We start from the raw sequence: 144,179 nt of genomic DNA on the forward strand, positions 1-144,179 counted from the left end.
CAACACCTGTTACATCACTCACATTATCTTATTCTTAAACACTTGTAGAATTGTACTAACAGCCAAGATATAAAAACAATGAAAATCAGTTATTCAAGTGGTGGATAATACCCTTAAATTTGCTGATGAAGGATCCCTTGCTGTGTGTTCAGCCACATGAGGTTAAAAGAGGGTAAAAGTTGGAGCTTTGGACTTCAAATTGGTAATGATCTGCCTTCTTTACACGTATTACTGCTTTCAAGCATACACTTTCAATATGGCACCTGACAGTATTCGCACCACAAGTAGATGTATGTGCTGGGGATACAATTTTGGAGCTCTGAAAGCATATGTGCCCAAAAAGTGAGGTACTAATGATCCAAATTTCTCACCAATTGAATCCATGAATTAGCAATGCCAAGGAAGATCATACACATGTCATAGTTAACATATTCCATGTGCTATTCTCAATATCCTTATAGGTTGCATTTTTAACTCTATTGATTACATACAGAAATATTGAAATTATTACCATTCAGAAGCAATGACAGTAATTGTGAAATACTTCCTGATGGCAATTATTTTTAAAATAGTACTATTACAATTTTATTTCTTAATTTATTTAAAATTGGTAAATTCATGGCAATTCATGTATAACTTCTGGGTATAACTTATGTACCTCATACTTTGATCATGGAAATTAGCCAGACTTTTCATTTACCCCTCATTAAAATGAATATTCCTTTGATGAGCAGTTCTGGTATTCTATTGAGGAATGGCTCTATAATATTTGTATTCTTGATTCGAAGATACGTTACAGTCAGCTTATGAAACAGCAAGAGCAAATGATTCGTGACATGGAGGCTGCTGTTTCACGCAGGGATACAATTTTGACACGTGGGGAAGCACAGGCAAAATTGGACAAGAAGTACGCAACTAGGACTGATTATCGTAACAAGATACAGGACCTATGCAAGAAAATTGCTTATGTGCAAAAGGTAACAGAAACAAGATTGAATACTTCTAAGAACCCATGCAATTAAATAAAAAGTACTATTTATTTTCATCCGGCTCAGCTCAGACTTTTTCATCCATTGTAATCTTGATCAAATGACTTTGCTAGCTCCAGTTCACACACACATTCCTTGCTGATGTACCCGGCAAAGAATTATTTTGGATGCACAGTGATGAACTCTATGTCATTTCTTATCTCCCTTTTAAGATCTGGTCAAAACTAGCAAATTTTCTTTTACAAACTTTTGTGAAAGCTCGAAACACTGCATTCTAAAAACAGGCTTATTAGCAGAAAGATCTAAAAGGTAATAATTAGGGCTGTCAGATATTTATAGGAAAGTGTGCTTGATTTACAAAATTTCAAAATAACATAGTTTTTTGAACAGATCATGCCCCCCACCCCTCCCCCAAGACTCTTGCCAGACCCTCACTGCTGGATTCTCCACTGCCTCTGTTGGGCAAGAGACAGGCAGACAGAAACAATGAAGGGAAAAAGAGTAGGTGTAAGGGGATGTATGCGTCTGTGTGGGGGGGGGGGGGAGGGGGGTCAGAAACAGAGCAGAGGGAGAGAGGGAGGGCACAGAGAAGGGTAGAATGACTTGTGCAGGAGAGGGAGATGTAGCAAAGGGTGAAACTCTCCAAGGCACAGAGACTGAATTCAGCAACTTTGATTGAGAGCCAGAGGCACAGTTCTTTCACTGCCTGCACAACGTTGACTTGAAGTAGTATTACCCACTCTACCTTTCCTGTTCCTCTCTCCTCTACCTTTTTCTTGTTTCCACCCCTCCTCTGACTAATGAAAGTATTTTTTCCAGACTGTTCAAAAGTTTTAATGTTCTTTTGTTAATGTGATTAAAATTGTGATTAAGTTGTGATTTTTTTTATTGCTCAATGCCTGCTACTAATAATTCATTATAATATTATAACTTTGAAAGGATCAAGACAGATCTAAAACATATGCAATTATAAAATCATTTGTAATTATAATATTAGAGGAACTCACTTGGGCTGTTGTTTCTACACTGGTACCTGTTCTTCAAGTGAAACTATCAAATATGGTCCCAGTTCTTTGCCTACATACTTCTGTATTTAACATTTTAAAGTACGTAGTTCCATTTTAAGTTATGTTACAGTATTATCCACAGAAAGTACCTGCAATAAATATTCCTTTGCGAAAAGCAAACATCCTGGGAAATAACATGTCTGGTAGCATGTTTGGGGATTAAGTGTTGACATTTCAGATTGATTACTGAAACTGGAAGGTTTTACAGAACCGAATAATTATTTTTAAAACCCTTACTGGTCTTGTACCACAAGGATCTACCACACCTATAAAGGTACTAGAAACAGGATTTCATTGTATCAATTGAGAGTTGCATATCAATTTGACTGAATCCTTATATCTCATCATACCAGTCCTACAATGTGCACGTTAGTTTCTGAAGAGATGTCATCAGCCAGAGCTGCAGGGAGTATTTCTGATCTTTAACAATTCATTTGTCTCTTCAGTGCAGTTATGGTTGATGGTTGAAATACAAATACATCATGGCAGTTTCCTGCACAACTGTAAAAGTCAAATGCATATGGTTGGCATTGCCTACCAGCTACACATTAATATATCATTTCTCCTTTTGATGAAAAAATTGTAGGTTTGCATATAGAATAAATATAATGTGAGTTATTTTATTGGCACCCTGTAGCAGCTGAGTTGAAGTACACAATGAAAGCTCTTTGCTTATTCCCTTGCTTGAGTCCATAGTCCATAGAGAATATTTAAATTGTGAGGCCCATTTTAATTAATCACTATCCTTCATTCTGTTGTACATTGTGGATAGATTTATGTTACTGAGACTGTCCTTAGACTGTCTATAATGATGAGATGGTTTAAGAATTCAGTGTAGTAAACATTTTAACAGATCCTATTGAGCTGAACTGGCATTCTGTGACAGGCTGGAACTGACAGCCTGCATCTTTAGAGGGGAAAATTCATGGTCTCTGGTTAGAAAGCAAATCACTTTTACTATCTTGATATTTTAAATATATATTAAACAATCAGCCAATAAGTTTCACTTTCCTTAATGTAACAGTTCTGTAGATTATTAATTAATGTTATTGGTGTCATTCTGACCACATTTTTATAGAATATAGAAGAATTTGACAAAACCATTGAAGAGTTGAGGAAATCACAGCAAACTGTGTATGAACAGTTGGGAGAAAAACAGTGTCAGATTCAAGAAGAGAGATCCACAGTAGATCAGCTTGATGCAACCATAGAATCTCTACAGGAAAAGAAAGGAATGGTAAGAATAATTTTTGTAAAACTAAGAGCATATTTGGTTTGAAGAAAATGGGCATGCTGAAATTAAAATAATTAATTTGGAAACTTTTAAGATTTTATGTGATAATTATATGCAATTAGTTAAGCTAATCATACAGCATTAGTTTAATGTTATTTCATGGCAGAGAGTAATTGCTATTCATTTTGAAAATTTAATTGTATTTCTCAAGCCAAGTTCCCTTGAAGTGAGATATCCATTGACTGCAGTAAAATCTCAGTGATCTACATTGAAAACAAACTGGAGCAATGACAGCAAGATTAGAAGTCAGCACCAAATAGGGAACAGAGTAAAGGAATATCCACTTGCAAAATAAAAGAAAGGTTATCAGACAAAATCAATAAAGAAATGGAGATTCTTCTCTATTTTATATTGTCACTATTTGCCCTACAAGGTGTAAAGTTTTTTTTCTTGTGTAACTCATGAACTCATCTTTTAAAAGAAGATGCTCAATTTTTGTGTCCTCCTTACATTTGAAAATCCTGATTTTAATCATCAGGACCTGATGCAGGGTTTTAGCCCAAAATATTAACAATTTCTCCCACAGATGCTGCATGACCCGCCGAATTCCTCCAGCACATTGTTTGTTGCTCCAGATTCCAGCATCTGCAGTCTCTTGTGTCTCCATATCACAGATTATACTGTTGTCCATCTATATATCCATAGCCATCTGGATTGCTAATTAGCAATTGGAGCTAGTATCAGTTTTCTCATCTTGAACCTAGGTTATTGTGACTGTTTTTGGTCCCCAGTCATTGGTCTAGTTTACCGAGAAATTTAAGTGGTTAGTTTTCATTGATCAGTTTTGTACATGTGTTAATGTGTTTGTGTTCACTTCCAATTGAAACCCTGCATCATGTCCTGATGATTAAAATCAGGATTTTCAAATGTAAGGAGGACAGAAAAATTGAGCATCTTCTTTTAAAAGATGAGTTCATGAGTTACATAAGAAAAAAAAACTTCACACCTTGTAGAGCAAATAGTGACAATATAAAATAGAGAAGAATCTCCATTTCTTTATTGAAATTGAACTTGGTACAAACACATTCTTCCAACAAGTAGAAATTTCTTTCTTCCTTTTTCCTTTTGAAATTGGTGACATGCTAGATTATGGTTCCACAAATACCATAAATATTTGATTACTGTGATCATACTTAACAAGCTTCTATTTTGATACATCAAGAGACTGTAATTGTAGATGAGTCTTATCTGGTCCTGGTCATACTTCTACCGCCATGCAGTTCTACATGGATGATTTAAATGATAGCTATTTATCTACCTGGGGTGCTAAGGTCTCTTTTGCATGAGAAAGCTGACTCAGCACAGACGAGAAATAAAACTTAAATCTGCATGGCTCAGTACCACACTATTTAAAGCAATTACACAATGAATTGCAAGGAGCATGCTATATTTTTGGATTTTTTGGAAAAATGAGAAAGGTCTCGACATCATTCTTTGTTTCCTTTTCTTACACTTTGATTGTTTACTTGATGCCGTCAAATGGTACAGTTGAAATAATATGGCATAACTGTGTGCTTTGTAGATAGAGTATGGTACAAAATGTACAATGAGAAGTGGTAGTGAATGGGAGTTAAAACAAGTAACTTCACTGCAAAGGCTTTGTAGAGAATGACCACAGTCTAGATTTCTGCTGTCGCTGGAGACTGAGGGTCGAGGCTCTGTGTAGCAGCCTTTCAAACACTTGCACTGGTTAAGGAGGAAATGTGAATGCAATTGACATCTTGTAAGATCAAATTCAATACATTCTCTTACAATGAATGTAGAAAAGGATGCACCAAATTATACTTATGGTGTATATATTTTGAATAAAGTATATTTTGAAACATATTAAAAAAGAATCAACTCCATTGTACATGAGTGGAAATATTTTAACATTCTTTGATTTTTAAAATTTCTTTTTGTCTTTTCTCCTCTGTGAGAGAAGCAAACCATTTTGTATCTGTTTTACAAAGCCACCTGAAGCTCCATTTGAGATCTGGAACTCACTGTGTAGGGGAGATTCACAAACAAATGGCATTCTGTTACTTTAAGATCCAGTATAATATATCAAGGCAGTACTTTAGCAGGGTGTTGAAAATACATTGATGACTAGAAATAATTAAAAAATAAGTTAAATAAAACCATATACATAAATTCAACATTTTTCTGTCTCTTGTGGTACAGAATCTCAACAAGATAGTGACTTTCCAGACCCGTCTCAAACACCTTCAGGCAGTGAAAGAAGGAAAGTACATAAAACAGTGCAGATCTGAAGAAACACTGAGGAATGAACTACAGAAACAAGAATGTCGAATCCACACAATCAACACCATCATTGACCGTGTTAAGGAGGAATGGCCCCAGTACCAGGGAGTGCTTCGTAAAGTGACTCTTGCACTAGCTGCACGAGGAACAGCACACGAAGGACATTCATAAAAGAGATACTTAGAAATTGAAGCAAACTAGATGGTGGAAAGAACTGATGTTCTAAGGAAACAGAATAAAAAAGGATAGTTGTGAGTGTAACTTTAATTAATTCAGTATAACATTATATGTCATTACTAAGATCAAATAGGGGCTTGTCCACAGATTGTTTCTGAAGAAATATCTTAAATCGTTTTCTTGTGAAAGTATAAGTTTATGCTGATGTGACTTTATATGTTCAAATAAAAAATGTAATTTACTGTTGATTAAATCATTTTACATGATTCATTTTAAATCATTTAATCAGTCAAATTAAAAAGCATCTAACATTTGAGTGCAAAATGTAGTAGAAGTAGAACCACAGGAGGGAATGTAATCTGGGATTTAATCAATTGCCAAGTGTTTATGAGGTGCACACAAACAAAAGGAGGTTGCATGGGGAGATAGCATTACATGTAATTCAATAAATGTCAGAAGGATAATTGGGGGAAATCTATAAATGGTACTGAAATTTAGAGTTGTGAAAGAAATGATAATTGGTTTCTTCAGGGGTTCAAAGAATTGACCATTGATTGATTGTTGTAGTATTAAAAAGATACAAGTTAATGTGCTATATTTAAATTAATAAACTGTGTATCAAAAGTTGTTGATCATTCTGTGTTAAACACTTGGTTCAAAACTGAAACAAAAATGAACTAGATCTGGCCTGTTAAGCAAATATGAATAATGGTTATAGTTGATCAAGGGAAAGCAGCATTTGTTCTAAGGCAAAGTGAAGAAGAAAAGTATAGTAATAGAGCCAAATAAAGTATATTTTTACTTCCTAAATTAAACAAAAAGTGCAAGCTTCAAGTCTTTTATATTAATACAAAAATTTTCATGAAGTTCTCTGGAATTCCAGATAAATACAGTTCAAGTAATTGGCATCATAGTGTGCGCAAGAGATGAAAACAAAGAAAGAATTAAGTTTCATTTCAAATGTCACAATATTAGTTGGAGATAACATTTTGATTTTTAAAAAGTGTGATTATAATTGGCATAAGTGAAGCATTTTGTCCAATTGCACATTACACAAAGGTAGCAGAGGACACCAGAGTTCCCTTGTGTCTCAGACATCAGGCACATTTCTAAATTGTCTGGAAAATATCTGTTTTTCTGTAAGGGATTAGTCAGTGAATTATTTCTTGTTAGGTCCCAGGATGAAGAAGTTATTTACAATGGTATTCACTCCCCAAACAGAAAAGCAATAGAGTTCCTTTGGTCCTCACCTTTCACCCCACCAGCTCCAACATGATCCCACCACCAGATACATCTTCCCCTCTCCCTCCCCCCTTTTCCCAGGGTCCACTTTGTCACCTGCAAATCTTCCAACTTGGTCTTCTGCATTCAATGTGTGGCCTCCTCTACATTGGTGAAACCAAGCATAGACTAGACAACGGTTTCACAGAGCACCTACACTCTGTCCACAACGGCCATCTCAAGCTTCCAGTTGCATGTTGTTTTAACTCTCCTTCCCACTCCCACATTGACCTGTCCATTTCCGGCCTTCTCCATTGCTGTGGAGAGGCCAAACGCAAATTGGAATAACAACATCTCGTATTCTATTTGGGTAGTATACAATCCAATGGTATGAACATTGAATTTATAAATTTCAGATAAGCCACACCTGCCACACACTCCCCTGTCCACCTAATTTCCTTCTCCCTGTGTTCACATCTTCTGTCCCCTTTCCTGCCCACCTGGTTCTATTTGCACATCATCTCCTCCCTATCTGCTTCCACCCCCTGTACTGCTATATACTTGCAACCTTTCCTGTTCCCTCTCAGTCTTGATGCAGGGTATTAACCTGAAATGTTGACTTACAACTTTTGCCTCCACAAATGCTGCTTGGCCCACTGAGTTCTTCCAGTGGTTATTGTTCCAGATTCCAGCATCTGCAGTTTCCTTTTTCTTGTTAATATTGGTTGCTGTTTTCCTGCAAGCTAGAGTACACTACTGAGTTTTTTTTCTCTAGTTTTCATTCACTTACTAAGACAATGGCTTAAGAGATGGGTAAATAGTTCCACTATCTCAGTGGAGAAGCCATGAGTTTATGATCTTTTTATTTATTTTCATCCACTCATATGTATAATTAGTTACTTACAAAAGGCAAAGACTTTGCAAATGGAATTAAATGTTTGCCACCAAGAGAATTCATCTTTAAAATTCTTATCAATAGGTTGTTTTGAACAAAAACAACATTTGCATACAAGCATTACCTAACAACAAATTAGATGCTCTTTACCTCAACCTGATAAGAAATCCTGTGACCAACTAGTCTGCTTTTTTAATGGATATTTCAGAACGAACAACATTCTTTGTGTTAAAGCTTAAGCAAAATAAATATCTCATCTCAGGATTACATAGAAAAATTATATTGGAACCTTTTTTTCTTCTATCTGCAAGAATCAGTGGGATTAATAGGTTTGCTTTCAAAAAGAATGAATTTAACTTGTTAGTTCAAGATAAAATGTTTGGGATCTTTTGTGTTCTGCTGTAGGTCAAGTTATCCACTTAAGTGATTGTTTCAGTGTAATTATTCTTCATGGGTATAGTGAAAAAAATTGGAAGAAATTAATTTATTTATCTACTTAATTCCTTGCAAGTTGTTGTGTATGGCTAGAATGGCAGAATTTGTTTTGACATGACTTCAGTAATGTATTATTTCATGATTTGCAGTTCATGTCTGCAGGGTATAACTGATCTTGTCAGTTTCTCTTTTTCCTGTGAGTTCTGCCTTTTTTTCCACTAAATACTATTCTAATAGATACCATGTGGTTCTGAATCTGAGCTTGAAACTACAGAATGTTCTGAGTTGTTCTGAATAAAATCTTTCAGGCTTCATTAGATTTTGAACTTTTGGGACAAGCAAGAGAATTTTCTGCTTAAAGATGCTTGTGAAGGGGACTGGAATTTTGTTCCATCTGACATTTCAACTCAGTTGTGACAAATTGGATGTTGATATTTTATTTTGCACACTTTTGAAAGAGCAAGAATGGAAGTTATGTAACCCTTTCCACAAAAAGGACGTGGAAGTGAGTTGTCAACATGAAGGTCAGAATGCTGATTCCAGTCCAATGAGATTACCACTGAGCGCAATCCACTCCAGAGATGGTGGCAGGTGGGAAGTTTGACTGAGGCGGTACACCTGTCATACCATAATGCAGGTGTCCTAATTCGAGCTTAGGGAAGACAGAAACTTCCTGTGGAACAGAAGAGCAGAAGCCTGCTTGATCTTGATTTTCAGATCATGGTACAGAATATAGGCAGAAGGTTGGGCAAATACCTCCATCCTTGTGCTGCCTATGTAGCTGTATGCTGTACACTCATTTGTAATCTTCCATCTTTGGCCATCGTTGATCTAAGATTTTAATTCCTACAACATTGCTGGTCATGTCTTAATTTCTGTGTTTCTCATATTCTGGAATTCTTTCCCTAAATCTCAGGTCATTTCTCCTCCATTATGATGCTGCTTAAAGCCTACTGCTTTGTCCAAGCTATTTGTCATTTGTTCTGATAAAATTGTGGCATAGTGATGTTTTTTTCTTTTGGGAAGTGCCATACTATTGGAAAGAGTGCTAGATGCAATAAACGTTACCAGTTTTTAAATGGAAAAGGTAAACAAACTTTGTACATTTGCATTTTCTGCTTTGCAAGTCGTTATGTCTACAATTTTTTTTATAACTAAGAGAACACGAGGATATAAGAAAAAGACAGGAGTAGGCTGTTTGGCTCCTCAGGCCTCCTCCAGAATTTAATGAGATAAAGGCCAACCCTTTACCTGAGCACCAACTTCCTGTACTATTCCCACAGTTCTTGAGTCCATTGATATCTAAAAACCTATCGATCTGCTTCTTCAATATACTCAACAACTGTGGTCGCTTGGGTAGCGGATTTCCACAGATTCACTCTCTGGGTGAAGAAATGTCTTCGCATATTTGGATGGTTTACTGAAAAGCATAGCTGACTGCTTCACCAATGCCTTTCAACTTAAGAGAGGGAAAGTATATTACAAAAAATATTTCTATTGAGCTGATACAAATATTAATGTTTTTAAGCAACAATCTGCGGGAAGAACTCAGTGTGTCAAGAGCAGCATCAGTGGGAGGAAAAGAATTGCTGACAATTTGGGTCGAAACCCTGCATCGGGACTGATGTTTTTGAGTTGTCCCGGTGCAGTATCGAGTGTATGCTAAAACGTCATGGATGCCAACTTTCAAATGAGACGTTAAACTATTCGCTCTGGTTGCACCACACTGTTTCGGACAACAGCAGCTGTGTTATCCATAATACCCTTACCAATATCTACTTGCTCAGTCACAATTACTAGAAGCTGATGTTCTGGCCATAACTGCGCAGCTGTTTGTGGGATGTAGGATATCTTTATTAGTCACATGTACATTGAAACACACAATGAAATGCATCTTTTGCGTGAAGTGTTCTGGGGGCAGCCCGCAAGTGTTGCCACGCTTCCGGCGCCACCGTAGCATATCCACAACTTTCTAACCCTTACGTCTTTGGAATGTGGGAGGAACCCGGAGCATCCGGAGGAAACCCACGCAGACAAGGGGAGAACGTACAAACTCCTTACAGACAGCGGCCGGAATTGAACCCGGGTCGCTGGCGCTGTAATAGCGTCACGCTATAACCGTGACTGCTGTGGACAAATTCACTGCCACATTTTCCACAGTACAACAATTACTGCGCTTCAGAAATTACTTCGTTGTACCTTTGGACGCCCTGATGTCGTCGAAAGGCGCGTACTTATTCTGTCTGATCTGAAACGAGTGCTTCGGGGGCACTGCAGACCAGCCCGACATGTTCCCCGTTGCTAAGAGACGCAGACAACAAGCACAGGCGGCCGGCCCGGTCACGTGGGGTCTGGACCGTGCCACTGTTCGGGTGGCGGGGAGGTGTGACGGGGGTCGCCAGCTGTACAAGGAAGGGGGCAGTGGCTAGACCCCGGGTCGGGGGGTGCTGATGGATGCAGATAGTCTTCGATCAGTAAACCCGGCGGCACCGAGAGGGATGTCGCTCTGTAATCGCAGCAGCGGCGAGGTAAGATCGTTGGGTTCCCCCTGCCGCCGCCGTGCCCGGGCCTGGAGCCGCAGGCTGAAGGCTCTCCCTGGCGCTGGCCCCTCGCCGTGGCCTTGAGCCTCCCTGCAGGGAAGGAGTCCCGCTTCGGGTATGGCTGTACGAAGGCTGTTGTAATGCAGTCAAAGTGTGAGGTGGCGGTCGCTGCGGCTTCCATCTGAGGCAGGGGGGCTGTAGGACCCAGGCCCGGACCTTGAGCAGACGCAGGCCCTAACTCGGGCCTCTTGTTATTCCAGGTCTCGGCGGTCAGTTCAGTTCTCATGGTTTCCGACCAAGCAGCGGCCTCTGGCACACAATGAACCGGAACCTGTTCCTGCTCTGTCACTGTTTCTCCAGGGTTCAACGTGTCCCAGTGTAGCAGGAACAGGTTGGAGAGCAGCAGAGTGTTGAGTACATCTGTCCCCCAGTGTAGCCTGGCAGGGTATGTCGAATCAGAGGGGCAGAGATCTCGCTGGGCTTTATGAGGGTAAGAACTTATATTTCTTGTATTAACTTGCTTATTTCATTTCAGTGATTAGGGTCCTTCCCAGCTGAGTCAACGCTTTACACAGGAAGGTGGACGTTTAGGGCACTGATCACCTCAAACAATGATATTGACCAATAGGTTGGCAGACTGCAAGTCCCCTTTTTTAGGTCAGTGGGGAGAAAAATCTGTGTTTTTGAAATAAAAAGAAGAAATGCTGCTTTTGCAAGTCTGCTGGGTATTCTTATGCTTTCAGTTTCCACCAAAGGGCTATTCTGTTGGTTGATTGTTAATTGTTGGTTCTTAATTGTTGGTTGACCATAGTCTGGAGAAAGGTATCCTTTTCTTATTTGAATTATATACGTTGGGCAAGAGGGGGTCAATGAAGGGTGTATGTGGCAAGTGAATTGGAATTAGTTTGATTCAAGACAGTGATATTTTCCAGGGGTTGTGTGAAACAGAACTTGAGTGAATGGTAACAAGACCATTGCTTGCAGTTTTGGGCTGATGGTGGCCAAGCTAAATGTTTATGATGTTTGGTTGGATTTGGTGTGTGAAGCCAACTCAGGATAAAAATGGATCATTGATGTGTTTGTAGAGTTTTACTTAATAATGAATAAAATTGAGATACTTGACAAGATGAGATCAGAAGTGCAGATAAAACTGGATATTGTCATCATTAAAAAAAATCCCTGTGCAAGGGAGTTGTCCACAAGGAAAGATTAAGTTGAATGGGCCTCCGTTCTCTTGAAAAAGCATCATCGTGAAACATGTAAGATTCTTCAGAATCAGATTTATTATCACTGATGTGAAAGTTGTGGCAGGAGTACAGTGCAGTATAGATTCTTAATGGGCTTCACAGGCTTGTTGCCTTTAATGGGAACCTTAGAACCAAGGGGAAAAGTGTCTGGATTAGAGGTTCCCGATAGAAGAATAAACTGAGAAATTTCTTCTTTGGAGGTTGCAAATTGCTGTTCCAGAGAGATGGGAATGTTTAGTCAGAATCTCAAAATAAGATGCTATTTGGAATGAAATAAGGAGAAATTTATTCACCTAGAAGTTAGTAGATCTTTGGAATTTTCTACTCTGGAGGCTGTGAGGGTTCAATCATTGATTGCATTCAAAACAGAAATGTATAGATTCCTGGGGATTAGAAGAACCTAGGGCAAGGGGGAAATCGGCAGGAGAATGCTGGTGAGGTGCAAAATCTACCGTAACCTTGTTGAACAGCAGAGTGGGCTCGAGGGGGCCAAATGGCTTTATGTTCAATAGGTGTATTTCAATGCAAAAGTAGATTTTTAGGACTATAAGAGGACTTGAGGGTTTTGGGTATCAGACAGGAAAATTGAATTGAGGTCAAAGGTCAGATTAGTCATGATATTATGAAATAGAGTAGGGGACTTACACCAATTCCTTTCTCTTATGTTCTAGCAACAGGTCCGAAGTACAACATGAAAATAAGGTAAAGATGCAAGGTTTGGAATCATGAGATAATCCAGAATTTAATATGGGGTGAAAAGAGATGTCATTGCTAAAACTATGTGGTTTATGCTGGGCATGAAGATGAGGAATCAAAAGTTTGTAGTCTCCACAGGTATACCAGGAAGACATGATAGATGAGAATGGAATAGATATCATGATGAAAGGATGTCATAAGTCTTCTTACAGTTAATGAAGTACTTTTGAAAAGTAGGTCAATTTGCAATGTAGGAAACATAAACAAAGTGCAAGATTCCATAAACAGAATATTATTATAATCAGATCTGCTTTAATTGATTGGCTAAGGGACAAACATTATTCTGGACACTGAACATTACCATTCTTTGAATCATGCCAAGGAATCTTTTAAACCACTGAGACAGGACCGTAGTTGTAACGTACTTAAACAGACAGCTGGAAACACTTAGCAGGTCAGGCAGCATTTGTGGACAGAGAAACAGTTAACATTTCAGGTCCAGGTTCGTTCAGACCCTCCAGCATTTTCTATTTTTATTTCAGATTTCCAGCAACTGTCATTTTACATTCTCAGTTTTAACATGTTATCTGAAAGGCAGACAGATTGCTGAAAGTTGCAAGTCCAAATTATAATTGTCACATGTCACAGGTCTACAAAGACAAGGATTTCAGCTAATCCTTCCAATATTGATGTACTCATCCAGGCAGAAGAACATAAGGTTGTGGATGAGGAGGATCTTTATTCACAAGCTGGTGAATATTTTCAATCAACCTGGAGATTGGGAAGGTTGTGCAATTTTTGCATGAGAATGTATTAGAGAATTCCTGTCAATTAATGAATTCCGTTTTTGGTGGGGAGGAAAGAACTGAGACTGCTATTCTGAAGAAAGGCTGTTCTATGGTGCTAGGCTGGTATAACTGAGGATGTCTAGGGAGGGAAAAGCTGTAGCTGTGTCAGTGAATGATAGGAGAGGAGACTGGATTTTCAGTCAGGATTTCAGTGTTCTACCAAGTGGTGGAATTCACATTTATTTTGTTTGTATTGGGCACTTCAACACAGCTTTTTTACAGTGATTGTACCTTTCTGGCTTTTAAAAAAAATTGTCAATTTTTGTCAAACCGGCTTGTTTTGACTTTTTTCCCCCCAGATATGAGTTTTTTTTTATTCCTGCAACCTTATCATATTGATTTTTTTTGTGTGTGACGTGGTTGGGGAGTGTTTCAGGATGGAAAGAGTTTGCAGAGGACTGAAAGTAAATAAACCGTTTGTGAGATGAGTTTGAAAATGAGGTGTGGTTTCATTGAGCCCTGTAAATTGAGAGCTATGGGCATCCACCTGTTCAAGCTGGCAAGACTGAAATATGGAACCAATGTCTTGGGATAAGAGGTCAACCAGGTAGGATTGACATAAAGAGAAATTCTTTCACTCACATAATTGTGAAATTCTCAAAGAGAGCTGTGAATGCTCATTCATTGACTACCTTCAAGGCTGAGATTAGTAAACTTTTAAACATCAAGGGAATCATGAGTTTTTGGTATTGGGTGGGAAGGTAAGTGGGCATCTGGGATATTGAATGATAAACAAATATAGCATTGTATGGTGATCTTCTCTCTCTTTTATTGGCTTAAGAACACAAATAACTAATTAATTTAATTGCTGGTTTGAAAATACCATTTTGTTTGAAACAAAAATAATTTGGTGCTCTGTTTGGCATTGCCATACATTCTGTTCCTCGTGAGAAGGAAAAACATCTGTGGCATTTCGTACAAATATCTATTAATCATATTGCAAATCCTGTAGGTGAATGGCCTTCTTACATGGTATGTAGAGAACAGTGGCATTTGGCTATCCACAACTGAAGTTCAAAACTGTTCTTTTATTGTTTTGCCTACGAATATATAAACCTCCCTAATAACTTGTGTGGATTTACATATGTTCTATTCTTGCTGTGAATGCATCTGTGCCTTAAGATTTTAATAGTTTCAAAGAATTTACCATTGATTCCCAAGCATTAAACGTGTGTAGTGGACACCTGATGGTAGCTTGAATTACATTTTCGAGATATGAGTGTATGTGAGGATACCTTCAGTTATTTCCAGAAAATGTATATAACCTTCCAGAAACAATGAACTTTGGGAATATTATATGGGTAATACCTTTGGAGTGTTAGTTTGGGATTTGAGAACATGCGATGCACTTTGAAGATTTATACTATTCTAGAGGATCTTTGTTGCACTATTTTTTATGTCAAGTCCTGCAGTTTGAGATGCCACTTTAAACTTCAACAAAATTGAATGCACATCGCAGGCAATAACTACAATTCATATCTCAAATTTTAACACAGTAATTTTTTTTACAATAAATGCTGATTGTGAAATGTATCATGCAGTTTGTAATGCCAGGTGCAGATTCCACTTGCATTGCTGACCTATCATTTTTATCACTGTTGCTATGGCAGCAGCTGTCTGCTTAATCCTTGGAGAGCTGCATTGCTAGTTTTGCAAAATGACAAATAGAGCAAACCTTGAAGTTATTATGTAGGATTTTTGTAATTACTTGATACATGGTAAATTACTAAATAGCTTTGGAGATTCAATTAAATGAAGCCGTATTCTACCTCTTGTGAGCTGACTAAATAGAGGGACCAAGTGAGGGGTATATGACAAAGGAATATGTGAACCTCTACAGAGGGATAAACAAGCAATGATTAAATATAGTTATGACTCAATGCAACATATTTTAAGGGCTGTATTCATGAGGTTTATGAACATTACTTGACAGCAACAGCAGAGAGCACAAATTAATGTGTCCTTTCTGTGTTGTCAGATTTTTCACCCCACTTAACAACCCCCACCCCCATTCAATTTTGAGCCACAAAAATGAAAACTTGTACATTTTGGGATGTGCACAATAATCCAATGTTGATCTGAATACTTGGATAAGAGCTTTTGTTTGCATAAGTCTCAGTCCTAAGGTTCTTGGCAATTGAATTTTCCTCTTGGCAGCATCAAAGTTTTGGTGTCTAAAATCAGCATTATTTCTGCCAATGGCTGCTTTAACGTGAGTTTACATTTACCCTGGGGCCACAAATGCAAGCTGTAAATCCATCTGTAATCCAATCTGTACCTTTTTTAGTTTCTGTTGGGGAGAAAGCAATAATAGCCTTTTTATTAAATTGTGAAATAACCCTATTTCCTCCATAAAATCCATGTACATGCTGAACCATGTACAATATGATTTAGATTGTCAGGAGATAACACCTAGCTATTTGCCATTAATTCCTAGTCATAAGAGTGATCTAGATACAACTATGGTTTGCGCTGTTACTATTGATGCACAATAAAGCTACTGAGACTTGAGTGCAATTAAGTACAACATATTAACACATTTACAAATAACATAGTCTCCTCTTTTAGCCCCCTTTACTATGCTTTTACATGTATATTTTTAAGAAACCTTGTGCTCTAATGGGAAGAGTCGCAGGCATGGCTTTGGTGGAAGTGGCTTGATGGTAGTGCAGTTGCTTGGCACCAATTTTTTATTTACTTTTCAGAATATAGGCTTAACTAGCAAGGCCAGCATTTATTGCCCATCCTTAATTGCCCTTGAGAAAGTGATTGTGAACTGCTTCCGTGAACTGCTGCTGACCTCTGGTGAAGGTGCTTCCACAAGGCTATTGTGTAGAGAATTTTAGGATTTAGATCCAGCAATAAATTTCCAGGTCAGGATGGTGTGCTATTTGGAGAGGAACTTGAAGATGATTGAGTTCTCAAGCGTGGCGATACTTGCGGGCTGCCCCCAGAACACTCCATGCAAAAGATGCATTTCACTGTGTATTTCGACGTACATGTGACTAATAAAGATCTTATGTTACAGTATCTTTGTTCCCCCTTCCCTCCTTAGTCATCATTGGTTTGAGAGGTACTGTCTAATAATTGTGGTGTAATTTGTAGATGGTACACACTGCAACCAAGATATGCTGATATTGGAGGAAATTAATGTTTAGGATGGTGGATCAAGTGGGCTTTTTCGTGGGTGGTGTTGAGCTTCGTGAGTGTTGTTGAAGATGCACTTATCCAGGCTAGTGGAGAGCATTTCATCATGCTTCTGTCCTCTGCCTTGTGGATAGTGAAAAACCTTGGGGTGTATGATGGTGAGTCAATTGCTGCAAGATACCCAGCCTATGACCTACTCTTGAACTCGCAATATTTATGTGGCTCATCTGGGTAATGGTGATGCACAGAATGTTCGTGGGTCAAGAGTTGATGGTAAAATGCCAATGAATATCAAGTATAGGTGGTTAGCCTCTCTCTTGCTAGAAATGGTCACTGTGAGACTCTTCCGTGACACAAATGATATTTGCTTATTTTCCAGGCCTTGTGCACGTAGACATTTTCTGAGGAGTTGTGAATGAATCATTTTGCAGTGATCAGCAAACATTCCCACTTTTGATGAAAGGTCACTGAGATGGGGAATTGGTTCCCTTTCCCTTTCCACAGATGCTGTGTGACTTATCAAATATTTCTAGCATTTTCTGTTTGTTTATCCCCATTTCTGAACTAATGATGGAAGGAAGTTCATTAATTAATGAGCTGAAGATGGTTGAGTGGAGGACACTTGTCTTTTGGAAGAGACATAATGAAATCTTGGAATGATCGACCATCAACAACCACAGTGATTTTTCTTTGCAATATGCCAGTGTTTTTAAATTGCATATTTTCTCTTTGATGCTCATTGATTTCTCTTTTACTAAGGTTCCTTGATAGCACACTGGGTCAAAAACTGCACTGATATCAAGAGCAATCATTTCTCACTTCATTCTAAAATTCACCCTTTTAGTCTCTGTTGTGATGAGGTCTGGAGCCAGGTGGTCCTGGTGAAACCCAAACTGCACAGGGGTGAACGTGTTATTAGCAAATGTGCCACTTGATGATACTATCATCAACACCTTCCATCCGCTTGCTCAGGATTATGATAAACTGATTGTGTGATAATTAGCTGTATTAGATTTTTATGAACAAGATGTACCGTTTTCCACATTGCTGGGTTGATGCCAGTGCTGAAATTGTATTGGAACAGCTTGGTTTGAGGTGTAACTAATTCTGAAGTGGAATTCTTCAGTTCAACTGCCAAGACATTGCCAGGTACCATAGCCTTCTCTGTTCCCAGTACTCTGAGCTGTTTTTTGATATAAATTATAATGAATCAAATTGGCTGACAACTGACTTTTGTGGAGATTGCAGGAAGAACTCACAATGGATCAGCCAGTCATCATTTCCAGCTAAACACATTTGTAAATGCTTCAGTCTTGTCTTTAACATTTCCGGTGTTGGGACCTGCCATTGTTGAGGATGGTCATGTTCCTCTGTTATTTGTGCACTGCCATTTACAACCAGATTTGATAGCTGTGTGGAGTTTTGATCTGATCCATTGGTTGAGAGATCAATTGGGTCAATTTGTTGCATGCTGTTTTTGCTGTTTAGCATACATGCCCTGGTTAGCATCTCACTTTTAGATGTGCTTACTGCTGCTCCCAGCGTACTCTCATGGAAGTAGGGTTAATTTCCTGGCTTGATTGTGCTGAAAGATTAACCCCATGTTCCATGTGTTAAACCACTCTGATGCTTTAGAGTGCCATTGTGATGAACTAACCCTTGATCTTGGAACAAACCTGCTCAAACTTTTTTTTTCTAAAAGTGGTTTACCGCCTTTTCTGTGTCTACATATTAATATTTGCACTCAAGGGGATTCTACTATGGGCAGGGGAGTATAATGTTAAATGAATTCTGCATGAATTATCCCAAGCTGTGATGCAGTAAGAATTTGGACGATGATAGCATTGTGATTAAGTCACTGAATTGTCAACCAGACTTCTAGGTTTGATATTGATCCAGATACATGAGCTCAAATGCCATCTTGGAAACTGGGGGATTTAAATTCAAGTTAGTAAACAAATTTGTTTTATTTAAGAAAAAAGTGTCTAGTTGTAGTAATGTTATGGAACTAACCATGCAACTATCTGATTGTTGTAAAAATGCATCTGATTCACTAATTGCCTTCAGGGAAAGAAGTGTGCCATACTTAAGTGATCTGAAATGTATATGAATATCCACCAGTGTGACTGTGAGCTTACAGCTTCCTCTGTTCAGGCACATTTGAGGATGGGCTATAAATGGCAGCAATGCCAATGACATCTGCATCCCAAAAATAAATAAAAGGAACCTATTGCTGTGAAAAATAAAATTTTTTTAACCCTCTTGGCCCTCTTCTCTCTCCCTTCTCCACACATGTACTGCTTCTCAGTTGTCATCATTAATTAGTCAATTTTCTTCCTGCATCTATTCAAAATTGTTTGGATAGAAGGCATTGTTTTAAACTGCGGTGGACGAATTCAGTTTCTTTTTTATCAAAGATTATTTCGTCAATGTTGGCATAATAATGCTGTGTCCTTCCTCTGTTGCTGGCATGTATTTAAATTTTTTAGATGAGAGGGGTTTCTTCCCTAAACCTGTTATGGAGGTGAAATTCATTTTTAGAGGGAATGGCCATGCTTTGAACAGCTTTAATAAGGCCAACGTTAGGGTTTTGTTTTTTTTTAAACGGACTATCTGTGGTTAATACTTTTATAGCTTGATGTTTGATTTTCAAAAGATTTCTGTGCCACTGAACATTTGGGTAGATATATTTTTCCAAACATATAAATATTGCAGCTGGTTATCAGAAGATTGGTATCGTGCATTTGTTCTTCAATGTTGTATTCTTTATCTACATAATTTAGTTCTTGGGACCTTTACTACCTGGACTGGAACAGATTTGTTTTTTGATCAGCAGAAACAAATTTCATTGGCAGGTCAGCATTAACAGAAGGTATAGTGTGGGTTGTTTTGTATTACTGCGCAGACTATGGAAAGATGGAGACAATTATTCACATAAAATTGATGGAGATACTCAGCAGGTCTGGCAGCATCTCTAGAGAGAGTAATAGTTAATATTTCAGATCAATGACCTTTCATCGAACTTTAATTCTGTTTTTTTTCTTTCCACGGATGCTGCTTGACCTGCTGAATATCCTCAGAACTTTCTCTCTATTTCAGATTTCCAGCACTTGCAGTTCTTTGCTTAACAGTTCTTCATATCTCATCACAGATCCACCAACTAATCTTTTCAGGAAGGAAGGGAGCATTAGAATATTGAGTTGTAGTTGCCCTGTGTCATTCCACAAGTAAAGCAAATCCCTATGTAGCAAGTGGGGCTATGTAAACTGGCCAAAAAAATTTGTCCAGTGAGCAGGTTCCTACTAACTTAAATTTCGCTCTTGCTACCTGTCCAGTATGGACAATGGAGACACAAGAGACTGCAGATACTGTAATCTCGAGCAAAAAACAAACTGCTGGAAGAACTCAGTGGGTCAGGCAGGATCTGTACAGGTAAAGGAAAAGTCAGTGTTTCAGATTGAGACCCTACATCAGGACTGTCCTGATGCAGGGTCTTGACCTGAAATGTTGACAATCCCTTTGCCTCCACAGATCCTGCCTGACCTGCTGAGTTCCTCAAGCAGTTTGGTGTTTGCTCCAGTATGCAAATAGCTGCTCAAGTGCCTCAATGTTTGAGTGCTGAACAATAAAACAGAAGGTTTATCAGTTAGTTAGACACTCTACTTTGTACTTAAGTGGTTCTACTCAAGACATCTGCCAAAAGGTTCTATGTTACCCAAGATCCTGGATCCAATTGATGCCAAGACGTGGAGTAAACTTTGCTTCAACGATCAAGCAGCCCATAAGTGATTGTTAAGGCACACTTTTGAAGAATGTAGAGCTAGGCATGGTACCAGTGAAGTTCTATGAAATTATGCCAGAATTCATCACTTCTCTTAAAAGAGATGAATCTGAGGAAAGGATGGATAGAAAATGAACCAACTATTGGTAAATGGGATAGGCTAATTTTCGATAAGGACCTTCCAGATTGTGTCACATTGAGGTGCATTTGATGGTCTGGAAATTGATCTTAAACTCAATAGGTGGTATGATCCTATTGAAATAATGCGACATGTTGAAGAGAATTCGCATGCTACAGAATTTATTTCTGAAAACGTGCTTTAGTTAAAGTACAATTTGAATTCAATCTTGAAATTATTTCCTTTGTAGTTCTTAACTTGCCTTATTTATGTATGGCTTTGCATTTAAATCAAGCTATTTATTTTTTGATAACCACTTATCTAACATAACATGCACAAGCCACATTGGTCATGCATCTCAAAAACAGTAATGCAGTTTAAAAAAATTCGATATATGTTGAACAAATTATACCTTAAAAGTTTCTCTAGCAATCAGTAGCACCCCATAATAGGATATTGTTTCCAACGAATGAATTGCCTTTCATGCAACAAAGGCTTCTTTCTAATTGATGTAAATTGGTATATCTGGTTACTTTTGATGAGATCCACAGTAAAGCAGCTGAGCTTGTTGTCATAATACATGGGTTAACATCGCTTATAATCGAAGAATAGTTTATCGGCATCATGAAGACATTCTTGATTCTCTTTAGTTAATACAGAATCCAATTCCTTATTCATGAGCTCCTCATCAATAATCAGCCTCATTGATAGAGTGCTTACTCTCCACACAGTCATGACTGTGTAGCTAAGCACTGCTCCAATGCCACACACAAATTTATACAAAAAATGACACCATTGTTGGTGGACGAATCACAGGTGGTGATGAGTCAGTGTACAGGAGTGAGGTAGGACACCTGGTTGAGTGGTGCTGCACCAACAACCTCTTGCTCAACATCAGTAAAACTAAAGAACTGATTGTTGACTTCAGGAAAGGGAAGGAGGGCAAACATGCGTCAGTCTACATTGGGGGATCGGTAGTGGAGAGTCAGCAGCTTTAAATTCCTGGGCACTAACATATCGGATGACCTGTCCTGGGCCCAGCACAAGGAAGGCACGCCAGCATCTTTACTTTCTTAGGTGGTTAAAGAAGTTAAGCGTGTCACCAAACTCTCTGACAAACTTCTACAGATGTACTATTGAAAGTATCCTGATTGGTTGCATCATGGTCAGGTACAGCAATTCAAATGTGCAGGAACATAAAAAGCTGTAGAGTACTGGACTCAGCCCAATACATCATGGGCACATTCCTCCCACCATCAGTTGTATCTATAGGAGGTGCTGCCTCAAGAAGGCAACATCCATCAAAGATCTCCACTATCCGGACCATGCCATCTTCTTGCAGCTACCATCGGGCAGGAGGTACAGAAGCCTGAAGTCCCACACCACCAGGTTCAAGAACAGCTACTTCCCTTCAACCATTCATTGAACCAACCAGCACAACCCTAATCACTACAGTTTAGCAACACTATGACCACTTTGATCACTTTGCACTACAATGGACTTTGTTTTGTTTTGTTCTAATTGTGTCCTTTCTTGTAAAAAATTGTGTATAATTTGTTTAATTTATGTTTTCTTGTGAATGCTGCTTATATGATGCTATGTGCCTGTGATGCTGCTGCACGTAAGTTTTTCATTGCACTTGTGCATATGACAATAAACTCAATTCTGACATTTACTTTGACTTTGAGTTGATTCCAGCATAGATTTAGCAATAACGTAAAATGGACACACAAGAGATTGCAGATGCTGGAATCTGGAGCAGAAAAAAAGACAAACTACTGGAGGAACTAAGTGGGTGGAGTAGCATCGGTTGAGGGAAAAGAATTGTCAATGTTTTGGGTAAATTCTGCAGCAAGTTCTTTATCCAGATAGTGATGAGAATGTAGAAACTGGTTGAAGCAAATCGCATTGCCCATATAAGGGGATAAATAACTGTGAAGCAGAAAGGGGTAGTATGCACATTGAGTTTTTGGTACGTGGGGTAGGCTCATGTACACTATTGACATTAGCAAAGACTATCTAAGGTGAGTAGCTGTACATTATGTAATTTTATAAGGTCAGCTTGTTCTCCAACTAAGTTAGGTGACATGTTTTCTTCAAGGTTTAGTTTCATCTGCATTAATAGTGTCAGAGTAGCTGCTACTAAACAAGATTCTTGAAAAGCAGCAAGCAAGATATTATACAAAATGACTAATTTATTGAATGGAGAACCAATCAGCAATTCTTTCTATATATAAAAAAAAATTTCTGAAAGCCACTTAGGCATTTTTAGTTTGGTAGTTGGTTGTAATTATTGCACACCTTGCTGTTTAGGAATCGGCTCTGGTTTTGAAACTATCTTGTTTGGTAAATTGAATAAGCTTAACCAGCTGTTATTTGTGCATTACTTGAGTCTTAAAACTAATGTAGTTTGAAGTAGAATTTTACACTGTACATGAGAGAGATCTTATGTTTGACCCCTAATGTTTGCCTGTATTAGTTGATCAGAGCTGGGTTGCAGTAAAGGTACTTAAGCTGCCCTTGATGCCCAAGGCCAAGGAAACAGAAAATGTCAGTGCCTACTCCCACTGATTTTGTCTGTGGGAGCAGGCACTATGTACATGAATCCTGGGAAGAATATTCAAAATGTTTGGGCACCAGTGGGCAATTCAGCTGTCTTCAGTTGAATTGCCTACTGGTGCTCAAACCCGAGAAGAGCTAAGTAATTAGGATCCTGGATGTATCTAATGTCCATCTGCAAAGATTGATAAAATAATGGGAGAAATTGCAATACTGGCAAAAAAAATTCATGCTGTTGAGAACCAGGCAGTCTTGATTTCCATAGAATATAAATGAGGTATTTTGTTTAACTGGTTTTTCAAGTTTCCTTAAAACTTACAAACTAGCAAGATAAAGGAACAATTAATGAACTTGGTTTCAGTCTAAAGCACTTCCACAAAATTTCAGTTAAATATTTTCATTTCTCTGATTTTAAAAGTTTGAATCTGTCGTAACCCACTGGAGATCTGTCTGGAGTTCTTGCTGCTTTGTTTCAATTGAAAGGACTCTACTGAGACAAAAATGTCAGATTGACAGTACTACTTCCGACCTGCCTTCACGTTATTTCTTTCCTGTTGGGTTGTTATACAAAGATGGTAAGCTATTTAACCTGTTTATAGGTATCCTAGTCGTGCTGGCTGTACTTGCCACCGAACATATTGCTCCCCTGTTAAAATTCACTTGATTTCTTTATTTTAAGCTGTGATCTCTGGACTTCTGGATTCCTCTGCAGGCTTTTACTTCAGTATTGCCTCCTTTCCTGGCCTAAGCTGTTCCTGCAAATGTTCATACTTTACCTATATAATTTCTAATGCTAGCTTAACCTGTTAGACAATGCTACTGGCCTCAAGCCTCAAGTGAATGTGTTGGGACCTGTATACAGATTTTTTTTTGGCTTGGTTGATGACATCTAAAGAATCTTTCGTTTTGACCGGCATTGGCTCCTTTGTTGTTGAAGCTACGTTCTCAATTCTATATGAACTTGCACTTCCTTCCCAAAGCTTTAGATGCATGGAAAAATACCATTATTTCTATCCTAGCTGAATAGTCTATTTGCTGCAGATTGCCCCTTTGAGAAATCATGATAATTGAGTAGAACTATAGAACACTACAGCAAAAAAAAGGCCATTCGACCCTTCTAGTCTGTGCCGAAACATTATTCCACTAGTCCCACTCACCTGCACCCGGTCCATAACCCTCCAGACCTCTCCCGTCCATGTATCTATCCAATTTATTCTTAAAACTCAAGAGTGAGCCCGCATTTACCACATCAGATGGCAGTCCGTTCCACACCCCCACCACTCTGACTGAAGAAGTTCCCCCTAAACCTTTCCCCTTTCACCCTAAAGCCATGTTCTCTTGTACTTATCTCTTCTAATCTAGGTGGAAAGAGCCTACTCGTGTTAACTCTGTCTATGCCCCTCATAATTTTGTAAACCTCTATCAAATCTCCCCTCATTCTTCTACGCTCCAAGGAATAAAGTCCTAACCTGTTCAATCTTTCCCTGTATCTCAACTCCTGAAGACCCAGCAACATTCTAGTAAATCTCCTCTGCATTCTTTTTTATCCTTCCTATAGTTAGGTGAGCAGAACTGCACACAATACTCCAAATTTGGCCTCACCAATGACTTATACAACCTCACCATAACATCGCAACTCCTATACTCAATACTTTGATTTATGAATGCTAGGATGCCAAAAGCCTTTTTTACAACCCTGTCTGCCTGTGACGCCACTTTCAGGGAATTATGTATCTGAAGTCCCAGATCCCTTTGTTCCTCTGCACTCCTCAGTGCCCTACCATTTACTGTGTATGTCCTACCTTGATTTGTCCTTCCAAAATGTAACACCTCACACTTGTCTGCATTAAATTCCATCTGCCATTTTCTGGCCCATTCTTCCAGTTGGTTCAGATCCCTCTGCAAGCTTTGAAAGCCTTCCTCGCTGTCCACTACACCTTCAATATTAGTGTCATCAGCAAACTTGCTGATCCAATTTACCACATTATCATCTAGATCATTGATATAGACAACAAACAACAATGGCCCTAGCCCAGATCCCTGAGGCACACCACTAGTCACAGGCCTCCAGTCTGAGAAACAATCATCCACTACCACTTTCTGTCTTCTCCCACACAGCCAATTTTGAATCCAGTTTACAAGCTTTCCATGGATACCTAGTGACTGAACCTTCTGAACTAACCTCCCATGTGGGACCTTGTCAAAGGCCTTACTAAAGTCCATGTAGACAACATCCACAGCCTTTCCTTCATCTACTTTCTTGGTAACCTCCTCAAAAAAACTCTACAAGATTCGTTAAACATGATCTACCATGCACAAAGCCATGGTGACTATCCTTAATCAGCCCTTGGCTGTCCAAATACTTTTATATCCGATCTCTCAGAACACCTTCCAATAATTTACCTAGTACTGATGTCAGGCTCACTGGCCTGTAATTACCTGGTTTATTTTTAGAGCCTTTTTTAAACAATGGAACAACATGAGCTACCCTCCAGTCCTCTGGCACCGCACCTGTGGCTAAGGACATTTTAAATATATCTGCCAGGGCCCCTGCAATTTCTACACTAGTCTCTCTCAAGGTCCGAGGAAATATCTTGTCAGGCCCGGGGGATTTATCTACCTTTATTTGCTGTAAAGCAGCAAGCACCTCCTCCTCTTTAATCTCTATATGTTCCATGACCCTACTGCTTGTTTCCCTTCCTTCCATATCCACTATGCCAGTTTCCTGAGTAAATACTGATGCAAAAAAACTGTTTAAGATCTCCCCCATCTCCTGAGGTTCCACAAATAGATGACCACTCTGATCTTCTAGGGGACCAATTTTGTCCCTTACTATCCTTTTACTCTTCATTTTACTTGTAGAAACCCTTCGGGTTTACCTTCACATTATCTGCCAAAGCAGCCTCCTGTCTTTTTGCCTTCCTGATTTCCTTTTTTAGTATTTTCTTACATTTTCTATACTCTTCAAGTAGCTAATTTGTTCCTAGTTGCCTATACCTGCTATACACCTCTCTCTTTTTCTTAACCAGATCATCAATATCCCTTGAAAACCAAGGTTCCCTATGCTTGTTAACTTTGCCTTTTAATCCTGGCAGGAACATGCAAACTCTGCACTCTCAAAATTTCACCTTTGAAGGCCTTCCACTTACTGAACACATCCTTGCCAGAAAACAACTTATCCCAATCCACTCTTCCTAGATCATTTCTCATTTCCATGAAATTGGCCTTTCTCCAATTTAGAACCTCAACTTGAGGACCAGACCTATTCTTATCCATAATTAACTTGAAACTAATGACATTATGATCACTGGACCCAAAATGCTCACCTACGCATACTTCTGTCACCTGACCTGTCTGGTTCCCTAATAGGAGATCAAGTATTGCATTCTCTCTCGTTGGTACCTCTACATATTGATTTAGAAAACTTTCCTGAACACATTTGACAAATTCTAAACCATCCAGCCCTTTCACAGTGTGGGAGTCCCAGTCAATATGTGGGAAGTTAAAATCCCCTACTATGACTACTTTCTGTTTCTTACATCGGTCTGCTATCTCACTACAGATTTGTTCCTCCAATTATCTCTGACTATTGGGCAGAATATAATACAACCCTATTAGTTTGGCTACACCTTTCCTGTTCCTCAGCTCCACCCATATGGCCTCTGTAGACGAGCCCTCTGGGCTGTCCTGTCTCCGCACAGCTGTGATATTTTCCCTGACTAGTAATGACACTCCTCCCCCTTTCATCCCTCCCCCTCTATCATGTCTGAAACAACGGAACCCCGGAACATTAAGCTGCCAGTCCTGCCCCTCCTGCACCAGGTCTCAGTAATAGCAATAATGTCGTAATCCCACGTGCCAATCCACGCCCTAAGCTCATCTGTCTTACCTACAATACTCCTTGCATTGAAATAGATGCACCTGAGAACATTTCTATCACGTAGAAACCTTGGATTTCTGTCTATACCTGCAGTCCTCGCATGACCATTTTCCTCCTCCACCTCACTATCTGCTTTAACACTCAGGTTCCCCTCCCCTTGCAAATCTAGTTTAAACCCCCCAGAGCAGCACTAGCAAACCTACCCGCAAGTATGTTAGTCCCCTCCAGTTCAGGTGCAAATCGTCCCGTCGGAACAGGTCCCACCTTCCCTGGAACAAGGCCCAATTGTCTAGCCCTCCCTCCTGCACCATCTCCTTAGCCACGTATTTAGCTGCATGATCCTCCTATTTCTAGCCTCACTAGCACGTGGCACGGGTAGCAATCCTGAGATTGCAACCTTGGAGGTTCTGTCCTTCAACTTTGCACCTAGTTCTTTAAACTCTCTTTGCAGGACCTCCTCCTCCTTCCTATCCACGTCATTGGTCCCTACATGGACCATGATGTCTCACTGCTCACCCTCCCTCCTAAGAATACCGAGAACTCGATCTGAGATATCGCGGACCCTGGCACTAGGGAGGCAACAGACCATCCGGGATTCTCGATCTCTCCCACAGAACCTCCTATCTGTCCCCCTAACTATCGAATCCCCTATCACTACTGCTTTCCTCTTTTCCCTCCTTCCTTTCTGAGCTGAGGGTACCGCCTCAGTGCCAGAGATGTGACCACTACAACTTGTCCCTGGTAGGTCATCCCCACCAGCAGTATCCAAAACGGTATACTTATTGTTGATGGAAACGGCCACAGGGGTGCTCTGTTCTTTCTGTCTATACCCCTTCCCTTTCCTAACAGTCACCCAGCTACCTGCCTCCTGACCTTTAGGGGTGACTATCTCCCTGAAGCTCCTGTCTATGTCTGCCTCTGCCTCTGCCTCATGAATGATCCGAAGTTCATCCAGCTCCAGTTCCCTAACTCAGTTTGTCAGGAGCTGCAGCTGGACGCACCTTTTACAGGTGTGGTCATCAGGGACAAGTGTGCTGTCCCTGACTTCCCACATACTGCCCTAACTGCTGCCATCACGACCTACTTCTAAGTTATTTAAAATAAAGGAACTTACCTGGCCTTACCTCTCTGGGAGCAAGCTCTTCCTCAGCCTCTGCTCGCTGAAGCCTCTTGAGCCAAAGCCTCAAGCTCCGCTCCTACCTTGAGCCACTGCTCTTCAGTTACCCCTCCTTATATTTGTCCCTGTCGATTATCCCAAGTACTCACTCCCTCTAATTAACCAACCAACACTCTGTTTTAAATAATCAGCCCCTACCTGCTAGAGACACGCTGCTCCAACGGCTCCTGGGCAGATCCTGTAAATTGATTACTGAACATAAGTGAGAGGTAATTAGAACAGGGAACTAGAGCTGCTGGAAATCCAAAGCAAAATGCTCAGCAAGTCAAGCAGCATCAGTGGAGAAAGAGTCAGTCTTCAATGTCAAGGAGTCTTAATCAGAACCAAAAAAGTGAGAATGTACAGGAGGTCTCCAGGTTATGACCAAGGTTCTGTTCCTGAGAGCTGTTCACAATCTGAACTGTTCAGAAGTCGGAAATGAATGGAAACAGCTGTGATGGGAGAGCGAGCAGACACGGGAAGAGTGGCTTTCAGCTGGCCTCATTGACTCAGTTAACGAGCAAATGAGTGAGTCTATTTTGTGTTCCCAACTTTCTTCTCACTCCAGCCCCAGATGGTTATGGCTTGGGTGTGGGTGAGGGCCGGTGTAGGGAGAGAAGGTGTGTGGAAATGTCCCGTTCCCACCCTGTGGAAGATGCCTGTGGCAGCCAGCAAATCCATCCCTATCTATCCTGCTAGTCTCTCAAATGCTCATTTGTACGTACAGGATGTCCATTAGTTGGGCGATCATAACCTGGGGAGGTTTGTAAGTGCTTTAAGTTGCAGAGAGGGACAGGAGTAGAGAGAAAAGAGGTATTGTCTTTGATGGAGTGCAGACTAAAGCTGCCAAGGCAACAATTTCTTACAAAATCTGGCAGTTGGAGACAAAAGTAATGAAACAAAATGAAACAGGTATAACTACATTTTGTGGAGAGAAAAAAAGAGTGGTTCCTGAAATTGTCACATTCAATATTAAGTGCTGAGGACTTCAAAATACCTAGAACAATGATCAGGTGCTGTTCCTCAAACCTTTTGTTAGGCACTATTGGAGCAATGTAGGAGGCTGTAGATCAGAGTTGGTTGGAGATTTAAAATAGCAAGTGACTACAAATAACATCTGTGGCAAGTTTGCCAGACAACATCTTTTGTCAGCAGATTTGATGACTATCAGGATCCATTGGGTCCAGCTTCCAGATGTGGCTGTGACTTCAGAGTTATAGAGAGTCATAACAGTTGTACCGCACAGAAGCAGGCTCTTCAAACCACCATGTCCATGCTGACCTTTTTGCCCATTTACACTAAGCCCATTTGCCCACATTTGGAGCCTGTCTTTCTATGCTTTGCCTTTTAAGTGTCTTTCTAAATGCCTCTTAATCATAGTAATTGTATCTGATTCCAACACCTCTTCTGGCAGTGTGTTCCAGATATCAACCATTCTATGTCAGCAAAAAACACTTACCCCTCCAATTCCCTTAAAAACTCCTTCCTCTTGTCTTAAGCCTATGGTCCTGTTGTTTTGATACTATGGGAAGAAGATTTTGACCATCTACCCTATGTATACCTCGCGTATTCTTTTATATACTTATATTAGATCAACCCTCAACCTCCTTTGTTCCAGAGAAACAAACCTAGCCTATCAAATCTCTCCCCAAAGTCTTCCAGTCCAAGCTGTATCCTGGTGAATCTCCTCTGCACTCTCTCTAGCATAATTGCATCCTTTCTAATAATGTGTCAACCAGAACTGCACACAATATTGCAAGTGTGGCCTAACCAGTATTTTGTAAATTTGCAATGTTATATTCCAACTTTCATATTTCTAAGCCCTGAACTATCCCATGCATGAACAAGCATGCCATATGTCGTCTTCATCACCTATCAACCTGTATTGCCACTTTCACGGAACTATGGACTTTGATCCCAAAGTCTCTCTGATCATCAACATTACTTTAGTACTCTACCATTTATGGTTTCTGACCTACACCTATTTGACTTCCCAGAAGGCATCACCTCATACTTGTCGAGATTAAATTACTTTCCATCTGATCTATGTCCTGCTGTAGCAATATGTGTTTCAGATTCAATTTGCTTCTTTTTTTTACTCTTGTGTTCAGCCAGTTTTTTAAGTAATAGTTACTTCAATAGCTTTGATCTGCACTATATCACTCATGTTCCTTCTGTTCTCTTCACCCCTCCTCTCTGCAATTTAACATGCTTGTTTTTTCACTTTATCAGTTCTATTTGAAGGGTCCTTGACCCAAAACATCAACTGTTTCTCTCCAACTGAGTGCTTCCATCATTTTCTGTGTTTTATTATAAATGAGAGATGTATTTTCTGTGGGAGATGTATCAACAGTGCAAAATGGAAGGACAGGCTAAGTGAGAATGACAAATTGAATGATGCTAAAGTGCAATGGGTTGCTTTTCTTAAATATGGGTTTAAAAACTTGTACCTGTGTTTATTCTGAAGGAATTCCCTGATATTTATACTTTGCAAGGCAGTCATCCTATCGAGAAACTTCCCTTCACTAATGTCCACATCCCCAAACTTTGCATATTCTGTATAGAATATTGAATGGCATATTGCTCATAGCCGTCATTGCAAAAAAATTCCAACTAGTAGTTGCTTAACATCTTAAGTATTTTCTATTTATTCTTGTTTACTTCATACAAGTCTCTTAAACTTTTAACTTTTCTCTGTCAACCAATTGGAAAAATGTATGAACTGATACTTTGTAATGTGTGGGACTTGTATAATTTTGTCTCCTAGTTGTAAGCTTTAATTTTTTTTTCTGGATCTTGTTTGCCTTTCCTGCTGACCATTGTGATATTTTCAGATTGCCTTTCCTGCACTTCAATTTTGTACCTTTTCTTCAGGATCTACTCTTTTCGGTGTGTCCACATATCCATTACAATTTACTGAGTTGTGCTACTCCAGTCTGCTGAATGGTACATCCTAAGACTTGGTTACATGCAATGTACTTGGATGTCATCTCTTAGAATATTCATTCCACTGTCTAAGTCCGTTGATCACTGTGTCTTAATCAGCTGATTTTCGTAGAACCTTTTGAGACTAAGATGAAAGGAACACACACTTGTATGTTAGCTTTCATGATCCCTGACATCCTGAAGTGCTTAATAATCAATTAATTATTTTTGTTAGTGTTATTGCTGTTATACAGGCCAAAGGAATAGCCCAGAATGCAGCAAAATCCTGAAATTTGGTTTGGTGATCATAGCTGATGTGAAAATGTTGTCCAAAACATTAAGAGATGTTTCCTGCACTTTGAGAAGTTTAATGGTATCATTTGAAATTATCTGAAAAAAAAAATCATGGGCTTCTGTGTATCACCTCAGCTGAAAGCACCTTGAAAATGTTAAATTGGACAATATGCTCAAACCTCTCCAATCAATCCCATTGTCATCTGATTTCGATGAGAATGTCACCATTGAGGCAACAATGACCAGCTGCTGGTCCCCTGGTTTGTCAATGTATTTTAAATATTTCAAGTGCTGATAGTTAAAATTGCATCTACTAATATAGCAACTTGAGCATTTACCGTTGTCTTTGTTGCCTTGTCTGTTTAATATGCCATATTATTGAGCATTAGCTAATGTTAGCTAATTGCTGTAACTGTTAGCAAGAAGATTTGGTTCATTTCACTTTAAACATGATGGGAATACAATGCAGTCATCTTAAACTGCAACTTGAAATGGAAAATTTTGATATGTGTTACACTGTTAGACTTTGCCATGTTTTAAGTTGAGGCTCTTAAAACAATATGATCATCCATTTCACAAATTACTGCTTAAATGCCTCACTACTTTCAATTCAAGGTGCTTGATTTGTTCCTCTAAACAAATGGCACCGTTTTATATGTTTTAAGAATTAAGTATTCATAATTGAGTGTAAGCAGTCTAGTCATGTAATCTATATTCTCCTGCCACAGTAGATGATTGTTCCTGTAGGGCTCCAGAAGTTCTGGGCACCTTGGTACTGGTGCAAGCCCAAAGTTTAACATCAACAAATGTGAGGAAATTTTCATTGGTGCACGATATTTTACAGAGGAGTTTTATTCTGTTTTTGGTTTCGAGTTCCAGAAGGACAAATGCAGCATCTTAATGTATATTTTAAAATTTAATCCTTGAAATTTCATTTTTTTTTGTACAAAGTAATTTTTGCTCTCAAAATGGATTCTAATCTGAAGATTAGATTCCCAAGGTCCTCCAACTGGCTATATTTAGTATTTATCTGGTGTCTTTAACCTCTCAACCTTCTCGTCTCTTAGAACAACTCCAGTTTCTCTGTGCTATCCACATAATTAAGATCTCTCATGGAAAAAAAACTGCAGACGCTGGAAATCTCAAACAGAAAAAGAAAGCGGTCAAAGCATTCAGCACATCAAACAGTATTTGTGGATAGAGAAACAGTTAACATTTCAGGTGGAAGACCCTTCATCAGAACTGGGAAAGAGAGAAAACAAGTTTGGTTTTAAATTGCAGAGGGCATGGGGGACAAAGGGAGTATCCTTGTTAGGTTCTAGCCAAAGTTGTCTAGGAGATAAGATGTTGTTGAATTTATCAGCCTGATAAATTCAACAAAGGAGAGAGAGAGGGAGGATGCTGACCTGAAGGAAAGCTAGTGGAGAGAGAAAAACTCAACCACACGATCATACTTCTAAATCTTCCCTGCACTCTCCATGCCTTCATATTCTTTCCAAAATTCGTTGCTGAGAAACATAATCCTGTTACATGCTTATTCCCTGAGCCGTGTGCAAATTGATGTAGAGTAAATAACATGAGTGGATTGAATAGTTGCTCAAAGATTAGTGTGGGAGAAATGAGTTTTAGTTTATGTGGCACTGGCACCAGCACTGGAGAAAGAGGTAACTATTCCACTAAGACAGGCAGATCACACTGGGTCTAGTGTCCCAGCAAATCAGATAACTTTGGCTATAAATAACACTTTCAACAAAGTAGATTTCTAAATTTAGAAAGTTGAAAAGAAGGGACAAAGCAATATTGCAGGTAGTTACCTGGGTCATGATGTCCAGAATCTGTTGGGAAGGAAACAGGACATAGAAATGTAAACCTGGAGTTAGATTCAGGGTAGGGAAAATAATACAAAGGCACAATTTGAAGACTCTTTATGTGAATGCATATGGAATTAGTTAACAAGGTTAGAGAATTAATGGCACATATAAATGGGTATGATCTCGTAGTCATTACAAAGTTATCTTTTGCAAATATTTCAGGATTTTTTTTTAGAAGAGTTAGGCAAAATAGAAGATGGAGTAGCTCTGATTTCAAAAAAAACCGGCAGTAAAGATCTTAGCTCAGAAAATCAAGAAGAAGGATCAATTTGGCTGGTGCTTAGAAACAACAGGGGGCAGAAAATGATGGTGGGGGTTTTAATGGGGTCTTCTCGGTTTAGCAGGCTGTGACTAGTGTGAAGACCTGTGGGGACTGATGATTGGGCCCCAGTTACTTATAATCCAGAGCCACAATTTTGGCCAGGGAACTAAATATATTTCTAAGTTTGTTGATGATATTGAACAGCGAAGAATATGAAGAGACTTTAAGGGGATATGGTCATTCTGGGTGATTGGGGAGAACCTGGCATGTAGAATATAATGTGGATAAATGTGAGGTCGTCCACTTTTGTGCACAAAATAGAAAAGCAGAATGTTCATTAAATGGTGAGAAATTGGGTAGTGCTGGTGGTCATAGGAACCCAGGCATACATGTACGTATGTTGCTGTAAGTCAGCATGCAGGTGTAGAAGGCAAATGACTGGTTAGCCTTTATGAGAGGATTTGTATACAGGTGTAAGGAAGACATTTGCATTTATGTTGGGCCTTGATAAGACCACAGCTGGAGTATTGAATACAGTTTTAGTCTCCATGGCGAAGAAAAGATGTACTTGCCATAGAGGGAGTATAGCAAAGATTCACTGGGCAGGTTCCAGGAGTGATCCATTTGCCCTGTGAAGAGAGATTGAGTAGACTAGGCTGGTGTTCATTTGAGTTCAGAAGAACAAGAGATTTCATTGAAACTTAATTCTTGCGGGGTTTGACAGGTTAGATCCAGGGAGGAGCCTAGAATAGTCCTAGAATAAGGGGTTAGGATATTGAGGACTGAGGTGAGAAATTTCTTCAAGCAGAAGGAGGTGAATCTTGGGAATTCCTCTTCCCAGGTGGATTGTGGAAGCTCAGTCCTTGAGTTCATTCGAAACAACAGAAATTGATAGATTTCTGAACATTAAGGGAATGAAAAGATATAGGCATAGTGCAGAAAAATTGCATTGGTGTAAAAGATCTGAGCAGCTCAAAGGGTTGGATAGCAGATTCCCTTTTTATTATGTTCTTGTACTGGAGGACCACATGTCTAGAGTAAATGAGGAACCCAAAAAAAGATTAAAAGACAACAACAGATTAGAAAGTAGCAAATATAACCCCTGTATTTGAGAAGAGGGAGAAAGAGGAAATGCGGGACAATGGACCAGTAAGCATGTCGTCAGTTTTAGGAAGATGCTGTGGTCTATTATTAAGGAAGTGATAACAGGTCAATTAGAAAGTAATAATAGGATTGGACAGGGTTAATATGAATTTCTAGAAAGGAAATGATGTTTGACAAATACTTTGGAATTTTTTAGATTGTACTTAGCAGAATGGATAAGGGTGAACTGGTTGATGTGATGTATTTGGATTTTCTGAAGGCCTTTGATAAGATGCCACGTGAGATTACTAAACAGAATTAGATCACGTACTATCAGGGGTAAAACAATGGTATCGATTGAAGATTGGTTAACAACCAGCAAACAGTGTAGAAATAATTGATCGTTTTCAGGTTGGAATGTTGTGACCAGCGGTGTGGCGCATGGATCTATGGAGGGGCCAGAGCTGTTTTTGGTGATGGGAGTAACTGCGATATATTTAAGTTCACTGAAGAGAAGTACACCAGGTAGCAGTGTGGGCTGTGAGGACAAGCATTGACGCTTCATTGGGGTATAGACAGACTAGATGAATGGGAAAAGACCTGCTAGATGGAATATCATGTGGAAATATGTTTTTAAGTAAATGTTGACGGACTGAAGAGTGTTGGTGTTCAAAGGGACCTGGATGTCCTGTAGATGCCTCACTGAAAATTAACACACAGTTTCAGCAAGCAGTTAGGAAGGGAAATTGTATGCTTGCCTTGACAGTAAGAGGATTTGAGTCCAAGAGTAGAGATGTCTTGCTCCAATTATATGTGGCACTGGTTAGAACACATCTGGAAGATTGTGTATAGGTCTTATCTCCCTACCAGCAATAGAGGCTGTGTGGTGAAGGTCCACCAGATCGAATCTTGGGATGGCAGGTTAACTGACTCTTAAGATTAGAAGGAGGGGTAATTTCACTAAAATGTACATAATTCTTTAGTGGCTGGACAGGATGGCTGAGGAATTGATGTTGTCCCTGGCTGAAGTGTGTAGAATTAGAGGTCATAGTCTCAAAATAAGGAGCCAGCCCTTCAGGACACAGATGAGTAGAAATTTCTTCTTCCAGGGGTAGAGAATCTCTGGGTGAAATGGGATTAGTGCAAGAAAGTGATGCTGAGGTAAAAGATCAGCCACAATTTTATTAAATTCCAAAGCAAGTATGTGTCCAAATAATGACCACCTGTTGTTTCCAAAGCTCATATGTTCTTAGTCACAGCAGATCCATTGTTCTTAGTGGCTCGATATAACTTCTGTATCCCTTTATAAAACACAGGAGGCTATTTACCTTTTTAACTGCTTTTTCAACCTCTCCTATCACCTTCAAAAGCTCCTTCAGAGAAAGATTCCTATAGTGGCTTTTAAAATTTTGCCCAGCACAACCAAGTCAATATGTATATGAAAGCAGTGGTTCTAGCCCTGGGGAACAGTACTGTATGCCTTCCACCAGCCTGAAAAAACCTTTTTGCATCATTTATGTCTTATGTCTCAAGACGTAATTCCATTTCCATGTTGCTACTGCAATATAGACTTCAGTTTTGCTTATGCCTTTATGTAACATTGTTTCCATAATCAGCCATGTTATCTCATCACAAAAATGACAATTATGTAAGTTAAGCATGATTCACTATTAACAAATCTTTGTTGACTTTCCTTTGCTGTTTCACATTGGTTAAAGAGATATTTAATCTTGCATTCTTTTTAACAGCCTCCTCACTACCGAGGTTAAACTGTGTGGTGGGTTTATCCTTAATAATTTCATTTTGTAAACAAGAACGTAACATTGCAATTCTCTAGGGTTACATCACCAACACCTGTCCCCTAACAAGAAGGTTATGGCCAGTGTCTCTGTTTTTACAGTGGCATGCAAAAGCTTGGGCACCCCTGGTCAAAATTTCTGTTACTGTGAATAGCTAAGCAAGTAAAAGATGACCTGATTTCCAAAAGGCATAAAGTTAAAGATGCACATTTATTCAATATTTTAAGCAAGATTACTTTTTTATTTCCATCTTTTACAGTTTCAAGATAATAAAAAAGGAAAAAGGCCCAAAGCAAAAGTTTGGGCACCCTGCATGGTCAGTACCCTTTGGAAGTATCACAGCTTGTAAACTCTTTCTGCAGCCAGCTAAGAGTCTTTCATTCTTGTTTGGGGATTTTTGCCCATTCTTCCTTGCAAAAGACTTCCTAGTTCTGTGAGATTCTTGTGCCGTCTTGCATGCACTGCTCTTTTGAAGTCTGTCCACAGATTTTTGATGATGTTTAGATCGGGGGACTGTGAGGGCCATGGCAAAACCTTCAGCTTGTGCCTCTTGAGGTAGTCCATTGTGGATTTTGAGGTGTGTTTAGGATCATTATCCTGTTGTAGAAGCCATCCTCTTTTCATCTTCAGCTTTTTTACAGACGGTGTGATGCTTGCTTCCAGAATTTGCTGGTATTTAATTGAATTTATTCTTCCCTCTACCAGTGAAATGTTCCCCACGCCACTGGTTGCAACACAAGCCCAAAGCATGATCGATCCACCCCCGTGCTTAACAGTTGGAGAAGTGTTCTTTTCATGAAATTCTGCACCCATTTTTTCTCCAAAATTTCCTGCATCCTCACCACAAAATTCAGTGTCAGAAGTTTGCAAAGGAACATCTAAACAAGCCTGATGTATTTTGGAAACAAGTCCTGTGGACTGATGAAGTTAAAATAGAACTTTTTGGCCGCAATGAGCAAAGGTATGTTTGGAGAAAAAAGGGTGCAGAATTTCATGAAAAGAACACCTCTCCAACTGTTAAGCACGGGGGTGGATCGATCATGCTTTGGACTTGTGTTGCAGCCAGTGGCGTGGGGAACATTTCACTCGTAGAGGGAAGAATGAATTCAATTAAATACCAGCAAATTCTGGAAGCAAACGTCACACCGTCTGTTTAAAAAAAAAAGCTGAAGATGAAAAGAGGATAGCTTCTACAACAGGATAACGATCCTAAACACACCTCAAAATCCACAATGGACTACCTCAAGAGGCACAAGCTGAAGGTCTTGCCATGGCCCTCACGGTGCCCCAACCTAAGCATCATCGAAAATCTGTGGATAGACCTCAAAAGAGCAGTGCATGCAAGATGGCCCAAGGATCTCACAGAACTAGAAGCCTTTTGCAAGGAAGAATGGGCAAAAAATCCCCCAAACAAGAATTGAAAGACTCTTAGCTGGCTACAGAAGGCGTTTACAAGCTGTGATACTTGCCAAAGATGGTGTTACTAAGTACTGACCATGCAGGGTGCCCAAACTTTTGCTTTGGGCCCTTTTCCTTTTTTTGTTATTTTGAAACTGTAAAAGATGGAAATATTAAAAAAAAAGTAATCTTGCTTAAAATATTAAAGAAATGTGTCATCTTTAACTTTATGCCTTTTGGAAATCAGGTCATCTTTTACTCGCTTAGCTATTCACGGTAACAGAAATTTTGACCAGGAGTGTCCAAACTTTTGCATGCCACTGTATATGGCCTTACCTTAGCAATCCAGCTGGGGTGCATTTCATCTGAACCTGAAGACATACCCACTTGCAATTAGTCTTTCTGGTATTTCCCCTTAATCAAGTTTTAGCCAGTCAAGTATCTCAACTGCTTTCTCTTTTCTCTGACTTTAGTAACATCTTCTTCCTTGGTAAACTGTAGTTCAAAGTATTCATTTGGAATGTCTTGCTCTGAACACACATCTTTTTGGTCACAATCAGGCACTCTCTTAATACCCCATTTGCTTTACATATGCATGTGCAAGTCCTTTGGATTCCTTTAATGTAAGATCTTGTATTCTTTCAGCATATTTCCTTTTTCAATTCTTCTCTGTTCTCTCTGCTCAGCATGATTCTAACTTTATTATCAATCTGACAAAGATATTATTCCTGCTTCTCTTGTTGTTTCTTGTCCAGGGAACTCTGGCTTTGGCTGACCTAACTTTCTCCCTCTTGGGAATGCACTTGTGCTGTACCTGAGCCATTTCCTCTTTCTATCACTTTGATGAGAGGCAAGAGGGAGGAGAAGACACCAGAGAAGTAGAAGGATAAAGTGTGGTTTGATTGCAAGGGCGATGCAGCTACTGCAGCTATTTATACAGTACAAAAGGTGGAAGGATAGACAGTTGAGCATATTCATTAGGTGACTAGTTTGCATCAAGTAGTTTTATTTTAAACGAAATTGGATTTGTTTCATTCTAGAGTGAAGAAATCAGATGATGGAAAGATATTCCTGGAGATGTCTCTGGGTCAGCTCCTGCGACGGGCATCCTCCAAAGCCTCTGATCTCCTGACCTTTAATCAATCAAGTGGATCTTCCAGAATTCTAGATGGCGAAATTATTTACTCCAAGAACAATGTCTGTGTCCATCCTTCAGATGTGCTGCGAGTTCTTGGAGAACATCACCCAGGTATATATAGGCAACTGGACCTTTTGTGCTTCTGTGTCGAGATGTCTTCGCTGCTTCTAACTAGCAATCAAATTGCAACATTAAGTTATGAATGGTAAAATTAGCAATAAATCCAATCTACATTTGAGTTAGATGGTACAGTTTCTTTTTGTTTGGCTTTGGAGCCTAGTTGGCAACCACACCTTCAAAATTTGGATAAACACAGGGGAGATGTAGCAAGATTATATGATTGAGACACAAGAAGTTCTGCAGATGCTGGAATCGGAAGCAATAACACAGAAAGTGCTGGAGGAATTCAGCAGGTCAGGCAGCATCTATGGAGGGAAATAAACAGTTGACGTTTTAGGCCGAGACCCTTCATCAAGGCTGGAAAGGAAGAGGGCAGAAGCCAGAATAAGAAAGTAGGGGGAGGAGTACACGCAGGCAGGGGATAGGCGAGTCCAGGTGAGGGGGTAAGGTAGTAGCTGGGGGAGGGGGAGAAGATGTAATAAGCTGAGAGGTGATAGGTAGAAGAGCCCGAGGGCTGAAGGAAGAGGAATCCGGTAGGAGAGGGCAGTGGACCATGGAATAAGAATGGGGGAGGGGATCTTGTCTCCTCCCCTCCCCCATTCTTACACACTTACTACCTTCCCCCCTCACCTGGACTTGCCTGTCCCCTGCCTGCATGTACTCCTCCCACTCCCCCCACCTTCTTATTCTGGCTTCTGCCCTCTTCCTTTCCAGTCCTGATGAAGGGTCTGGGCCCAACATATTGACTGTTTCTTTCCCTCCATAGATGTTGCCTGACCTGCTGAGTTCCTCCAGCACTTTTTGAAGATTGCATGATTATCCATTTTAAAAACCAGAAGCTATCATTATGCTCCCCTTATGTACCTTTGCAGAAGTCATCTCAAAAACTGCACTGATCGAGCATTCTACTCTTTAATTCTATCTCATAGCCTTGTGGTGGTCCATGATCCTGACCTAGAGGGGGATTCAAAGAAGAACAGATAGTTTTGGATATCTTTTTAAAAGAAAATTGCTTAAATCAAATTTAATTTTAATTTAAAATTTTGTTTAATATTGCTGTTTGAGCAAAACTTTCATGTTAACGTGTGTGCATTTTTGCAAATAACACCATTAATAGCCATTAATCTCACTTCCCAGTCACTGGTTTGCAAAAGGAGTGTAGATTTTTTGTTCTCATCAGCTAAGAGCAAGAAGAATTCCAGTTTAATTCAAGCGTAATAAAATATAGATTTTCTGTTTCCATTATTTTCAACTGAATTATACTTTTAGATTTTTTTGCCAGCTTACCTCGCTAACTTGAACCAATTAAACCAAGTTCAAATGGTGACACGGGACTGTAGATGCTGGAATCTGGAGCAAAAGCAAACTGTTGGAAGAACTTAGTAGGTCAAGCAGCATCTGTGGAGGCAAAGGGATGGTTGACAATTTGTGCCGAGATCCTGCATCAGGACTGAGAGTGTAGCGGGAGGATGAACAGTATATAGAAATGAGAGGGAGGGGCGAGGCAGAGGCTGGATGGTGATAGGTGGAACCAGATGAGGGGGAGATAGATGAGTAGATGGAGCCAAGTGGGGGAGAGGGGAGTGTTGAGACAGGGTGATAGGTGATAGGTGGGACCAGATAAGGGGGGGATGATGGGCAGGTGGGAGAGGGGATAGGAAAGGTTAACCAAGGGAGAAGAAAGAAGAAAACCAGATGGATAGGTATATGGGCAGATGGAACCAGGTGGGGGAGAGTGAAGAATCTTGGTAACAAGGTGGGGGGAGGGGGGGGGATAGAAAAGGTGAACAGTGGGAGAGAGAACCTGGGTGGATAGGTGGGAGTGGGAAAAGAACATGGGGAGGAGGGTATGTGTTACCCAAAATTAGAAAATGTCATACCTTTGGGTTGTAGGCTACCCATGCGGAGTATGAGGTGTTGTTCTAGTTTGCCTTTGGTCTCTCCATGGCAGCTCATCACCTCATATTCCTTGTAGGTAGTCTAACTGCTCTGTCCGCATTGACCAGCTTGAGCTTCTGGTTGCACGTCACTTGAACTCCCATTCCTCTTCCCACAGTGACCTGTCTATCCTTTGCCTTCTCCACTGCCATGGTGGGGCCAAATGCAAACTAGAAAAACAGCACGACATGTTATTTTCCCTGTCTATTTCCATCTATCACCTTAAAGCCTGAACAATCCCTCTCTCCCTCCCGATTCCATCTACCCCTCAGTCCCCCCCACCTCTTCCTTTTTCTGGTTCCACCTATCACCCTCCAGCCTGTGTCTCCTGTCTCCCTCTCACTTCTATATACTGGCTACCTTTCCTTTGCACTCTCAGTCCTGATGCAGGGTCTTGACCCGAAACCTCGACTATCCCTTTGCCTCCACAAGTGCTGAGTTCTCTCAGAATTTTTTTTTGTTTTAAACCACACCAAAAGATTGTCCAATGGAAGATGTTTCTCTTTATACTACAATGAATTTTAGTTGTGTTGCTGAGATCTTATTGCAGGCCTAGTGTATTTACAATCATTCTATGCATTAAATCTTCATTCTTTTTTTAATAATGGATACTTCCAGACCACTTTTAATTTTTACATTCTCTTGCTTCAGCTGTTAAATCTCAGATGAGCTGTTTAATAAAACTGCATGTAATGTAATTTAATATTTTGCATCATTGTGTTGGACTCCTTTAAAACAGCAGGCTTTCTAGGCCAATTCTTTACAAGCAGGCTGTTGCATGGTTATAAGGGAGGTGATTATTAGGGAATAAAACTAATTTCATAATTCCTGAAAATCCTGCAGATGTGTTAATTTAATGGATTTTGAATTAGCTCTATAACAACATCTGTTTAAAATACATCGCTTTCACTCCTTTCTGTTAATTAATGTGCCACTTTTTTCAGAAAACTGCATAATGGCTTATGTGTGTTTGCAGCTTTTTAATTTTGGAAAGAGAAAATTTAAGAAAATCACGGAAGGGTTTGGAGTGACCATTAGAATCTCTTGTATATTTGAGTTACACCAGTAATTCATTGATAGACTTCTATTTAATTTGAGCGTATGTCCTTTAAAGTTTAATTATACTGTTGAAAATGCCATTTGTGTATTGATGACATCCCTTTGCTTCTGAACTTGTACTTAGTTTACTCTTGATTTAATGGAAATTGCAGTGCCCTCTAGTGTTAGAGCCACTGAACGTGGCTTGCCGACATAAGAGGTGAGCAAAGAGAATGAGTTAAAGCCGCAACATCACAAATATCCTTCAACACTAAGAAAATGGACAAATAAGTTGATTGATAACTGGAGTAAAAATATTTTATAAATATCCTTTATTGCTTTTTGCAAATAATTTTGAAGATGATGTTGGAATTGCTTTTGATTCAATTTTTTTTTTGTTTTTTGGTGTCCCCTAACAATTATTTTAGCATCAATCACACTTGTACAGACTTTTGTTGAAATGTTAAGTAACCAACTGCTGCAACTGTGTGTTTTATAAGTTTGCAGATTCCTCAAAGAGATATAAGCAAAGTAAGTTCCACAATGGGCAGCAGTAAATCCCTTTTCTAGTTCTAACGAAGAGTCTTTGACTGAAATGTTAAATCTATCTCTCTTTCCACAGATTCTGGCTGACCTGATGAGTGTTTCCAGCAATTTCTGTTTTTATTTCAGATGTTCAGCATCTGCATTGGGTTGTGCATAGTGAATGGTATAAGGAAGTGATTGGAAATGTACCTGACAGTGATCAGTAGATAGATTGCATGACCTGGAAAAGCTGAAGGGTGACATGAATGTAAATGAGGATTTATATGAATAATTTTATACATAAAGGGTGAATATGCTACAGAATTTAGGATATGTTCTGTGATTTGCGTGTCAAAAGAAGTGTTTCTGATGATGAAGTTTCAATCATTTAAAATTTTGCTTGTGTGTATTATGTGCATCAGTAGTATAAATTCATTAAACTTCTCATCACATTAGGAAGCAAAGATTTTGACTGGACTCCTATTCCATTGGATAAAACCCTGGTTGTCCCTATCAATCAAGGAAATATTATACAGGAGAGCTTTAAGTACTAAGACCATGGACTGAAACAAAGCAGTTTCATAGATGAATTGAAGAATTCCCATTTTGAAGAAGCCTATCTGACAAATAAAGCTAATGACAATTAGTTTGTTTATTATTGAATATAACAGTCTCCCACAGGATCCCCAGAGATGAACTTGGCCTTTGTAACCTCAAGGCTCCCATTGAACTTGGAGCTTTGCTGCCAAGGCCATTTCATGAAGTAGAGCAGTCTGCGAATCATGACTGGGCCTCGGGCAACACAAAGTGAGACCCAGCTGCTCTAGCTGTCACAAAGACATTTAGAAACAGTTGAAATCCCCCCAAAAATATAGTCAATAATACACTGACACAAGAGACTGCAGGTGCTGGAATACGGAGTAACAAACAATCTGCTGGAGGAGCTCAGCAGGTCGAACAGCATCTGGGGTGGGGGGGTGGAGAGTTGGTGCCAATGCCGAGTTTTGACCCAAAACAGCGACAATTCCTTTCCCTTCACAGATGCTGCTTGACCTACTGAGGTCCTCCAGCAGATTGTTTGTGTTCAATAATATGGCTAGTGTAAAGCCAAGGGACCTGATTTTAAGTGTATTTAGGGCCTAAATTCAGTATCTTAAAGAACTCTACTAAGTCAAGACACAGCACAAAACCAGAGATGGAAATAAGAATTGTACTGATCTGTAGCTGAACCTTGAGCTAATCATCAGTGAAATTCATCCCATTTTTATAAACAGACTTTGGCATATTCTCTGAGATCCTGTTATGCATTGGCCTTGAAATTTTGTTTGTTGGTCTTGTATGAAATTCCTTTATTTTTCCAATAGAGCATTCATTTATTTCAACAGTTTGATGCCTTTTTTAAAAAATAGCAGATAAAGTTGAAATGTGAAATATTCAGGTTGTATAATTTTAGGATTTTTTTTGTAACAGCATATTTCTTCTAAATTGCATGGTGAATTATGCAAATTTATTGGAATATCTCCCTTTATAGTGTATATTCAAAATGTTTTAAATTTATTAACTAAAATAGGCTGCATGTGTTGGAAAATTTCTGTGAAATACACACAAATCAATAACCATTGCAGTTGACCAGAGGTGTTTCTGTTGGCTGGTTACAAAGAAAAAAACATTTTTCATATTTCTGTCCCTATTCAAGCAGTCACTTGGGACATAACGACTTTATTTTAGAATGGGTTATATTTATGGGTTATTGGAAATTCAAAGGTAGCTGGCGGGCAAGAACCAACAAACTGAACAGTGGAAATTTGAATATGTCAAACAGTTTAGCATTGAAACAACATTGAACATTTAATGTCTGTGGTTGGAATAGTCACATTGAGGGTGATGCATTTGAATTCACTTCTGTTCCATGATTATCTGGATTTAGCTATTATTTTAAATTTCACAATGTACTTTATTCATTAAAAATAATCAATGCATTAAAAAATTGAAAGCAGTACTTTCATAGGTCATGTTATTCCTTACAGTTGCACATCATCAGTTATCATTTATTGTGAATAGTTCATGCAGTTTTAACACAGATTTCAATTAAATTGTGTACAATAGCAGGCAGGCCCTCAGCTGTGAGTCTTCCCCATAGAGCCCTTACAATATCTCTAGAACATCCCAATAATCTTTGATAGGAGGTGGAGCTAAGGGTGGAATTTCATCTGTCAAAGCTGGGAAGCTTTTTATAAACAGTTTTTAAATATTTCTGATACTTAGAAACATTTTCAAACTATCTTAGTTTTTTGAATACAAATTCTAAAAATAAAACCTAATTAACTTTTCACATCTGACCTTTTGAGGCCAGTAATTCCTGTTCAAAGGAATGGGATTACTGTTTCCATGCCAGGTCTGGTTGGCATGTGATCGGAGAAGCAGATTTCCCAGTATCATGGAGTCCACTAATGGAGCAAAGTGACAAATTATGGAATCACAGATCATTTCATGACACAAAAGGAGGCCATTTACTCTGTTGTGTTGATGCTGATTGAAAAAGAGCCCTCCTGGCTAATCATATCTACAGCAGCAGGATAGTAGCGTAACTGGTTTTGGTTCTTCAAGTACATCCAAGTACTGATTAAATCCGAGGAGGGTTTCTGCCTATGCCACTGTTTCAGGCAATATGTTTCAAACCCCTATCACCCTCTGAGTGAATACAGTTTTCCTCCTCTCCCCTCCAATCCTTCTACCAATGACTTTAAATCTCTGCATCCTGGTTTTGATCCCTCTGCTAAAGGAAATATGTCCTTTTTGTTTTATCGAAACCCCTCCTAATTTTGTATATTTTAGTCTACCCTCAAGCTTTCTGTTCTAAAGAAAACAGCCCTAGCTTTCATATTTTATTTTATATTCAGTCTTGCCTGATTGTGACACTTCTGCTGTCCTAGATTTTGTACATCTCCTGTGCACCCTCTTTAGATCAGTCACATCCATCCTCTGATGTAATGACAGTACTCAAGTTGTGGTCTAACAAGTTTTATATACACTTATAGCATAACCTTTTTTAGCTTCAGTTATTAAAGAAAACACCTGTATACCTTCAACTATCCATCTGACCTACCCTTAAGGATCTGTGCATATACACTCCCAAGCCCCTCTTCCTCCGCATCATACAGCATTCTCCCGTTTGTATATTTGTTTTCCTTTGTCATGTTGCACCTCTAAATGTATTACCTCAGGATTAAATTTCATTAGACGATTTTCTGCCCAATTGATCAGACCATCTATTATCTTCTCACAGTCTAAAGTTTTCCTCCGCAGCTCCTCATATTCCAGCATCTGTCATTATGCACCATGCACATACTAGAAAGATGTGGGATGGTGTTGGTTGGATGCCCATGAGTAATTGGTCACAGCAGAGCCTTTAAGAAGGGGCTGACATTACAAGCAGCTGATTTAGAAAAGGGTTTTGGAGCAACAACATCACATGGGGGTTAGACAATAGCAAATACAGACGCAGCTCTGACAGACACATTATGTACAAATTGAGAAGGAGCTACTTGTGGTGATCTTCTGATAGGAGAAGTTTACTTGTATATATGGGAGAACTATAAGCCATAAGCTCATTCCTGTTAAACCCATCCTCCATAAGACACTAAAGAGATTCCAGAGAATGCTTGTGAAGATGCAGATAGACAACATAAAGCTTCAGTACTGTCCAGGAATTGGAATGCATGTACTTGACACATATAAATAAGCCTATCTCAAGGACACAAGATGCTGAAGATTCTAAGCTAAAGGTGATCAATGCAGTGAGACCTATTCCATTCTCTTAGTTATTGATGCAGGTGAATGATGAGAAGACAACAGTGCAGCAGCTGAAGCAAGTGGTTCAGAAAGGATGGGAAGAGCCACAGTGTGAGACTGAACCTGTTCTCAGATAATATTTCCATGTGAGAGATTGATTATGATTTGATTCTTCCAAAGTTGTGAAGGAATTACATGATAAAACACATTAATTTGTCATGTGTGTGTAAATGGTTACCTCTGCAGAGCAGTGCAAATTATCTATTGGCCAGGAATGAGACAGGCGATAAGGGAACGTGTTCAGATTTTTAGAAAAATATCATCCAAAGGAAATGATTCACTTCATTATCCCAGCAGAACCTGAGCAGGTGTTGGACCATATCTTTTACGCATGGGAAAATGCATTTAATCAAATTCTTGGAGACAGATGTATGAGAGAACACTTGTCTATTGACAATTAGTTGCAAGCCCAAGGGATTGTTTTCCAGATAAGCATCCCTGATGTGCTGATCACAGGTAATGGGCCTCAGTTCAGAACAGACAATGTGGTGAGATTTTCAAAGGACTGGTGATTTGATCACCAGAATGTACTGGTAAAGTATAGAATGCTGTGAAGTTGGTTAAGAAACTACTGAAGGAGGCAAAATCATCACAATCACGGTCTTTCTTGAGCAACATAGCCTTCCTTAACACCCCACAATCAAGGGACGATGAGCAGTCCTATGCTTAGACATATATGAGTAGGTGAACTAGAGTTGTACTCTCAACAACACATGCTATAGGGAGCAAGTCTGACAACACCTCTGTCTCTTAAAAATGTTTAACATTGCAATTTACAAGATGGACATTTAGAATCCCTTCTACAAAAAGGTTTATTAAGGTGTACTATATCTTGTATAAATACTATCATTACTCTTACCATGATTACAAGTTGCTATTCTACTTTCAAATCATTTTAATTATTCTACTTTAGGGTCCCCAACTTAGTTGCCACATTCAGGCATTTCTCAGATAGTCAGTCTGGGCCAAGCCTACTTTCTCAAGTCAACTGTTTAGATTAACGACAACTTCAACTGCAGTGCCAGTGTTTGTGCCTTCTGTTTTTTCACTGCTGCAGACCAGTGGTCAGATGCATGATCAGTTCCTGATTGGCTGTCCAGGCCTTGCTCACTCCCCTTACATATTGATTACTGGATATACTATCTGTACTATGTTTTTCATGTTATCTCGTTATATGGACCAAGGCTGTTAGTTTCTGTGAAAAGTTTTGACTTTGATATATTAGTGGGGCCAGATTTATCAGTATCGCTTTCCTTGTGTAAACTGTCTTTCAAGTGGATCCCACAATGTTAATGAGCTGTGGTTTTTACCTTGATCAGTTTTATTCTTTTTAACCATTTGGAGTATGGAAGGGTAATTCCACAGGTGCTAGCACCAGAAGTGCAAAAGGGTGTAGAAGGACAGTTGCCAAATGGTTAAATGACAATAGGCACACTACTATCACAGATACCAAAGACCTACCACTACTGTGAATTGGAGAAAACAGTGAAGGTGAAGCCAGCACCAACTGTGGTGACTCAGTATGTATCATACCCCAGATCAAAGTCATGATGAAGGAGGGAATCCCATTATCAGAAAACTACCACAGGGGAAACCTACCAAGTGTTTAGTTTGATTGCAATAGACTTGGAGCCGGATGCATCCCAGATTTTGCAAGGTGAGAATGCCATGGTTCAACAGCAAGCACTTGGAGAATTACAATCAGTTAAGACCGATTTGGAAAGGGTATTCTGTCACCCCAAGAATCTTGAGGACCTTGTGCTCAAGCACAGCATGTAGAGACGGTTTTGTTTCATATTTTTCTACCTTTCATTTTTAAAGAAGGGATATAACTTGTGTACATTGGTCTGTAAGCAATGATTATTCCTTTAATGCTGCCATCCCTTAAGAGATTGTTTCAATGAACTAACTGCTGGCTTGTTTTGAAACAAGATTTGGGGTTTGGAAATTTGCAGTACAAGACTGTTTGAAAGAAAGCAACTGTAAGGACTCTGACCTAACCAGCTGTTTCATAAATGAAGAATAATTTAAAATGACAATTACTTCTAATATCACAGGGAATGTATTCGGGAGATACTAAGACTAGTAAGTCTTCCCAATAAACATGATAAGGCAATTGTGGGATAGTTCGCATCTTATCAGTGAGTCCAGGTACCGAGCTGCACTCAGCAAGTTGCAGACTAACAATGCCCTGGGTACTTTTAAAACTTAACATACTTTGTTTTTGAATAACCTACTTGCTAAGCAAACAGAAGTAATGAAAATCCTTTTGACCCTTCACTAAAGAAATAATTCTATGCACTTCTATGGTGAATGCAGACATGTTTAAGAACAATTAAGGAGATAGGAATATCTCAATGCACAGAGGGTTTTAATTTTTCTTCATTGGAAGTGCTTGATAAATTCAAATTCTGGAATAATATGTAAAAGTTTTGACAGATTGAGAAACAGAAACCAGGATGGATTTTAAGAGGATAAGCATCAATTTCAAGTTGGCACTGCCATCTCCTTTGAACAGGCTGAACATAATAGTGAATCATTTTCTACATATTTCATCAGGCTGTTGATGTTCTTAAATAAGATTATCAATATTTCCTTGCTGACAAGTTAGTTATAAAACATAATCAATTTATAAAATACTCTAACATGCCTTTCTTTTAGCCTAAATAGGATTTCATGTAATCTTATAATTAATAAATGTCAGCTACAGATCTTTTCACAGCCATCTCACTTCTGGCTCAAAAGCTGATCTGGAGGTTTATGCACAAAACTCTGGGCTGAAGACTTCTGTGTAATACTGAAGGAGTGTGCATTGACAGAGGTGCAATTTCAAGGATGAGCACCTTTCTACTCTTCGTCAAAAGACGTAATAGAGTATGTGATACTACAGGTCCTCCCCAGTTACAAATGCCCGACTCGTAGGCACCCTGTGAGTGAGGCCATTTGGCGGCTGCTCTTTCCACAGCTGCTTACTCTCCCATCACAGCCATTCCTGTGATTCTCTCCGATGCACTGTTTTTGTTCATTTCTGACTTACGGACAGTTTGGGTCATGAACAGTTCTCAGGAACGGAGCCCTAGTTGTAACCTGGGGCCTGTCTGTACTTTGAATAGCAGTGGAATTATCTCTGGTGTCTTGTCTAATATCTTTCCCTCACTGAACTTAACATAAACTGATTATCAGCACTTTATCATCGGAGGAAGCTTATTTTGTGCTCCTGTATTTCCTATGTTGCAATAGTGACATTTCTTCAAAAGTGTTTTCACTTGCTTAGCTAGTAAAAGTAATAAAAATCCTTTGTAAACATTTCGTCCAAAAATAACTAGTTTTGGATTTAATGTTTTCTGGTCAGTGTGGGCACATTTATGAGCTATTTAAGAGATAAAATTAATGAAAGACAATATACAAAGACACTTCTTTTTCTTATAGTGGAGTTTGGCACAGAAGAATTGGCAAAAGCTCAGTGTTTGCATGGTTCATTAAACAAAATGGAGACATCTTCTCAAATGTCACTGTACACCATTGCATTGTTTGTTGTTTTGAATAACTCCCTTTTTGGATATTATTATCAGCTGAACTCTTTCCTGCACACCCACCCCCCCACCATCCCATTTCCAAAATGGCTCCAGTGGCACAAATTTATTTACATCATGCTTTGAAAAATTGTAGACAATGCTATAGAAGGAATGAACTGTTATTCAGATTTTTAGTTTATGTTCAGTCTGGGATTTTTTTTTCGGTTTTTATTAGTGTTAGGCAAAATTGGTTGACTTGCAATTACATGTCTAGCCTTGTACAGTCTGTAGTTGTACTACATCAATTTAACAACCAAGTCATGCACTGATGTGATATATCCAGCCGTTCATTCTTCCAGCTACACAGTTTTTCTATTATTTGCAATCAACAAATGACTGATTTTAGGGGAATAGTACAGGACTAATGCTACTTGTTAGCCAAGCTGTAAATCTGCAACTTTTAAAGAGGTAGAGGATTTTGTCATTCTTTCTGGAGCTTTATTCAAACATAGACTGGAGTTGTAATGAGCTGTTTTGCAATCTGCCAGAAAACAGGTTTAGCACTGAAAGTGATCCCATCCGTCTCAAGGTTTTGATGGTTTACTTTTGCTAAAGTTGTTAGCTGCTTGGTTAATTTCTAGAGACTCCTCACAAAATTTATGCTGGATGTCACAAACACTGGAGCAAAGCTCTTTAGACTGAGCAGTTGAGGCAAAGTATTGATTTTTCTTTCATATAATCACAGCTCCTCTATTTTTTTTCATGACCATCCTGCTACAAACCAATGCATCAAAGGCAAAAGAGATTGGTCAGTAGTCTGTACTTGCAATTGAATGGAAAATTTAAATTTAAAATGTTCTGTTTTATTTCAGATTTTAAGCATCTGTAGTTTCTCAGTCAGTATGTGCAGTTTGAAAATAACTTTTAAGTATTCTGAAAGCAAAATGTAAAGACTGCATGATTGCCATTTGCTGTCAGCATTGAGCTTTATCAGTGTAATTATAAAAAAATTTTTTTCCAAGTAGGCCTTTTTTTTTATCAGTTAAAACTAAAACAAAATCAAATCTTGATTATAATGCTATTCCATGTTGATATAAATCCATACTATTAGGAAGGATGTGGAGTTGCTGGAGAGGGTAAATCAGGGTTTACGGGGATGATTCCAGGGGTTGGAATGTTATGATCATTAAAATTGTGGGCAATTTAACATGGTAGATATAAAGAAGCTTTTTCCACTTGTGAGAGAGAGCAGAATTAGGGAATATAAATATAAAATGGTCATTAATAAATCCAATTGGGATTTTGGGAATAGCTTTTCTACCCAGAAAATGGTCAGACATATGAGCTTGTTACAAGAAGGAACAGCTGAGTTGAATAACTGAAATACATTTATGGAGAAGCTAATTAAGTATATGACAGAGATAGGAATAGATGATTAGCTGATAAGCGAAGATGAAAATTTGTGGAAAATAACCAATGGTATGGCCCAATCCTGTGTTGCATAATCTGTGTAATTTTTTTGTATCATGGGGGGGGGGGGGGGAGATGTGGGAAGATCATATCTTGTGCAGAACACAGTATTAAATCTTACAAAAACATGCATCTGCTTTTCTTTATTTAACTTCAGATACAGCTATTAATATTAATGATTGTATATGACTTCATCTTCCCTTGTTTGATAAGACAAATGTTGAACTGAATTAGGTTTGTTAGTATATTTGGGAAGGTTTTATTGCAGATCAATAGTTCATGTTTTTGCATTTCATTTAAAGTATTTTCCTTGGTTTTTCTTCCTCCTGTCCCCCACCTTTATATCCAGGATACTTATGCATACATTTGGAAAAAGATGAATTACTGGGAACTACTCTTATTATCACCTGGATCCCAAATACCCGTATCCAACGACAAGATGAAGAGGCTTTAAGGTACATCACCCCTGAAAGTTCTCCAGTACGAAAAATACACCGTAGGAGATGTCGACATGCACGTGCAAGTGTTGTGCACCAACCTCCGAACAATATAGCACAAAAACAAGTTTTGACTTCACCAGAGGATGATGAGTTAATAACCATATCACAGAGCGTGACTAATTCCATGTATGTCGGTTCACCAGAGGCGCAGCAGAATGAATCCCAGCATTCCCTCAGTTTGCATATCACTCATGGAGCATTGCTGAAAGCTCACAATGATTCGGAAAATACTTCAGAAATTGCTTCATCATTAATCTGCTCCAATGACCAAAAAGATCTTGACGTTCCAACAGAGTATCATGATGAGGCTAATAATAAAATGGAACAAGAACAACATGAGGCAACATATGATTTAACTACCGATGATGTCAGCAGAGATAGTATGGTTGGGTCGGATTCTGATTCTTTCTCCTCTCCATTATGTCTCTCTCCAATTGGTGACCCAATGGCAGAAAGTAGCAGATCTGTGTTTCTTGATGCTGAAAGCAGGTACTGTCACCAGGAATATCAGTAATATTATTGTTACAGTGTTAAATATTTTATTCAGCATTTTGTCTCAAGAAATAATATCAAAAACATCATTCTTGTTGCTAAAAAACTAAGCATACTTTTGGTCTATCTGATGGATGGCACGTGGGTGAATTGGGGCACAGCATCATACATAATAAGTAAAAAGGATTATATAAAGTGGCATAACAGTGTTATTTCTGAAAGACATGATCTGATGGTTCAAACATTGCCTTAGCTGAAGATTAAGGAGGAGTAGCAAGCTTGGGAAAAAAACAGGAAATTGTAGGGTTGGGTCATTAGATTGAGGTTTACAAGCAGAAGGAATGTGAAGAAAATGGTTGCTCACATCTGTGCTTTTGACTGAAAACATTTTGCTGGAAACCAGCTATCCTTGGCTGCCTCCCATTTCTTACCTACCTGCTGCCCCTCCATGACAGTTTCAAATTCCACATGTTTGCTGAAACTACTTGGCACTATCTTGACTAAACCTTTTAGTCCCTTTAATGCTACAGTGTTGTGACACTGATTTTCCCATATCCAGTCTTGGAAGAGATATAATTTAAGGGTATCACAGTTGATGGACTGGGAGAATCATAGAACATGGGGATATTATAGGAATGGGAGGAAATGGGAATTAGACAGCAAAGTGGACAAGGCAAAGGATCATCAAAGGATCTTAGCTGAATGCCAAGGAAGGCTTTAGGGGCCATATGGTCAATTATTTTTAGAATATAAGAAATAAAAGCAGGAGTGGGCCTTTCAGCTCCTCAGGCTTACTCCACCATTTAATGAGATCATGACTGATAGTTCACTTCAACACCACCTTCCATCGCTAACCAAAATTCCCTTAATTCCCTTAACATCTAAAATCTATTGATTTTTGTCTTAAGTATACTTGGCAAGTGATCTGTTTCTTATATTCTTAAAATTTCCTTAAGTTAAACATTAGCAGAACTGAGGTCAATATATTTCCAAACCACCACATATTCCATTCCCCAGCCTCTATGTGTGTTGTTGGCTCAAGGTAAACCAGATTATACATAGCTTCAACAATCAACTTGGTCCTGAGCTGAGTTTGGAGTCCCATTTCTATTCTGTTACCAAGTCCATTTATAGGCTCCACTTCATAACCTGTTTCTGCCCTGCTCAATCCTTCTATAGCAGGAACTCTTATCCATTCTTTGTAAATTCCTTTTTGTGTATTCTTGTGCTCCCCTTACCAGTCCACAATATCTCAATCCATATAAACTTGACCCTGTCATAAACTTTGCAGTTAGCATGCTGTTAGTTAGGAAACCATGTATACCCATAGTACCTGTTCTCAGACTTGCTTTGGTTCCCAGATCTCTCCATGGCTTTGCACTGTCCTATTTCAGTAATTCATCCTCCCCTACAGCTTTTTACTAACCCTATGCTCCTGAACTCTGCCATCTCTTACCTTACACACTCTTTTAACTTCACCAAGGACAACAGTGCCTTTAGAGGCCTAAACTTGGGAATTCCTCACATAGGTTGCTCCACTTTTCTCTGTACCTTTTTAAATTGCTCCCCTAAAATTACTTTTTTGACTGAACTTTCAGTTCCAAAGCTGGCATGTTGCCAAATTTTCCTTGGGATAATCCTGCAGCAAACTTTGGGATATTCTGTTATGTGAGGCTATGCGAGTGCCTCTCGTTATTGTTGTTGTTACTGAGTGAAAATGTTACATATGGCTGATGCCATCTTTGGGATGATTTCCTTAAGGCCATGTGTTTTATGAAGTCTGGAACTGACTGCATGTAACAGTTAGCAACAGAGTCGTAGGCTGAATTTTGAAAGTCAAAATCTGTCATTGACGATATTAGTTCCAAATTGTTTGTGACACAAAAGAGCTGTTAAAACATGTGAAAATGGTTGAGAATCCAAAACAAAACTGTAAATAAAACTCTTAAGTATGTGTTTGTTATTGCATTAACAAATGAGGATCATCTTTAATCAACCACAAAATACTGAAATTCTAAATATTGTGTTCAGAATAAGATCCCATATCCTGAACACCCACATCAGAGGAAAGTGTGGTGATCCATTTTCAAATAAGTTCATTTTCTACTAATTAAAGCTTCATCACATTACTGATCCTGAATAACCAAGCTATATCAAATGTTTGAATATCTGACTGGTTTTAATGAGGAATTTGTCTGTCAGGTGGTACGAAAACTATTTCATCACTTCACCCTATGATTGGTTGACATAGAAGATAAACAAAGGTATTTCTTAAGAAATAGGAAGGAAAATATGATTAGAGACATTGTTCATTATGCCGTGAAATTTTGTATGATGCTTCAGAATAATTAACAGAGTAAAAGTATTTTAAAATGTGAGACAGCAAGGAAAATTACTATTATACAAACAGCAACTTGTGTAGCTGCCAGTGAAGAGGTGATTAAATTCTGGGGTTATGAAAGGGCCAGAGCTGGATGATTTTAGACATGAGTGTTATAAGATTGCATGAGTTAACGGAAATTGGTAGATTTGAAAACAATGATGAGAATTTTAAAATCAAGTCTTAATGGAAAGCCATTGCATTTCAGCAAGCTCAGGTTGCTTCACATCAGGAGTTGGCAGCAGGATTTTGGATGTCTTTAAGTTTATGGAGGATAGAAAGACTGTCCAGGAGTGAAGTTGAAAGGTCAAAGAAAGTCAACAGACAAAATGGAGTTTTTTTCATTGGAGCAGGTCAGCTGAGTCAGGAGCAGAGGTGAAGATAGATTGTCTTGGTGTTGGCTTGAATTGGATGTCCAAAGCTCACCTCAATGTCAAGTATGATTCCAAAGTTGCAAATAGTTTGATCCAGTTTTGAACAAATGCCATGCAGAACATTGGAGTTGTTGGCTAGTAGCACATTGGGTGTAGAGATCAAGAGCAATGTCTTTGGTCTTCCCAATATTTGGAGAAAATAGTTGCTTGTTTAGAAAGCTTGTCAGATAAGACAACAAGTTGGAGACAGTATTGACTTAAGGGAGATGGTATCTTATGATGTCATTTGCATCCATCTGAAAACTGGTGCTGTATTTTCAAGTGATGTTACAGAGGGTACCCTGCCTATGAGAAATTGGAGTAGACCGGGGATACCATTGGAAATACTGTAGGATTAGGAAGACAAGTCATTTCAGTCATTGCTAGATTAGAATGGAATCAGCCAGATGTGATTCTAACCAGCTGAATGATGGTGAAGGGGAATTGAAGAAGGTTGGTGTGGCCAACCTTGTCACAGGTTTCAGCCAAGTTGAAAAGGATGAGGAAAAAAAAAGCCTCTCCACAACAGTGGAAATGTGTAATTGCTGAACAAATGTTCCATAATCATCAAAGAAAGCAGTTTGAGGAGAAAGTATTGGCATGATAATGGTACATCAGTTTCATCACAGCTGAGGTGTGAATATTGTTTGTTGGTTTACCAAACTTAGCTTTCGTGGATAGCTGCATGTCACGTTAACACAGAATCACTTCTTTTGTATCTAGGCTCTGTTTTAAGCAGCAGATCTGACGACTCAAAACTGGGCATCCGTGAGATGCTGTGACCCATCAGCAGCAGCAGAAATATATATCACCACAATCTGTAACTTCATGGCCTGACATCATTAACTCTACCATTACCATCAAGCAGGAGTTCAAACGTGTTCAACGTGGAGTGCAGATGGGCATGTCAGGAACAGCATCAGCTTTATTAGTGCCAACCTGGTGAAACTCTAATACAGAATGACTTGTGTGCTAGATAGCAACAGACGAATGAGTGATTTCACAACCCACAGATAAGATCAAAGCTCCACAGTACTGCCACACTTAGATGAATGGTGGTGTATAGTTAAATGGCTAATGGGAAGAGGAGGGTCCAAGAACCTCCCCATCCTCAGTGATGACAGCATGTGAGTGCTAAAAATGAAGTTGAAGCAGTCACAACCATGTTGGGCCAGAAGTGACAAGTGGATGATCCCACTGTTACAGAAGCCAGTTTTTGGCCAGTTTGATCTGTTGCATGTGATATCAAGAAACGACTGAGAGTATTTGAAAATTGCAGAGGGCACAGGACCAGATAGCATCCCAGCTGTAGTACTGAAGACCTGTGTTCCAGAACTAGCTGTGTTTGTAACCAAGCTGTTCCAGTACAGTAACAACATCGGCATTTACCCAACAATGTGAAAAATTGTCCAGGTATGTCTTGTTCACAAAAAGTAGCTAATTTCCTCCCAAGTAATCTTCTCTCAATCATTACCCAAATGATGGATGACCTGCATCTTAATGCCCAGTGTAAGTTTTGCCTGGACCACTTGGCTTCAGAATTCATCACAGCCATGGATAGGGGGGGGGGCGGAGGGGCAACACTTGAATGGGTGAACTGGTGTCACACAAAGGAAGATGGTTTTGGTTACTGTTGGTAATTATCCCAGAATCAGTACATTACTGATGGAATTCTAAAGGGCAATGCCATAGTCCCAACAAGTTTAGCTACTTCATCAATGACCTTCCTCCCTTTACAAGGTCAGAGGTGGGGTTGTTCACTAATCATTGTGCAATGTTCAATTCTATTCGCATCTCTTCAACAAATGAATCAGCCTACCACTGTACACAGCAAGATCCAGAAAGCGTTCAGGCACAGGCTGCCAAATAGCAGGCAACATTCACTCCATAAAGTGTAGTGCCTGGACAACCTCTTTGTCTAATATAGTTCCACAGCTCCAGGGACCCCAGGGTCGATTCTGTGTGAAGTTTGCATATTCTCATGATTTTAGATTTTTTCCTGGTTGCTCTGGTTTTCTCCAATATCTCAAAGATGTGCTGATAGATTAATTGGCAAATGTAAGTTGCCCCTCGGTGCTGTTAATTGACAAAAAAAATCAGAAGGGGAAGTTGGTGAGCATGCAAGGGAGAATAAGTTGCAAAGCTGCAGAGAAACAAAACAAGGGGAACTGGACTGATGGGATTTCTCTGCCTGACCTGACATGGAATCAGTAGGCCAAATGGTCCTGTAATAAGTATGTGATTGCCAACAGATAGTGTTGAATTCCTACCCTTGACATTCAATGGAATCACCATCACCAAGTCATCCACTGTGACAGTCCTGGGTGTCGCTACTTATCAGAAACTCAAATGGACCAGCCACTATTAATAGCTACAAGAGCATATCAGAGGCTGGATACCCTGTGGCAAACAAATTGCCTTCTGATAACGTTGAGTCTTCCCAGCGTCTGCCAGACATAACTCAGGAATGTGAAGGAATATCTACACCTGCCTAGATGAGTGTACCTCCAACAGCACTTAAGAAGCTGACACCAATCAAGACCAAGCAGCCCAATTGATTGGTCTCATCCACTGTAGTGCATATTGATTCTAGGGTGTACTTTCTCAAAATGTTACTCAGCCAGTTACTCATTCAGCACCTAAACCTACAATCTGTACCGCCAAGAAGGGTAAAGGTTTCAGGGGTATGAGAACACTGCCACCTGCATGTTTCCCTTCATGTTTCACGCCATCCTGACTTGGAAGTATACCTCCATTCCTTTATTGTTGCTTGGTCAAACAGGATTGTGAGGGTACCTTTGCCAGAAGGACTGCAGCAGTTCAAGAAGACTGCTTGCTACTGCCACATTGGGCAATTAGGAATGGGCAGTAAATGATAGTAAATGATGGGCAGTAAAATGAATAAATGAAAGATATATTCAAGTTTCTTTTTCCACCAGAAGCTTACAAAGCATATATTTGATTACTTGTCAACAGCATATTTGAAGGTATATTCCCATGGTGTCAAGAGAGATCCACTGAGGAAACTCCTCTGCTGCATGGTTCTACCCCTTCATGAATGAACTATTATGGGTTCTCTCATCACATTTGAAAGAATGATTTGTTAGATGACATGCCTTTGCTATTATTGCATCACCCTAAGGCAGAATGCTAGTGACGAAGTTTTCAGTCTCAAATTGTGACTTTACAATGATAAGCTTGCGTAAAATAGTCTAAGGCACAGTTAAGATCAGTGTACGTCCTTCTGCAAAATTGGTTATATTAATTTAAACAACGAATATGGTTCTGAAAATTGATATAGAGGGAAATACCTTTTTGTCTAGGTGACATAGGCGTTGGTCATATGATTTCCTGATGGTTGACTGTTACTGAACTATAGTTTGAGAATTCTTGTTCTTTCTTTCATCCTTTCCCCCTTTCTCACCTGGACCTAAGTTATCTATTCCAATAAAGACTAGGCACACAGTGTTCCTGAGTGACTGTGCCTTATTCTGTACTTGGCCTGTTAGAGCTCCATGAAAAGAAGCTTTTTGTGTAATGCCCTGTTAATTCCATTCTGTATCTTTCACTCATGACCGGTCAAGATCAGGAACTAGGCATGTGGGATTGTCTATGAGCCAATGTTGCAGTACGATACAGAAAGTCCTGGGTTATGTAAGCTGATTTCTCCGTAAGTCAGAAACATCTGTTTTCTATGGTAACCCATATACTTGCTATGATTCTTTCATTTCACTGAATAATCATCCCTACACTACCCATAATTAAACTAATCGAATATATATGGTATCCAGTCATTAATGAATACCATGAAATATTAAACCACTCATGCTCAATACTGTCATGCATGTTAAGCATTAACTTCTGTGGGTACTCCATTCTCAGTTTACTATTGTACCAGCTTAATGACCACAGTGAGGCCTTGCATGCATAATTGCCAAGTGAGTGGACTAGAACAAGCCCATCCACATCACAGCTGGGGATAAAAAGGTGTTTAAACCGCACCCCAGCTTAACATTTGCTGTAAAACCCTCCCTTGATATTCAGAAATATTAATAAACATTCAAAAACTATTTGTTAAAAAATCAATGAAACAATATTTTGCTTTTTATTTTAATCTACTGCTTATAAACATTTGACTCAACTAACTTTTAAGAAAAAGTATAAATTGCTTAATATTTTTACCTGGTTGGCGGTCATTATCCTCCATTGAAATGAATGGATTCACTGTTCCTGTGTCAGGTCTAGTACTTAGTCCTGGGGAATTGTAACCAGTTTTCAGAAGGTTGCACTTGGGCAACTCTGGTGTTTTTAGATTTGATTTGTGCCAAATGTGATCACTGCACCTTTTCAGATTAGAAATCTAGCTCCCATTAATATAAGGAATTTCATGACAAATCCATGATACTAAAATAGTGGTTTTGAAGACAGTGTAGAAGGTTATGAAAAATTACAGGGGATCTTGATCAGCTAGGTATGTGGGCTGAGGATTGGCAAATGGCTTTCAATCCAGATTAATGTAAGGTATTGCATTTCAGGACATCAAACCAGCGTAGGACTTGTACAGTGAATGGTAGGGCCCTAGGGAGTGTTACAGAACAGAGGGACCTAGGAGTACAAGTGCATAGTTTGCTGAAAGTGCTGTCACAGGTAGATAGGGTGGCGAAGAAGGTGCTGGCCTTGAGTATAGAAGTTCAGAATTATGTTGCAGTTATATAAGGCATTGGTGAGGCCATACTTAGAGTATTGTGTATGGTTTTGGTCACCCATAGAACCATAGAACACTACAGCACAGAAAACAGGCCATTCGGCTTGGCCCTTCTATCTGTGCCGTAACTTTATTCCACTAGTCCTATTGACCTGCACCCAGTCCAGACCTCTCCCATCCATGTATCTATCCAAGTTATTCTTAAAACTTAAGAGTGAGCCTGCATTTACCACGTCAGATGGCAGTTTGTTCCACACTCCCACCACTCTCTGAGTGAAGAAGTTCCCCCTAAACCTTTCCCCTTTCGCCCTAAAGCCATGTCCTCTCATACTTATCTCTCCTAATCTAGGTGGAAAGAGCCTACTCGCATTTACTCTGTCTATACCCCTCATAATTTTGTAAACCTCTATCAAATCTCCCCATTCTTCTACGCTCCAAGGAATAAAGTCCTAACCTGTTCAATCTTTCCCTGTAACTCAACTCCTGAAGACCCAGCAACATTCTAGTGAATCTTCTCTGCACTCTTTCAATCTTACAAATATCCTTCCTATAGTTAGGTGATCAGAACTGCACACAATACTCCAAATTTGGCCTCACCAATGTCTTATACAACCTCGCCATAACATCCCAACTCCTATACTCAATACTTTGATTTATGAATGCCAGGATGCCAAAAGCCGCCTTTACAACCCTGTCTACCTGTGACGCTGTTATAAGAAAGATATTATTAAGCTAGAAAGAGTGCAGAAAAGATTTACAAGGGCTTGTTTGGTCCTGGACTTGTGCCTGGACTTGGGGGCCTGAGTTACAAGGAGAGGTTGCATCGACTAGGACTTTATTCCCTGGAATGTAGGAGATTGAGGGGTGATCTGATAGAGGTATATAAGATCATGAGGGGTATAGACAGGGTGAAAGTACATTTTCCCAGGAAAGGTGTCCTCAAAACAATAGGGCATAAGTTTAAGATCTGAGGTGAGAGATTTAAAAGGGACATCAGGGGCAGTTTCCTCACACAAAGGATGGTGGTATTTGGAATGAGCTGCCAGAAATAGTGGTTGAGGCAGGTACATGAGCAACATTTATAAGCCATCTAGATAAGTACATGGATAGGGGAGATTTAGAGGGCTATGAGCCAAACACGAGCAGATGGGACTAGCTCACTGGGCAGCACAGTTGGCATGGATGAGTTGGGCTGAGGGTCCTGTTTCCATGCTGTATGACTCCAGTGTTAGAACAATCAGGAAATTGCTGATGAAGAACAGACAGTGAGCTCTCAACTGCAGAGTTTGCAAGGGAATTTGCAAGCTCTTTGGCACTTGGGACAGGGAAAAATGCCGCACTGAATTCCCAAAATTTCTCAAAGTTCCAGTCCAATGAGAAAAGCTATGAAGAAGCCCAAATATGTGATTTGCCTCTAGGAATACAACTGCTAGTCTGTACTCTTCATTAATGACTACGTCAAGGTAATGAACTTAACACATGATTTGCACAGTGAGCAATTTCGGCAGTGGTTTTAAAGTGCATTTTCCATTGTCTTTGACTTTTTTTTACTAATTTTTAGGTAACTTTGGAGGTGTTGGGGGGAATGCCCATATTCATTATTCTTCATTTGCTTTGCAGCATCTTTCAATAAACTTGTTAATGATGCAAATTATAGGTTCTTCTACATTGCGAAAATATATTAAGGCCAACTTTTGGTGATGTTCAGACATGAGAGTACTGAAACTTGCTGCATATCTGATTCCCAGCTGGATAACATATTGTGTGAAATGCTTTGGAGTGTGGAGTATGAATTTTGGGTGTAACCTCTAATTCTAAATTCAACATGTAAATTTGGAAGTTTTAATAACAAGAAGCAGTAATTAACATCTCTTCTGGTTGAACATATTTTTTGTTAGAAAAGTTTATTATTGAGTGCTTGTTCCACTGGTTTTTGGAGGTTTTGATCTATTTTAAGCTGCAAACTGTTAATAACTTTGTAAAAGGACTTTCTAAATGAAGCTGCTACACCCATCACTGAAGGAGGTGAACTACTATATTCATCTGAGGAGCAGTGTTAATGGCCTATTAATACTGCACCTATGTATTGTTGAGGTATAATGTCATTCAAGCCAGTTACTCTAATAATCGCGTCTTCTTACTTTCCTAGTTTAGTTTGTTTTTTAATCATGTTTGACCATGATAAGAATAGCTGTTGAAACTATTAATTTTAATTAAAATAGCAGTAAATAGATTACTGATAGCAAATTTAACTATTACTTAAAATCCTTTGCATAAACTAATTTGGTAACATTAATAGTAAATTTACTATCGTTATTTTGCCTGTTTTTGTTTCCCAACTAAACACTCTGCAGTTTTTCTTCAGAAAATATTCTTTAATAATCACTTTCTTTCCCCTTTTTCCTCATTATACAGAGAGATGTGCGAAGAACATATGGCTCATTTGGCGAGCTCCATCTCAGACCACTCCTCTGATGCAGAGTACACTTTGCAGTTTTCTGAGAATTGCACACAACCGCATAGCACAAAATGGGAAGAGCAGCAGAAGGTGTTGGCACTTGAGCAACTCTATGGTGTTTTTAGAGTTGATTTGAGCCAAATGCGATCACTGCGCCTTTTTTTCAGGTTAGAAATCTAGCTCCCATTAATATAAGGAATTTCTCCATTTATTATTTCTTTCTCTCTTTTTCTCCCATATGAATATTTCATCTATAAAGAGAAGCTCAAAACAGTTTAACCAAAAGATGCTCTCTATAATCCTGTTTGGATTGTTACCTGGAATAACTCCAACATGCTCTGTGGGCCTAATTGGCAGTTCTGATAAGGAAGATACTACTGCCTGTGCTGCATGAAGGTGTGGTAAAGCCTGCATTTTGAAACCTATTGTAATGTATGTGTTATCATGTCATTAATATATAGTGCTTGCTTAATCCTTCAGCTGTTGAAGTAGTTGTACTGGGAGAATTTCTATGCTTGTTCCTTCATGTTAAATTGATCCAGAACTCATGCTGGCAGTTGATTCTTAGTTCTACTTTTGGACTGGATTAGCTTTTTTTTGTTCGGGTTTATATTTAGAGATACTTCCTTGAGATTAACAATAATGACTTTGAATTTATTTTATTTCTGTTGGATGGGTGTGCTATATATAATTTGTTTTGTTTTTGAAATGGACAACATCAGGAAAAAGAGTATTGTTTACTGAATACCTGAGTATTATCTTTTTCTTGATGGTTTCTTCTGCAATGATTGAATCCAGATTGAATTTGTTACATATTGAATCCAGTGACAGAGCTCTTCGGTCTTCCTTACGGTTGTGACAGACTTTTACAGGGATAACAATAATATAATAATTTAATTATTGTTTAATTTGGATATGTTAATGCCTTTATTTTCTGGACATTAAAGTGCAACATTTGATACAAATGATTGAAATAATTTATCAAGTTCTAATTCTTTCTGATTCCAGATTCATAAATTTCCTCTTTTTCTATGTTTTCTAGAAAGAAGTGACCTTCAGTGAGCCTTTTTTAGCTAATAACAATAATCAAAAGCAGACAAGGCTATTTTTTAAAAAAAATGCGTAACAGATGAATAGAACCATTGTTAAAGTTGTAAAATGTACATTTCAATTTCTGGTCTCTTTCAAGACCCAAAAGAAATACTGAAGTTCATATAATGATCTTCATTCTGTTTACCTGATAACTTCCAGAAGTTACCTGCCATTGAATGTTAAGTTTTGCAGATGTTACTTAGTAGTTCATTGTTACCACGTTGAAGTATTTTGTTGATGTATAAATTAAATTGGACCATGTCCACGAAGGTTGCTACTTTTGTGCCTAATGTATGAACTAAAAAGCAAATAGTTTCGAGTTTGTGATGTTAGTGGAAATGAGCCAACAGGATGCAGCAACTGTTACTAAGGAGGCAGGATGAAGGGTGTCACCCAAACTTGAGTGAGTCACCAGCAATCTTTAGTAGAAATAGTTAGCTCAGTTGGATACGGGTTATTTTCTGTTTATTTTATCTACAATAACCTATTGAAATACCTTTGGGTTGAAAATAATTAGAGTAATTGAAGTATTAATTCTTGTAATTATTTTGTCATTTTTAGGTGGATTTAAATAAACTATTTAACCAAGAAAATGGAGATTGCAATATTTAAAAGTATATAATAATATTGATGTGAATTTGACAATTGGGTGATTTGGAAAAGGTTACTTTATGCAATTTTGATGTATTAAATGCCAGCCTGAGGAAATGTCAACTCTGGCTTTGAAGGAAAGCATTGATGTTTTTTTTTAAATTGCTTTCTTCCTTTATTCTTGTTTTGCTTACTTTGCATACCCCTTGTGACACTGGAATGCATTAACATCTGATTATAATTGTCTTTCTGCTGATGCATAAGATGATAAGAATATGAAAGTGGCCGCCTGATAACACCACAGTTCTATGGGATTACTGTCATGCTGTTTTATGAATTAATGCCATTCAGCACTGAATGTTCTTTGCAGTTTTAAAAATGTACAAGTTCTGTATTTCCACATCAGTAAATAGTTTATTTTATCTTTTCTGACCATGAGTGCTAAAAATAGTCTTCTATTCCCCAAAGAATTTGCAGGAGTCCCAGTTATCTTGCAGCTTCAGCATTATGTTATTAGATGATGTAGGTTTGCTGCTTCATGTTAAATTCATACTTTTGGTTCGTTGTAATCGCAAGTGGTGCCGCTTTCACACTCTATTTTGGAAAATGGAAAAAGAATGCATTTAAAATACAGCCTTTCTATAGGAGAATTAGAAATCATGGTCAAATGGAAAATGGATAAATGTCAACCAGATACTTAAATCTAAATATAACACATAATTATTCATTTGATATAGTTGCCATTTCAGTCTTATGAGGACTAAAAACTGCAAAGAAAGTAGCTTCCTGAGATTTTTGTCACAACACAATACAAAACTTACATCTATGTATGTTCATGAACCTGAAAGATCATTCTTCATATAAAGAGATGTATTTAACTAAAAAGTATGCAATGCGACATTTCAAATATTTCAAAGTCTCTGCAAGTATCATCAGCACTTTACTTTAAATGTTCAGTAAATTGTAGGAAGATTCATTTAAATGCTTTTCCATTTTAAAATAGAAGTCTGGATTGTAACTGCCTCTGTAATTGCCTCTAGAGTGCAAAATTCATTTCTTCAAGTACATCATTAGTGTACTTGGTTCCATGTGACCATGTTATAAAGAAAGTAAAGATTACATAGCGCACTTCTCAATCAATAAACACTTTCACTGCTCTGTTCACTTAGTAGTTGGTACTTGAGAGTAGTTACCTATCTGAATAGGAGTAATGAAAGGAAAGGTTAGATTTCCTCTCAAGTATAGCAAGTATCTGAATAACGAGACACTTTTAATGGATTGCAAAAACATTTGCCTGTTTAAAAAAAGTGTTTATTGAATAGTTTAGCATTTTACTAGCTACTTATATTCCATTTGACAAAGACTGCATGTCAAACATTCTCCCCCCCCCACTCCCATTCGAGCTTTTTTATATTACGTGTGATTGTTGAAATTATCTGAATTTCTCATGTATGTCATTGTAATGATATTGCCGATTTGATCCATACCTTTCCACATTTAAATTTCTTCTGTTGTTTGTGTGAAGTATAATATTGAATATCATGCACAAATGGTACATTTAAAAGCAGAAATACCTGGAAACATTGGGTCTGTTGGCATCTATAGATAGCACTCCTATGGAGGTTTATAAGCCCAAATGTTCGTGATCTGCTTTCTCCACAAATGTTCATTGTTATGCTGCATGTTTCCAGGTTGTTATATTTTCCTATAATTGCAGAATTTTGCTTTATATCAAATAATGTATTCTGCCAGTAGGACATCAAGTTATCCAGCATAGAATTATACATGAAAAAATTATTTTGATCTTAATGGACCTAAAGGCAATTCACCCCATCAACTTGACTCTAAATTGTGAAGTCTGACTGTTTTTGCCTCCACATCGGATTTTGGCATCTCAGTCCATTCTTATTGAATACAAATTATCACCCCTTAACTTCAGAATAAATGCACACACACATGACTGTAAAAAAAAACACTGAAGGGAAATCTGATAGAGGGAGGTACAGAAACAATGTAATATTATGTATCTCAAATGTATTTTTCCTAGTGATGAAGCATGCACATGTGGACAACTTGTCATAGCGAGCCGGGAAAGTCAGTACAAGATTTTCCACTTCCATCATGGTGGACTTGATAAACTCAGTGAAGTTTTTCAACAGTGGAAATACTGCACTGAGACTCATCAAAAGGACCAGGTTTGTATTAAATACAGCAGGCTGAGCCTAGGACCAGGCAATCTGAGGTACTTCTAATACTTTTTGTCTGATTCACAAAGCTATTTACATATCTCACTGTAATTTAAAAGCCTGGAAACAGATTCTGAATTAATTGTATTGCACATATGGAGATTACCATAATGCTTTCATAGTCAAGGGGATATTTTGCTATGGGAAAAAATGCTTTTGAAGTTGCAAGATAGGTGTTTTTTTTTCTTCTGTCTTAAATGTTCTCTTAATCTTTTAGAAATATTAGGAAGTTGGTTTATTAAGCTGGATTGCAATACATTTTGAGATGCATGAGCATTTGGAAAAATCAATTAGCAGTTTCTTCGCAGCCAGCTTTTACACAAATTGGTAACAGACCATCATCAGTCAGCACATCTCAGGCAGTAACTGTTTTCAGAGCAGTCTGGTCTATGCACAGTGACCCATGTGAATAGATTATGGTTGAAAAGGGTTCTGGCTTGCAAGAACTGTACAGTGGGGATATTGTTGACATTAAGATTCTTCCAAGCTGGAATCCCCAACCCCATCCATTGTCTGTTTTGGAACTGAAATGTGAAGATGTAAATTAAGTGCATTTATATTAGAGATAATTGCTGAAGTCTCCTCTTCTACAGACCATTCTAGAGACTCAGATGTAGGTAATTAGATATGTCTACTGACTTTTCCATTTACACCACAACAGAGATGATTACAAAGTTGCCAATTATTGCTGGAAATGCTCAGCCAGTCAGATAGCATCCACAGAGGGAGGTCGATAACCTTTGATCTGAACTTGGGGAAGTTAGAAATCTAGTATGCAGGAAATGGCATGTGAACAGGCAGGGAATGGGGGGATGCGGACTTTGTGTTGGCAGATGGGATTAGTTTCGATTGGCATCCTGCGTGGCAGAGACACTATGGGCTGAAGAACCTGTTTGTGTGGTGTACTGTTCTGTGTTCTAAATTTGGGGATTATTTTTAGTTTATATTGTTATTAAAGCCCTGTGCAGAATGCTATACTTATCACAAGAAAGGCTACCACTTTTCACAAACTATTTTTTGATTACAACATTTCATTTAACTTGGCTCATTTTAAGAAGGAAGATCTCCAAGGAGACAATTCTTTTCAGCATGAGTAGCAGCAGCAATGATCGATGCACTGGACAGATCATTATTTAAAACTCTGGGCATCTTGAAAACACTGACTTAATTTCCAAGATATTGTGTCCCCTTTTCCACATTTTTCATAATTTGGAGAAATCTAGTTATAGTGGAGGAGGACCACCCACTGGCAAGGGAGAAGCAAGAAAGAATTAATTTACTGGATGTTATTTTGGCAGAAATAAGAGAGATGCATAGTCTTTTTGTAGAGGAAACCTCTGATTATTACTGAATGACAATAAAACCTGAATAACAATGTTGGGCCTCATGTCTCCCATGTCTATCTTAAATGCTCTTCCTGTTTCCTCTTGCCTGAACTAACTTCATCCATTGGACAAATTGGTGCTCATTTCTGATTTGGGAGGCTCCATTATGTTAACATCTTTAATGCTCTCAGAATATCCACGGGTCTGCAAGATGGCAATGGAATGCCTGAATTCTAATTAATTTTTTTTCAGCACGGTTGGAATCCTACACCTCTGTATCATTAGTATAAGTAACCACAAGAGAGATTGCAACTGTATTTAGGATCTGTTACTGTGGGCTTAGCTGCAGTAAGTCTTGAATAGCTCACACCACAGCTCACACACAGGCTCTAGTTTCCTGCACAGATGACGTCAGACTGCACAGAATGCTTTGCAGCCCAAATTACTACTGTTGGTTAACGTTTGGATAGTGTTCTTTCATACCCAGGCTCTGTGAAGTCCTTGTTTCTGGCATTTGTGTAAATAAAAACAGAAAATGTTGGAAATGCTCAGCAGGTTAAGGCATATCTAGTGTAAAAAGAAAGTATTATAGATTTAGGCCAATGACTTTTCTTCAGAACTGATAAAAGTAATAAATGTAACTAAGTGTTGCAGAAGGAGGGAAATGGAGCAAGGGAAGGAAAGATCTGATGGAAGACAGGGGAGATTACCTGGCAAAAGGATAATGGTGCTAGGAAAAAGAGAATGGCAATGAGACGGGTAAAGAAACTCAAGTTCTAAATTATTAAGGAGGGATAAATGGGCACAAAAGAGTCATTATTAACTGTTGTCACTTAATCAGTTATTACTTAGAAATTGTTGAACTTGATGTTTACAAGCTGATTTACTTGAAAGATGAGTTCCTTTTTGCCCAAGCTCACATTGTAATAGTCTAGGTGACAGAAGACAGAAAGGTGGAGGTGAGATGGTGAATTGAAGTAACGGGTCACTAGAAAAATAGGGATACATTTGTAGACTGAAGGGGATGTTAAGCAACGTGATCACTCAATCTGTGCTTAGTCTCCCCCATAGGTTTTCAAGGTCACTGCTGACTCTAAAGCGTATCTTGACAATATTTCCTCCCACCCTCTTGTGAGGAGGATTATCCATTTTCCTAGGTTTCCTTTGTCATCTGTTCTGATCAGGTCTTTTTTTTTAATCAGTGCCCCTCATTTGAGGATTTTCTTCCATTATGGTTTATTTTGAAGCAATTCAGACATGCATGTAAATCTCTGAAGGTGTTCGAAAGTTACAGCATCATTTGTATGTCTGCCTCAGTTAAACAGGACATTTCAGAGGAAATGGTTTTGGCATATTTTGCTTGTTTAGTTTGGCTAAAATGCTTCGTCTTTCTTCTGGGTTGTTTTCCTGATGCTGCCAAATCTTAGACTCACTTTCACATTTTTGAGAGTATTGGGAAATTAATTTGGCTTTTTTTAGTCCCATTAGGCTCTTCAGTTCGGTTGGTAGGATCCACATTCACTGCACAGGTGACAGAATCAGAAAACTTAGCTTTAGAATTTAACTAGCACTTACAGATTAGTAAAACGGAATAGTCACCACTTCCAGAGAGGGTAGAAGGAAAGATGTTAAAAGAATGAGAAACTTTTCATTGTCCGTATTTGTCACACTTTTATAGGCTGAAATATATTTGTCGTGCTCCCAGCCTGAATACAACACAATAATAGGCTCATATCAGAATAAGGTGGGGCATTTTATAGATACCAGGTCAAGGTATCATGTTATCTTATCTATTCAGTAGTTTTCAAATTTCACAGGAAATCCAGAATGTTTTCTTTAAAGAAAATGGGGTAAACACTGAAGCTAACAAATTCGCCCATTAAATGTCAGTCCATATTGGCTTGTAGAAGGTGTACTTTTACACTGGAATTGATTAAAACAGTTTTTCTTTCCTTCCTTTCTCCACCTCTTTAAGCTGTTCTATCAAACAGCTTTGACAAACTGTGAAACCTCACCAAATGCTGATAACTAAGTTCACATTATTTAAGGCAGAGAGTTAGACTTGGGGCATCTTGGTTAGCTGTCTGATGCTATTGCTCTCTAATTTAATTTGCATTTTGTTAATTGATTTTAGGAGTGCAATCACTGAGTGTTAAAACACGCCATATTAATTTAGTGTTTTGTGAAATCCCTTTGGCCTGAATTATAGCCTGGGCCATCTGTGGCTTTATGGAGACCTATTTAACAGCATTCTGTAAAAGTGTTTCCCTTTTCCATTCCAGTTAAATGTATTAATGTTTGGACATTATGCTTTTTGTTAATCATATATTTATTTCTCATTTGCTAGATCATTTGCCTGCAGAGGCCATGTTTTTTTGTTTGGTTCAAAGTAGCTGAGTGTACTTCAGATTGGCAAGACTTTGCAAATGGTGAATTCTCACCATCTCAGCTGTGCAATTTATAGCTGAGGCCAAGTAGAGCACTGGCATTTACTAGCAGGAAGGAAATGTAGGAATATCACCATACAAGACATTTCCATGCATTTTTTTAAAATTAGTGTGCAAATCAAAACAGTCTGCATCTTTTCAGCATCTTTTATGGTCAATTTACTTGACCACTCTAGATTGCCAATAAGCAGATTACAAGCATGCATCTTAGATGTGGAGTTCCAAGGGTGTAGAAGGAATAAGAGAGTCTGTGTTTTATATCAGTAGCTGTCATGCAACTCAAGTAACTGTGGAATGATCAGAGCATGCATGGGTGCCAACCCTACTGCTTTGTTCTGGAATCCTCAGGAATTAAAGATTAGTCTCCTAGATATTGCTGTGAACAACCCAGGAGAGAAACTATAAGGGAATTAAGTAAAAATTGATATATTTTACTTTGTTGAAAACTTTTATCAGCTGAAAGTTTTGGGGAGAAAAAGGTCAATTGGAGGTGGCTCATCATGTGATGAAGCCACAAGTAGCACATCCAACCAGAGTTCACAACCCATATGTGTTGGTTCCTTGATGGCATATTTCAGATAGTTCATGGTGCATGGCTAAAACTGGAGGGGCAGTGTGCTTTCTTTTAACCTTAATCCTTGTCACCTTGACCCCCTTCCCACCACACACAATATCTCCCTAAATGGATATTTAATCTGTAGTGATGCCATAATTTGCCTTGGAGGGATCAAATGAAGTGACTGCTAAAATCAGTTCTTGCATATCATAAAAGATCTCTAATTCTTAGATATTCACACACAACATATTAGTATGGACTTGCATCCTTTGAATCCAGCACACCAGGAAAGGAATCAGTAAATTTGGTTGGCAGTTTAACTACCAAATGTACAACATGGAATTTGTGATGTAAAAGCTGGTACATTTCAGAAATCTGTTGACCTTTGAAGTGAACTTAATCTGCTATCAAGGAGAGCAAGGAATGCTTTGTTATTTTTGCTGTCTTAAAGAATATTATATTGAAGATTAAAATACATATTACAGATACAGATTAAACCAGCTTGTTGATTTACCATTGACCTTATCCCTTTGAGGTTATTTTCAAGCCTTTGGAAGGGTGGAAAATAAAAAAACACACACTAGTAGTACATAAGAAATTAAGGTACTCAGTTTAGACAGGTTTCACTACGTACGACAATCCTTATCAAGTGATTATATATGGGCATTAAGAATCAACTGCTTTACTGGACCTCAATTTGTTTGATGGAAGTGACCATCCATGCTGAAATTAGAACTGACTCAAAATAATTGACCCCAAAAAAAGGAATAAAATTAATTCACTTATTCACAGAATTTGAAGTGGAGCCTGAGAACTCATCAGTCAGTAGACCAGCTAATAGCAGCAGCTTCTAACCTGATTGCATTTTTTTTTATGGAAGTGATATTTCTGTTTTGTGCCTCTTATTCTGATTAGAATATTTCTATTGCAATTTTGTTTTGATGCATGTTTAGGGCCATATGTTTATTGCAGAATGAAAGCATACCTTTTTTTTACACCTGTATGCTGAACTCTTATTGTCTCCAGGTGTCTGATGTAAAGGCTTGTATGCAATTTTCAATAAAGCGCCCGAACCTTCCATCAACTGAGACTCATCCTGAGGAGAACATGTACAAACGGTTGGATGTCACTATTTGGCTGAATCATCTGAATGAAATTGGCCAGATGGAAGAGGAATACAAACTCCGCAAGGTTTGTGAATAGCTTAATAATTACGTTGACTTGTTGGCAAACACATTTGGCCTATTAAGGATATCCCCCAAAGTTTCCATGTGACTTTGGGTGAGTTATCAACAAAGAAGCTGAGTATGCCTACCTTATTTCACTCAGGGATCGAGGAGAAAAAGTCCAAGCTGCTTATTCTTTTCTTAGAAGTGATCTCTGTGGAAACTCAGGCAGAGGCCAAGGGATAATTTCTTTTGCGAAATGGGTTTGAAAAAAAAAATCGAGATATGTTTCAATCTGGTCAGCTACAGGGAGAAGCAACTTCACTTGCTTAGTTTGTAACATGCATTATTTCAGACTGGATTGTAAAATGAGCTTAGACATCACAACAAGACATATTCAGTATTAACCACAAGAAACCAAAATATCTAGATATTGTTAAATAGCTGCTAGAAGCCTCTGAGAATGACATTGTGTTTTCCCTCTTTTTTTTCTCCCTTTATCTCCTCCTTGTTCTATCTATTTTCCATGGCTCTGCTCCTCCCCTCACCCTTTCCTCCCCCAGTGGGACCCTCCCTCCCCACTCTCCTTCTGCCTGTTCATTTCTATCACTGTTTCCTGCAGATTTTCCTGTGTCCCTATTTTATGTGCCATAGGAAAAGCAAAATGTATAATCCAAGTGACTAGGGAAGAAAAAATCCTCTAAAGTGAGGATGGGAAATGGAGGCCCGCTGAGTTTAAAGGGACTGCCTGAACTGGGGCCATGGTGAGCTTAAAGGGACTACCTGAACTGGGGCCCTAGTTAGGTAAATAGTGAGAGACTGGTGAGTTGTTCATTGGGACTCTAGCTCGATTTATATACATTCACTGAAAATTAACATGCAGTGCAACAGGCCCTTTGGAAGCGACATGGGCTTTATTGTTGTAGCAGATGAGAATGAAGAAGTTTTAATTCAATTATATAGTGCTTAGGTGAGAGCATGCCTAGACTATTCTGTACAAAAGTTTCTTCTTAGCTTCCAGTTTTATGTTATCTACAAATGTTGACATGTGTTTCCTGTGCACCTGAAGTCGAAATCATTAATGTATATTAAGAAAATGGTTCTTGCACTGACCCCCCCCTCCCCCCCCTCTGCCACCCCTTATGGAACTCTACTGTGCACTTTCCAGCAGTCTGATAAACAACCTTCTATCTATTTCCTGTTGTTAAGTCAATTTTCTACCCACACTTTAATTTTGACAATGATCCTATTATGTGCTCACTTTGGCTGGTTCTTTATCTTTACCTTAATTTTCCTTATCAACAATATGTTGTTTAAAAAAAAATCTTTCCAGTTAGTTGGACACAATTTGTCATTAACAAGTCCAAACTGGCTATCTCCACTCAAACCACACTTGTCAAGTGACTGCTAATTCTTTCCCTATTATGGTTCAAAAACTTTCCCCACAATTGAAGTTATACTGACAGATCTGTAGTAGCTAAGTTTATCCCTGCATTCTTTCTTTTTGTACAGAGATATAACATTTGCAATTTTCCAGACCTCAAACACAACTCCTGAATCTATAAATATTCAGAAGATTATAGTTGGGGCATTTGCACTTTCCTCCTTTCCTTAGAAATGTAGGAGGCATCCCATTTGGAAATATGGGGATTCCTGACACTTACTTATTTGGCCTTTTTTTTTGTTAAAATATCTTATCTGGGCTGCTGATAAATGTTGCAGCAAAATGAATTTCATTTTTAATGCTAAAATTAAACAAACTTACCAGTTAGAGAATAATGGAGCAACCCATCAGTCTAACATGTTTAGCACATTGTGTCCATGATTTAGAAAAAAAATTGAATCCTAGCCACGAGTTGTATTTCTTCAGGCAGCTAACTGCTGATCTTGGCTTTATCATTGGACACAGTACTGAATGAGGTGCCTTGTCAAAAGGAAGCATGAAAATTTGGCTGTGTCTTATATCACAATCTAGCTCTAGCATATCATACCAGCTGGCCACAGATGAGGATTGGCAGAGAGACCATGAAAAAGTCTGCAGTTTCCTACCCATCTTCTCACCCTGGGTCTGCTGAAGAGAATATTAAGTAGTTGAGGATTTTTTTGAAAGAGAAAAAATGTACATCCTTTTTTAAAAATGTATCTGCATTAATTTCTACTCTGTGTCACTTGGCTTCCTGTTGTCTTTTGAACGACTACCCCAGACAGGGAATGTGTTCCCTCAGATGCATTCAGCTGTAATTGCACCTTTTAATGCCAGTTTTATTGTAGTGAAGTTGGCATAAATCCACACCTGAGTATTGGCAGTAGATGATTCTTAATCTTAGCTTTGATACAGACTAAGAATCAGAATACTGAAGAACATTTGTCAGTCTTATTGTTATTGCTTTGCTATTGCAATTTCCAGTGTTCATATTTAACATCAGATTTGCCGCTGCGGTGCTCCCATACTGTGCTTGCCCTGCTATTATCCCAGCAGCATGCCTTCTGTCATGCTGGTCAGCCGAGCAGCTTATGGTGGTTTTGTTACACCTAACTCTGATTTCTAGCTGCTAATGCCCTGAGATCATTCTCTCAGTGAACCAGTAATCATCCATGCAGAGAACAAAAATATATTTTGAAATGTCTGCGTATTCTGAGGTCTGTTGTAAGGTTTATTTATTCATATGGCCCAATTTAGAGCAGGTAGTGTGAATATATGTATACCCTCTATTTATAACATCCACTAGATTCTGAGATGTATGATTTTAAAAATATAAATTTATGTTCTGAGCCTCATCTTAATTATTTATATTGGCTTTATTTAATGGATAGCTCTGTTGGAGATTTTTTTGCTCAAAGCCTAGTATTTGTCCCATTTGGTGCAGTTGCTGGTCCCTGCCCAGCTTCATTCGCATGTGATGGCCATGATACTGATTGGGATTTGGGAAGCAGCAAGTTTTCACAACTAGAGTTGGGGAGATTCTACACCAGCAGGAAGAAGATTAGTGCTGACCTGCAGGAAATGAGTGGCCTGTGGAACCTTGACAACAACACTGTGATGCTTTTGGCACAGCTGAGACCCTAGCCAAGATTCACAGGAAGAAGTGAGCAGAATTCATGTATGTCCCATCTGAAGAATTTTTTGTTTTTAATTTTATTTACAGCATGGTAACAGGCCCTTCCGGCCCAACGAGTCCGCGCCGCCCATTTTAAACCCCCATATTAACCTACCCGTACGTCTTTAGAATGTGGGAGGAAACCGGAGCACCCGGAGGAAACCCACACAGACACGGGAGAACGTACAAACTCCTTACAGACAGCGACGGGGATCAAACCCTGATCACTGGTGCTGTAATAGCATCGCGCTAACCGCTACGCTACCATGCCGCGTATTTATCTAAAGAGATTCGTAAATCTAAGCACAAGTATTCACTGACAGTGACGGTGTATTAACTTGGCCATTGAAGACTTTAATATCATTCTCAATTGTGGCTCTGATTGATTGCTATGTACTGTAGAGCTCAAATAACAATTTAAGGCAGAGCATATTTTTATTAAGCTGATGTTCAGAGATTTCCCAATTGCTTCTGTCATGGGGAGAGGTTGGTTAATAAAGAGGAAAGTGTGTCTTAGGGGGAAATTGATTTAGTATTTACATTATTTAATTAAATCAGTTTTACTTCTGGGTTACTGACAAAGTAGCAGAACTCAGTAGAATTAAGGATCCAATATGCCTTTCATCCTTGAATTGACCTGTAGTCCTACCTGTGGTTGACAGTTTCATGAACCTCCAGCACCCTATACTAATATCCAACTGGATGAAAGTGCACTTGCCATTTTTGTCTATTCATGTATGTTAAGAATTGCTGCAATTATTTCTCATTCCCCTGCCACGTCAATGTCCTCATGTCCTTTAAGAATTTATTCTTAACCTCTCTTATTTATCATTTCTATGTTATCCTCAACACTATCTAAAAAGGTGGGTTCACATTTTATGCTACTGATATTTAACTTTCCTTACCATTCCTATCTTTCCCAATGAGCTGTCTCTAAATTTTCTGTGTTTATCCAACATCCATGCTGAATGGATAGAAATTTGTGAGGACCAAAGCCTTTGTCTTAGGTCTCAGTCACAAATTATATTCCCTTGCCACTAACCCAAACTCTTGCTGGTAACTGTTTGAGACTGAACCAAACTGTTCACAATCTTGGGTTCTATTTCACACTTTGTTTCTGGGCCTTCACTAAGCCCACCTCTTTCTAAAATTGACCTCTTGCCTCGGCTGATCTGCTACTAAAATCCTTATAGATGTCCTTGTTACGTCAATTCTTGACTATTTCAGTGCACTTTTATCTGACCTTCCTCATTCTTCATTCCATTAATTTGTTATCCAAAACTCCACTACCTGTGTCTTCATGCATCATGCCTGTGCTTACTAACATTTTTTGGATCCTGGTTAAGTGGAACTTCTATTTTTGTTTCATAAAAATTGTCATCCTTGACAGTTTTGTCCTTCTAAGTTACTGCAATCTTATAGTCATAGATCAACATGGACTTGGTGAGCTAAAGGGTCCATTTTTGTGCTGTACAACTCTTTCTGCCAATCTACATTAATCCCATTTGGTCCATATCTTTCTAAGCCTTGTGTATTTAAGAGTCTCCCTAAATGGCTTTTAAACATAGTAATTGTATCTGATTTCACCATCTCCACTGGGAGTGTGTTCCAGATATCTGTGTTTTTAAAAAAAACATACCCCTCAGATCAGTTTTAATACTCCTTCCTCTCACCTTAAACCTAGGCCCTCGTGTTTTTGGTACTCAGATGTTAACCCTTCTTCAATTACGGCCTCTTGAATTCCCAAATTTAATCCCTATTCAGCTTGCGACTGTTCCTTCAGTGGCCAGCATTAGGTTCTCAAATTCTGTCCCAAAACATCTTTGCTTCTTTTCCCTGTCTCTTTATTTATCTCTCTATCCACGGTTTGATTGTCTGCCCCAATACTACTACGTAACTCAATGTCAATATGTTGTTTGGTAGCAAAATGTGAATAAATATTGTGTGAAGTGCTTGGGATGTTTTTACTGCATTAAAAGCATTATGTAAATGGAAGCTGTTAATCTAAGCTGACACTTGAGTGTAGTATTGAGGAAGTTATGCATAGCCATTTGGATGAGATGTTATTAGTCTGTTCAGGTACATGTAAAAGATCCATTGGTTGAATTCTCATACAACTTAGCAAGAGTTCATCAAATGTCTGGACATTTACCCCTTATCTGAGTGCATATTTAACTCATTGCTCCATGTAAATTAGCTGTAATGTTTAGATTCATAAGTGACTGCACTTCATTGCTTTATTGTGACCTTTGAGATGCTTCAATTTTTTAAAATTTATTCAGTTTTGTCTCCAGAATCTAGGTATTTTGCAGTATGGTATCAAATGTGATGTGTAAGCACATGTATTATGTAGACAAGTACACCAACCATTTTTCATACAAAAATCCTGCAACTAATCAAAAGAATATAAAGAAAGGAGTAGCCGTACAGCCTTTGAGCCTGTTCCACCATTCAATGTAATGGCTGATCTTCACTCACCTACCTGCCTAGTTCACCACTGCCCCCTGATTCCTTGCTGTCTAAAACTGTAAATTCCAGTGATTATGGGACAAATTTTCTTGATTGTCCTTCAAAGGACACCATCATCTCAGAAGTCAATCTTATAAATCTAAACTGCACTGACTCCAAGGCCAGTAAAAAGATGAAATTTGCGTGCTGTCATTGAAAACTAATTTCTGCCTGCCAGGGAATTTTGATTCTTATTGGCATGGCAGATTTGAATGTTTTAAGTTTGGTTAATTCATGCATGCAAAATTCCTCCAAAAACTATTTTTTAACTATTGGGACACTATTGTCACATTCTTTATAAGAAATATTTTATCTTGTGAACTTTAGAGATTTTCAGAGTGAATGATTTTGTTAGTCATGAAAACTACTTCCAGGCCACACACACAAAATAATTTGAGTTGCATGCATTTGTTTGCTATTGATAGTAATATTTTACCTGGGCAGAAGATATCCCTGCATGTTTCTCCACAAGAAGCCTTTGTTCTCTTTGTTTTAGGTAAGGTCCATTTGGTAAATAAAAGAAGCTGTAGATATGGAAGAGAATCATAAGGATTTCTGTGTGTCTTTTTTTTTGAAAGGCAATATTTTTTGGTGGTATTGATCCTACAATCCGTGGAGAGGTCTGGCCATTTCTGTTGCAGTTTTACAGCTGTGAATCAACATCAGAAGAACGAGAAGCTCTCCGTATTCAGAAGCGTATGGAATATGAGGAACTTGAGCAAAAGAGGTGATATTTATTTCGAGCTTAAGAATTCTTTGTTGTTCTCCCATTACTCTAAGTTCAGCTGTGATTTCCTGATATGGGGTAAATTTTATTCTGGGACTAGCAAGAAGCTGTTTAGCTGGAGTGGTCTGTGCCTAAGTCAAACTTGCAGTAAGATCTTTGAAGAAAGGATAAGTAGAAGTTTAGAAAAGAATTTTGGCTCAAAAGAGTGAATAGTTCAGGTAGAAACAACAATAGCCTAAAGATAAGGAAAACATAAATTTAGAGCATAGGTCAGAGCAAAACAGGGGAAAAAAAGAACAATGAATATAGGAAGTAATAACAAAATGCCTTTACAAAATAAAGACCAGATTAATGAAAAAAAAGAATATACTGAATTGCCTGCACAGCAATATATGGACTATCAGCAATGCAATAATTTGGCAATAGCTAGTTGTGAGGAACAGCTGTAATAGAAATTATGGAAATGAAGGTAAAAAGGACAAGAATGTCAGTTGCGTATAACGGCCTTGCATACATTTAGTAAAGATTGGGGAAGTGAAGTAGTTGTGTTAATCAGAAATACAAAAGTACAAGAGCAAGGAAGTCATTATGAAGCTTTATAAATTACTGGCTTGGCCACATCTGGAGCACTGTGCCCCATTCACATCCCCACATTTTATGAGAGATGTGAAAGCTTTGGAGAGAGTTTAAAAGAGTTGTACGAAATTAATTCCAGGGATGGGGGACATTAGTTATGTGAATAGACTGGAGAAGCTGAGGTGGGGGGTGGTGGAGTTCTTGTTGGGACATTGGAGATTGATAAGGGATTTAATAGAGGTTTTTAACATCATTAAAGATGTAAACAGAACTGATAGATGAAAACTGTTCCTATTGGCAGAAGTGTCAAGGATCAGGGGACATAGAATAAAGGCGATTGAGGAAAAAAATGAAAATGACACGAAAAATTTTTTACACACAAGTGATTGGGGACTGAACTGCATGCTGGGGGCGTAGTGGAAGCAGATTCAATTGTAGCTTAATAGAGCTGGATAAATATCTGAAAGGAAAAAAAAATCATTGTTATGAACAGAGAGTGGGACTAGCTGGATTGTCTTTGCAGTGAGCTGGTCTGGACCTGATGAGACAAATGGCATCCTTTCATGCAATAACCATGGTGTAATGCCAATATCAGGAACCAAATGCAACATTAGTAAAAAGATACAACCAATAAAAAGGGAATTAAGATAAAGAATAGGAGGGGATTAATTGGGCGCTTAATAGTGTATCACTAATGACCAAATAATGGAAATTAATGGAGAGTAACACGTAGGCAAGTTCCTGAAATGAGCAGAAAAAAACAATACAAATGGGGACTTCAATCAGAAGCTAGATGGAAGTCGTGTATAGGTCTCCTAACAATATCTATATTATAGGGCAATGTAAATCAGGGTTAATGGGGGATCTGCAAAGAAAATACTGTAATAATTGTGATTTTAATAATTCATATGTTGGACAAATTAAATTGGCGAAGATTGTCTTCAGGATGAGGTCATGGAGAGTAGTCAGGACAGTTTCTCAGAATAATATGTTGTAGAACCAATTAGGGAACTGCTATTTTAACTCTGGTCATGTGCAATGAGCCACGGTTAAATAATGATCTCAAGGTTAGAGGAACCTCTGGGAAGAGCAATCATAACATGACAGATATTCGGTCTTGAGGGTCTAACTGGCTATTATAAAGGTATGAAGGCAGAGTTGGCTAAAGTAGACTAGCAAGTGTTGCAAGATGAGTGGCCGGCAGACATTGGATTGGATGAACTGTCCCAGTAGCAGCACTGAACACATTTAAGGCTGAGATGAGGAGGAATTCCTTCTCTCAGAACATCATGATTGTTTTGAATTCTTCATCCCGGAGAGCTGATCAATTGAAAAAAATTAAAGGCAAAATAGACAGATCTTTGTTTTTTTATGGGGGACAGGTGGGAAAGTAAAGCTTGAGGGGCATAGATAGGGTGAATGCACAGTCTTTTTCCAAGGGATGGGGAATCAAGAACTAGAGGGCATAGGTTTAAGGTGAGGGGCAAAAAATTTAATAGGAACCTGAGGGGCAGCTTTTTCACAGAGGGCAGTATGTGTAATGGAATGAACTGCCAGACAAAGTGGTTGAGGCAGCTAGAAGAACAACATTTAAAAGACATTTGGACTGGTACATAAATAGGAAAGGCTGAGAGGTCAAATGCAGGCAAATGGGACTAACTTGGCTGGGCATCTTAGTTGGCATGGACAAGTTGGGCCAAAGGTCCTGTTTCCATGCTCTGACTCTATAAGATTAGATTAAGAGGGGGAGAGAGAGAGGGAGGATAAAAGGACAAGGATAAACTAAGAAATTAAAAAGTGTTAACAATTCTGTAATTTCCAACCCTCCCCCTACAGTGAAAATTTCAAAACCTAGTAAGAGAATACTTTCACAATTTTGAATGCCAGTTAGATTGATTGGCAGAGTAACAAATATCAAGCCATTAAAAGGACAAGCACTACCACTTATTCATGCAAAATATCTGTATTGTGTCACTTAAGTAATTGATATCACGGAAGAAAGAATTGGGGTCAGAGTAACTCTTAATAAATTCTATTGGCATAAATGAATTTAACCCCTAAGTTTTTTTTAGAGATGCAAGTCTTATTAGTGAGTGAATACTTGCTTTCATGTTATTAGTAACCTTTTGAATAATGCAAATATATTTTGCAGCTTGCATGGATAATATCTTGGGAACTGACAATGTTTGCCATTATTTTTTCTTTCTGCAGTACTTGATTTATTCTGTTATTTGAGGTAGCCTTGTTAGAGTTTAAGAGAAGTGTGCCACATTGTGGTAAAGCTAGTCAGTCCTCTGAAATTCATCTAAATAACAACATCAAATAGGCCACTTGGTTAAGAGTTTATTTCCAAAGGAAAAATGAAAGGCAAATCGACAGATCTCCCAATCATCAGTGGAATCAGAATGTCTATGAATAGATATGATTAAAGATGATCTATAAGTGGGAAGACAAAATAAATAAATTTGCCTTTTTTTAATAGTAGTGTTAAAATTAGCTTAAGTTTGATCTGAATTATTGATCAAGTTTACATGTTTTTTTGATGTAGGCAGTGAATGTATATGTGTTCTCCATGCAGTATGCAGAAGGACTTCTCATGCAAGTTTTAAGGAATATTTCAATTGAGGAAATATCATGAACTGGGGAACATTTGTCCATAAGACTAGGATCAGAATTAGGCCATTTGGCCCATTGAGTCTGCTCCGCCATTCAATCATGGATGATTTATTTTTCCCTCCTGCCTTCTCTCCGTAACCTTGGACGCCCTTACTAATCAAGAACCTATCAACCTTTGCTTTATATATACCCAATGACTTGGCCTCCACAGCCATCTATGGCAATGAATTCTACAAATTCACCACTCTGTGGCTAAAGAAATTCCTCCTCATCTATGTTCTAAAGGGATGCCTTTCTATTCTGAGGCTGTGTCCTGTGGTCCTAGACTCTCCCACTACTGGAAACATCCTCTCGACGTCCACTCTGTCCAGGCCTTTCAATATTCGGCAGGTTTCAATGAGATGCCCCCTCATCCTTTTCTAAACTCCAGCGAGTACAGGCCCAGAGCCATCAAACGCTCCTCATACGTTAACCCTTTCATTCCTGGGATCATTCTATTGAGTCTCCTCTGGACCCTCTCCAATGCAAGCACATCCTTCCTTGGATATGGGGCCCAAAACTGCTCACGATACTCCAAATGTGGTCTGAATAATGCCTTAAAGCCTCAGTATTACACCCTTGCTTTTATATTTCTAGTCCCCTCGAAGTGAATGCTAACATTGCATTTGCCTTCCTTACTACTGACTCAACCTGCAAGTTAAACTTTAGGGAACCTTTAGTTAAACTTTAGTAGTGTTGGGTTTCAAAATACAGTATTTCAGGAGGATTCATCTGCATTGAATAATTACCATGAATAAAGGAGAAATATTTAATTTTAGCATTAATGTGTATTAGCCATGTCAGGGCCAACATCCAAACATAAGTTGTATTGTTTTACTTGTATACATTTTAGAAGTTACTTTTTTAACATATTAGTTAAAGGACAATGGCAATTGTGATGCAGGTACTTGCAGATCTGTTTGATGAAGGTGGGAGGTGGTCAAACAGACCCTTCCCCAGCTTGTTGCCAGATGGCAATGTAAAAACAACTAGCTGGAAAACAGGACGATGACTGAATGTCAGAAATTGAGATTTAAATTATTCCCCTGTTGCAGATTGTCAATGACTCCTGAAGAGCAGGAAGAATTTTGGCGAAAAGTTCAGTTCACTGTTGATAAAGATGTGGTTCGAACTGATCGATCTAAGCAGTTCTTCAAAGGGGAAAACAACCCCAATGTGGAATTAATGAGGTAATGGTTTGTGTGTTTATGTAGTTTGGCCAGACAGGAGAAAGGTGGCATTTTCATGAACATACAGGGTAACTCCAAAGGTGGCAATGTGGTATTTTCTTAAATTTAAAACTACCTGATGAGCAATAGTTTGAAATTTGGTTTGACAACTTTCAGCTCTATGATTTTCATGCAGCAGAGAATCATTTTTTACACTAAATTTTCATTTGATGTAATTTAAGTTAGTGCCCTATTTGTTCACATAACACATATTTCAAAAAATTTATTCAAATGAAGCATGTTGCAATGTTTCTGAAAAAGTTGATTTAAAAAAAATAAGACCTGCATTCATTTATTGTAACTCTGATGGTGAGGGGCATGCCTGACTATTAGGTCTTTGGTCCTGAACATTTCCTCCCTTCTGGGGTTGCCCTGAAAAATGCTGACCAAAGCTACAACATTTCTACAGCAATGGCCCACCCCCTCCTCCAACGCCCTCCCCATTCCCTTGAAATTACCCTCATGCAAGACTGAACAGGAAGAGCCTCCCAATCCCATAACAGTTTCCATGTCTAGCACAGTTGCCAGCACTTGTCTTTGTTCTTTAAACAGTATGAATTTCCAATTTTTAAGCAGACCAGAATTCCACCTTCCTTTCCCTGAATAAAAAAACAAATATAAACTCCTGAAATGTAACATGTCTATTTAACTGAATTTCTTCACAGGAGAATTTTGCTGAACTATGCAGTTTACAGCCCTGAGGTAGGCTACTCTCAGGGAATGTCAGATCTGGTGGCTCCAATCTTGTCAGAAGTCAGGGATGAATCCGACACATTTTGGTGTTTTGTTGGACTCATGCAGAATACAATTTTCATCAGCTCGCCGCGGGATGATGATATGGAGAAACAGTTGGTAAGTGCTGAATCAGATGGGAAAAGTGATTGGACTGGCATTGAAGATGATTGATGAAGCTGAAGTAATTTTTGGGGACGTTTTTATTTCTAATCTAATCCACTAAATTCTGTTTAATACAAATCTTTACAGGATAATTAGCTGCGACCTTAAAGATCCTTTACAACACAGGACAGATGGGAATAAGTCATATTTCAATAAATACTGTTTTTTTATATAAGTATTTACAACCTACAATTTTGAGCAGTTTTCAGTTTTCATAATTTTCAGTGAGAGCTCACAGCTGGTTTTGTCTGTTTGCAGTAGGCACGTGTTGAACAGCTAAATGGACATAGGCATTGAAATTTAACTTTGTAATATTTACACCAGTAGTGTGGAAAGTATTTCAGTGATTAGTAAGAAATCATCCCTATGTGCAGGTGTTCCACTGTTGGCATTGGTTCTGCGAATCCTTCATGCTGTGTAAAATGTATCTAATTTAGAACACCAATGCATTGTGCAGTGTAAAGGGAGCATAATTCATTGTTATTCATTACATATAGAATGCACCTTTCATAAGAACTTATTAATCTATATACTCTTTCTTAACCTATGGATTATTTTAAACTTATCTTTAACTTTAAGAACATTATGTACTTTCATATATTTGTATCTAATTAGTTTTACTAAAAATATGGAGATTCCATGTGTACTTTTTGTTTTAAAGCTGTACCTAAGAGAGTTGCTGAGATTGATGCACCCCCGTTTTTACCACCACTTGGTGTCGTTGGGTGAGGATGGGCTCCAGATGCTATTCTGCCATCGGTGGATTCTTCTCTGCTTTAAACGCGAGTTTCCAGAAGCAGAGGCACTTCGTATTTGGGAGGCCTGCTGGGCTCATTATCAGGTTGGGATTTACTGTTATAGGCCTGTGTAAAGTCTAATAAATCTGAAAATGCTGATTGCAGGAAAAATTTTATAAAATCTATCCCAGATGTAACTTTTTAAGTTCTCATAACCCCAAGCCACCAAATCCCTCTACTCTTCACATCACACGGCATTCCTATTAAAACATAACTAATAGTGCAGAATTTGCATTGGCAGTGATGGTGAAACTGTCATTGAAACTTGCCATTACACCAAGAAACTGACAGCGATTTCTGGAGTATGCAGAACATGCATGGCAATCCAGAAGTTGCTTTCATGGATTTTTTACTTGTCCACTGAATAGACTGTTTTGCAGTCTTTTTCAGGGTTATCCTCCTAAATCAGTCAGCTGTCAAGAAAAGTTTGGGCTTTTTGGAGAGCGTGCAGAAGAGTTTCAGCAGGATGCTGCCTGGATTAGAAGGTATTAGCTAGAAGGAGAGGTTGGACCAACTTGGGTTGTTTTCTCTGGAGGGTCAGAGGCTAAGGGGCAAATTGATAAAAGTGTATGAAATTATGAGAAGCATAGATAGGGTAGATGGTCAGAGTCTTTTCCCCCAGGGTGGAAATGTCAAATAGTAGAGAGCATGGGCTTAAGGTGAGAGAGGGAAAGTTTAAAGGAAATTTGAGAGGCAAGTTTTTTTTTACACGAGCGTGGTAGGTGCCTAGAACACACTGCCAGAGGAGGTGGTAGAACCTGATACAATAGCCATGTTTAAGAGGTATTTAGAAAGACACACGAACAGGCAGTGATAAAGAGATGTGTACCAAGTGCAGGCAGATGGGATTAGTTTAATTTGGCATCATGGTTGGCTCAAACATGGTGGGCCATAGGGCCTGTTCCTGTGCCGTACCTTTCTATGCTTCTATGTTAAAGAATATTCAAGGACTGTTTTCACTGCCCTCTGAGAGAGTTTTAGAGGCTCTTAACCATGTGAGAGAAATATTGTTAAAAGCTATAATTTCTAATTAGCAATCCCTCTAGTCATAAAAAAAATCTTACTTTTGTGGACTGTACTTTTTTTAATGAGTTATAATTTTTAAATTTGTTTATTTGTGATACATTATGGAATGTGTATATTACTGGTAAGGGTGTCACTAATGGTCCATTCCTGAATGCCTGAACTGAAGAGGCAATTATGAATCACATTGATGCATCTGAAGTCGTATGTAGACCAAACTCAGCAAGGATGACAGATTTCCTTCCCCCTATAAAATTAATGAACCAGATTCTAGTTTTATGATGGTTCCTTAGTTTTGTGATTACTCATGTTCCTGGGTCACTACTTCAGGTCTCTGGGTACTAGTGCAGAAACAGAATGCAATTGTACCCTCAAACAGAAACTGGTATTAGAAGAGTGGAAGTATATGCCATAGAGTACTAGATCTTTTACAGTCATTCGTGATTGTCATAAAAGTGCAGCGAACCACAATGCCCAGTCACTATTTTTTGATCAAAAGGTACCTCCTCAAACTGTCTTCTGTTGAATTCTATCTTCTATTTTTTCCATTCATTTTTTTAATTAGTGGGTTGTCCAGAGTCCAAGGTAGAGTAGGCTAAACAAGTTCAGAGTTCAATCCTTGTTTCGTCCCATGCTTTCTAATAAAATCTACTTACTAAAGCTTTCTTTTGATGCTGAACCCATCTTGCCAGGAAAAACTCCTTCGCAGCCATTATGGCTACTCACTGAAGAGACTAAGTTCATTGAAAGTGCAATAGGACCTAATCCTACAGCAGATGTTCTTGCTGTGCTGCTGGAATGATTGAATGCTTTATCAGCATGATGTACTGGAAAACGAGACCGTGAATAGGCTTCAGTTTGATAAAAAATCTTTTTCAGAAAATGTTTCAGAAAAATCTGTGTTCACACCTTAAGATTATAAAAGAAATGTAGTTTTACAAATAATACTATTTGTTCAGTGCATGATATTGCCTCTCTCTTGGTATTCACTGATCTTTATCTGCAATTCAACCAGTGTAACCCAGATAATTTTGACTTCCAGCTTGTATTTCTTATCACTAATCAATTCTGAGCTTCACAATCAACAGGGTATCTTTTTTATTGAATTTATATTAAAATCCTGTAAATTTTGAAGACCACTCAACATGCCCTGTAATATCTCTTGTACAGAAGTGGAGATGTGAAATTTAAAAGCTAACCCAATCAGAAAGAACTGACTTGTGTTTCATGGTCAGTGTTTTATTGATTACTTAAATATCATTCATAAGTAAGCAGGTAAAAGATATGCAGAACAAAAAGAGCAAGAAAGTATTGTTCATGTTGTACAAGCCTTATTATATGTCAGTTTTGTTGAAAGCCTAATGCTATCCCTAATCTCAGACCTGAATGAATTAAAGTCAGTGGCTATCTTGGAATTTCATTTGGAGGATTGTAACAGGTGGAGGGGAAGAAGTGTAGATAAGTGCTATGAGAATTTCAGTCATTGATGAGTCAGTGCATATCCATCCTGTAGATTTGATGTTTGCAATGCTGAATGATAACATGCATCTACAGTTTCTGTATGCTAGTAGTATCATTTATGTATATGTGTCTTCCAGACTGACTACTTCCACCTGTTTGTTTGTGTGGCCATTGTTGTGATTTATGGGGATGAAGTGATTGAACAACAGTTAGCGACAGACCAGATGCTACTCCATTTTAGCAACCTGGCCATGCATATGAGTGGGGAGATTGTCCTAAGGAAGGTAGGAACTGGGAAAAATGCTTTTGTTTATAAATTTTAATCTGATCCATATAATAACAAATGTAATAGATCTTAGTTAACTGTGACATGTTGCTTAAAATGCATAAATTCTTCCATTTAATGAAAGATAGTCATTAAGGGACTAGTCAAAAATATTGATACAACAGTATTCTTAGTACAGTGATGCATTGCTTGTTTGGTTTCCTTTACAATATAAATTCTTATAACCATCCGTTTTGTGCAAAGAAATAATGTGACAGTGCCTTGTTGGTAATTCCCTGTTCATTGCTTATAATCAAAATTCACAAAAAATATTTTAATGATGGAATTGTTTTCTTAAATTGGTTTTCAGGCATGGCAATAGTATGAACGTAAGTGACATCTTGACATTTTGCCAAAGTCCAGTATTCTGTTCCTTTATTGTGTGCAGTGACGTTGAATCAGAGAAGGACTCCCTGCTTTCATTTTAAAATTACTTACAAGTTAAATATGAGTTCTTAGTTCTGCTTTTAAGGTAGTATACAACACATGATTTTACAACTCTGCTGTATGCAGTGAAGAAAGTAACAGTTATTAGATTGCAGTAATCAGATTTTAGTAAATGTAAGTGCTGTGAGCCATCTGTTCAAATGGTTTATCTCATTTGATATAGTTACAGTATTCACAATGCATCCAAAGTGTAACTGTGTTTAACAACTGTACTATTAAAATGGTCATGAGTTGCATCCATTCAAAGTGCATACAATAAGTAAAACCAAAAGCATGCAGTACCTCAAATTCCAGTTTTAAAAAAACATTAATTTAGAAGCACCTGTATCGAGTCATTATGGAGTTGTAGTCTAAGAGCTGTAGAGCATAAAAATGGACCCTTCAGCCCAAATAATCCATGCTGCCTGTGATGCCTACCTACACTAATCCCATTTGTCCGCAATAAGCCCATATCCCTCTACTCCTTTCCTATCCAAGTACCTGTCCAAATGACTTTTAAACATTCTAATATTTCTCCCTCTTCCACCTCCTCTGGCAGCTCATTGCATATAACCACCACCCTGTGTGTGTGTGTGTGTGTGGGGGGGGGGGGGGGGGGTGGTGGGTGGGGGGACTTGCCCCTCAGATCCCTTTTAAATTTCCCTCATCTCGCTTTAAACGTGCCTTGTGCCCTCTAGTTTTAGACTCCCCTACCTTGAGAAAAAGTCACTATCTAAGCTATCTATGCCCCTTGTGATCTTATAAACCTCTACAAGGGCAACCTCCTGCCTCTGTTTTACTTTGATATAGCTTCTAATGATTATGCAAACTAAAAGAAGAAAGTACACTCTTCACTGTCACCCATGATCATGTTTTATCAATGTTAGAATCAATAAAATGTAACATCATGACAGTTTGTCTATCAGTAGCTAAGCTCAGTTTTTCTTCTTACTCTGAAATATGAGCATTTTTTTTGTCACTGAGTAATGGGGACTGGGAGAGAAGGAACTATAAAAGGAGGAAAATACAAATTTAAAATTGCAGAGTTAAAGTAATTCAGGTGACTGACTACTTTGTTTCATCAATAAATCTCCTGCAGTAGTAGGAACACAAATGCACGAAAATATTAGGTTAGACTCAAGCCTGCTCTGCTTTCAATACATACAAATTAGGGGCAGGAGTAGGATACCCAACACCTGGATCCTGATCCACCATTCAACCAGATCATGGCTGATCGGATTTCAACCTCAGCTCCACTTTCCTGTATATAAAGCATCTATCTCTGCTTTTAAAATATTCAAAGACCCTGTTTTCATTAACCTTTGAGAGAGTTCCAAGGACTCCTAACCGGAAAGAAAATGTTTTTGCCTAATCTGTATCTCAAGTTTTAAACAGCGACCTCAAATCTAGATTCTCCCACAAGAGGAAATGTCCTCTCCGCACCCATCTTGTCAAGACCCTACAGAATGTTGTATGTTTGAGTCAAATCTCCTCTCTCTTTTCTAAGCTCCAGTGGACACAAGCCTAGCCAGACAACCTGCACTTCTAGGTATTAATCCAGTCAAACTTCTTTGAACTGCTTCCATGCATTCATGTTTGATCCTGTGCCCCATGTCCACATACCTACCAGATCCCCATATCCTTTGATTCCCTAAGTATCTGAAAATGAATTTATCATGCCCTTTAATATACTACTCAGTTGAACATTCGTAACTGTCTGGAGTCAAGTATTTACCGTCCACACAGTTTTTAAAAAAATAATTCTTTTCCTTTCAGTTTTAAATGGCCAATCTCATGTCTAGAGACTGGGACAAAAGTATGTGACTAGTGCTAAAGGCTGGTCCGTGGGCTTTCTTTGGAACCACATTTCAGAACAAGAGTACAATGCTCAGCTTCTATGGTGTTATGCATGAACAATAAGCAACAAGGACTAACTTCTACCCCTGTGCCCTCCTAATTTTAGATCCTCACCTGGAACCATACCTTAGATTTTTCAGTGGAGTCCATGGGTTTGTCAGCTGCATGTTTGCTGAAAGAAAAAGATGGTAGGAATGGAAGTAGGTCATTCGGCCCTTAAAGCCTGTTCTGTCATTCAATTGGGCATGGTGGATCTGAACCTCAGTTACATTTATTGATCTTTGATCATATCTATTGATGTTATTGCCTCTCAAAACAAAACTCATCAACCTCAGCCTTTGAAAATTTCAGTTCTCCTGACCTATAGGCTTTTGGAGAAAGTGTTCCAAATTTCCACTACCTATACTCTGCTGGAGGAGGGGGAATACCCTGGCTCTAATTTTTAGTTTGCACTCTTTCTCTGAATTCTTCCTCTAAAGAAAATAATATCTCTGTACCAACAGTTAAGTAAACTTAAAGAAAGCACCAGTAACATTGATATGGATGGTGATATTTCTTCCCATTTAGATGTGACCTTTTTCTACTTTGGCATCAGCGATTTGAAGGAAAGGCACTTTCATCAAACCAGTTTATTTCTATAAATCTTAAGGAACAAGGGAGCTGATAAATAAAATTAAATCAAATGGGATTACTTGTTTCTGTCACCGAGATAAAAGAAGGTAATTATAATTGTTGTTCTGGTGACATCCTTGATTGACAGCAAGGTGATGGGGTTCTAAGATTCAATTAGAGCTTTGTATCTAGGCATTGTTTTTGTAGCAGCCTGGATTTTCCACTTTTGTTCTTGCCAGCCCCTGATTTGTCTCACATTTAAAGTGTGGAAAACTGCATACTGCCAAGTGCAAAAGCAGAAAACCTCCAGCCAGCATTTTTACAATTGGTTTAGCTGTTCATTGTAACAGTTTTGAACTGGATGTGGTTGCTGTAGAGAAATAGCTTTTTTTAAATTATTAAAATATGTACTGGCATTTAAAATAAGTAGAATTCTGCTTTATTGAAAACTTGATTTTTTTTTAAAGAGTAAAGCAGTCTTTTTTGTCAATATTGTTTCATTATTAGAAAATTTAAAATTAATTTTGGTGCTGGGTTACTAATCTAAATTATATGCCACATTGAATTTGTTAGTCATCAGTATTATCAGCAGATGACTAATTACATCACATGCATCATTCTGAAATGGGAAAAAATACATTAATACTTGATATAAAGATCTGTTAAATTACCTTACTAGTCGTTTTCTGTTTGGCAAAAGAATATAGATAATAGCTTTTTAGCTATTATGCATAGTAACTTAGACTTCCCAGTATTTTTTATTCTTTCACCTGGGCAGTGCTGTTTAGTAATTCATCTGACCCAGAACTTTCATTTTGTCACAAGCTAGTTGTTCCTAGTTTAAGCACTAATGGAAGCAAAAAATCGTGGCAAAAGTGAATCAGTATTTATCATTCAGATCCTATAAGTTCCTTTAATTTGTCTCAGTTACAGTTTCATTCATGGTGATTTGGTTGAAGTAGGTAGCAAAAGATTTAGACAGGTGGGGGGGTGTTGGTTAAGGCTATAATGTCACCCTTAAGCCAAGATTCTTTAAAGGCCTAGTTGTGGATGGCAAGGGCCTTTTTGCAAGTGAACACACAATCTGAATGTATATTTGTTGAAGTGTATAAGTGGCTGATTCACTGGCAGAGTCCATGGAGCCACAGATGGTAACAGTGAGGAGGAAGGGAAAGTGATTGGTAAGATCAGTTTGCAGATGGGGGATTGGTGAAGAAGATAGGTATAGTTATTGCTCACATTCATAACATGCTGATCATTATCTCAGTGCATCCTTTTGGGGCTTCCCAAGAAAGGGATGGGGACTTAGCCAAGAGAAAATAAGACCGGTTTAACATAAAGAGAGGAGACAGGTAGAGGATTTGGGTAAAGATTTATTGAAGCAAAGATCTTGAGATGTAGAACTGGATTACAGGAAGCTGAGGGTTCAGGTGATAAGGGCCCAAGTAATATTAGTGGCAGAGCAAGTAGAGCTGCTGCCTTGCAGCTCCAACAACCCAGATTTGATACTGATTTCCCATGTTGTCTGCGTAGAATAAGCATGTTCTCCCTGTGACCACATGGGTTTCCTTCCAGTGCTCCGGTTTCATTCCACATCAAAAAATGTGCATTTTCATAGGTTAATTGACCACTATAACTTGCCCCTAGTGTGTAGGTGAATCTGGATATGGGGTGATAAAAATGTGGTATAGGACTAGTGTAAATGGGTGCTTGATAGTCGGCACAACTCAGTGGGCCATAAGGTCTCTTTCTGTGCTCTGACTATGATTAGTGTGTGATACTATGACAAGAGGGAGGAAAAAAACTATAGATTGGCAACCACGGTTGGATGTGGAGGAGATTGGTTAAAACAGCCAATAGATACAGAATAAATCTTTCTTTTATATAAAGCTTGGAGTTGATGTTCAGTTTCTTTTGCTCAGTTTTTGCAAGATTCAAAATCTGGTCCTACAGGTATTTGAACAATGTCCTAACCCAGTGTGTTATTCAGTTACTGCTTAAAAATTAAAGTTAACAGTTTTCCAATGGTAATATTTTAAACATACTTAAGGAATATGATTTTACTTAGTATTTAGTATGAAGCAAATAGTATACTTATAGCAACAAGTTACCTTGAAATATTTTGCTTCAATTATGCTAGAAAAGAGATATCAATCTAATGGTGAGGTACAGCTGTTGGTAGATTGTTATTTCCTGCTGATTTCTCAAGATGAGGAAGTAGTTCTTTGTGGTATTTTTGTGTTTTTCTTTGTTTACAATGTTTTGAACTATTCTTGTGTGTCAAGAATAAAAATAGTAGATGTACAACAAGCACTCCACTACATTGCATTTTGTGTGTCAGTTATTTTGCCCTGAACCATATTTAATGTAATAACAGGAGACAATGTAAAGAATTATAGGTAACACTTGAACTAGTCAAGCCAAGCAAATACATAATTTCTAAAGTATTAACTGATTAAGCTAGTCAACCACTTGTGCATGTTTAAACAAATCTTGTTAACCTCCATTATTTGGGCATTTCATTATGTGTATGTACAATCTTGTCATCTTTCACTTGGACAATGTAACGGGTGCCAGAGCTTGGATCACAGCTGTTGTTGTGAGGTCTTGTGCTTGTCTCTCCCTGATGAAACAGGGTATTGGTTATGATGAGACTGTTCACTATGCTTTTATGACTCCTTCCTTGCCAAAGGATTGCTCTTTTTCTGCTCCAGCAATGAAGTTGCCAGGAGGATCAGCTTATTTCCCACCGGATTGCATACCAGGTTTTGTTGTCAAGATCAGAGCAGAAGCGGTTGGCCACATCTATAAGTTGCAGGGTTGTGGTGTATGCATTGACAACTGTAGTGTGCTGCTTTTGTGTTAACATAGAACATTACAGCACAGTACAGGCCCTTCGGCCCACAATGTTGTACTGATGTTTTATCCAGCTAACCCTTTCCTCCCACATAGCCCTTCATTTCTCTATGTGTCTATCTAAAAGTCTCTTAAATGTCTTTAATGTATCTGCCCCCACAACCACTGCTGGCAGTGCATTCCACACACCCACCTCTTTTTGTGTATAAAAAAAACTTAACCCTGACATCCCCCTTATACCTTCCTCCAATCACCTTAAAATTATGCCCTCTCACGTTAGCTGTTGTCGTCCTGGGAAAAAGTCTCCAACTGTCCACTCAATCTATGCCTCTTACCATCTTGTACACCTCTATCAAGTCACCTCTCATCGTCCTTCTCTCCAAAGAGAAAAGCCCTAGCTCACTGAACCTATCATAAGACATGCTCTCCAATCCAGGCAGCATCCTGGTAAATCTCCTCTGCACCCTCTCTTAAGCTTCCACATCCTTCCTAGAATGAGGCAACCAGAACTGAACACAATACTCCAAGTGTAGTGTTACCAGAGTTCTATAGAGCTGCAACATCACCTCACGGCTCTTGAACTCAGTACCCTGACTACAACCCTATCGACCTGCGCAGCAACCTTGAGGGATCTATGGATGTGGACCTCAAGATCCCTCTGTTCCTCCACACTGCTAAGAGTCCTGCCATTAACCTTGTATTCTGCCTTCAAGTTCGATCCCCCGAAGTGTATCACTTTGCACTTTTCTGGGTTGAGCTCTATCTGTCACTTCTCAGCCCAGCTCTGCATTCTATCAATATCCTGTTGTAATCTACAACGACCTTCTACACTATCCACGACATCACCAACCTTTGTATCATCAGCGAACTTACTAACCCACCCATCCACATCCTCATCCAAGTCATTTATAAAAATCACAAAGAGCAGGGTTCCCAGAACAGATGCCTGTGGAACACCACTGGTCACCGACCTCCAGGCAGAATACTCTCCATCTACCACCACCCTCTCTTCTATAAGTGAGCCAATTCTGAACCCACACAGCCAAGTTTCCCTGGATCCCATATCTCCTGACTTCCTGAATGAGCCTTCCATGAGGAACCTTATCAAACACCTTACTAAAATCCATGTATACCACATCCACTGCTCTACCTTCATCAATGTGCTTTGTCACATCCTCAAAGAATTCAATCAGGCTCGTGAGGCATGACCTGCCCCTCTCAAAGCCATGCTGACTGTCTCTAATCAGCCTATGCTTCTCCAAATGCCCATAAATCCTGTCTCTAAGAATCTTCTCCAGTAATTTACCCACCTCTGAAGTAAGACTCACTGGTCTGTAATTCCCAGCGTTACCCCTACTTCCTTTCTTAAACAAAGGAACAACATTTGCCACCCTCCAATCATCTGGCCAGTGAGGACGCAAAGATCATCGCCAAGGGTGCAGCAATCTCTTCCCTCACTTCCCATAATAACCTTGGATGTATCCCGTCCGACCCCGGTGACATTTTTCAAAAATGTCCCTAATGTTTTTCAGAAGTTCCAGCACATCCTCTTCCTTCACATTGACATGGCCTAGCGTATCAGCCTGTTGTACACCATCCTCACGAACGTCAAAGTCTCTCTCTCTGATGAATACTGAAGCAAAGTATTCATTAAGGACTTCCCCCACCTCTTCCAACTGCAGGCACATGTTTCCTCTTTTATTCCTGATTGGTCCTACCCTCACTCTAGTCATCCTCCTATTCATCACATACATCTAGAGCACCTTGGGGTTTTCCTTGATCCTGCTTGCCAAGGACTTCTCATGCCCCCTTCTAGCTCTCCTAAGTCCATTCTTAAACTCCCTCCTGGCTACCTTGTAACTCTCCAGAGCCCTGTCTGATCCATTCTTTCTAAACCTCAGGTAAGCTTCTTTCTTCCTCTTGACAAGATATTCTACATCTCTTGTCAGCCACAGTTCCTTCACTCTACCATCCTTACCCTGCCTCAGTGGGACAAACCTATCCAGAACTCTATGCAAGTACTCCCTAAGCAACCTCCACATTTCTGCTGTGTACTTCCCCAAGAACATCTGTTCCCAATTTATGCTCCCAAGTTCCTGCCTAATAGCATCATAATTCCCCCTCCCCCAGTTAAATACTTGCCCATATCATTTGCTCCTATCCCTCTCCAAGGTGATGGTAAAGGTCAAGGAGTTATGGTCACTATCTCCAAAATGCTCTCCCACCGAGAGATCTGAAACCTGATCAGGCTCATTGCCTAGTACCAGGTCCAGAATGGCCTCTCTTCTAGTCGGCCTGTCCACATACTGTGTCAGGAATCCTTCCTGGACACACCTAACAAACTCTGCCCCATCTATCCCCTTTACACTAAGGAGGTGCCAATCAATATTAGGGAAGTTGAAATCACCCATGACAACAACCCTGTTATTTTTGCACCTCTCCAAAATCTGCCTCCTGATCTGCTCCTCAGTGTCTATGCTACTATTAGGGGGTCTGTAGTATACTCCCAATAGAGTGATTGCTCCCTTCCTGTTTCTGACTTCCACCCACACTGACTCAGTAGACGATCCTTCCAGGACATCCTCCCTTTCTACAGCTGTGACATTGTCCTTGATCAGCAAAGCCACTCCCCCACTTTTTTTACCTCAGTCCCTGCCCCAGAAGGGACAGGAACGGAGGTAAACCCCAGAATATCCAGCAGCCATTCCTGCCCTTGCGACAGCCAAATCTCTGTAATGGCCACCACGTCATAGTTCCACGTACTTACCCATGCTCTAAGTTCATCAGCCTTGTTCCTGATACTTTTCGCATTAAAGTAGACACACTTCAGCCCATCCGACAGACTGCAATTTTGCCCTTTCAACTGCCTATCCTTCCTCACAGTCTTACTGCACTCTGCATCTACTTGTACACTAAATATACCAACCTCTGACCTGTCACTCTGGTTCCCATCCCCTTGTCAAACTAGTTTAAACCCTCTCCAACAGTTTTAGCAAACCTGCCCACAAGATTGTGGGTCCCCCTCCAGTTCAGGTGTAACCTGTCCCTTTTGTACAGGTCGTACTTTCCCCAGAAACGATCCGAATGATCAACAAATCTGAAACCCTGCCCCCTGCACCAATTCCTGAGCCATGCATTCATCTGCCAAATCATCCTATTCTTACCCTCACTGGCGCGTGGCACAGGCAGCAATCCAGAGATTTACTACCCTTGAGGTCCTGCTTTTCAGCTTCCTACCTAGCTCCCTATATTCCCTCTTCAGGACCTCATCTCTTTTCCTACCTATGTCATTGGTACCGATATGTACCATGACCTCTGGCTGTTCACCCTCCCCCTTCCGAATGCTGTGGACCCGATCCGAGATGTCCCTGACCCTGGTACCAGGGAGGCAACATACCATCCGGGAGTCTCTTTCATGTCCACAGAATTTCCTGTCTGCCCCCCTTACTATGGAATCCCCTATCACTACCACCCTCCTCTTCTCCCCCCCCCCCCCCCCCTTCCCTTCTGCACCACACCACCAGACTCAGTGCCAGAGACCTGGTCACTGCAGCTTTCCCCTGGTGGGTCATCCCCCCAACAGTATCCAAAGCGGTATACTTGTTATTGAGGGGAACGGCCACAGGGGTACTCTGCGTTACCTGCCTATTCTCTGTCCTTCTCCTGACAGTTACCCAGCTACCTGCTTCCTGCAACTTAGGAGTGACTACCTCCCTGTAGCTCTTATCTATGTTCTCCTCATTATCCCGTAGGAGCCAAAGGTATATATTGAGCCAGGGGATTATGAAACATTTGGTTATCTCACAGGAGGAGTTGCTGAGATGCCAGACTAGCTCATTCTTAATGCCAAAGATGGTTCCACAATGATAGCAGTCCATTTCCAATTTGTCCTTCCAGAAGAAGGTGTACCACTACCTTTTCCTTGAGCTAGCCATCTTCTGCTCATTGTGTTCCTCCAGGACGACAATATCACTGTCAAAGCATCTGAGTTGCCTGACTATGATAATAGAACATTGTTCAGGTCTGTCACTGTCAGGGCTGTTCATGAGGATCCTAATGTTCCAGATTCCAAAATTCATAGTGAGGATTGGAAGTTGCCTGTGTTTGATTTCTTTAAATGTGAGTGGTGGGAGGTCTAAGATAAATGGAGACCAGACTATACTGCTCAGTGAGTAGCACTCACAAGGTGGACATGCACAGAGGTGCCTATTAGCAAAAACACACACCACGTGCACACAAAATACACGTGCTGTGTGTAAATTTCCTTGTCCACTGCCATTTCCCTTCTCTCCCCTTGACCTTTTCCATCCCTGCATCTTCTCACCTACTAACCTTATCCTCCCTCAGATCTCCTCTGTCCAACCCTTACACTTCCTTCCTTCTCTCTTGCACCTGGGCACTTGAACTCCTTCCTTCCCTGTACTGGGCACCCATATTCATCTTTTTTTTCCTCTAACCTGCTCTCCATCCTCTGGCCATCTCCCTAGCCCACAGTCTCTACCACAAGTTCTCTCCAGCCAGAGGATAAAACCCCTACAAGATCACCTGGGTGACATTCCCTCAGCAACTGCTGACCTGACACCACTCATCACCAGCAGGTTTAGGGTGCAGAGCAGTTGATGGTTGAGCCTCAGGTCAGCAGTGGGTAACTAACCAATACAACACAGCCCACTTAGTAATGCCCTCAATTCCCCTATCACCAGTGCTCTGGGGTTACCAATAACAGTTGGACAGATCACTGCTTCACTATCTCCATCAAAACAGCGGTGGTGACAGAAACGTTGCTGCATGAAAATCAATGCTGAAGATATCAGTGACACCACAACAATTGCTTTCCACAGACAATGCCTCTCAGACAATCTGGTGATCCTCAACCAACAGGAGCTGTAGAGTGTCCCAGTGTCTTTGCTGGCCTGAGTTCACCATAATTAACACTTATGAAGTGACTCTTGGATTTTCTACCAGAAAACTCCAGAATTAGTTTGATGAAAATGACAAGGAGATCTAGGAACTAATTAACAAGGCATTCTTGGATTAGAAGCTCCACGACACCTCAGAAGACAAGGCATTCTATAGGCATTTGAAGGCCAAAGTCTGATAAAAAAACTTCTGTTCAAAGGATAGATAAGTGGAACGAACACAGGAGGTCCAGCAATTTGACAACCATGTCATGCGTGGAATCAAACTGTACCCTAAACACTGAATGGCCCACCCCACAAAGAGCCAAGGACAGAGGTAAACTTATGAAGGACAAAGAGGCAGTCAGCAGCCACCAGAGGGAACACTTTGAACTCAAACACCAGTCTGTCCTTGACATGGGTGTCCTTAATTCCAGCCTTTTCCAAGTCAACATCAGTATTGAGGCTGTAATTACACTCAGCTGGCTCTGATGGGCAGGCCATATCATTTGCATGCCCAACACCAGGGTTCCCAAACAATCACCGTATCACTTTAATGATCCAGTCCATTGTGGTGAAAGATTTTGTGTGAATAATATCTACCAGTACTTCTAACCAATTATGCTCTGTGCACATTTACAAAGTATAACTGAGCAAAAAATTCACTTTAATCACATGTTTCATTTAGATCTGATCTCATCTTAAGTATTTTTTAAAGTAATTCCAGGAGCTGGCAAACAATATTAAAAACAATTATGTGAAAGGCCTTTGGACAGTTTTCATTGTACGACTTTAACTCTGTCAAAAGACACCCCATAAACAGAATCAAAGGACCTGAATTTTAATCATTTTTAATGGGGAGTGGGAAGAACGTGAGAGCAAAGGAAAAAAGGAAGAAGAGTGGGGTAAATAAAGTGGGTGGCATGTATGTAAAGGTGAGTACCAGCTGTAGGTTGAGGAAGATCTGGAGGCCAGTTTTGTATTCAAAGTCTAGACATTTGATCCTCAGACCATTACCAGCTGCCACCCGTCCTTGTGGGAAAAAATGGATTCCTAAACATAAATAGTGCCAACTTTTTTTTCAACCAATGTCTTTTTTGTTTCTGTACAATCCTTTTATTTCATTTCACTGTATGCAGGCTCTCTATAGGCCTTCATAGGAGATGGAAGATGTAACACACTTTGGTGATTCAGTGAAGAGGCTAATAAAAAGGGGAAGATAGCAATTTATGTACATTTCCAATGCTACTTGTGAACAATCATTGGATAAATAACATCAGTGATTTTTGTATGTCAGTTCTACTTGAGGCAAAATTTAAAAAAAAAACCGTCAGAGTACTGTATTTAGCTTGGCCACCAAGTGAATGCTATATTAATAAAGATTCCCAGTAGCAGGTCACTGTGAAATGATCGTAATCAAGAGCTATGTGGGTGTGGAAAAGAATAAACTCCTGGATATCCTGTGTAAACAGCGGACAGAAAAAGAGTGTACCTATTGTTTAACTTAATGCAATGTTGTATTTGACAAAGAGCTAAGCAGCTTGGAATATTTTAATATTATCAGAATTGTTTTATATTATTTTCCTTTATGAAATGGAGTGTAAAATGCATATGTATTTGTCCGTAGAAATTGATGCTGAGATGATGTCAACAGCACAATCAGAGGCCTCTCGTCAAATGGCCTCTCGCATGTGCTGATGAGACCAGGGCACTGTGGGATTCATCAAAGAGGAGAATTGCTGAATTCCATCAGGGGTTTAGCATTGAGGTCAAGCAGTTGAAGAGATGGATAAATGGTGATCAGAATGATTTGACCCATGGTCTTTGGTTTAATTGTTCAGACCCACCATTCTCCTCTACCTCTATGAACTAGCAAATTAGTTTCATTTTAGCAGATGTGTACAGACTTTCTCCAGCCCCTGAATGAACAAAGGACCACTGGCACAATCATCACAACTTTTGCACCAAAGTGGAAGTTTTTTTTTGAAGTTATTTAGTGGAAGCTTTGAGTGAGTCACGTGTCATTCAAACTTATTGAGTTACTTAGACTCTGTTTTTTCTTCTCCACAGGCAAGGAGCCTTTTGTACCAATTTCGCCTCTTGCCCAGAATCCCCTGCAGCCTGCATGATCTTTGTAAGCTGTGTGGCACAGGAATGTGGGACAGTGGATACATCCCAGCTGTGGAGTGCACATTGAATCACCTAGATTTTGATAGTTGTCCATATGGAGGGACATCTGCTACTCCATCTCCAAGATCAGCACATGAAGGCAAAAGAGGAGCTAAAGATGTTTTCACATTCCTGAGATAACCGGCTCATCATATTTTGTGCTGAAAACTCCAGTCAGTTATTAAGTATTGGTTAGGAAGTGGTTTACTTGAGAGAGGCTGAATCTGAGGTCTTGGTAACTTTCATTTTTTGGTTGCTGTGAGCTAATGTTGGTATGCACCCTGATTGAAGGTCACTTTTGGACATGTCTAGAATTGATACTGTTGAAAGGAAAGAGAGGCCTGCATTTATACAACACCTTTCCGGAAGCCCCAAAGTGCTTTAAAGCCAATGAAGTACTTCTGAATTGTAACCACTGCTGTAATATAGAAAATATAACAGGCAATTTGGGCATTTGATAAAGATAGATGATCTAGTTCAGTAATGTTGGTTGAAGGACAAAAATTGGCCAAGAAAGAGCAGATACCCACTGGAAATTGTGGCACAGGATCTTCTGTGTCCACCTGAGAGTGTAGGTGAGGCTTTGGTTTTAAGATTTCCTCTGAAATGTGAAACCTCCAACAGTACAGTATCTCCCATGTACTGTTATATTGCCCTAGATTTTAAAGTTAAAGTCACTGAAGTGGGACTTAAACCCACAAATGTTCCAGAACACAGAATACTTAAGACTGTTTTACTGAATCAGGCTGCCTTGAAGTAGAAAAGCTATATAGGGAAAGGGAACTTGTTATAGCCCAACCATTTAAACCTGCAAAGATACAGGTGTCTTTATAGGGGATTCTTTCATAGCCCCAAATATACTGTCCAAGTTGAATGATTGGGAAAGACATATTCTGGAACATTTATATGTAATGCAAAAAATGCATCTGAATTTTTGGAAAATGTTATGAAGGTAAAAAAATTATGAAGTATAATGGACAATTTGGATTGAGTGTAACAATTGCGTGCTGATTTTAAATGTATTTTTAAAATTGCTGGCACCCAATTATCTACAGTATTGAAGATAAATCTTGGTTAATCACACCCCCATCAACAAACTGTTCTATCTTAAAATATATTCCCGATTTCAGATATATAGCTAAATGCATTGCATTTTCACATATGGTTTTAAGCACATGTATAGTACTTTTGTTAAACTGTGGATTTGTGAGAGTGTGGGAATTGCAAAGATAAAGTTTCAATTAAGTTACTTTTGGGGGAAAAGCAGCCCATTTATCAGATTCTTCCTACTATACAAAAACTAAGTTCATGTATCCAAGAACATTTCCTGTACAAATTGATGTTAAATTGCTGCACTTTGATTTAACTATAATTAATTTTTTAAAAAAAGGTGAGATCTGTTCCGGGCAGTATTTTTCATCTTCTGAAATATTCTTAATGTGTTGGGCTTCTCTTGAAAATTGTAGTTCCTACACTTAAATGTCATATACTTTGATACACATGCAATTCAAACAAGTTGTCAGTGAAAGGATAAACATAACTTGACAACCATGCTCATATAACCTTCAGGTATCATTTTAAGGGTTTTCATATTATCCTTTAATTTGTTTAATCATTCACTTTGATCTTTAAGCAGCATCACCAATGTATATGCTTAATCAGATATGAAATATTGGCACCAATGACACTGTAGTAACTTCAGTCAAACTCAATCCCCTCACAGTAAATAATGGGGGAACACCAAGCACCAGATCAGATTTCAGCATAGCATAAGTTTTGGCTGAGTGCTTTTTTTTTTGTCACTAATGAAAACCATTTGAGGCAGCTGTCTTATAGCCAGTTTATATAACTAAACAATGATAGAATGACAGGCATTTCCAAAAGTAATATCTGTAGGTGAAAGTTGTAGATTACTTGTCTTTGAAAGCACAGTTTCTTCAATTTACTCTATACTTTCTGTCACATAAACCTGTGAAATCTTCCTCAGCCACTATTCTGTATATCTCTGTTATCTTGCCCAATGTACAAAAGAAAGACCATATAATTTAAGTTCAGTTACCTATAAATCATAGTTGGATTAATTTCTCTTAAAAAAAAATTGGAGTGCATGAAAATCGGAAGGAATACGTAAAACGTCACCAAGTAACCTTCAGAGTTGTTTGTATATTCTTTAAAGCTTTGGAAATTTCCTGGAGATTTTTGGGCAAAATATTCAATTGACTATTTTCAAGTTAACATTCAGAGGACAGAAGAGATGGGTTATGGTACAGTTTAGAAGTCGGGTGGCAGATAATTGGATGTGGTGGAAATCTCAGAGTTTAAATATATTTGTGCTCACAAAACAAACATGGGTAAAGTTAATGTTTTAACCTTCTGGCTACATCCTAGATGTCAGAAACCATTTCTGAAGCACAATCTATTCCCTTGTTCTCAGTGGGCTGATTGAAAAATTTAAGGGTTTCATGTATTAAGTTCAAGAAGTTCACATATACCAAGTAACATATATCTCAAAAATATAACATCTTACAAATTCTCCAGGTTTAATATTTCTGGTGTTTCAGAGGTACTTAAGTTCTTCAGTTTTAAAGTGTGTTTGTGGTTGCAGGTCATATAGGTGTGGTTCACAAAAAATAATAAGTAGTAATGGAAAATTGGTCATAATAAATACCCTGAAGTGAACAATTTGGTGACTTTCCACCAACTATTTCAGTTTGGATATAACAGTCACATGATGTGTTGCAAATCAGATGTTGCTCCTAATTTCTGAACTGGCTTCTAAAATTGAAGGTACAGTCCAGTTTCTTTTCATAAACTGTGACAATATTGCACTATTGATATGTTTTATTTTCAAAAATAAGCACACACTTCTCTCTTGTGCTCATTTGTCATTGCCAAAGTCTGATTTCCTCACCATCTGCGCTTTGAAATTCATTTTTCTTCATTTTTGATCTTATTTGATTAGGTTAATAGCCTTATGCACTTCTATTGTATTTTAATCATTGACCACAGAACTGTAAAACTGGTATTAATTTCTCAAAATATACAATTGAGTCATAGTGTTGTATAGCATAAAAACAGGCCTTCAGCCCATCATTTCTATGTCAGCCATCATACCTATCTGTACTAATGCCTGCATTAATTCCATATCCATGCCTTGCTCATTCAAATACCTTTTTAAGATGCCTCTTACTGTTCTTGCTTGCACCACCTCCTCTGGCAGCTTATTCCAGATACCAAATTCTTTCTGTGAAAAATTTACCCCCCAGAGCCCCTTTAAACCTCCTCTCTCTCACCTTAAACCTATGCCCTCTAGTTTTAGACACCATATGGGAAACAGACGCTGGCTATCCATGCCTCTCATAATTTTATATACCTCTATCATATTGCCTCTTGACCTCCTTCGCTCCAGGGAAATCATACTTAGCCTATCCAGTCTCTCTTGATAACCCAAGCCCTCCAAATCCAGGCAACATCCTTGTGAATCTTCTTGCATCCTCTTTAGCTTAATCACGTATGTCCTATACTGTGGCACTTTCCCAGTTGACCTTTATCCTGTTGAAACCTTAGACAATCCTCTTCACGGTCCACCACGCCACCAATTTTGGTGTCATTTGCAAACGTACTAATCATTTCACCCACATTCTTGTCCAAATCATTAATACCTATGACAAACAACAGAGGATCCAGCACCAATCCCAGTGGCACACTACTGGTCACAGGTCTCCAATCTGAAAAACAACCCTCCACTACCACCGTCTGCCTCCTACCATCAGGCCAATTTTGTTTCTAGTTTGCTAACTCACACTGGATCCCATGGGTTCTAACCTTCCAAACCAGCCTACCATGCAGAACCTTGTCTTTGCCTTGCTAAAATCCATGTAGATACCATCTATCACCCTTGCCCTTGTCAATCCTCTTGTCACCTCTTCAAAATTGTGAGACGTGATTTCCCTCACACAAAGCCATGCTGGCCATCCCTAATCAGTCCTTGCCTTTCCAAATGCAAATACATCCTGTCCCTCTGAATCCCTTCCAATAACTTTCCCACTACTGATGTAAGGCTTATCAACCCATAGACTTCATGGGGTTGGGCATAATGTAGACAATAAGGGATTGGCTTTAGGCCAGTAAATGGAGAACAAGGATAAATGGGTTATTTTCAAGTTAACAGGCTTTTATGAATGGAATGCAACAAGAATCAGTACTGGGGTTTCTATTGTTCATGATCTATTTTAATGGCTTTAGCAAAGGGATAGAATATCATGTACCTAAGTGTGCTTACAATAAAAGTTATGTAAAAAAATGAGTTGTGAGAGGATGCAAAGAGTTTGCAATGGATAAAGGTTAAGTGAATGTACAAGAAGGAAGCTGATTAAATAAATATGGGCGTACAGAGGGTTCTACATGTGTTTATACACAAAATACACAAGGTGCAGGTGACACTAACAATTGGTACATTGGGGCTTTACCACAGAGGGGTTGCACACCACAAGTTAGGAAACCTTAAGGCAGTTGTACAGCATTTTGATGAAACCATATCTGGAATACTGTGTGCAGTTTTTGTCTCTATACCCAAAGGTAGATGTATTTGTCTCGAGGCAACACAGCATAGATTCACGAGATTAATTCCTGGGAAGCAGGAAATGTCCTATTTTGAGAACTTTGTGTGGGATAGGTTGATACTCACCGGAGGTAAAGATAAGAGATGATTTCAGTGAGGTAGATTGACAGGATTGATGGTGAGAAGCTGTTTCTTGTGGTTGGAAAGTTCAGCATGAGCGATCAGGGATTTAGGAATGAGAAGTTTTTCCTTATAATATTCAAATTCTGTATTCCAAGGAGCTATGGATGCTCAGTCACTGATTATATTGAGTGCTCAGATTAAAATATTTTTTGGACAGTAGGGTAATCAAGGAATATGAGAATAAGATGGGGCAGTGAACTTGAGGCAGATAATCAGCAATGACTTTATTAAATGGCAGAACAGGCTCAAGGAATTATATGGCCTCTGCTATTTCTTACAGTATATTCTTTGCACAAAGATGGAATCCAGTTTGAATTTGGACCAAGGTCAGTAAAATAGTTTAACATTAATATTTAATTTCAAAAGTTGAATTATGCTCCTTTATATGTGGAACCAGTGTCAGTGTTGCCTGATAGAGAATAAAGGAACATTTTCAAACTGTGTTCTTACTTTGTACATTGAAGTTTTTAACTGTAACATTAAAACTTTGACTGTTTCTAACCAGTATGGGTAACAATGACTAACAGAAATATCAGATTGATTGCATAACCAAAAGATAAAATGCTAGGACATTAATCATTCATTTTTGAAATCCAGTTTCATAGATAATATGGTGTTCTGTAATGGAGGACTGACTGATAATCACTTCAGAGAATGTAAAACAGAAACTGTACAGCACAACAACAGGCCCTTCAGCCCACAATGTCTGTGCTGAACATGATGCCAAATTAAACTAATCCCTTCCACCTGCACATGATCCATATCCACCTGTTCACGTGTCTGTCTAAATACCTCTTGAACATTGCTTTTGTATCTGTTTCTACCTTCTCCGTTGGCAGCACATTCCAGACACCTACCACACTTTGTGTAAAAAAAAACTTGTGTCGCACATCTCCTTTAAAGCCCACCGCCCCCCCCCCCCCCCCACCTGCCCATCATAAACCTTTGGCCTCCAGTATTTGACCTTTCCACCCTGGCTTGAGATTAGGGAGGGTGGTGGGGCACAGAGTAAATAGGCAATGCCTCTCCTAAGTTTATATACTTCTTTCAGGTTGCCTCTCAGCCTCTGATGCTCCAGGGAAAAAAAAAATCCAAGTTTATCCAACCTGTCCTTTATAACTAATATGCTCCAATCCCAGGCAACATTGTGGTGAGCCTCTTCTGCACCCTCCACAAAGTGTCCACATCCTTCCTATAGTGTGGTGACCAGAACTGCACACAATACTCCACATGTGGCCTAACCAAAGTTTTATACAGCTACAGCATATCTTCCCAACATTTATACTCAATGCCCTGATTAATGAAGGTAAGTATGCCATATGCCTTGTTTACCACCCTGTCCATTTGTGTTGCCTTTTTCAAGGAACAATGGACTTGCACACATTGACATATATTGAGCTATGGACATACTGATTCATTATGTCCTGCTTTGAAATGAGGGAGCTTTAAGTAAATGTTCTCTGTTACTGATTTTTGAGGCCTCCAATTGAATCTTATGATCAGTTTCTTTTTAAAGAAAAATGAGTGTCATGTAGAAACAGAAATAAAGACAATGATTGGTAATGGAAAGTAAAAGGGGAATAAAAGCCTTAAATGCCTATACATTATATAAAATTATTCTGACTTCAAAAGATCTAAGGTACAGCTTTTAAAGTGATACATTGAAGAATCTTAATACCATTATTTATGGTACTGTTTAAGAGCTTTTTTTTGATCTTCAAATTGTAGTCATTTTGTGGTGCCTTACATTTGTTTTAATCACCAAGAACCTGCCTGGCAATTTAAACATTCTGAAATAAAAATGACACTACAAACTTCATACATTTTGGCAAGAAGCTAATATTAAATTATGTACAGAATTACCACTTTACATCCTGTGGTTATTGTTTATGTCGATATTCTATCCCCATTAAAATGATGAATTAAGTATCATGTTATATTCCATTCTTTAATTATTTTTGTTAACCTGGTTTCAAAATGAAACTAATACAATTCCAATCCTGTACAAAAAATCCTCTAGCATATGTATTTTGAAGTCAGATAAAATGCATTTGTAAGAAGGAATGTGTTTGTAAAGGAAGTATTTTATGGGACATTAATTAGGGAACTAAAAATAATTGTTCCTATTAACAATCATTGTGGTTTTCTAGAAAAGAAAGTGTTATGAACCCCACCCAGTGATAACTTTGTACTAAGAACTGGTCTCTTGCATTCTAACAGTTGTCATCCTTCTATCCATATTGCCATTCGCACCCACTAATCTAAGTATGATTCTCATTGATTTTAGGAGGAAGGTGATGCTACAGAGCTGATGTTTAATTCACCCAAGTCTCGTGTCAACGTGGTTTTTCTTTTCTCCAATTTGCATGAACATAACTCTGAGTTAAAGTCAGCTATTAATATCTATCTGTAAAATCCCTTAGCATTGTGATTTGAAATATGGATTTCTAAGACACTGTGAACATCTGCATCTTGTCAATTTGAGTATGGTATTTGCTGAACACTTAAAAAAATTGTAATACATTATTCATCTTGCTCTTAAATAGACTTATTTAATGTAATATACATGTTTTGAAGCCTAAGGATCCATTCCACTCAGGAATTCTTACTTCAGGATTTAATTCTGTTTGTAGAAAATCATAATGGGCTGTTTTTTGGTAGTTGATGGAGTTTATTCTTTAGACTACTGTACATTTTGGTTGCAATTATCTTCACGTGGATTATGTAGTGAGCTAAAGCTAAAACACACCATGCTGGTTGTATTCTGGCAATGGAAATACTGTTTGTACTTTCTACCTTATTTGTTTTTGCCTTGGCAATGGCACTTAGATCATTGTGTAAAAACTAGTGTCTATACTGTATTGGCAATAAATGAGAAATATCTAAATATTTTTGTAAACAGTTTTCAATTAAAATTTGTTGATAGGCTGCATGTTGTATTAAATTATTGGTAAAATTTGGGATTAAATTTGATTTGCATAGACAGGAAAGCATTCTTTGTTGAGTGGATATTCAGGTTGTTGATTGAAAGGTGTAGTCTCAATTCGTTTTTTGTTAAGCAAGGATCCCCCATACACTATTGGATTATAATGGGCCACTTGGAGAGGCTATTGAAGTGTATGACGTTACTGGATTTAAAGAGACTACCATGTCTCCATTTTCAAATATGGATTTAAAGCGATGCTGTAAAACTAAATGTTCCTAGAAATTATTGTTCCTGAGAGAGAAAGCAGCATTTGAATTTGTTGAATATGTTCAACTCATCCTTTGCCCCCATCCATAATATATGCTTTTACTCTTACTTTATCACGTTCAAATGGCAGCCCCAGATTTATTTCTGTAGGATGTTATTGGGGTGCCACATTACATCAATACAAACACTGTCAGGGGCAGGAACCTTGGTTATACACAGAGGCTGGCGAGGTATGAAGAAAGGGGAGGGGTGGAGTTATCTGGTGCTACATTGAAGTCCATGGATTTTGCAAGAGTGTTCTTGAAACACTAATATACATTTTCAATTGCTTTCCAGCAATGCTTGAACACACAAAAGATTTGTATTGCAAAAATGTATTTTAGATCAAATCAAGTTAATTTGATTGCTTTGAAAACTTAATTGATCCCTGAGCATGTTTAAGTAGTAGCTAATCATTTTGAAAAGTCACTGTTGGAATTTGCAATTTGTATAGGTATAGAAAATGATTTATTTTTACTGAAGGCAAGTGTTGTTCACCTAAACCTGTACCTGAAATCCTGCTCACCGGCTTGAAATGTTTCACTTTGCTGCCTTTATTTATTTGCTTGATAGAAAAGTGTGGTCAACATGCTATTTGTTCGCCAAATGCAGTAGAGGTAGACTGAAAGGAAGCTCGTGGTTTCACAAGTGGATACTGAAGCTTCAAGGAAATGTGGCTGTTGACTTGCAACAACATGTACTGAGCTCTAACTAAACAAAAGCCATTTCTTTTCGTGTTCTAGTGTCTGTTTCTCAAACTACTTTTTAATTACAGTAAGACACAAGTTTCATTTCTCTAAACTTATGATATACTTGTAGGGCAAAGAGTAATGTTTTTGAAGTGATTGCCATTCTGACCACAGCATCTGGCCTTGTGTTAAAATCCAAATAATGAACATTGCAAACTATCATTTTAAATTCAGTAGAATTCTAACATCTCTGTGTCCCTATACTTAACAGTTTTTCAGTTAGTGCGCTGTGGTAATTCCATGAGAGAGCCCCCTAAATGTACTAGTTATCATATATTTACTTTGTGTCAACCTGGCATTAGTGGAAACAAATTGTGTTTTCTGATAGCTTACCTATAATGATAAATGACTCTGCTGTGATTATTTAATATGGAATTAATTAGCCCCACAATATGGTAAACACATTATCTCAATACATTTTCCATTGTAGGGCTTCAATCAAATACACAGATTAAAATCATTTGTTTTAGAATTTTTGGAAAATTTCTATTAATCTGGCTTTAACTATTTGTCATTTATTGAGTTTGTTAGATTATGATTTTGCTTATTCAGCAATAGCTTGTCTACAGCTATACCACTTAAATAGGCGTTTTAGGTTCATGAACAATTGTAACTTTCATGTTACAATTGCAGCATTTTTCTAATTGTAATGTGTAAGATATGTTACATATCTTGGTAGAACTCTATGTTAAGAAATTGCCTGAAGCTATTTTGACCAATGTTAAGAATGTTTTGAAACACCAATGAGTTTAGTAATATTAATAGGTGAACCATCAGTCCAGCTTCTATTTATTTAGTTCATTCACTTTTTTTCTAGAAATAAGCAAGGAGAAACCAGTTTTTGGTTATTAGTGCTAAATGTGTGCAAGAATATCAGTCAGGATTTGTACTCGCCTCTTTTAGTTGCATTGAGTTCAATGGAAATGAAAGTCCAGATACCATTTTTTGTGTGTGTGTGTGTCGTGCATGCAGTTCAGCTCTATTTCCCTCTATAGGTTCATAATTGGTTCTGATATATAAAAAACAAAATAAAACAGTTCCTTTAAAACAGCTGATATAAAGCACAATAATTGAGGGTATGCTAGGTGGCACTGTGGGCTGTGAAGAGGATCCAGAGAGGCTAGATGAATAGAGATGTCTTGTTCCAATTATGTTGTGATCATCTTTCTAGACATTCCCTTGGGATCAAGGATGACTGGCTTCCACTCTTTTTTTTGTATTCTGATGTGGTTAATAAGGCCAATATGGGAACAGCAGGCTCTTCCCGAACCATGGCTTCCCCTCTGTCATAGTGGACAGAGCTCTTAACCTCACTGCATCTATTTCCTGCACCTCTGTTCTCCCCCCTTCTCCTCCTGGATGGAGTTCTCCTGGTCCATATCTTCCATCCCACCAACTTCCACAATCAACGGTTCATCCTTTGCAGTTTCTGCCAGCTCCAACGAGGTTCCACAATCAGACACACATTCCCCCTGAATTCCCTTTCAACATTTCAAAGGGATCACTCACTTCAAGACTCTCTGATCTGCTCTTCTGTCCCACCCACCACTCTCCATCCTCTGGCACTTTCCATGCAACCATAGGAAGTGCAATGCCTGTCCTTTCGCCTCTTCTCACCATTCAGTTATCCAAACAGTCTTTCTAGGTGAAGCAGTGATTCACTTGCACTTATTCCTGTCTAATGTACTGCATTCAGTGTCCACAATGTGGACTTACCTATATTGGGAAATCACTTTGCGGAGTACCTGCACTCAGTCCGCAGGAGTGATCCTGAGCTTCCAGTTGCCTGCCATTTTAATTCACCATCCCACCCCCCACTGACCTTTCTGTCTGTGGCCTCCTGCACTGTTACATCTGGGCCCTCCACAAGCTCGAGGAACCCCCTCATCCTTCATCTGGGCACATTGCAGCCTGCAGGACTCAACATCAAATTCTCCAACGTTAGATAATTCACTTTTTCTGTTTGTATCAGAATTTGGTCATTTTTACCTGCCGTTATTTTGCCTCCGGTTTCCTTTTCTTTTGTATAGCCTGCCCTGTGGGGTATGTGCCATGGTCTCACCATTAGCAACAACTTAAATGGACAAAGAAGCTTAATCTTATCTTAACTTCCACATTAGGTCATTCAGTCCAACGCATCAGAAATATTTCCCTTGTTCCACCCATCCCCTTCCCCTGTTTTTTCTGTTACCTAAATTAAATTGTTTCTCGCTTTCCATGTTCTGGTGAAGTGTTCCAGATCTGAAGCATTAACTGTTTCTCTTTTCTGTTTCCAGCATCTGCAGTTTTTTTTTGCATTCTTCCACTAATGGGGCAGGCAGGCAGATGAGTTGTTTGTGTTCCTTCTGCCACACCTCTTAATGTTCCTGATGCAGTCTCGAGATTTTCAGTACCACTTCAGATGTTCCTTCTCCACTCTGAGTGTTTATGGGCCAGAGATTTCCAGGAGTCAGTGGGGATGTTCCACTTCTTCAGTCAGGCTTTGAGGGAATCCTTGATTATTTCCTCTGTCCACTTGGTAATTTCTTCCCGTGACAGAGCTCAGAAGAGAGTATCTGTTTCCGGAGTCTGATGTTGGGCACGCAAATGATGTGGCATGCCTACTGTAGTTGATTGAATGTAATTAGGGCCTCAACACTGGGGATGTTGACCTGAGAGAGGACACTGATTTGTTTGTCGTTCCAGTGAATTTAGAGGATTTTGCAGAGAGAATGTTGGTTGAATTTTTCCAGGGCCTTGAAATATCTGCTGTTGATTGTCCAGATCTCAGCACAGCCTCTGGATAATTGAGGAAAAGAGTTTTTGAAGATCAAGACTCAGACCTGACACAAGACTCGTGATCCAGTTATAGAAGGTACTTGTGAGCCCACCTACTGAGTATTGTGTGCAGGTCTGATCTAAGCACCTAAGGAAGGATATATGTGATAGAATACAGATAAATGGATTGATTTTGATATGGGGGGAGAGGGGTGTTGAACAAAGAAGAAATTAAACATGCTTTGTCTGTATTCTTGAGTTTAGAAGAATGAGAGCTGATCTCATTGAAATACAATTTATTTTTCTGGGACTTCATGGCATAGATACAGTGTGGATGGTACCGTGGCTGAAATCTAGACCTAGCAGCTACAGTCTCGAAATTAAGGGTTGGCCTTTTAGGAGAGGAATGAGAGGAAATTTCATTACCCAGATGCTGGTAAATCTTTGGAATTCTCTACTGAAGAGGACAACGGATGTTTGATCATTCAGTATATTCATGACTGAGAACAGATCTTCAGATTTTAAGGGAATCAAGGAATGCAGAGTTAGCATAGGAAAGTAAAAGATCCGTCATGATACTGAATGGCTGAGCAGGCACAAGGTTTCTATTTTTGTTTCTGTTTCTATTATATGCTCAAGATCTTAAATGTTGATAAACTGGATTAATCTGAGTATCTTAATTTAGATTCAATCCAGGACAGCCAATTGTGTTTAAGCAGATTTGGCCTGATTGTGGCTCATTTCATATTATTTTGTTTGCCCTGAAGATTCTTGTTGTAAAAAGAGAACCATAAAACTGATTCTGTACTGGGTGCTTCTCTCAGGTTGAAGGGCAGAGTCAAAGCAAGGTCTAGGGAGCAATTCTGTAAGCTTATGCTGAGGACAAACTGGTTTATTTGGTTCTCAAGCAACTCTATTATATAGTAAAAGGATTTATGCTTACAGCAGCAGAATACACTTTAAAACATGGGTTAATCAGGCCTTTGTTCTGTGAGAAGCAGTCACATATTCTCAATAGTTTAGAGCACTGAGCATTTAGCAAAACTGTATTGATACCTTTTTCACTCTCCTGCATCTCTCCCAGCTTGTCTTTCGTGTATGCTGAGGTGGATTGATGCAGCCAAATAAGGTGGTGTTTTTCTGCTCCTCCTCTGAGTCCTTTGTTGCCATACAAGGAACTGTTTTTCTCCACCTCTGCTCACATGTCTGTTCCCTTAGTTAAAACATTTTGCTTTTGTGATTACTGTGAAAACTGCCAGTTCAGCAGTGACGCTGCTTTAGTTGTAACACACAGGTCATTATCATCATGAATCCTAGTCCTTGTGGTTTTGCTACCAACACGTGATACACCAAATCTGGGAAGGTGGCGTAGAATGTACAATGGGGAAGTGTACTATTTTCAGAACTGTCATCCTTAATATTGAGGAAAACCACACATTATTTTTCATGGAATGCATAATGTCAATTGTAAAGGAAATTATATGGGGAGGGGGGGTTGGGATGGCAGATTTAAAGAGAAATGCAATATTCAAAGATTGTGATGTGTTTCAACAGCTTACTAAAACCAGTAAAGAATCTGTTGGCCCTTTTCAGCTAACCAGTTTTACATACGAGTATGCTGATAAGAATTTATGTGAGCTGAAATCTTGTAAACATTAGTTCGTTTGCAGTTTATACTTTGTTGAAAGAAGGAATGCTATCTGCACAGTTTGTAAGTTTGTATTAATGTTCATTTGGATCTTAGCGGAAAGCACAATTATGAAACATTCTTATTGAGGTCACTACTCTTTCTTTGGCCTAATTTGAAAGCTGACAAATAAATCACGAATATTCATTTCTGTAGCACATAGTAATTCATGAAGTTCTATAATTGCCTTTTTGAATCTGAGAGAAGATTTGCGGTTTTTATTCCATTATTCATATTTTATCCATTTTTATCTTTGCCAAAGATAAAACCTGATGTAAACAATGAAAATTTTTGTCAGCTTTCAGAAGTGGTTTTGTTCACAACTGAAAATGTATATAAATCCTCTGTACTTTCAACATACTGAGCCAAATTCTGACGTTATGTACTGATTATATTCTTTGATTTACAAACAGGTGGGTTGCTCGTCAGTGGTGGATAGAGGGGAGTTAGAAACCCAGAAATTTGGTAGTTTTAACATATGCTTCCAATTATTTCAGTCCCTTGATCCCAATGGCTTGGCAAAGCTCTTAATTTCAAAGTAAAGACATTTTCTTTCCTATCACCCTTAGTTATATAATAACCAATTTCAATTATTTGGTAGCTTTGATCATTTTAAATTGGGTTAATTTTGAATGTGATGGCCAGCAATAAGATTCTGGTTTGAGAAATGCCTTTTCATCAAATCAGGTGCTTTTTTTTTTAGGACTTGTAGGAAAATGTGTAGAAGCTTGCTCTTTGATCTCTATAAACATGAAGAATTACTTGTTCGATCTCAGGCTTTTTCATCCAAAGACCAAATGTGGATCTTAAATTGTTTGCTTTGGAAAATAAAGTTCTGGAAAACTGCTATTTGTTAGTGAGCTTTTTATTGTTGTAGTTTGCTTGTTTATATGGCAGTTAAACCATATTTAAAAATCTGCTTTTATTCAGGTTATAATCGTTTGTGCAGATGAGGCAGGCTGTTCAACCTGATTAGGTCATTCTTTCAGAGAAGCTAATGATTTTGCAAAAGTCTTTTTCCCTCACATTTAAGTTTAACGTGGTGCCATGTTCCTGATTTCTAGATAACTGTGCATCTTGCATTTCTCTTTTTAATGTCTTTCACTTCTATTCAGAGTTGAAATTCCTAATTTTTTTTCTGGTCATTCCTCTTGATGTGGTCCTCTGGGATTTGAGATCTGTGTTGTTTGGGTGAGGTGGGTGGCAGGTAGGTTTCTGAAGAGGTCGATGTTCCTCTGGCATTTGACAACCTTGAACTACAAAGTGCTGAAGCTGTGACTCGAGCACTGTACACTTAGCCTCTGATTTGTTTTCCGGCAACATGACTCCACTGGTGCTCTGACTGGATTACTGTCCTCCATAATTTAAATGTTTCCCATTCTTCCAGGGTGTACTGTTTGTACTGAATGTAACCTATTTTATTCAAGCAAATGTTGTCTGGATTCTGCTTAAGTTCTTTGAATTTTGTTACCTCCCCCTAACTAGCCATGTTGTTATTTTGTATTTTGCCAATTCAGTTTTCACTTCGAAGCCCAAGCAGTGCTGATTGATTGGGACATTCCATTCGATTCATTTCCCCAGCTCAATTCCTTTCCTAAATAACCATTACCCGGTTCTACTTCTCTTCAGCCGGATCCTTAAATGCATTCAGGATGTCTCTTTCTTGTACAATAGATTTAAAAGCTTTTGGGATACATAAATAGACTACTGCCATTCTGCCAATTTGTGTGACCATGAGGAGGGTTGGTCAGTCAGGACCTCTCTCATCTGAAAGTATGTTGACAGCCAATCACTAGGGTTATTTTCATTCTATTAACACTCCAGATTGTTTATTGCAATTCTATTTTTTTTGCCAAGTTATTGAAGCAACTCTGTTGGCACAATGTATACATGCACAAGTGTGTTTTGTGTCAATAGACTAAAAAGTCAAATGTCTCTCCCCTAGCACATTTCCAGTTATCATTGTTAATTTTATATGTACTTCATCTATGTAAATTCCCAATTCAGACATTTTAACATCTCTTCACTTTTAATTACTGTATTCTTCCTGTTAGTATGGTTTCCAATTATCCACCTCACTGGAAGGCAAACTTTTTCCTCAATAATTTTTTCCTGAGCATATGGCTAAGATTAGAAAACTGTGAAAATTGTTCCTAAGTCAAAGCAATGACCACACTTCAGAAAGTAATCAAGGTTCCAATAAAGAGCTAGTTAAGTTCAGCAATAAACTACATGCAAAATATGGTCATATTGGCTATATTTCATGTGATTATTTTATTATAAACATTGGAATGATGTTTAATGCCTTAATTTACTAATCCTATGATTGCTTCACTGCATCTGTATCTGCAACCTTCTTCAGCCTCTGCTCTTAATTCATTCTAGATTCATATTTTTCAGGTTTCATGGATTTAAATCCTAAAAACAAAACTTTTTTTCATCTTGCCACATTGCTCCCAACATTAGAAACTTCTTAAGCCTTTGGAATAATTTGGTTGCATTTCCTAACAACCAAAGCTCTCTTAATCTTCAATAAACCATCCTAAAGCACGTTAGAACATTTTAAAACTTTAACTTTCACTTACATAATTCCTTTAACACATTTTATGAATTTGCATGACATAAGACGTTGAACCAGTAAATCACTAGCTGTTAGTGTGCTATCATGCTATGTTCACAAAGGTTTTGCCCTGGCATTCTTGCTTCCTGATCACAGTAATGCTAGATAAATTCTGTGTGTTTGCCAGTTAGGAAATGCATGTAACATTTATGGTTTATGATGGCAATTGGACCCCTAGGTTATATTATAATGGTGAAAAAAATCAATGATAAATTGATGCTTTTTAATAAACCACTGTCTTCTTGTCAACTGTTACTATTTATAAATAGGATTCTTCTAAACCCCTCTTCATGATTGCAAGCCTTAACTTCACAAGGATGTTTTAATCGCTGATCTTATTGTAGCTGAGCTTATAACCTTATCATTAAGGACATAAACCTCCAGAATTCAGCACATTGTCCATACACCTTAATCCTTGTGGGACAGAATTGTTGCATAAAATTAATCTTCTTTTACGATTAGTAACAGTACACTTCACATGCAAAAGATTCAATTTGCATTTTAATGTGCATGTCATGTGCGCATACTTCATGCAAATGTGCACAGACATTGTTGGTCATGCAGTTTCCATGATGATCAACAGCATCATGACAAACCGCATAGGGATTGTCCAGAATTTACCATGACCAGACACTTAATTACTTTGGCTACAAGATCATTGGAGGCAGTATTAAGCAATCCATTTCATTGCCACCCTAAATTTTCATTGCAATCCAACATTGCTGCATCATCTTTAGTATGTGCTATGTACAAAGATGGCAGTAATTCAAAATTTTTCTCCCCCTTTCAGGTATGGCTTTGACTTGTACCAGACAGAAAGACGATGGCTGTTGAAGATTGACTACTACTTGCTCATGGTTTGCTCCAAGTAGCATATTATCCTCTCATATTTTCCCTTATCAGAAAGGTAGATCCTCTCCATCTTCAATTGTAATTAGGACAAGCAATAAATGAAGAGCTTCCAGCAACAACTACCACCCATGATTGCTGTATTGACTCATGAACTTAATTACTTTGGCTGCATGATTATTAGAAGCTGTACATGCTAGGTGGTGGAATTCAATTCCTTATTTCACAAAGCCATTCCACAACCTGCAAGGTGCAGGTTAAAAAAAATTCTGCACAATTCCAAATACATAGGAGAATCTTTATTTAGCAAAACCAATCTGCTTCATTTGCCACTCAAAAAGTTCACGGCAGTATCTTTTGCAACGTTATTACCACTTTCCCACACTAACCCCATTATCTTCAATGTGTGCTATGGTGGCAGATATGGGGTTAGTGTAGGAAATGGTGCTGATGGCAGCCATAATCTTATTGAAAAGGAGCCAAATGACTTAATCTATTTTCATACACTCTGAAGGCGAACAAAGAGAAACTGAAATCCTAATAGTAACACAGTTCTCATGTTGCTGCTACTCTGTTGATGATCCCCTTCTACACAAATCAAAAGAGCCAAGCAAAACAATATGCCAAGCAATATTATACATCAATTCACAGCCAGATACATGATCTAATAACACATACAAATCCCATTGGTAGGTTCTTTTCATGTACCTTTGTCTGCGTCACTAATTCTATGCAGTGTTTTCATACAAGCACCCATGGTGATCAATGATTGCCTCAACAATGGAGGTTGCTGAAGGCCATGAAATGTAATCACGGTCAATTCCATCAAACAAACAAAGAAGGAATGCTGCTTTCATTATGTGGTCTGCACTAAATGTAACTCCAGTTGCCAGTAATGTGATTGATTTGTAACTGTCCTCTGAAATGACCAAGCAAGCTAATTAGTTCAAGGCCAATTGGTAGGGGCAATAATTGGGAGCCTTATTCATGGCAAGCAAATGTATTTTTTTTAAGAATGACTGATCCATCCTTGAACTGTGTCAAATTAAAATGAACAGCAACAATCTGAGCTAACTGGTTGTCATTAAGGAAGAGGATGGCAGGTGTCTGCTCCACAAAATTACCACTGCTTCCTGGAGGAGGACATCAGCAATTGTCGTAATTTGTTGAAAAGCTTATTGAAAATCATTATTTGGAGCCATAATGGAAGAAGTCTTAACTTGCTGGGCAGTGAATTTAATTTCCACCGCTGTTCTCGGGTGCTGAATGTCTTGTGGTGGAAGGCTGCCACCCATCATTGTACCATCGTTGGGTGAACAAATGTTGGTATGAACTTGGCCACCACCTTCACACTGAAAAGGAAAGGTCCCAGATTCCAGTGCAAAGAAAAGTGCAAGTCAGAAAACCAGCTCTTCCAAGTGGCCTGACATCTCACACAGGGGCACAGTACTCCAAGCAACTCGGTGAGCTCAGTCCTTGGCATTCATCTATTGACTGCCCCATTACAGTCCTTACCTGAGTTCACCAGAGCAGAAGTGGTGTATGACTTTGCCCTCTGGGCAGCTGGCACACAAACCACCCTTTCCCCTCACCTGCTTGGTCTGCTCATTAGTGGGGAATCGCCTTATGCAGATCACATTTCTAAACTAGTCCCCAGTTTCAGCAAAGTGCCAGGATCTGGCTATCGGACAGAGTGGCACGATGCCTGCTTCTTCCTCTCACATACTCTGGTCTAAGCAGCTGCTATTTTAGTATCTAAACTGAGAAAGCCACAAAGGTATGGGCACAATAAGGGGAGAGCCCAAGGGAGGGGACATGTTGAGGCCATCTGAAACTTTTAAGACAGAACATGGTGTGGGGTGTGAGAAACAGGATTACATATGACCATACAGTCAAATTCAGTGATTTCTGATCCTCTGCTGTCCACCAGCTCTTTAGTTGCCAAGCTCATGACTGCTAGCACCCTCTATTCAATGTAGCTAAGCCTAAGCCCCACTACCTTTGGTGTTGCAAGTAATAATTACATGATCTTCTTCTGCAAGAGAGGAAAGTGTTGGTGATTGTGTTGTAATGACAAAGTGATCTGCCTGACATGATTGAATAGCTGGAAGTGTGTAAAAGGGATGAAACATGTATGTGAGTGGTGTGATGACTTTTGTTCCTAATAAACTGGGGGCCTGTGGTGATGTGGTCAAATGGGCCGTTTGTGAGTGAGGTTGTACATTTGTTGTCAGGGGACTTTATAGCTGCTTACACTAACTTGAACCCCACATGTAAGGACATTAAGTTTGCAACACTCAGATCATTGTCTTAATAGTGCAGTGCCACACTTTCCTGCCCAACTCTTCCCAATGCTGCTTCATTTCTATCCAGGAAGGTTTCCTGGGCCCCTAATGAGCTTGGGGGGAATGGTGTGCTGCTCCTGGTCTGTGGCACAGTCCTTCCACAAATGTCTTTCCAGCAGCACTGTGACTTTCAGCAATAGCTGATCACCTTTTTAGGTGGTGCAAGGGTTGTACGAATTATTAATGGCTCATTTCAGCTGGGGCATGTGACTCCTTAAATAAAGCATGGTCAATACTTTGAAGTAGACATAAGATCAAGACTGATATCTCTTAAATGTGTGAATCCCTGTACAAGGTGAATAGCACCAGAAAAAAAGGGTCAATTACCCCAATCAGCATCATTTTACATTGTGTTTTACATTTAGGAAGGATGTGCTGATGTTGGAGAGGGTTCAGAGGAGATTTACGAGGATGATTCTCGGAATGAAAGGGCTTACGTATGATGAGCATTTGTCGGCTCTTGGACTGTACTCACTGGAGTACAGAAGAATGAGAGGGGACCTCATAGAGACATTTAAAATGTTGAAAGGACTGGACAGAGTAGATGTGGCTAGGCTGTTTCCCTTGGTGGGTGAGTCCAGGACCAGAGGGCACAATCTTAGAATTAGAGGGTACAGGTTTAAAACAGAGATGAGGAGAAATTTCTTTAGCCAGAGGGTGGTGAATTTGTGGAATTCCTTGCCAGGTACAGCAATGGAGGCCGGATCATTGGAGGCACTCAAGGAAGAGATAGATAGATAGATATCTAAATAGTCGGGGTATCAAGGGATATGGGGATAAGGCCAGAAATTGGCATTAGAATAGTTTCTCCCCCCCCCCCAATTTCTCATTTCTTTTTCTTTTTTCCCTTTTCCTTGGAGCAGACTCGATGGGCCGAATGGCCTACTTCTGCTCCCTTGTCTTGTGATCTTTATATGCCTAATTACATTTCTGCCCCATAATGTTTTGTTATTTTTGGTATGAAATTTAAAACACTGTTATGTCTAGATGCCAGATGAGTTTATAATTAATTTGTGAATCACATTGGTTATTTAAGAATCTTGAAACACACCTTGAATAGATTATTAAGCATTAAAAAGAGTGTTAGCTTGGCAAAAGCCATGTAAGTCATTATCTGAGATCCCAAAGCCCCTGGAAAACTTGGAGAAAGATACTTTAGTTGTAAAATCTCTCGCTCTCTTGTTCTCATAGAGGAATGTCCTGCTTTGCTAATTATCATGGACTTTCAAAAGGCATTTGATAAAATTCTTTAGATAAGACTGTTAGCTGAAATGACTAACTTGCAGTTACTAGAGTTACTAGAAGCTACTGCAATTGAAGACCTTATTGACTTACCTGAAAAATTAGCTGAGTGTCAAAAGACCACAAGTAAGGGCAATGAACAGGTGTGAAATTTGCAGAATGTAATTTGTGGGGTCCCACATTGTGTTTATTGGGGCTTCAGCTATTCACCTTATTTCCAAATGATTTAGACTGAGAAGAAAAACAGAACTTTAGATGGTAGATTTTAGCATAGACAATTGTGAGATCATCCACTTTGGAACTAAAGATGATAGGAAAATGTTCTTTCTGATACTTAAGAATCCACATACAGAGATAATTGAAATGTCATGGACAAGTGTAGATAATAAAAATGATACTGGAATACACTCATTTATATATAGACAACTGGCGTACAAACAGAAGTTATGCAACTACTATACAAAGTTCTGGTTAGACCACACTTAGAATATGTGCACCAGAGAGAAGGATGCATTGGCCTTGGAAGTGTAATGTAGACTTACCAGTATACTACAAGGAGAGTTCATAGAAACTGGGGTTATATTCACAGAAATTTTGGAAGTGGTGAAGTGACTTGATTGAAGATTTCAAGATATTAACTTGAACTATCCCCTTGGTTTAAGTTCCTCTCATGTCTTGAACAGTGATTAAGGAATATAAGACTAGGGGGGTGTAGTCTAAAAATTAGAACCAGTCTGTTCAGGAATGAAGTTAGGAAACACAAAGGTGGTAGAGGTTTGGTATTGCTTCCTGCAAATTGTAGTCGTTGTTAGGTCATTGGTTAATTTTAAATCTGAAATTGCTAACACTTTGTTAATCAGAAGTAGTTCGGGAAAAAGTGGGTAGGGATATGGGGTAGGTCAAACATGATTGAATGACGAGGAGGTTCAGGAGGATAAATAGTTTACCCCTGATTCTATGTTCATTTTACATAGATTGATGTCACTTAAACTACTTACAAATTTTTCACTTTGCTGGAGAAAATTTAGCTTGTGAAATCCGCTGAGCTAATTATCACAGATTGCTACCTATCCTCATTTTTAATTGTTTCAAAACTACAATTAAACATGGTGCCATTCAGAATATTTGGTGAGCTAGTAGAATAATTAATCACTTAAATTTTGTCATTCTACACAAGCTGGAAGAAAAAATATTACCAAATGATGAGACAATTCAGCTTGCTTCAACTTCCCCAACAGAGACATCAGCACAGTTGCTATTTACTTATCCATTGCTCATTGTTATCCTAGTTACTCTGCATGAAGATAGAGACATAAATCTGCAGGCATGAATTTGTGAAAATATTCTCTCTGTTGTACATCAAAAATGCAAATGACCCATTAGTGCTACTTTTAGTGGCCTAGATATCTATTATTTCTAGCCTTGTGTTCTTTTGGGGATTTCCAAGAGAGTGATCTCATTGAGAAGTGATGGCATTCTGAGCATGATGACACTTTGATATCCTTAAATTAAAAATTACTGTACAAGTGATTTCAAAAGTGTCTTGTCTTACATTGTTAATTGTTGAATACATATTCCTGAGTCTATTTTTGTTTATACTGCAATTATTGTGGGGATTTGCAAGCAAGCTAGAGAATCTGGGCTGAATTTTACTCAGCCTGACTTGCTGCAGCCAAAAGAGTAAACACCCTTTCCTTCCCCCTCACCCCTTTCACCCCTGCACACTGCACCTAATGAAACATTGGTCCTAAAGCCTGTCAAAGCTCAAGGTGCCCCATTCTAAAGCAGCCACGAGAGCTAACCCATAACTTTGGCTTCAAATAATTATAGGCACTACTCAAAGTGTCTGAGGTAGCTACAGAAAAGGATCTCTGAATGAGGTACCACATTGAGAAATGGCTAGCTTTACATGGTCCCCACAGCTCCTAACTCCATCTGACAGCTTTCTCGGTCCAAATAGAAAAGGCTTTCTTTCTATTAGTCCAGAGGTAACAACCATTGCTAGAAATAATATTTTCTTATTTGTACAATGGAAGTATTTTTTTCTCTCTGGTTTGATACAGTCCACATGTAATCTCATAGGTATTAGTCTTAGTGTAACACGTGTCAAATGAAACATTAGTTAGAATCTATTTTAAGGCTGTGCCACTTGAAACATTGTGTCATGTGACTAACTGCAGTTCCAACATAGACAGATTCTGGAAATTTTCACATTTGTCAATCTCTAAGAAGAAAGCCACTGTAAGAAATTCTGTTTTGATATCAATAAGAACAAGGGAACATAGGAACAGGAGCTGGCCTTTCAAACCCTCAGTCTTGCTCCACCACTCTATAAAATTATGTCTGATCTTCCACCACAAGCTGTTCTTCCCAGCAGTATTGCCATATCCCTCTAATCACCAGAAATAGATATATATCTTGATTTTCAATGACTGACCCTTCACAGCCCTCCAGGGTAGAGAGAATTCCAAAGATTCACCACCCTTGATGTACAGATTTCACCCCATTTGGCCAAATTGGCTTCCCTCTAATTTTAACCCCCAGTTATGCAGCGATACATCCTCACTTCATCGCCCCTGTTGAATCCATTCAGAATAGAGGCCTAGCCTATCCTCTCGCATTCCTATTTTCTCTGCGAGACTAATTTAAAGTCTTCTCCTCGAGCACCGGCAAAACCCCAGGGACAGAATTGGTCCTGGTTCCTGGCAAGCATTTGATATCATTAGAATGACAAGCTATATTCCTAGTGTCTTAGAGAAAGTGACTGAGATGCAGAGCTTAGTGACAGCGCTGAACCTGGTACTTGGGGTTATGGCTTTGGCAAAGCTTCCACAGCCAACCTGGAAAGATGTCTGGATAGAAATTAAGTCCAATACAAGACTGTCAATACAGAACATTGTAGGCATTCTTAAACCCTGCATAAACCTGCAATGCAGCCCACTGAGCATATCAAAAATAATAATAGATACTGTGCTTGCATTACACTGCATTGCAGTAAGAACATAATAGCATTAGAAATCGGAGCAGGAGTAGGCCATCTGGCCCTTCAAGCCTGTTGCGCCATTCGTTAACATCACAGCATTTTCCACCACTGTCACTATATCCCTTGACTCCCTTAATACCCAGAAATTGATCACTCTCTGCTTTTAAAGAACACAAAGTTTGAGCTTCCACAACCCTTCGAGGAAGAGACTTTCAAGGGTTTGCCGTCTTTTGAATGAAGAATGTTTTCCTCAGTTCAATTCTAAATGGCCTATCCCTCAATCTTAAATTGTGGTCCCTTGGTCCTAGACTTCTCGGTCAGGAGAAACCCTCTCCCTGTATTGAGCCTGTGAAGCTCTGTAAGAATTGATGAATTTTTCTCTCATTCTTATAAACTCTGTGGAACATATTCCCTGTCTACTCAAATTCTCCTCATGCAGCAAAACTGTCATCCTGGAACCAGTCTAGTGGATCGTTACTGTACACATTCCATGGCAGGTATATCATTTCTTGGGTAAGGAGCCCAAAGCACCACACACTACTCCAGGTGCAGTTTCACTGAGATCCTATGCAAGTGCAACAAGACTTCTTTACTGCTGTAATCAAACTCCCTCATAATAAAGGCTAACATACCAATTGCCGTCCTAAGTACCTGCCAGACCTGTATGTCGGCCTTCGGGGACTTTAGTATAAAAGTGGATAACTTCACAGTTCTCCATATTATATTCCATTTGCCACATCCTTGTCTGTTCATTCAGTTTATACATACGCCCTTGAGGAATCTTTACGGCTCCTCCATGGGAACTGAACCCTTTACATCATTGTGAGTTTCTTCATTTTTCATACTGAATTTTACTGATTATGCTCCAAAAATTCCATCTGCCACGTGTCTGCCCATTCCACCATTCTGTATCATCCTGATGATAATCATTGACCTCCTTCCTATTTCCCATATAGTCAAGTGTTCAGTCACTGCAGCTTTTAAAATTGTGCTCTGTGCATCCATGCCCAAGTCATAAATATATATTGTAATATTTACAGGGATAGCACAGGAAATAGAGCTGCTGCCTCAGAAATCCAGAAACCCAGGTCCAATCCTGACCTCCAGTGCCGTCTGTGTGAGGCTTGAACGTCCTCCCCACGACTGCACAGGTTTCCACAGACTGCTGTGGTATCCTCCCACATTCCAAAGACATGCAGGTAGGTAATACTGAGAGCAGCTTGCAACTTTCTGTCTACCTGCACTGCACTTTCTCTGTAGTTGTGACACTTTATTCTGCATTATGAATTTTACCTTGTCCTACCTCAATGCACTGTGTAATGAATTGATCTGTGCGTATGGTATGCAAGACAAGATTTTCACTGTACCTCGGTACAAGTGACAATAATAAACCAATTCCAATTCCAAGTGGCTAATTTAAATTACCCGTTAATATAGCTAAGTGATGAAAGACTCGAAGAGACTTGATGGGCATGTGAGAGAGAATGAGTTGCAGGGGCAAGATGAAATAAGGAGAGGGAAAATGGTTGTGATGATACTGTTTTGCTGAATGCCAGCATAGGCCCAATTGTTAAATGGTCCCCTCCTGTATCTTTATAATTAAGTAGGTCACAAAAAACTGAACTGAATTAGAAGTGATCATTGTCAACAGACCACCCACTAAACCTATTGAACATTTTCAAATGAAGTAGCATTAAAATACTGCAATTCTGAAAATAGAAAAGATACCTTTATTAGTCACATGTATATCAAAACACACAGTGAAATGCATCTTTTTGCGTAGAGCATTCGGGGGGCAGCCCGCAAGTGTCGCCACGCTTCCAGCGCTGACATAGCATTTCTATTTCTATTTCTATTTCTTTATTTGTCATTGTACTGTTGCAACAACAACACAACAAGATTACGATGGCACTCCCTTGCCTAATAAAAACCAAAACAGTAAATTGATAAGAGCAATTATAACTATAAAATAAAACAAACATGCTTACAGAAATATAAAGTATAAAAAAAATAAAAAGGCAGTGTGCAAATGAACCGTGATAATAATAATAATGATAATCAGCAGCATATCAATATCAGTATTTTAAATAACACCATGATGAGTCCAGCCGGTAAAGGGGGGAAGACACAGTATGCGTATGTATGTATGTATAGGAGGTGTCAGTCCATGTTCAACAATTTAACAGCTTTGGGGAAAAAAGCTGTGTTTCAGTCTTGTAGTGTGTGCATGTATTGTCCTGTATCACCTACCAGAGGGGAGTAGTTTAAAAAGGTAGTGAGCAGGGTGAGCTGGTTCTCGAATGATGTTTAAAGCCCTGCTCCGACATCAAGCCTGATAGATTGCTGGTAACTGAGTCCCAATGATGTCTTGATGACCCTCTGCAGAGCCTTCTGCTCCTTCCTAGTGCAGCTGGCATACCAAGCAGTAATGCTGTATGTCAGGATGTTCTCCACCGCACACCGGTAGAAGTTCACCAAAATGTTCTGAGACAGTCTGGCTCTCCTCAATTTCCTCAAAAAATAGAGGCATTGCTGTGCCTTCCTAATGACAGCTGAGGTGTGTATTGCCCAGGAAAAGTCCTTGGTGTTGTATGCCCCCAGGAATTTAAAACTGGAGACTCTCTCCACAGCCTCGCCACCAATGAACACTGGACCAAGATCTATCTTCCTTGACTTCCTGAAATCCACCACAATCTTTTGAGTCTTTTGGGTTTTGAGAATGAGATTGTTGGCGGAACACCAGGCTGTCAGGATTTGTACCTCATCCCTGTATGCCAATTCATTATTGTTCATGATCAGGCCAATGACTGTCGTGTCGTCCGCAAATTTTATGATGGTGTTTGTTTCATGGATGGATGAACGCTCATGAGTAAAAAGGGCATACAGGAAGGGACTCAGCACACACCCCTGGGGAACACCAGTATTCAGGGGGAGGGTGGAAGATATGTGCCTCCTAATCTGACAGTCTGCGGACGATTGGTCAGAAAGTCCATAATCCAGTTACAGATTGTTGTATTCAGGCCCAGGCTGTGGAGTTTGGACACTAATCTGCTGGGAATAACTGCGTTAGAGGCTGAACTGAAGTCCAAAAAGAGCATCCTGACATACGTGTCCGGTCTTTCCAGGTGCGCCAGTGCAGTATGGAGGGCGAGACTAATTGCATCCTCCGTTGATCTATTTGCCCGGTAGGCAAACTGGTGCTGGTCCACGGTGGCAGGGATAGCACGTTTAATGTGCTTCAAAATCAGTCTCTCGAAGCATTTGGCTATGATTGGTGTAAGTGCAATCGGGCGATAATCATTCAGGCAGCACACATTATTTTGCTTAGGAATGGGCACAATAATTGTTGATTTAAAACACATAAGGACAACAGCATATGTCAGGGAGAAGTTGAAGATGTTAGTGATGCCCACAACTTCCTAACCCGTACGTCTTTGGAATGTGGGATGAAACCGGAGCACCCAGAAGAAACCCACACAGACACGGGGAGAACGTACAAACTCCTTACAGACATACCACTAGATATTAGTTTATATATTGCACAGCTTTTAATTATTCAATATTGCACAGTTTTAACTATTTAGTATTGAAGGTGATGAAGAATAATTTTGTCACATGAATCATAATTATTATACATTAATCAATTGCAACAATTAAACTAGGTAATTTCACCTAATGGCAAGAGTGTAATCAAAGCACACCTTTTAGTAAAAGAATCCCTTCTTCAAGAAGGTGGTACAAAACAAAATGATCTGTGTTTTTAATATAATGACTATATTACCATAGGTTTCATGTAATCCACAACCATCGTGTTCTACCCACCAAATTTCTTACCAAGATAGTTCTCTATTTACAAATCAAGATACTGCAGATGCTGTAAGTCTGAAATACCTTCAGAAAATTTTGGAAATATCAATTCTGTCAGCATCTGTGGAAATAAAAACAAAGTTAGTATTTCTGGTTATTGTCCTTGTTGCAGAACTGGATAAGATGTAACAGGTTTTAAGCAAATAAAGAGATGGGGGGGGGGGGGGACGAATGAAGAACAAAAGGCACTTGTCCAGGATGAAGGGCAAAAGACGTTAAATTGCACAAGGGATGATGGTGGAAGGCAACTGAGGATAGCAATGATGCAAGTTAGGATGAGAAAGGTTGGGCAAGAAAGAGATGCAAATGGCTTTAACAGAAGAATTACAAACAGCTGCCATCTAAACAAAAAAATGGATGCAATAGCTCTAGTCTACAAATGTTGAACTTAATGTTGAGTTTGGAAGACTGTATTGTACCTGGCTGAGAGATGAGATTTTATACCTCTGGGTTCTGTTGAGTTGCTCCAGGGTAGTGTATAGGCCAAGGACAATGGTCTGAGCAAGAGTGAAGCAGTGAATGAAAACGACAGATAACCAAAAGCCAGAGATAATGTTTGTGCACCAAACAGAGATGTTCCACAATGTGATGGCACTTGTCTGGATTTGATCTCCCTGATGTAGTGAAGACAAAAAATCAGCGATGGATACAGTTTTCAAAAAGGTTCAAGTATGTTTCACTTTTGCCTGCAATAAATGATTCAAGGTCTAGATATTGGAAAGAGAAGATGCCTATTGGAAGGTGTTGTATCTTCTGCATTTGCATGGAAAAATACCATGGAAAGGCGAGGGGGGTGAATATTGGATGTTTTTGAAAACTGAACCAGGGTGTTTGCAATGATAAAGTGGGGTGGGAAGGAGAAGATGTGTGTGTTAGTGGCATGGCTGGATGTGGCATACGTGATGGAGAGTGATATTTAGGATGACACAGTAGTGCAACTCATCGAGCTGCCGCCCCACAGCTCCAGAGACCAAGGTTCAATCTTGGCCTCGAGTGTTCTCTGTGTGGAGTTGCACATTGTCACTGTGACTGTGTGGGTTTCCTCCATGTGCTGAAGTTTCCTCCCACGTCCCAAAGACATGCAGCCCTAAGTTGCCCCTAGTGTGTAAGTGAATGGTGGAATCTGCAGGTAGAATCTGGGGGTGAGTTGATGAGAATGTGGGGAGAATAACAGAATGGGATTAATGTAAATAGGCAGTTAATGAACAGAATAAACCTGTTGGGCCAAAGGGCCTGTTTCTATAATTCATCTCTCTACATGTTGCATGTGAAGCCTGATTAAAAGAAAGGACAAAGAATAAGTAGTAGTGTGGGAAATGGGATAGATGGTCAAGGGCCCTATTAATCTTGGTGCTAGGAATGTCAAGGAGAAAGACATATCAGAAGCACTAATATAGATGGTGGCATCAGAAAGAGTAGGTATGACAAAACTGAAGGGGTCCTTCACTAAGTGGGATGGGAAAAGTGAATCCAGAATTGGAGATAAGGAAATTAAGGAAAGTGGGGCAGGAATCAAGTTTGACAAGTTAAATGTAGTGGAAATATAAAATGAATTCAAAGCCTTTCCTGAAAAGACGATGTGGCCATTTCATAAGATATTTATTTTTCGTCACATGTACATCGAAACATTGTCTTTTTGCGTTACTGAGAATGTGCTGGGGGCAGCCCACAAGTGTCGCCACTCTTCTGGTGCCAACACAGCATGCCCACAGTTCCTAACCTCTACATCTTTGGAGTGTGGGAGGAAACCAGAGCTTCCAGAGGAAACCCACGCAGACACACAGGGAGAACGTACAGACTCCTTATTGACAGTGGCGGGAATTGAACGCAGGTCGCTGACGCTGTAATAGCATTACGCTAACCGCTACACTACCGTACTGTTATAAACAGGTCCTTAAAAGTATTATATTTTCAGTAGCTTATTTATGCTTTAAATTTAAATTAATGAAATTATTAAGATACAGTCTGCTTAAGAGTTTGAAAATTTGTAAGGTCTCAATTTAACCAAGTGTCTGAATTTTATTCACTTCATTTTACTATAAATATCCCATGCAAATTAACAGGTGGCAAGTATGTAATGGGTTACAAGAAAATTGCCTATTCAAATAGTTCTGAAGACATAAGAAAATCTTGGCAGAACGTTCAACTACTTCAGCGTCACAATCAACTCTTTGTCATTAGATATCATTTGTGTTTGAACATGTTTTACATAATTCTGCATCCTAACATATGGCAGGTCCAGTTGTGCAAAGATCAAGCTGTTGGGCCTGAAGGTAATTCATATTATGTACTGATGATAAACTGTTACAAATCTTCTTTACCCCACCTCTCAGCCATACCAGAATACTATTAAATACATATAACCACATGAAACTTCAGCACAAACTCAGGCCTCCAATAATATTGAAAAGTATGCCAATGAAACTGGTGATCATTAATTGATCAGAGGTTACCATATCGTACAGCCCAGAAACCGGCCCCTCTGCAGACCAAGGTCATGCCAACCACCAAGACTAACTCCATTTTCGTTCTCTCCCCACATTGCCATAAGCTCTCCCCAAATTCTACTGCTCATTGACACACTAGGGAAATTTACAGTGGCTAATTAACACACCTTTGGGGTGTGGGAGGAAATCGGAGCACTGGGGGGAATCCACATAGTCACAGGGAGTAAGTGCAAATTAAACACAGGCAGCACCCAAGCTTAGGACTGAACCCAGGTCTCTGGAGCTATGAGTCAGAAGCTCTACGACCTGCACCACTGTGCCACTCTATTTTTGTCTGTTGATACTCTCCTAAATACACAAGTTTTTGGAGGCTTAAGCATACTCATTGAATTTTCATGTGCTATCTGAATTTGTTGTATAATTTCCTCAGTTAGAAATATACTTAAAAAATTAATTAGCATTAAATTTAATACTTATTATTATGCAATGAATTGGTTTTATGCTGAAAGAAAGTAAATGGCAGAGAACTATATGACAGAATGCCATATATTTTCGGTCAAAGAAGGCCAAGCCAGGATGCCACCATAGAAACAGATACAACATAAATCAGGAATAGCTCTTGCTTTCCTTGAGGGTCAATGAGTTTATTCAGAGTGTAACTGAGCAATATGGACTGGGAGCATCCAGATATGATCAGCAGCTTGTGTTGATTTGTTGGTATTAACCAGGTTGTAAAGAGAGTGGAAAATCAGGTAGAATTTCTGTTCCTGGTTGTTATCTGGTAATCTCCAACTTGTGCATTTGTGAATTTTGAGTGAATAAAAGATCATGCTTATTGCAATTCTCCTCATTTGTCAAAAGATTGACTACTATAGAAATTCACCCACTACTAATGACCATTTAATGAGGTTCTGGAGGATGCCTTGTCCAGCAAATAGACAATGCTTCAAAAAAAAGGGGAAAATGTGGAAAGAACTGAAGAAGATATCACAGCCAACAATTGTAGGTGATCTATGACCTAACTCCATATCCATTCCTATGTTCCACATCCTTTCACACAAGAAATGAAGGAATTGACTGGTTACCATACAACTATTTACTTCCCACTTTATTTGAAGATTACCAATGATCTGGACTCCGTCTGTGGAATGTCATGGGAGATTGACAAGTAATACATTGAAATCCTTGGTGACACTCCAGTTGCATTGAATTGGTAGGTGTTGCTGTGAGAGTAATGCCTGTTATTGTTATTGACTTCACAGATGATGTTGTGATGTCCCTCCTCATGTTTTGTTGGCAGCTTTTCCTTGCCATTGCTGCCGTGTTCCCTTTCTTGGTCCTGAGGTTTCCCTATTGCCCTTTCCCATCAGCTACATTAGCCTTCATGTAGACACCGGCCTCCCCTTCCTCCATACTTCTGCCAACTATACCCAGCTCTCCAAACATGAGCAACAACACTGCAAGTCTCACTGTTTTATGTGTTTTCCTTAATTTGTTATTGATAAAGGAATGAGTTTCATGCCTGTTTCTTTTGAGATATTGTTTTGCTTTTCAACACATTAACACTTTGGTATTTATCAGCTAGATACCATGACTTGATGCCTGTCAAGAATATTAAAATGTTTGGATAATTTCTATATGATTTATGCACATATTATCTTTTTATAAGTTGGAATTTGGCCATTTAAATCAGGTATATTGTCTTTTCACTGTGACTTTGCCTTTTTATTAAGTGTAATACTAATCATTTCAGCTGCATGTGTTAAGGCTGAGGCCTCTGATATGGGCTGTTTTCCAATGTCAGTAAATAATAGACCTTACAGAGAGAATACCAAGTTACAACATGCTGGAGAATAGGCTCAACATGCGAAAGATAATCAGAACCACACAACCCAAGTACTCAATCACAACTTCCAATACACTGACTAATTTACCAATCACTTTTAGATCAGGCAAATAAATATGAAAAGGATCCTAGATATTTTAAGAAGTAGAGAATATATGTGAGGTATGTAAAAAGATTGTCACCTACAGCTTAATATGTGGTTATATTTAAACAAATTGTGGACTAATACACATAATGTATCTTTAAGTTTATGTGCTCTTGTGTTATGTGGCGAGTGCCTTTGCTATCATCTGAACCCTCTGTTAGTACCTCATGCACAGGAAGAGCTGATTTACTGAAGAATGAGGTGTGCACAGAGGGGAGAATGTCACAAATACACTGTGTGCTATGCCACATACACTGCCACATATATGGATGACCAAATAAATTTGCACTTCTTGTACTCTTCCATCAGTCATGTAGCTGTCCATTGATGGATACAGCTGTGCATTCCATTGGTGAGTTGGACCAAAGTCCAAACTAGAATGGGCTATCCCTAACAGTGAGAAAACCAAAAGGAGTCACATGTTTTGCCTCTCACTGCAGTCTCAGGTGTGGCATTGCTCCATTTCATATGTTGGTTTTTCACCACAACTTGGGTACAAAGGCAGTTTAGAGCTTTCCAGTTGGTTCGTTTTTGACAGGACTAGGGGACTTCAGGCATATAAAACTGGAGAAAGGTCTTTACATGCAGAGGGTTTTCACGTTTTGACCCCTCTTTGTTCATTTTTATTAAAGTTAAATGATTTACATAGGTTCATGGTAACAAATATGAATCCAACAGAGCAAGTATGTCTCTTAGAGTGGAAAATGCTGAAAATACTCAGCAGGTCAGGCAGCACCTCAAGGGAGAGAAATAATCAGTACTTCAGAGCCAGGACCATTCAGCTTGAGCTGCCGAGTATTTCCAGCATTTCTGTTTTATTTCAGATAACCAGCATCCGCAGGACTTTGCTTTCAGATATCTCCGATGATTTTTAGGCTGTGATGTCTTGGTTCCCAGAAGAGACATCTTACCATAGTTGGGAGCTGCGCCTTCATGAGGCCATCAGGTTCACATTCAAGAATTCCTTTTCACCTTTGGATGAGTGAAGTTCTGCAAATGTGTATGCTAATATTATGTATTAATGTACATTAACTTTGGCCATTCCATTGCTAAATGTCTTTATATCCTAACAGGGTTTTGCTTCATTTCATCAAGTGTGCGGCCGGTTGGACCCAATCCGCTTCTATCGCGGCTCGGAGCCGACAATTCCAATGGGGCTGCCGTGTACCTGTGGGAAGGTGTTTGACCAAAAGGCAGGCCTTCGGGAGTTGACAACATTGAACCATGACAGCCTGTGCCTGCCGTTCCGAGCCCTTCGGTTAACTGTGGACAAAACCTTCAACAACTCCGCTCGTCACCAAAGACCTGTCACAGGCACCGATAAACAGCCACTGACACGTCCAACCGTTGTACCAGAAGCCTTGGCAGAAATATCCCAATGGTTTTAAGGTCAGTGGCGATGGGATGACGCCGTGCCTTTGTGGGGGTGGAGTTGACCATTGTGTTTTGCACAGCACTGACGAAGAGCTACGTTTCTTTCACCTCGAAAACAGCATCAGCCGCAGAAACAGTTCCAGGTCCCCGGGCGGTTGCGCCGGAGCCAGGGCAGAGAGCTGACGCAAACGGAAAGTGGCTCCTGAGCTTCTGCACAAATAATGTGCGTCAACAGCTGACCTCGACAAACCAAATGCGAGGCTGTGCTGTAGGTGTGCGGTCTGGCAGCGGGCCACAGGTGACTGGGGCTTTTAAACAATGCCTTAAGTAAGATAATAACAGCAAAGCAGAGAATGGTGAGAGCATATTCCACAGTTCGCAATGGGCATTAGATAGAGGGCATGCTAGCGATACCCACATCCAGGAAAACGAATAAAATATAGAGGGAGTAGAATGAAAGAACGAGAGTGATTCTAACGAGAGATCCCTGAATCAGCTCCTTTTCTTTTACAGGAATTGTTGAAGTAGATGAGTATTTGCAGCATTTTTTTAAATTGGGTTTCCAGTTAGACTCCTTGATAATGTGTTCGCTAATCGCCCTTCCCTTTAATTAAAGGTGGGACCTGGTTTGTGAGTTCTGGGCCGTGCAACGTGCGGTAAACCCGAAGCGAAAGCTGCCCTGCACCATCCCCCCTGCACGAATTGCCTAGCAACTCGTTTTAGGTGTGTGCACGAACGGCATAGGTGTGCACTTGGTGCTGCACGCCAGGTCCCGCCACTGGGGCCGACGAGCAGGGAGACTGATATCTGCACAGCGCTCTTGTTACTATAAATACACCACGTTGTAGCAGTTGCGTCAGTGGATGCTGCGGCCAGTCGACCAATGACAAACTTCCACGGTCCACAAATATAAGGCAGCCACATCTGGATAGGGGGCTGTTTAGGAGTTGAGAGAGAAAACGTCATCCTTCTAACCCCCCGAGGTAATATTTTAATTATAGTGAGGTGCGCCGTTATAGGTGCTGAACAGGCTTCCCGCCGGCACCTGTCCCTTCACCAACCTGGACGTCTGCTCTGCCCCAGGCTCCTGCCTCTTCGGGTTCCTCGCACCGCAACCCCACCGCTTCCCTTTCCCCAGTCAAACGATTTAACCGCTAAAAATACAGCCCCTTCTCTCTGCTTTCACAGAGGCCGCCTTAGTGAAAGGGCTTTGACAACCTGCTGACTTCAATAATGTAATTTGGAAGTGGGGGCAGGGTGTGTGGGTTGGCTGGAGATACAATCTTCAGTTGGGGGAAAGAATGCCCACGTGCCTTCATGCTGCGAACAAGATTTCACGTTAATCTTTGACAGGGGAGCTGAAATCAAACCCCAAATCGACCACTTTATTTAAATAATTTGATTCCCTGCAGATGTCACCAGAGCTTCCGAAGTCCCGCAGCTGCGGTGACGCTGGTCAGTTGCAACCGTGACGCTGTCAGTGTATGCATATAAAGGACTGGAACCCCATTCTCCGTGTATTCCAGTATGACCGGTGTCCACGGGGGCTTCCAACCAGTTTCGAGGGACACAGTACGAAACGTTATAAGACCGTTGAATTCAGTTTGTTGAAAACCTAAAGGCATCGAGATGTCGCAATAACAGGCTTAAATTAGAATGCAGACACATCGCGTCCGTGCCAGCGGCTCCAGATGTGTTCAGATGATAGGGGCTGTGCCCCTGTGATATCATGCGGGGCGCCACCAAATACCCTTACTGATTTGGGCACGGTCTATAACCTCTTCCATCTTTCTTGTGGCGATTATTTTATCTCAAACATTTAGCAGAAAGGGAGTCAGTTTGAAAATCCTTGCGTGCTTTTAATTGTTCGCAAGGAAAACACAGCTAAGTTACCTTCCAGCCCATTGACACGATTACAATATCTGAACAGATATAATTGAACTTTTTATCGTGTGTTGAAATGCCCTCCAAATTAATGTTGTTTCAGAGAGTACCTACGCGATTAAGGGCTCACAATAAGCAGTACAGTCGGCGTATTCCCAGGTACACGATTACCGTAAAGGTCAGGGCTATTTTAAGCTCTCAAGGATGAGCTAACATTGGTTTAATGTTTTACTTTCGAAAAGTATTTCATGCAGATTAATAAAAGATACGGCCACATCAAGAAAAGAGACTTAAATTAGTGTTTGACATGGGGGAACCAGTTGCAGTCCAGAGGGTTTTGGGGAGGTCCCGAGACCTGCCGGGTTTCCGGAGCAGGAACATTACAACCGAAAGCGCAGTCGAACTATGACTGAGACTGGAAACTGGAGCACATACATTCTAAACTGGAAAGGATCTGAAATTTTACAAATGAATACCGAAATGTCCACATTTCAAACAGAAACAACAAAAAAATCGAGGTTTCTGCAAAACTGCAGAAAAGCATTAAGCTCCGACTGGCCAACCGCTCAGCCTGAAAAGCTTGAAAATATTTATCAGCGCAGTAAAATGTCTCAACGTGTTAGCGTGACATTAAATCAAAATGGCGGATAGTGGAAGGTTAGTGCTAAGCAAAATACTCAGTGCTGGCAACATCAGAGATAACATCGGTGCTTTGTTCAAGATTCCACACACATTGGGGTAGAATACAAGTAGATTTGCCTGTCTTCTCTTCTTATTCTGGAGATGCCAATATAAATGAAAGGTGGCCCTTAACATCAGAACTTTCGTAATCAGATGCCACTTGTAAATGCCAGCGAGTAGAAAATATTCTGATGAAAGATCAATCGCATGAAATAATAACTGTGTCTCCGCAGGTGCTGTTTGACCTACTGAGTATTCCCAGCATTGTCCATTTTTATTTCAGGTTTCCAGCATGGGCGGTATTTTATTTCTGGCTTCGAGTCATCCCGCGGATGTTTGGAACCAATCCTTCCCATTAGAACTCATGGTTCACGTTAGAAGTCATGTTTAAGTCCATATGCATCGTAATTTTTTTTAGAAAGCGATAGGCATGATTAACCTGAACACTCTACAGAAATCATTTGTTGAAGAAATTCATAGTATCAATGCTTAATTTGTTCTGTGTTTCATGTTTTATTTTTACGATCACAACTGGACGTATATTGATTAGTAATCAATATCCTTTAAATCTTAATTATGGTATTTATTCCCCATGATGTGACATTGATACACATTTAAATGCGAGTGACAGTACATGGACGTCTCTTTCTCTGGGGTCAGCCTCTCATTCTAATTGCAACGATTTGATTTTTCTAGCTATTTGATGTTGACAAATGTCAAATATTACATCTTACCAACAACTGTATTAATTGTACATATAAACTATGATTTTAAAAGGAGCTATTTGAAAGAGAGAGAGAGAGAAACGTCTGCCAGGAAATGATTGTTGATTACAAATGGAGAAGAGTTTCGTTTTTAAGGTCAAACCGCTCAACCACAGCGAGGGACAAGCAGGTGGCTCGCAAAATGAGCAGTGCTGGTAATAACAGAGAGCATGTACATGAAGTGCTCGAAAATGAAGAACGCTGATAAATCCTGGTACAATGAACATGGTAGCAGGAGCTTCTGAAAAGAAATGTAGGCTGAATTTAATGGATGAGATTTATAACCTGAGGTATTGTCAAAAGAGTTTGCTACACTATCGATTAACCGCAAAATGGCAATGAACTAAGCACACGAATAGCTCCTGGTAGGTTGCTATAGCACCTATCTCTCATTGATTTATTGAAGACAGCCTCTCTCTTGTCGATGCTAATAAAATGACGGTACTTTCCCTGAACAAAGGAGTAATTCTTCATAAAATAATAGCCTGGATAAATTCCCAATCATCTTGGGATTCTGTATCGTTCGAAAATTGACGTCGGACCTCTGAACAAAAGAGATTTCTATTTGTCGCAAAGGAGTCCTCATTAACGCCATTTTCATTTAGTTGTAGATGTTGGGCAGTGACACGTGCCGATGTGTGGCTGCCCACGTGTTAGTTATAGCTTACATGACCCGGACGAGGACGCTTTTGATGAGTGAATTGCTGGGGACCCGGTTAGACTATCTGCCCATGAGTTTCCTAGTCACATAAAGCAAGAAAACGGGTTCGTTTGGGTTCAAGCCAAGCTTTTGACCTTTAGTTATCTTACACGCGACACTACTTCATCGGTCCTCTTTTGAGGATATTACATAGAAGAATGTTTGTCTACATCAGCTGCCGGCTTGACTCAGTAGGACGCACTCTCACCTGGGTCAGAAGGTTGTGAGTTCATGAGGCTCCCGGGCGTTGATCATAACTATCTAGGCTAACGCTCGAGTGCAGTGCCGATGGACTGCTGCATTGATAGAGGCGGACTCTTTCCGATGCGACATTAAAGAGTTTCCCGTCTGTTCCCTCAGATGGGGACTATCCTATGACCCTATGGAGTAAGAATAAAGGTCTTTTTCCTTGTGTCCTGGTCAATATTTCTCTCGCAAACAATATCAGTAAACAGATTGGTCTTAATCTCCTTGCTGTCTGTGGGAGCTTGCTGTTCCTAAATTGGCTGCCCCGTTTCCGACTTACCACAATAATCAGACTTCATAAAGTATTTCATTGGGTGTAGAATGTTTTGTGCGTGCCCTGACGTCGGGATCAGCCTAACTTTCTTCCTAGTACTAAAGGTTTAAGGAATAAAGTGTGATTTGAATATAATTACAAGGAGCTGTGTTGCAAAGTTCTTTCAAAACCAAGTCGAGCTAAAGCAGCGGAACGTAGATACAATCAACACATTTAACAATAAGTCTAATCATTAAGATGAAATTAACGGATCATTGGACCTTTGATGTATTTGAGAGTCCGATCCTATTACAAATACATGGAAGGAGTCGTAAAAAAAAGACCACGAATTCAGTCCAATCTGGTCACGGCCACTACACTCACCCCTGAAAAGCGCTTTCCCCAAGAGCCAAAGAAAACTGAAGCTGATATAAGAAAGGGGAAGAAATTTTTCGCCTACCATTAAGACGATGAAAAAAAACGCCCTGGCGATCTCATTATCCCACGGCTAACACCCTGTATAACCAATGTACTTTAAAGAATTGGAAGCATCTTTTATAACTTATCATAAGATTGATAATCCATTGGTCTAATAAAATATGAATACTTTTGCTCCTGTACAGAAATGTGGAGCAAAAGTTATTATTTAACTCTTTGCGTGAAAACATCGTAATTTTGTTGGTTAACACATGAAGTGGCAGGTCAACGGAGGAAATGCCGTGTCTGTTCCAACAGAAACACGCATGAGTGGCGTTACGTTGTGTTGGCTATTTTGAATTTTCGAAATTAGCGCCACAAATTGCTCATTCACAATTTACATATGTTGACTTAAAATCACCCACGTGTGTATGGGTAGTGACTAAGTGCGAAGATAATGGCCGTTTCTGTCTCAGCTGCTTTGCCGTCGACCTTTCTAATGGAGTCAGGATTTGGCTCGTGGGAGGGGGTCCAGAGGCCATATTTTGACAGGGGCATTTGGTTTTGCTGAAAAGGTTTCCGACTGGCTTCCTGTCTCTATACCAGTACACCAACTGCAACAACCAGTTCACACTTGACGTGTCCCGTTCTTTTGGCTTTACGTGGTACGTTACTGATTTATCCCAATCCAGAAAACAAGGGCTGCTTTGTAGGTTTAGCAAAGACTTGACATTGGCCCCAGTATTATAAACTTGATTCCGTCAGCTTTTATATCAATAAATGAGTGATTGAATCTATCAAGCAATAGAACAATGCGTTCACTGCAACATACCCTACATCTTGAAAATCTTCATGCATCGTCGGAATAGGTAAAAATGACCCACATATGATGGTAGTGAACTTGCTTCCATCAGAAAATGCCACACAACGTTCCTTTTATTTCTATTATTCGAAGCTGATTAACGTTAACCAAGAGTCGCATGAGACGGCGAATGGTTGACGGTCCTGTGATGTCGGAGTCTGAACTCCGGATATAAATTGGCTATGAAAAACGTTAGTAAAATCATACTTTTTGGCAATGAAACAAGGTAAGTTTTACATCTGTGAAGATATTGGTCACAAAAAGCCGCGTTTCAATTAACGGTTATCAATAAATATCTATTAATAGGGGATTGCACTCTTTCAAATCAATTCACGTGCGATTTTTGGCATTAGACCATTAGACCAAAGTTACATTATATTAAATAGTCCTGACAGTGAATTTGGCATCGTTAGTGTCATATAACTTTATTGAATAGGTTTCTATGGTGGATTAGTTTACAAAGAACCAAATGGTGATATTGAAGTGCTTTGAATTGCCTTGATGGTCACACCCCTACTTGCTGAAGGAAGAAGCAGAAAATTCCTCTTCCACACATAACCCCTTTGCTGAGTCATTGGTTGACTCATTGGTATCTTATGCAAGAAAAGGTAGATGAAGGTTGACTTGTGACATCTAACTTAGATGACGTCTTGCCCTCGCCGCAATTTGAGAAATGCTATCTGTTGATTGGTTGACCAACTGATTAACTTGATAAGTAGCAAGTCCGGTAGAAATCATTCTGATGGATAAACAGCAAAGCGGCTCAAGCACCTGGAAAATCAGTCAGATTCTGATCTGCCTCGTTTAAACATCATCAGCATTGGCATTTAGTATTACTATCAGGTGTATCACCAATTGATTTTTAAATTCGATTTCTGCCATAACAGTTAACAGAGTATCCACACGAACCCTTTACATAGGAAGAAAATTTGAGAAGATCCCAATACCTTGTAGAAAATGCATTACAGAAACCTTACGTCAAAAAAAAAGAATTAAAGCTAGCCGCTATACGTTGCACATGGATAATATCCTGCAGGTGAAGTGAGAACACCCCATACACCATCCGTCCAAATCTAGTGTCCAGCAAGATTTGCAGAATTTCACCCTGAGGAAAGATGCTCAAAATGATGTTTTCACTTATAGAACAGAAGCCATGTACTTCCATGCAGTGCTACAATTGTAAGATTGGTTGAAAATGTGAAACATTAAAGTATCTAGCAGCTTTTTGATTTTGCCATGGATTGAATAAATGGTCATTATTTTAGACATTCAGTTGGTCACTGAGGAGTTGAAGTTTGTGCAGCCTACAATAAAAATTGTATACCTTAACAAGAATGTTACCATAATACCTGGTTATTTTGCAACTAGTATATATAGCTAGGAGCTCCTTAGATTCAGATTAATTTAATTCTTAAATGTGGCAAAGGACCAATCCATAGTCACCAGTTGCAACTGGAAGCAAGGCAGCTCTTTACTACAGCAGAGATTTCCATAATCAAATTAGAGTTTTATAATCTGCTGTAGTTATAAACTTATTAAACAATATGATGAAAATACCTGATCTACTTCATTACAGAATACAATATATATTTATTTGCTTGTCCTAAAACTCCCAGATGATATTTTCTTATTTCAACCTGCAAAAAAAGTGATGGATCAGCCAGAACATATAATGTGGGATTTAATGGTATTTGGTTCCTCAAAAATTCCTGAAGAAATGTGCACACCCCATGCCAAAGCAGTTGCACCTCAGGGCATTGCTAATGCAGATGGAAAAACATACCATCTGTTTTATCATAATGACTGAAACTGGGCAACTGCTTAATTCCCATTTTACAAAGCCTTCTTTAACAGTTCGAGTTCTGCATGTATAAAAGTGATAGCTGTATCATCACATAATGATAAGAGCACTAATGATCTCTGGAAAGCATTTAATAGCTCCATCTATGTAAATGAAAATCACTGCTTAGAAAAATGTTTACTATGTAGATGAAATGTACAAATTAATTGGTGTTAAACATGGGTGGAGGTGTATACTGCACTCTAACTTGAGCCAGTAGGTTTCTTTGAACAGAGGGAAAAAATAAAAAAATCCATGTAATGCTTAATGAATTTTGGGAACATGTAAATACCAGCATCCACTGACTACATGGAGTATGTGGAATAATTGATGGTATTTTCCAATTAGTATATCTGTGTAATGGTAGCGTCTCTGTACTTAGCAGTGATGTGCCAGATGCCATTATCTTCACTATTATCACAGTGGTGCCATCTCCTTGCAGGTGTAATTTTGAGCTTGATATACTGATGGGTTGAACAGGGAAATCATAATTTTCTTTTATTGAACAGGAATTTACAAGAAATTACCTTCTAATTGAAGCAAAAAAGCAAATGGCTGGAAATGTCTCAGTGTTAGAAATTCCATGCCAATTGTATGTTCCTTTTTAAAAAAAGGGGTTTATAGCTTGTAGTAATCTAAGCATTGAGATTTAAAGAAAACTCTCCTCAAAAAAGGAATCTAGCAAAAATCATTTTTTATACACCTATGGTTTATAAGTATAAGTACAATGAAGGATACTCAAGTGCCAGGTCAAAAAGCATTGCATTATTCTCAAGTCCAAATTTCATTTGATTATCAGAAGCATTCAAGCATACTATGTTAAAATAAACCAGATAGTCCTTTAAAGAGGAACTTCCACATGGTTCAAAGTGTTCAATTAACAACATTGCAATTCAAAATTACAGGTGCAAGATATTAAGGCCAACATGAAAAAGTTGACTCAAGCCATTTTGTAATTGCAGTTATATGCAAATATTCATAATTAAAAAATCAATCAAGCAAGCAGATAAAATAATCATGGCAGTTTAGTATTTAAATAACCAATATATAATATTTTGACCAGTAATCAAAACAATAGAAATTTGGAAAAATTAGCAGATTGTATCTCTAAAACATTTCATTAAGGTCCAATAGAAATGATCAATTATCATCATGCATTATTCTGTTCAATTGGTATGTTCCTCAGTTTGAATATTTTTCCTTATCCACTGAATTCATATTAAAGAGTAACCATGGCTTGTTTCATTGCCAATGAGTATGGATTAATTAAAAATAAATATATTTCCTATCAACAATTTCAAGTCATGGAAATAACAGCCCAATTATTATTTTACATGAATTAAGAAACTGACATGATCTGGCTTCTCATTTCCTTTCATGTTAGATTCCTCACATGCTAATACATTTTAACCTCAGAAGGAAAAGCCAAGACAGGGTGGAGAGTTAATTGCATAAACGTACAGGATGTCAATTTGGAAGAGCTGCAGTAGCTAACGTGGATTGTGACATTTGCTGTTGATCATAAGGAGGTGATCCAAAAGAACTGTATGGAAGATTTTGCAACTTTGGATCAATATTATTTTAGCACAATGAACCATGGTTGAATTATACATATCTAGGTTGAAATTATGCACACTTGTTTTGCCAGTTATAAATGCCTTGATTTTCAATAATACGAGTAATATTTCTATTTGTCTAATTACAATATAACAAACTAATGAAGATCATGTTATAGTTCCTGAAGTTGCTGATTCTCTAATATGCTCTAATGCATTGTATTGAGGATTAAGAACAATTGCCGAAAGATTCAAAATGCTAATATGTAAAGTCAGCTCTCATCACAATGTTTTAGATTAACTCTCATATTCAATGTTCCTACATCAAATATGTTGAATGTAAATATTCTCAATTGAATCCTTGTTTATGAACCTGAAATACTGTAATTTAAAAACATTCTGGAATGTTCCAACCAGCTAATATATGTACATTAATGTTAAGAAAGAAAAATATCCTTGTTCCTTCTCTTCTGTTGTTAAGATATATGTACCTAAAACAGAGTTATGCTATTGTCAGAGTTCTGTCGACAAACTGCTCTGCTTCTAATGATTTAAACATGACTGAGGATGGATTATATTTACACCAAAACAGGTATTTACCTACATCATGTAACTGCCATGAGAAGAACAAGGCTGTCTGTTTTGGAATGAATCTACATTTATTTATGAATAGTCAAGCTATGTTTACAATACCTCTGCCAAGTTTGACATGCTGAGTATTTTGTAGTAGATTTAGCAAACTAAATTGCCCTGTGACTATGCTGCAATGTACTCTTGCTCAGTTCTTTGTGTAAGGCAGAGAAATGTAAAATATCATGAATACCATTTAACCCATTTATTTTTTAATAGAAGTAACTGTTATCAATAGTAAAATAGTTGATTTTTGTGGTGCATTTCTGGGCCTCTGCAATCTTCTGATGCTAAGAGTTGCTGATCATGAATGGTAATCTGCTTGTACTGGATATATTTGGGGATTTTTAACATTTTATTCGTTTTTTTATTGTATTCAAAATTAACATTTTGGTTGCAATGCTCTTGGATTGATATCCATACACCCCCTGAAGGCCAATAGTAACAGACCACAAGAAACTGGGTATTATCCAGTCAAGGCACCGCCAGGGTTTTCTGACGATTCAAGTGGAGTACCAATAATATCAAATCGTGTACAATTGGTAGAAAAAATGATTGCAGGACATTGATACAGTATTGCTTAAATAAGTACAATGAAAAACCGCACGGTTCAACCTACTCAAATAACCACGTGTCAACCGTACTGAGGATTGCCATTCCCATCATCACATAACAGTCTCGATAGGTTCTTCCAAATGCATTAATCTATTGTTGATGAAAGCGTCACACTCGGTTTAGATGTGGACGTCAGAAATAAAAAAAATATATTACATGTATGCACTTTCTGTTTTGATGTACAAATTTGTGGTTAATTGTTTCATTCAATGAAAGTAAAGTATTTTAATCATTAAGCTCTGCCGTGCATATGCAACAGTGGTTGTGCATTTCGTCCGTGACCAATATCCTAATATGGGCATCTGTGTCAGAAGCATTTTGAGTGTTGATAAATTCGAGTGGAGAGCGATGGTGAGGGGGATGGGACGTGCTGCGCTTTTTCATTGACTAGGACGTCACTTTCAGGCGTTTTATTTGAACTTCTTCCATTTCTAATTGTATCAATTGATTTTTGTTTCTCTTCGCTTTGAGTTTTAAAATTAAACACTCAGGGAGATTGGCATCTTGGAAGTTGCGTCATTGTCAGTTGCCTTCGGTCATCCATTCCAACTGGATTCCCACGGAAGGCTTCTGTCTCTCTTTTGTGACTGATTGTAGGGCAATTGCGTAGACAATCGATGCACCGTGATTGCCATCTCTAAATTTTACCTACATTAGGTGAAATATAAGCCCGTGGACAGCAAAGGAAACTTGTTACCGCGGTATTGTGTTCTGAAGGCTTTCCTATTTTGAGCACCGAGTCCTGACTGAGTTACATCTGGAAATTGGCACTGCCCAACCAGAAGGAGCCATGGTTGCTCTTTGAGTAAGAGTATTGTATACTCGTTTCGAAGGTTC

General features: G+C 39.0%; 2 protein-coding genes across 10 annotated transcripts in view; both read left to right on the forward strand.

Moving 5' to 3' along the window:
• Positions 1 to 6,391, forward strand: part of ccdc40 (coiled-coil domain containing 40) — a 106,186-nt gene extending 99,795 nt beyond the window's left edge. The window contains exons 19-21 of one of the 3 annotated variants that reach the window (XM_052033212.1): positions 789 to 977; positions 3,135 to 3,293; positions 5,514 to 6,349. In XM_052033212.1, the coding sequence (XP_051889172.1) occupies positions 789 to 977; positions 3,135 to 3,293; positions 5,514 to 5,765 (600 nt within the window). In that variant the 3' untranslated portion in view covers positions 5,766 to 6,349. Of the gene's footprint in view, positions 1 to 788; positions 978 to 3,134; positions 3,294 to 5,513 lie in introns of all 3 variants that reach the window. The other 2 variants (XM_052033211.1, XM_052033213.1) reach the window with 2 other exon arrangements.
• A 4,331-nt stretch (positions 6,392 to 10,722) lies between these two features.
• Positions 10,723 to 108,884, forward strand: tbc1d16 (TBC1 domain family, member 16). 7 transcript variants are annotated; one of them, XM_052032924.1, is made up of 13 exons: positions 10,900 to 10,977; positions 11,123 to 11,352; positions 38,967 to 39,175; positions 51,872 to 52,511; positions 62,428 to 62,637; positions 66,201 to 66,348; positions 71,754 to 71,918; positions 78,078 to 78,226; positions 82,513 to 82,647; positions 83,352 to 83,538; positions 84,245 to 84,424; positions 87,002 to 87,148; positions 99,909 to 108,884. In XM_052032924.1, exons 3-13 carry the CDS (start codon positions 39,004 to 39,006, stop codon positions 100,146 to 100,148), a joined length of 2,373 nt encoding a protein of 790 aa, XP_051888884.1. In that variant the 5' UTR covers positions 10,900 to 10,977; positions 11,123 to 11,352; positions 38,967 to 39,003; the 3' UTR covers positions 100,149 to 108,884. The 7 variants fall into 7 exon arrangements, with proteins under 7 accessions (XP_051888885.1, XP_051888887.1, XP_051888884.1 ...); XM_052032925.1 differs by lacking the exons at positions 10,900 to 10,977; positions 11,123 to 11,352 and adding an exon at positions 10,723 to 10,850; XM_052032927.1 differs by lacking the exon at positions 11,123 to 11,352 and having other exon boundaries at positions 10,899 to 10,977.
• Positions 108,885 to 144,179: the final 35,295 nt, after the last annotated feature.

Source organism: Pristis pectinata, chromosome 18 (assembly GCF_009764475.1).
Source record: "Pristis pectinata isolate sPriPec2 chromosome 18, sPriPec2.1.pri, whole genome shotgun sequence".
Classification (NCBI taxonomy): domain Eukaryota; kingdom Metazoa; phylum Chordata; class Chondrichthyes; order Rhinopristiformes; family Pristidae; genus Pristis; species Pristis pectinata.

What these genes read in the sequence shown, in the direction of transcription:
- tbc1d16 (XM_052032925.1), top strand. Translation starts at nt 39,004, where the DNA reads ATGTCTCTGGGTCAGCTCCTGCGACGGGCATCCTCCAAAGCCTCTGAT. An exon ending in AGGAATACAAACTCCGCAAG is followed by an intron (nt 71,919 to 78,077) that starts GTTTGTGAATAG and finishes TTTTTTTGAAAG; the next exon opens with GCAATATTTTTTGGTGGTAT. An exon ending in CCCAATGTGGAATTAATGAG is followed by an intron (nt 82,648 to 83,351) that starts GTAATGGTTTGT and finishes ATTTCTTCACAG; the next exon opens with GAGAATTTTGCTGAACTATG.